General features: G+C 38.1%; 1 long non-coding RNA gene across 1 annotated transcript; it reads left to right on the top strand.

The window, feature by feature from the left end:
* Positions 1–34,926: 34,926 nt before the first annotated feature.
* On the top strand, positions 34,927–143,390 carry LOC129478355 (uncharacterized). The gene is made up of 6 exons (XR_008656409.2): positions 34,927–34,984; positions 74,337–74,421; positions 77,082–77,252; positions 111,852–112,023; positions 142,758–142,902; positions 143,240–143,390. It is a non-coding gene; the product is annotated as an uncharacterized lncRNA (long non-coding RNA).
* Positions 143,391–144,179: the final 789 nt, after the last annotated feature.

The following is a 144,179-nucleotide window of genomic DNA, read 5'->3' as shown; positions in this document are numbered from 1 at the left end:
TCTAGCCTGCCATAGTTGTTTCTTTGCTACTTTTGCAGCCTCTGCTAACAGTGTGCTTACCATTTTTCAAGGCTTCATAGTCGCTTTGCTGCTTTTCCAGCTTGTACCAGCCACATCACATCATTCCAAAGCCAAAATGCCACGTTTTTGGTTTCTGTTGCAGAAACGCCCCACTTCTAGGTACCAATGTCTTTCTCAATTATCTATTGCTGCGAACAAGGCATTTCCCAAATTTAGTGGCTTAAAACAATCATTTGTGTATGTGGGTTGGAAAATTTGGGCTGGGCTAATTAAGGAGGAACTTTTGCTGGTCTTGGGTGTGCTCGCTCTAGAATCTGTAGTCTTTAACAGTTAGTTAAGAGGCTTGGCCTCAGGTGTTGACTGGCTGTTGAGAAGGATAACATGGAGACCAGGCCATATGTCTTTTGTTATCAAGCCAGCTAGTCGGGGCTTGCTCCCACAGTAGGAGTCGCTGGGATTCCAAGATCAGTCAGAGAAGAGAAGCTCCAAAGTACAAATACTTCTCAACTCTCTATTTGTGTTACATTTACTATTGTCACATTGGCCAAAACAAGTTACATGGCTAAGTCTAGACCAGCATGAGTACGGGAGGGAATTACCCCCAGGCTTACATTGAAGGAGGTGATGGGTTCAGAGAAGTGTGAACAAAGTTGGCACCATTATTGCAACAATCTACTGGGCTTATGTTAAATAGAGTAGACTATAATCTGACACAGAGAAAGCCTATCAAACTTCCAGAGGAATTGCATCAGCAAAAGGGCTGCCAGCTTGCAGAAAAAACAAACAAAAAACAAAAAAAAAAATGAAGTTTGCTCAAATTGCAAATTTAGAGTGATTGATTATGCAGCTAGCTGATGCAACATCACAAATTCAAGTAATGACTTAAAATTTGGTAAAGAGAATTTACCAAATATCAGTACTACATACATTTATGCATGTGATTTTTGGAGGCTGAGCTATCAAAATTGCAAGAGGATGGAAAGAAAAATACTTCTGAGATTAGACAAACACAGTGAAAAATAACAACAATGGATACTATCTAACATTTATGGGATATCAATCATGTGACAGACACTATGCTAGTAGCTTTTCATGAATTATGACATTCTCTCTTTTAAAAATAGAAAAATTAGTATTAACTAAGATAATTAAAAATAATTTTTTGCTTTTTACATCTAGGAAACATGACCTGCTTTGTATAATGTAAAAGCTTTTTACATTGTAGTGCTGCTAAGGATTAGTGAAAGCATTGCTGGTTTGAAGTTGGAGTTTAATAGAAAAATGTAGGCAGCTAGTCATACCTGTAATCCCAGCACTTTGGGAGGTTGAGGCAAGAGAATCACTTGAGGCCAGGAGTTGAAGACTAGCCTGGGCACCATAATGCCACCCCATGTCTAGAAAAATAATAATAAATAGTTATCTGGGCATGGTGGCATGCAACTGTAGTCCTAGATACTCAGGAGGCTGAGGCAGGAGAATGGCTTGAGCCCAGGAGTTCAAGGCTACAGTGAGCTATGATCATGCCACTGCACTCCAGCCTTGGTGACAGACTGAAGCCCTATCTCTGAATAAAAAAGTATAGAGTATTTTGGGGTTTATTAGTCATTTGCCCACTTTCCCAGTTGAATAAACACTATGGTTTAGGGCAGCTTCCATCTTTATAATGAAGCCAGCTCAAACTGAAATTTCTTCCTTTACTAAGTAAAACATTTTAGTATAATAATCGGCTCTTGGGAAGAGAGAGCATATTATGATTCCTTTTGTATGTTTCTCATGCATTCTTTATTGATTCCAAAGTAAAAGAAAAAAATGAAATTTTTCTAGAACAAAATATTTACTTCTCATAATTAAGGCAATTTATAAGGATTCACAGGAAAGTTAGCAAAGAAATGACAGTAGTTAGACTTGAGGAAAAGAGTGGTTAAAGGTGTTTTTCTTTGGATTCTTAGGTTAAAGTGAAGAGTAAAAATGAAAGAATGAACCAAACCTAGGGGTATGTCAATATTTTCTCCAAATGGATAGAAAGTAATCATGTTAAAGCTCTCTGAAACACACACACACACAGACACACACACACGAACACAGAATTAGGAATGACAAATGGATGGATGGAGGTGAAAAAAGATTCTGTAAAGACATAAAATGTTAACCAAACTTTATTTTTATATTGAAATTCACTGTTTTGGAAAAGATACCTTCCTCCATGAAAGAAACAGGATTTGAGAAAACATGTTTGAAAAGTGCCTCAGATGTTCAAGTTTGTGACCGTAAAGTATAATTCATAATTGGCAAAAGTAAATTAGGAGCTGTGGCAGTTAAGATGGTATCTTAATTTACATGCCAGGCTGAACAAATGGAAAGTTCTTGAACCCTTACAGAAAAAGTAAATATATTAAAAATATTTACTATTGACAATATATTTTAATGTAGCAGGAAGATTAATAAATTCACTAAATTATAGAATGCTTATTTTTTTAACCTTGATTTTTCTCCTTTTCTTTAAGAATATTTGTCCCTGTTACATGATTTGCAGAAATTTATCTTATTTTTTTACCTTTTTATTTTGAAAACTTTCAAATCTACAAAAAAGTAATAGAAGACTTTATAGTGTAGGGTAATGAACACCTGTGTACACTTCACCACATTCCCCAATTGTTAAGATTTTCTCACATTTGCTTTATCTCTCCATGAATATGTACACATCATCTATCTAACTAATTTATTTGTGATGATGAATTATTTGAGAATAAATTGCCCCTAAATACATATAACATATGTGTCCTTATAGTCTTGCCTGGAGCAACAGTCTCATGATCAAATTGAGGAAATTTAACATTATTAGTACAACACAAATTACGTAATATATAGTTCATATTTTTTCCAATTGTCCCAATAATGCCCTTTAGAGAAAAACAAACAAAAAACCTTTTTTTTTTTTTTTTTTTTTTCCAATTCAGGAGTTGATTCAGTATTCCATATGGTGCTTAGCCTCTTTAGTCTTAAATCTGGATCAGCTCATCAATCCTTTTGTTGTTCGTGACATTTTGAAAAGAACAAGCCAATTGTTTTGTGTTTGATCATTTGTGTTTGGTGGTTTCTTCATGATTAGAATCAGGGTGTGCATTTTTGTTAGAGTACTATATATGTAGTGGTGTGTTCTTTTCCGAGTATCCTATCAAGTGCCATGCGATGCCAGTTTATCCCATTACTGGTGATGCTAACTTTATCACTTCCTTAAGGAGGTGTTTACTATTGTCTCTACTTTAAAGATATTATTCCCTTTGGTAGTTAATATGTAAACCAAGAGGAGGTACTTGGATCGTGTTCCCAACTTTTACCCAGAGATTATGGCATTTATTGATGATTTTAGCCTAAATCAGTGATCACTGTGTTAGCTGCCAAATGTTGATTCTTAAAAATTTGATCAAGCAGAAATTCTTACCAGTGATTATTTTTAAAAGCATGTAAGAGGTTATTTTAGGGAATTAATACATCTGTAGACAACCAGAAAGGCAAAATGTTATTACAGGTAATTAATCTGGAAAAGCAAAAGAAAAGAATAACACCATTGAAGAACAAAGCTATTGCAAAGAATACTCTGAATTTTTCATCAAGCAGCAAGATGGTAATAAGTTAGGTCCATGAAGTGAAATGTGTGCATCAACCATTTTCCCTTGCATAATCTCCAACTGCTTTGCATTTATACACAATCATGCACCGTAATAATCAGGAAAATGTTTGGACTGTACAAAAAAAAACCCAGCTTGGTACCAAGTATAATAGAAGAGAAAAATGAAAACAAGGAAACTAGATAAGACATTTAAGATTAGAAAATGTTTATGTAAAATTTCTAAAGCAATTGATAAATTATACTACTTATATTACTAGTTTTCTCTCTCCATTTCTGGCTAATTTTATTAATATACTATAGCTTTAGGTTATTCTCAGTTGCATCTAGTGAATTTAAAAAAGAACAACCTGCAATAAAGCATTTATCATGTCTTGCTGAATAAAATGTGTATTTTGTGCAACTTGAGATTGAAAGCTTTCTAAACCTCTCAGAGTTTTAAATCAGACAACTCCCCCACTTCTTGCAGGCACAGTTGCTTATTTGTCACTTTGAGTTTGATTTATCTCAAGTAGGATCTAAAACTGTATTAAAATCTTCTGTTAAGCATGTAAAACTCTACATATATACAGCCAGTCAGTTAAACATCTCTAATGAAAGACAGCTGAATTCTTATTGGAAACAAAAATGGGATAGAAAGAGATTTGTTTCTGTGAAGGATGCTATGAAAAGTATGAGAACCAGGTGTCTTCTCTTTACAAAATGGTGCTGATATATAAGGCAATGAAAATATTTTTAATGATTTTTTTAAAAGAACACATAAAGTAACCAGTGAATCTGTGTATTCAGCTATTGATCAATTTAGTGATGGGCTGAAAAGTCAGTGAATTAACTAGTGCCCTCTGCTTTATTCATTGTGTCATTATGTCATATTTTTTCCTTTTGTTTGCATTTAAATGAGAACAACTCAGAATATAAAGTTGTATAATGTTGATAGTTCTATAAGAATTGTTTCTCATAGATTAATTTTTCCTCATAGATTAATTAGAATCTATTAATAGAATAATTGTTCCTAGGATAGAACAACAGAATAATTGTTTATTCTATTAATAGAATAGACTATTAATAGAATAATTGTTCCTCATAGATTAATTTTTGAGACTTTTTGTGGCCTCATGACATTTTTGGTTTGCTTATCTATATTTTTTTTTTTTTTTGAGACGGAGTCTCTCTCTGTCACCCAGGCTGGAGTGCAGTGGCGCGATCTCGGCTCACTGCAAGCTCCGCCTCCCGGGTTCACGCCATTTTCCTGCCTCAGCCTCCCGAGTAGCTGGGACTACAGGCGCCCGCCACCACGCCCGGCTAATTTTTTTTTTGTATTTTTAGTAGAGACGGGATTTCACCGTGGTCTCGATCTCCTGACCTGGTGATCCGCCCGCCTCGGCCTCCCAAAGTGCTGGGATTACAAGCGTGAGCCACCGCGCCCGGCCTTCATCTATATTTTTAATTAAAAAAATTTTTTTTAAAATTTTATTGATAACTTTAAAATATTATGACTATGAAGTTTTACCTCTAAAAATATGTAACCAAAGACAATGGCCCATATACACTAAAGTCAATGTAAGATATCTAACTAGAGACCTTGTAAATTTTTGTTCATATTTATACCATAATGTACATGGAAGGAAACAAAGGTAATAATTGATGACTTCGTGTTAAGAAACTTAAGCCTAAATTAAGGCAACATTTGATTACAGCTTAGTCTTCAGAATTCTGTCTGGTTTGCCTGATTATGGTGATATACTGAAATTCTCAGATTCATTAATTAATTCATTAATTTATCCAGAACATTTATTTAGTGCCTGACCCATCAAAAGTGTTCAATAAATGCTCATTATAATGTTTTATTTATACACACACATCCACACATGCATACTGCTGACATGGATTCCTCATAGATTAAGAGATTTGAACTTTGCTTTTAGAATGTGTGCTGTGTGATTTCATGTTTGTCTCATTCATTTAATAAAGAATTGAGGGTCTTTCATGAGCCAGGCAGTGTCAGACTCCAGCAATATATCTGTGGAGAAGATAGGTGGATTCTCTGCCTTCAGGGAGCTTATATTTTTTGTAGAAGAGAGAAAAAAAAATGAGTGAACAGGTAAAGAAAAAAACTATATATTTTGATAAGTGCCATGAAGGAAAAGTGCCCAGAGTGATTGGCCTTAAAAATTAAGTGTGTGTATGCATGCCTGTGTGTGTCTGTGTATGAATGCATGTTTTCTATATGCGGCAAAGGAGGGCTGAGGGATGGGTATTTGTGTATATGATATTGTAAATTGGGTGGTCAAGGAAGTCCTCTCCTAGAGAGAATAATGTATACCTGAAGAATGAGAAGAAACTAACCATGCAAAAAGGTATGGAATGTCATGCCAGAAACTTGTCAGGATTTAATATGACTCTTATGATAATTTTAGATTCAAAAGCAACCAAATAACTCATCCCCTCCTTCTGAAGCCCCAAAGCTTAAATTACTTGACAACATTGCACTAGCCAGGACCAGACCCAGGCATGGCTCTTACTCCTTAAAACAGAGTAAATTAAATATGTAGAGCATAAAAGCAGAAAATTATGTGGTGGCATTAAAGGAATGGAGTCGGAAGCTTAGAAATACAGATCTGTTGCGTCTTCACATTTTCTGTTTCATCTAAACTCAGTGAAGAGTTTAAAATTGAATACAGGTAAGTTGGATAAAAAACTGTAATTCTGAGTCATCAACAACATGTCTGAAAGGAACAACACAGCCAACTCTGGCAGCTCCTATTTTGCAGATTAGAAATTAACTGCTATGTTGTCAGGATGAAATGGTATGTTTTATTATTGAAAAGGCAGCTCTATTAGCTTCTTTGGGCCACAAGGGCCCATTTATTTAATTACTTCTTCCAGGACACTAAGTGGATCTCTAGTGACCAGGCCAAATTATTGTGACTTCAAAAGTGAGTGATGTATGCAATTTGACTGGTAGTAGGTTTCCTTTACTTTTCTTTCATTTGTTTATTAATAAATTTTTAAAAAACGAAATTGGGGGAATCTAGTTTCTTTTCACCTCTGCTGAAAATTACAGAAGCTGTTTTGATTCATTTTAATAATGTCATAGATATAGAAGGGAAAAGTAAGATAATGCCCATAAATAAGAAACACAAAACTTGTTTTAGATTTTTTTTTAGAGCTTAAAACCTAATAAAGATTTTCAAATGAGAAAGTTTAAGATCAGAAAAGGAAAAGTATACTAAAATTATTACTATTTATAATAAAGCAGGAAGAATAAATGAATTCTTCAATTAACCATGCAAGAATGTAAATGTAAGTATTGTTTTATAAAAAGTTTTTTATTTATTTAATATATTAACAAAGTTAAGGTAATGCTAAAATCTCAATAGAATCAATAATAAGAAAGGACAAAATAAATGTTAAGACATCTCACAATATAAATATAGGTCATGGGTAAATATCAAAGTAGAAAAATTCTGTATCTTGATGATATTTAATTAGACCATCAGATAGCCTTTCAAGCAAACATTCTTTCAGCTTCTTTATGGGTGTGGTTGGTATTTAAGTTTGCTAACGTACCGTCGAGCAATTCTTACTGATGGGTTATGAATTTCATCCTTTAATTTTCCATTCTTAATTTAGCATACTATAAAGTAGTGACAATTCTAAACCTTTAAAATGAGTTTTTGTTGCTACTCATTTTGGTTGCTTGGGATAAAAATATACAGTATTATATAATCTCTTTCTTCAGAGAAATGAAAGCCTTTTCAGACATTATTAATTTTCAGAACTTTCCTGTAAGGTAGTTGAAAGATATTTATCACTATTCTTATTGAATGAATGGAAAAACATTTGCACAAGCTGAGAACCAATCTCTTTAAGATGAATTAATAAGTCAGTAGGCATAAAGGAATAAGGGAGAACAGAATTTATGTTTTTTAACTTTTAATTTTTAAGACAGGGTCTCACTTGTGGCCCAGGCTGGAGTGCAGTGAGTTGAGTATAATGGCTATTCACAGGTATGATCATGGTTCACTGTGGCCTCAACCTCATGGGCTCAAGTGATCTTCCTGCTTCAGCCTCCTGAGCAGTGGGACTACAGGCACAACTTGCAATTGGCTAGAAATTCCATGTGTTGACTCTTGGGATCTGGTGTTTTCCTTTGAAAACTTGCCTTGTTGATTTTAGTTATGTGGCAAATGGCATGATTTGTCCTTCATTAAATCATAATATATGATAATTTAGGTAGCCATCTGAATTCTGTTGGATTTTCTTTTTTCTAGCCCTCTTTCTCAATGATGGAAGGAAGGTAATAGGCAGTACTGCTTATGATTAAGAGCAGTTGTTTTGGAAACAGGCTCTGGCTGAAAATGTGATTCTGCAACTTATTAACAGTATGATTTTAGGAAGCATACTTAATCAGCCTAATCTGTAAAAAAAAAAAAAAAAAAAAAGATATGCATTCACATCATATAATATCTGTATCATCGTTTTTATGTAGATAAAACCAAACATTGGCTATAATGTACCTACAGTACAGTGCCTAATGCATTGAAAATGCCCAGTAAATATCAATTATACAGAGAAGGTAGAAAATTGTTTGTTATTGTTTTATAGATTATAATTTCCTACAGCAATAGAATTGAAATGTTAAATTATTTAAGTATGTGTTTTACTCTTACTTTCGGATTTAAAGAAATTTTTCTCTGTTTCTCTCTTTTTTTTTTTTTTTTTTGAGACGAAGTCTCGCTCTGTTGCCCAGGCTGGAGTGCAGTGGCCTCATCTTGGCCCACTGCAAGCTCCGCCTCCTGGGTTCACGACATTCTCCTGCCTCAGCCTCCTGAGTAGCTGGGACTACAGGTGCCCACCACCACGCCTGGATAATTTTTTATATTTTTAGTAGAGACAGGGTTTCACCATGTTAGTCAGGCTGGTCTCGATCTCCTGACCTCGTGATCCACCCGCCTCGGCCTCCCAAAGTGCCAAAGTGCTGGGATTACAGGCGTGAGCCACCGTGCCCAGCCTGTTTCTCTTTTTCATTAGTACAGATCTGGAGGGTTTCATCTGTGTGAAAAAAACCTTTGGGCTCCTATTACTATATTCAAAGAATCTAAGCTTTGGTGTTGGAAAAAGTGTTTTGTTTTTTCATTATCATAACATAATTAATTTTTTTTTTTTTTTTTTGAGACGGAGTCTCGCTCTGTCGCCCAGGCTGGAGTGCAGTGGCATGAACTCGGCTCACTGCAACCTCCACCTCCCGGGTTCACGCCATTCTCCTGCCTCAGCCTCCTGAGTAGCTGGGACTACAGGCACCCGCCACCACACCTGGCTAATTTTTTTGTATTTTTTTTTTTAGTAGAGATGGGGTTTCACCGTGTTAGCCAGGATGGTCTCCATCTCCTGACCTCGTGATCCGCCTCCCTTGGCCTCCCAAAGTGCTGGGATTACAGGCATGAGCCACCGTGCCCGGCAAACATAATTAATATTTTAACAACTTAGTATTTGTGAAAGTGTCCACATTTTATTTTTATTTATTTATTTGTGATAAAGTCTCACTCTGTCACCCAGGCTGTAGTGCAGTGGCATGAAAATGGCTCACTGCAGCCTCATCCTCCTGAGCTCAAGCAATCCTCTGCTTCAGCCTCCCAAGTGGCTGAAACTACAGGTGCACGCCACTGCTGATTTTTAAATTTTTTGTAGAGACGGGGTCTCACTCTGCTGCCCAGGCTGGTCTCGAACTCCTGAGCTCAAGAGATCCTCCCACTTTGGCGTCCCAAAGAGCTAGGATTACAAGGCATGAGCCACTGTGCTCAGCCAGTATCCACATTTTAGAATGATGTATTCTAACTGCTGCTTGATAGGCCTCAACTAAAAAATAAAATTATGACTCAAATAAAATGTGTTGCAACTTTAAGTATTTTAAATATTGAAGTCAAACAGAAAGCTCTAGACTAAGTGATTAAAATTGATATGTCATCTTGAATACCCATATTTGAGGAGTTTTTTTGTTTTGTTTTATGTTGCATGCAAAATACAATCCTGTTCCCCAAAATATATCAATATTCTACTTATAATAATATATTTAACCAAAAAGCAGAACCAATTTACACCTTCAACTGACTGTTGATTACAAACTCAGTACATATTTGTTGAGTTGATTTAATATCATGCCTTTGTAAATGAATACCCTTATTTTATGGATACTAGTCTTTAGTGCCCTGTTCAAATCATTATATGGATTCCAGCCAGACACTTCACTGATTTGTTTCTTTAAAATACATCTTATTTATATTGTAAATAATTTAGATTTGATTGGTGGTTGGGTGTGTGGGAGTGTGACTATCAGGAGGTGACCTCTTTGGGGACACAACATTGAAGCTGAGATCTGAAAATTGAGAAGGAATTAATTAGCCCAAGAAGGAGGAAAAGAGCAATTCAGGCGGAGAATAGCATGCGCAATGACTCCAGTGTGCAGGAAAAGCTTGGCATATTCAAGGATATGGATGAAGGCCAGGAGTGTTGGAGTCCTTGACCAGGCTAACTCGTGAACCTGGCTGGTCAATGACAATCTATTTGCCTGTGCTTTGAAAAGCCATGATTTGGCTTATGTGCAGTTCTGCTTGGCTTCCAAGTATACAACCCTTCCCCTGACAATTTGCATAGGCCCTATTTCACAACATTGGACTCAGGAATTTCTGCTCTTAAGAGATTTCTTATTAGAATCTGACTGGTGCATGAACCACAGCAGAATAACTTTGTCTCCCTAATAAAAACTTCCACTACTGCTACAATTTCTATTTAGCAGTATAAGAATTTGAGCACAGAATAAAAAGTAAGTGGAAGAACTATGAAGATGCCATTGATCCTGGTCTGGGCTTCCTTTCTTTTGCATAGAGAAGGACAAAAATAATTTCCCTTCAGGGCAGCAGCTGAGCTTTAGAGGCAATCGATGTTAAATTCAGTTTTTTGATGTCTTCTAAAATATTGACAACCAACCAGCCACAGCCTTAAACAGCGGCACAAATGATCTAGGGTCTGAGCATATGTGTGAAATCAAATGCTGAACAGTGGAAGTCACACATATCCCCACTGGGAAGTTAGAACTCTATTATAGAACATTCATCTCCTTCATGATAAAGAAATGCAACTCCAGCCGGGCGCAGAGGCTGACACCTGTAATCCCAGCACTTTGGGAGGCCCAGGCAGGCGGATCACGAGGTCAGGAGATCGAGACCATCCTGGCTAACACAGTGAAACCCCGTTTCTACGAAAAGTACAAAAAATTAGCCAGGCGCAGTGGCGGGCACCTGTAGTCCCAGCTACTCGGGAGGCTGAGGCAGGAGAATGGCGTGAACCCGGGAGACGGAGGTTGCAGTGAGCCGAGATCGGTCCACTGCACTCCAGTCTGGGCAACAGAGTGAGACTCCGTCTCAAAAAAACAAACAAAAAAAGCAACTCCAAACCGAAACCCAAGGACTTTCACAGGAGTTAGTCATAGATCATAGAGTAAGAATTCCAGAAAAAGCTCAAAGATAATGAAATCAAATCCTCTCATTTTATAGATAGGCAGTCCCAAACAGGTTAAACGACTCTATCTATGGATGGAGATTAAATGACTTGTCTAGTGTCACACAGCTAGTCAGAGGTGATCTGGGCTCAGAACCAAGTACCGTAACTTCCAATTCAGTGCCTTTTCCATTAAGCCTTACTGGCCCCTCAACAACCAAATTTTTATACCAATATTAAAAAGAAAAAAATTATTGAAAACAAAATGATTCATAAGATTATATCTAATCTGGAATACTTCATAAAAAACTGCTCATTTTGAATACCTGAAATGCAATTTATAGACACAGGTGTCAGTTTTTAAATTGTGAAAATGCTGGCCACAATGCACTGACCGATATAAGTATTTTCTCATAAAATAGAGAAATATGTATATTCTGTGACCATACCTATTTCTTTCTTACTGTCTTTTGCCCTCTGCCCCCACCCTGTTCATCCTACGTATCTTTCAACTCATTAATTTTCTCTTTCCCTATAGAGGGAATCAAATTCTGGCATAGTTTTTCCAATGGTGGATGTTAATCTCTTCCTTCCTTCCTTTTTTTTTTTTTTTTTTTTTTTTTAGACGTAGTCTCGCTCTGTCGCCCAGGCTGGAGTGCAGTGGCGCAATCTCCGCTCACTGCAAGCTCCACCTCCCGGGTTCACGCCATTCTCCTGCCTCAGCCTCTCCGAGTAGCTGGGACTACAGGCGCCCGCCACCACGCCCGGCTAATTTTTTGTATTTTTAGTAGAGACGGGGTTTCACTGCTTAAGCCAGGATGATCTCGATCTCCTGACCTCGTGATCCGCCCGTCTCGGCCTCCCAAAGTGCCTGGATTACAGGCGTGAACCACCGCGCCCGGCCGCCATTAGATAAGTTTAGCAAACAAATATAAATTTGAGATCAAGGAGGGAAATTGAAACTGGAGATCTTTGTTTCATTTGACAATCCATCTTTAGTCAGATTTATTCATATGGTGTGGCCATTACATGTGCAGTTTAAAGGAAGGGAAGGCATCATTCACTTCCCAACTGAATTTGATAGAAGATCTGCCCGTTTGTCTCCAACTACCTGGAAGATATGTCTTGGGCACAGTAGAATAGTTGAGGAAATTTGCTTCAAAGTTAACTTTGACTCTGAATTTGTTCATTCTGTTGCTTCTGTCCAGGGCAGATTGTTTGAAAGAAGTAAAACAAATACACCAGGAAAATGCTCATGAATATAATATTAATTATATTTTATAATATGGCATGGAAAATTTAGACTTCAGATAAATGCAAATCTTTACACATCTCAGTGTCTTCAGCATATTTTATGCAAATAGTTGTTAAGAATAAAAATTCTAATCTCAAATGAAGAAAATTCATGACATGCATCTTGGGTTGCGGTTTAATCACTGTATACCCAGGAAGGTATCGACATTTGTCCCGTGGAAGCTATTAAAGTTGCTGTCCAAGGTTAAATGAAATTGCAGTTTATCAGAGCAGCATTGAGAAAATAAGAGAATCTGTTCATGGCTCTTGATTAATGCCAAGCGTGATCAACACAAGGGGGTTCATTAAGCTATACATCATGTGGGTAATTTAACATGTCATTGTGCCTGCTGTCTGCTTTGACTGTGCACAGCCTGGAGTTTCAAAGTTGTATCTCTTATGCCACTAAGTTCTACAAAGAAGCATCCCTCTTACTCCTTTTGCTATACGTTTTCCATTATGTAGACCTACTTTTTTTCAGACACATTAGGCATTTCTATAAATTATTTAATGTTTGGGGGCAAAAAATGTTTCTTGACTTTTTAGTGGGTTTTCCCCACACCATATAAAATAAAACTTACCAGAAATCTCTTCCTCTTTTGAATTATTCTTTCCCCTAATTTTATATATAGACATATGTCTTAAAAATCTGATGTGACAGGGAAAAAATATCAAAATTCTTAACTCAATCCATGTTAATTTTTAATACTCGTAGTTATTAATACTCTTACTAAACTATAACTTTCACAGTACATATTTGCAAGAAGTGTTTTCTCATCATTCTCTCTTCAGTGGTTTTCTCATTACTATCTGCTTATATAGTATCCATTTTTAAAGTTGATAAGGTTTGGGCAAATATTAACTGCAAAACTGGGACTTGAAGTAGATTGTTCATAATTTTATCATGTATTGGAATGCCATTTAAAAAAATTGTTATTGCAAACATTTCCATGTCATTTGGAAAAATATACCAGACTTAATAAATGATGAAATGCTTGGTGTTTCTGCTTCAGAAATTTATTTTTCTATTACTTTGATTTTTCTGGACATAATCAAGCCTTTATCTAAAAACATAAGAGCTATGGTTTTGACTTCTAGTTTTATTTAATTTTTTTGTTAATTTGCTTCACAAAATTAAATTTGCTAATATTATTACTACTGAATACAACTTGACAACTTATTAAGAAAATAAAATATTTCCATGTACAAGACTAAAGAGCTATAATTTATCATTTCATGTTATTTATTTATTTGTTATCTAATACATGGAATTCAATATAATCATGCTTTATCACTCTCACTTAAAAGTAGGCTCTCCTAGTCACAGAAGATTTATGAGATGCAATGAACTAGAGGCCAAGATCTCAGCCATCAAGTCAGTGATTGTTGCAAGGGAGGACATGACAAGAAAAATACGACCACATTGCATGCAACCTTAAAATAAAAATTTTGGCTGCAGGAATCTAGTGAGTAGGTTCCATGTTGTGCTTCTTTTAGATTCTTGTGAGTACACGTGCCAATCAGTAATCTGGGCAGAGCTCTAAAACTTCCTTAAATGTCCCACTATGACAACTGTATATTGTTGACCATGGCTTGGAATTTTCCAATATTTGGATTTATATGTCTAATGTCCTATGACATTGGAAGCATTAAGAATTCTTTTAGAAATGAACTCCCATATGATATTGTAATGTTTTTAAGAACAACAACAACAAAAAACCCAGGGTAATATTTTATAGAATCGAAGTACACATATGAAAGAAATGACCATCACTGACGTACAAAATACTGAGCTATGTTTGTTGAGAGTGATAACCTGGTTGACATCTACCATTCTTGGGAGGAGATTAGAATGCCATTTAAGAGCTGATGATGCCAGGTGCCAGCTTTTAGAGTACACCTGAATAATGGAATGATATTTTAATTTCGGTCTTTTTGTTTTGTGGATTGTGAATGTGCTATCTCAAGACTTTCAAAATAAATTGTTTAATGATTTAAACTGGGTGTTTAAAATGTATTTTAATTAGGTCTAAGATCAAATTAAAATGATGTCTAGTGAATAACAAACATTTTCAAAAGTGACACAACATAAAGTGTTTTCTTTGCTGCTATGTAAAACAGGAAGGATGCATTTTACTTGTCGGCTTTCTGTTATAATTCCCAACCATTTATTCTAACTATATGATGGGTCTCCCCTGAAAAATACTGCAAAGATTATTCACTTGGTCAAGGTCCTCTCCTTGAATACTTTTTTAAAAAAGGTACTATATTGCTTTCTGCTGCCATTAATTACTAAGGTTTTATTTACAAGACAATAATTAATTATTCCTCTGGGAAACTCAAGAGTCAACATGAATCAAAGCAGGCTTGGTAAGGAACATAGAAGTCTCACATAATTAAGCAGGGCACTGGAGACCAATTGTTTATAGAATGATTTTGCTGCAGCTAATTGACACTAATTATTTAATCTGATTTTCTTCTTCCTAGTTATTCTTCTACAGTCACTGCTTTCTGCTAACAATGCACAGGAAAGGTGTTCTGTGCTTTCATTCAGTGTGGCCAGCCTTCCCTATAGAAAATCAATATTGATATTGATAATTGACATTTTCCAACATGTTACAGAGTGTTATAGAAAACAAATCACAGAAGACATCAACAAATTATCAATAGTAAAAATACATATCAGGCAATAACTTGTATCTTAAACTTACTTATTTTTTTTTTTTTGGAGAAGGAATCTCCAGTCACCCAGGCTGGAATGCAGTGGCATGGTCTTAGCTCACTGCAACTTCGAACTCCTCGGCTCAGGCAATCCTCCCACCTCAGCCTCCCAAGTAGCTAGGATTACAGGCACAAGCCACGATGCCTGGCAGTAAATTGTATTGATAGTCATCATCTCCAGTTTTCACTCTGAATTAAGTTTAATTCATTTTAAAAATGTGTATGAATGAATGTGTGAAATGCGTAAAGATGCAATGAACTCAGAGTTTCCATATTATTTTTTATGCATGAGATGAGGTAAGGACTGTAGCATGGTTAAAAGGAAAAATGCAAGTTTATGCAGCTGCCTAAGTAAAAAGAAATATTCCGATGAAGCATATGGTAAAACTTAGGGGAAAAAAATCACATGCAATCATGCTACTCTCCATACAGGATCTATGGTGATGGTTAAATGAAAAGTTGGGAAATATGCTCATTAATTAAAAAGCATGCAGTCTGAATTGTATTTTATGGTACCAAGTGTCTCTGTGGTTTCTGCTTGTGAACTGCTCCCTCCTCTGAATATATCTGTTCTGTGACAACATTCACAGTTGAGATAATTGAAGATGGGTATTAATTTATTGGTGTGCTGTTTTGATTTATTGGCTTTTTAACCCTCCATCATTTTCAAGCTAGCTATGCCAGATTCGGGCTCTCAGTAAACTTCTTACTAAAACATTAGGAGAAACGGAATCTGTCCACCCTTTGTAGTACTGTGAAGAATAATAGGTTTACCTTTTTGTCCCTGTCACCAACCTCACTCTTTCTGTGAACTCACTCCTCTCCTTGGCGGTGTCCTAAACTAGCCTGTATTAGTAGTCTCTTTTCTAAATTGCTCTCTCCTCTTTCTTTTCTTTCTCTGCCATTAAAAGTTATTTTTATAATTTATTCCTCAATCTCTCATTCTCTATTTTCTGTAGAGACAGATAACTAAGGGGTCAATTGGTTGATTTTTATGTATTCATTTCTCTACATTATTGCCAATTCTAGATTTTATTAACATTTTGTTCACCCTAGAGTGCCCCAAAGAACTTAGTGTAGTGAGATGATTTAGACATGAAAAGAAGTATTTCAGAATATTGTAAGAAATACAAATGGCAAATTGCAGAGTTCAGAGTGGAAGGACATTCACCCAGCCTGAGAGGTGGAAGGGATCAGTTAAAGCATCCTAAGAAAGTTGAGGAGTAGTTAGTCTCCTCTGCTTGCATCAGAGTATTTAATGTCCATGATTAGAATCCATCACCAAGCTAAGTAGCTAAATAAGCTAAAGAGATGTAGGTGGTTCTCTTTTAGAGACAGTGCGAGATATAATAATTGCCCTTATTTTATACCAGCCATTGTTCTAAATGCTTTACATGCTTAAATAAATTAATCTTAACAATCTCATGAAGACAAAATGTTGTGTATTTGCTTATTGATCCCCATTTTACACATGAGGAAGCTGAGGCACCAAGATGAAATAACCTGTCCAAGATCATGTAACTGTTTAATAGTGAAACTGGGATTCAAACTCAGGTGGTCTGGCCCGAAAGCTGATTTCTTAAACCTGGTATCTGAAGGAGACCTGGTGATATTTTTATTCCAATATCTTTGATCATTATAGTTCTAAAGTCCGGCTTCTCATTAGAATCACTTGGCGGAATTTTAAAAACAAAACGTGATCTCTGGGGAAATGCCTGGGGCCAAGGCATGGGTACTTTCAAAGGCACTCCTGGTGATTTTAAAGTGCAGTCAAGGCTGCTAAGGCTTGCTCTAACCCCTGAAATAGGAGATCCCCTCTACCTGGCTCCTCTCCATACCCTTCACCCATTGTTTCTAAAGGTTGTAAAAGCAGGTCAACAATACTGCCAAAAGCAGTTTCTCAGGTGCTGAGTCCCCGCGTTACCCTTAGTAAGCCAAACTTTGCACATTCCAGGTCTTGATATTTGTGAATAGATCAAAACTGGCATGAAGGTTGTCCTGGGACCAACCCAGGTCAGAGTCTTCCTGGATGACTAGTCCAATTTACCATTGGTGGAATTTTATTTTATTTGTTCATTTTTTTGAGACAGGATCTCACTCTATCATCTTTACTGGAGTGCAGTGACGCAATCTCAGCTCATTGCAACCTCTGCCTCTTGGGTTCAAGCAATTCTCATGCCTCAGCCTCCCGAGGTAGCTGGGATTACAGGTGTGTGCCACCATGCCTGGCTAATTTCTGTAATTTTAGTAGAGATGGTGTTTTGCCATGTTGGCCAGGCTAGTCTCGAACTCCCAGCCTCAAGCGATCCACCTGCTTTGGCCTCCCAAAGTGCTGGGATTACAAGCGTGAGCCATCACACCCTGCCTCATGGGTGTAATTTTAACAACCTGATGTCGTGGGATCCCTGGGCCTTTCTCCTTTCAAACCCCACCATTCTCCAGTGCATCCCAACTTTTAATATGCAAAAGTACTTTGCCAGTCTTTGGAGACACCTTGGAATAATAAGACCTTTCTAGGCAGATGAATTTTAGCATAATCTAATAACTTGATTTATTAATTGTAAAGGCTTTTTTAAAAAACAAAACCACAAACCATTATCACACCTAATACAATTTTTAAAATTCTTTATTAATATGATTATCAAATTGTATAAAAAGTCTTAGAGTTGGCTTATTAGAATCAGGATCCAAATAAGGTTTATGCATTGCATTTGGTCCATGTGGGTCTGATGTCTTTTTTGATATATATCAGCCCCCTCCCTCTTATCATGCTATTTATTTGTTGAAGAAACTATGGGGCTATTTCTCCTATAGAATTACCCATGTTTTATATTTGGCTGCTTATAATCTCCTGACATTTAGCATATTCTCTATTCTCTGTATTTTCTATAACTTGCCAATAAGATCTAGGCCCTTGATTACTATGGATTTTGAGTTTTTGCAAGCATTCTTTGTGTGTGTGTATTTTCTACTGTATCACAGCAGGAGGTACATAATGCTTGGCTATCCTGCTTTTAGTGAATAAGGTTTATCAGTGAGTTCAAGTATTGCCAGTCTGGAACCTCCATTATAAAGTTCCTCATCAACCTTTTATCTGATGGCTTCAGCTGCCGTTGGATAGTTGCAAGATCAATTATTTCATCAGAGATTATAAAATGGTTATTTTCTAATTCAGTCATTCCTTCTGCACTTATTAGCTAGATTTCTTTTATAAAGGAGAGCTTTTACTCATCAACTATGTAATCGATCTGAATCAATTTGTTAAGAAAATGTTTAAAATGGTGGATTTTTTGCCTACCAATTTTCAGAGTAATGAATTTGATGTTCTGGTAACTTTTAAAGATAACTCAAATTCTTTTGGTAGCATTTTAACAGCTTTCAGTGCAGTGTAGCCATTATTGTTTTCCATACTGACATTGGCCCATTTTCAGCTAGGAGACCCTTTTCAAGTTGACTGCTATGTATTTTTGATATAACTCTTGTAGACTTTGATAGTATCCTTGCTTTCAGGCACCACAAGGTATCATAGGCACATTCTGTGTAATACCAGCCCTGGAATCAGCCCTAGTTCCTTTTTATTGGGAAGTGGTATTTAAAGATCACAATCTGGGCCTTAGGGATGCTCGCTGCTACTGGTTGTATGTCATTGCTTCTAATCTTTTTAATGGGCAGATATGATGTGTTTTTAAGAAAGAGAGAAATAAATTACTAATGTTTATTATTTTCAATCCAAATATAAAATTGCAGTTTTTAAACTGATTTTTTTTAAAAAAAGTATGATTGTGTTTCTTTTCTTGTAACAGAAAATGTTTCCTAATAACATTGACATAACCCATAATCGCTTATTTGCTTTATTCTTTTTTCTCTCTCCTTCCATATGTATATGCGTGTGTATATATAGATATATACATACATACATATAATATTTCTACTAGCAGCTCTTAGTAAGGAGCTCTTAAACTGAATGCAGTTTAATATTTTATTGTGATTCCTTTTGTCTTTTTGATATATACTACTAGAACTGTATCACCACTTACTTCGCTTTAGTCATTTGAAATAACGTGATTATGTTATCATAATAATGTATAGCTAGATTCATTTGTTTCAGTATGTTTTCAATTTTAAATGACTCCCTTTTAAAAAAGTTTATTTTAAATTATGTAAAAAATTTACATATTCCCCAGGTCAAAACCATACAAATAATTTAGAGAGCTCTAACTTCCACCTTAGTTCTCTTCTTTTCTTTCTATTCTCATGTAGGTAACCATTTTTATCAGTTTCTTGGGTTATCCTTCCACAGTTTCTTTAGCAAGCACAAATACACATACATATAAGTGCACACACATACACACCCCCAAGTGCATGAATATCTTTTCCTCTTCTTACATAAAGGTAGTCAGTAATACATATACTCTTCTGCCCCTTGTTTATTTCACCTAATGAAATACCCTGGGGGCTCCCTCCACCACAGAGTTTAGAAGCCTTCCTTGTCACTTTTCATAGCCACGAAGCACCACATGGTATGGGTGGCCGCAATAGGCTGCTATGTTTCCTTCTCGTTCTTTGCAATTCCAACATGATTTTTTAAGTTCAGTTATTTTAGTCTCAGAAGAATCCTACCTACTATTTCCTATCCAAACTTCTCCACACCACACACACATAAAGTTTCAGCATTTGGCAGCGCTTGGAGTAGGCATTTAATAAATTTCGAGTAAGTGGAATACATGCAGCAATGAAGTTTCCTTCATTTCACTCACAGAGAATCCCTGAAGTTAAGACTCACATTTTTTCTTCGTTGAGCAGCCCCTGATTTTTCAGCCTTGACAATCTAACAGTACTCATATCTTTACCTGCTCTTAATCTGGCTTCATTCTGAATCTAGTTTCTCTCTGAGCACCCTTCCCCACCAGGATTACCCATGTGATCCCACCCCACCCCACCAGATGCCTGGATGACAACAGATTTCAGGATACAGAGATATTTCTTCTTTTTCCTTTTTTCTCCCTTAACCTAGTGATTTTCATTTATGATGATATAATTGTTAGAGATATTTCTAATCTGAACTTTCTTTTACTTCTTCAGAATTGCCTCTCTCAGGAACTAATTTCTTCTCAGTTATAGCATGGCACTATCTAAAAAAAAAAACCCTATATTTTGTTATTTAATTATACTCTACTTTATTCCAGAGAAGATTCTAGACACTTAACTGTGACTACATTATAGTTCTTTAGTGGCCAGCCAAAATATTGGAGGAGGGTTTTAAATTATGGGCACATAAACTCATGCATATACAACTGGTAAACCTACCAGAAGCGTTTTTATATGGAAACATTGTTGAAGTACTGTATGTGTGTCATTACTTAATTTAAAAATTGTATTCAATCGTATAAACAATCACATGTGTGACTTCTGAAATTTTATATTTCTCTAATTTAAGGCATGTAATTCCTAAGGCTAAGGAGAAGCTCCTGCAGGCTGTCTTTGTCTTATCATAATTAGTTATCCACTTAAGTTTCGGAATTTGATTTATCTCGGAAGACTAAACTTTAAATTCTTCAGTGGACTTTTAAAAGGCACTTTTGAGAGTAATTTAAATTAATTAATTAATTTATTTATTTTTAAAAAGCTGCTTTTTGTGGACACATAGCCGTTTAAGTTGAAGATATATTTATTTTCCTGTAAGGGAATTAAAACACCCATGGCCGGGCGCAGTAGCTCATGCCTGTAATCCCAGCACTTTGGTAGGCTGAGGTGGGTGGATTTCTTGAGGCCAGGAGTTCAAGACCAGCATGGCCAACATGGCAAAACCCATCTCTGCTAAAAATACAAAAATTAGCCGGGTGTGGTGGTGCACACCTGTAATCCCAGCTACTTGGGAGGCTGAGGCAGAAGAATCACTTGAACCCAGAAGGCAGAGGCTGCAGTCAGTTGAGATGATGCCACTGCACTCCAGCCTGGGTGACAGAGCAAGGCTCCATTTCCAAAAAAAAAAAAAAGGAAGAAAAAAAACACCAATGTGAGAATAATTACTCACATTTTCTCCCTCCTAAGATTTTTATTATAAATATAAATGTAATAAATATTCAGATTATAAAATGTAGATCATACATGAAGTAAAAAGAAAATCGCTCTCTAAACAACTGTGATAAACACTATCAATGTTTTTCTGTATTTCTTTCTAGGATTTTTCTAAATATAAAATATAAATTTATATAATTCAAAATATGGTTGAAATTGTATTACATATAGTTTTTTATATTTTATTTTTCTTTATTTGTCATGCTTAAACATTTTTAAACCATATCATTAAAAATTTCTTATAATAGAATTCTATTACACAGAAGTTGTAAAATTTCTGTAATCATCCCTCTATTGTCTCACAACTATAATATTTTCCATATTTAAAGGTATAAATCACTGTTTACATTTTGAAAAATTTTCTCAGACTCTAAGAAGAGAAATTACTAAGCAGCAATTGGCTCAGTGTTTTATCTGTCACCCTCATGCTTACAAAGATGGTCAAGTAAATCAGGAAATATAGGAGATACAACTTTTGCCTTAATTTCAATCTTGATGCATAGGCTGCCTGTCAAGAACAGTTGATGTCAGGCTGGGTGTGGTGGCTCACATCTGTAATCTCAGCACTTTGGGAGGCTGAGAGGGGCTGATGACTTAAGGTCAGGAATTCCAGACCAGCTTGGCCAACATGATGAAACTCCATCTCTACTAAAAATACAAAAAAATGCTGGATAACAACAGATTTGTTGTGGTGGTACGTGCCTGTATTCCCAGCTACTCGGGAGGCTGACGCACGAGAATTGCTTGAACCTAGGAGGTGGAGGTTGCAGTGAGCTGAGATTGCACAACTGCACCCCAGCCTGGGTAACAGAGTGAGACTCTGTCTCAAAAAAAAAAAAAAAAAAAAAAAAAAGAACAGTTGATGTCAGGATGTCAGTTAATAAGAGCATTCCGTCAGCATAAGCGGTTTTGTGTCCTGGCTGGTCTCAGATGGCTCAGCGTGGTGTAGTGCTAGGACAATGGGTAGAAGACAGAATTCTAGTTCTAGTCTTGGCTTGTTCATTATCTACTTGCATGATCTCAGCAACACTAACATCTCTGCTCCTTGGTTGCCAGGCCTATAAAATGAAGGAAGTGCATTATATTTACTAAGATTCTTTTTTTTTTTTTTTGTAAAGACAGGGTTTCGCCATGTTGCCCAGGCTTGTCTCAAACTCCTAGACTCAGATGATCCACCTGCCTTGGCCTCCCAAAATGTTAAGATTATAGGCATGAGCCACCACATCTGGCCTAAGATTCCTTGTAGTCCCCAAATCCTCTGATTTTATGTTTAGGAGTTTAAGGTACCCATGCAGTTTCAAAGGCTATTGCTTAAAGATGTGGCTGATTGGATTCCTGCCGTCAGCATTCCAAGAAAGCCATGCTTTATTTGTAAATGAGGTGAGCACAGTTTTACTTGTTCTAGGTGAGTGCTGAGATTACAGATGTGAGCCACCGCACCCAGACTGACATCAACTGTTCTTCACAGGCAGCCTATGTGTCATGATTGAAATTAAGGCAAAAGTTCTATCTCTTATATTTCCTGATTTACTTGACCATCTTTGTAAGCATGAGGGTGACATGATAGTCCTAGCAGTTTTAGTTCACACAGCTTACATTGAGGAAGTACCATGTTACCTGGAAGACTTGTCTGGCAGCTGCCTCCCATTCTCTGGCAAGCTCTTTCAGTTCTATATATTGCAGTCTTCAAGAGAAGTTCTAGAGACAATTATCTGGAAGCTTTTGCTTGCTAATAATCTAACCCTTCCATCTGCTATACAAGGAGATATGCAAATCATGCAATGTTAGTTCTCCACTAATGCCCACTTATCAACCATTTGTCACCCATCCAATAGACAAAGACAAATCTATATTAAGAAGTTCAAAAGGGCCAGGTGCCATGGCTCATGCCTGTAATCTCAACACTTTGGGAAGCAGAAGCAGGAGGAGGATTGCTTGAGCCCAGGAGTTCGAGACCAGCCTGGGCAACATAGTGAGACCCTGTCTTTACAAAAAAAACCCAAAAACCAAAAAACAAAAATAAACATTAGCTGTGCATAGTGGTGTGCACCTGTAGTACCAGCTACTTGGGAGACTGAGGTGGGAGGATTGCTTGAGTCTGGGAGATGGAGGCTGTGGTGAGCCATGATCATACCACTGCATCCCAGCCTGGGCAACAGAGGGAGACCCTATCTTGAAAAGAGAAAAAAGAAAAAAGAAAAGAAGTTCAAAATGTCTTTTCGAGCACAAGATACAGGAATGTATTATTAATTTTCCATTGATCTTCAGCCTAAAGTAAAGGTTTACAGAGCAGCAATTGTAGCCAACCTATCATGTGACTAATAACATGGGGGAACTGCCGAAATCTCATGTGACATCAAGAGGAGTATTCACAGGGCTATCCACACTTACCCTCAAATGGAAAGAGATGGCCACTCCCAGAAAGATCTCAGAGAAAAGTTTGTTATATTGCAGTGGTTCTAAAATTTTAGCATGCATCAGAACCAACTGTTAAAACACAGATTGCAAGCCGGATCACTTGAGCCCAGGAGTTCAAGACCAGGCTGGGCAATATAGCAAAACCCCATCTCTATCAAAAAAATATAAAAATTAACCGGGCATAATAGCACATGCTTGTAGTCCCAGCTATGAGTGGCGAGCTGAGGCAGGAGGATCGCTTGAGCTTGGGAGGCAAAGGTTGCAGAGAGCCAAGATTGCACTACTGCACTCCAGCCTGGGCAACAGTGAGACCCTGTCCTAAAACACGCACACACAAACACACACACACACACACACACACACACACAGAGAGAGAGAGAGAGAGAGAGACAGAGAGAGAGAGATGGCGGAGCCCCCTATCCCCAGAGTTTTTTGTGTCAGTAGATCTAAGGTTGGCCAGAAGAATTTGCACTTCTTTCAAGTTCCCAGATGATGCAGGGATGACAATAGATATTCTAGAGAGACTAACCCAGGGACAGTCAAAGTAGTGAAACCAAGAGTGTGGATGCTAGAGCAAAATAATTGAAGATAGTCCTCGCAGAATTTGGCTGTCAGAGATGAAGTAGCTAAGCCTAAGAAACCACCTGGATAAGAGGCTAAACCGACAAGATCAACAAGCTCTTTACAGAATAACAATCTACAGGTCAGTGATACGTTAAGCTAGTCAAATATCAGATCTTATCAATTGACACCTCTCTTAGCTAGTAATGTTATCTCTGGTTTTCTCTTACCATATAAATAATAGTGATAGATTACTAATAGAGTGGAATATTGTTGAAGATTGGCTCACAGGAACCATCTCTTTTTCTTGCATTTTTTCCAGATAAGGTTTTTTTTCCCACATTTAAATCATCTGCATCTTGAAGTATCTGCCATTTATAAAGGGAGTTCAATATACCACAGCACCCAGGAATATGAATGGGAGGAACTCTATTTCATAGTTACTTTCTCCTGGAGGCACTCCCTGTTGTCCAAGTTTCATCCAGGGAATCAATGGGGAGCAAACCAAGATCAATTTTAATTGATTGTTGAGGTTTTTGAATAATTTGCATTCTTCTCTAATACTTGACAGAATAACCACAGTACTTGAGTCTTGTATCCTGTAATTTTAACTCTAATTCTTAAAGCATTTTACTGTACAGCAACTTTTGCATCTACAAACAGCATACTGCCCTCATGGTGTGTCAGAGGAAATAGGGGAGCAGAATAAAGGGGGAAATGTGACAAAAACATGCTTATATTTGTGTACTTACACACACACACACACAGACTCTAGCTGCCATGGTTCCCATTGCTGTTATTAAAATGTTGTGTAGGGAATACAATTTTGCAAATATTAAATTGATGCACTTTAATTTCTTCTTAAATCATGTTTGCAGACTTCTACCTCCAAAATTATGTCATAAGGTTAGTTGTTCCAAAGCAGGAGAGAGCAGCATTGGGAATGGTCTTTAAAATCAGGTTTGGATGCTAGAGTACACCGGTAATCACTTTAGCAAATGGTTAGCAAATGTGGCAGATGGCATTGGTTGTCTATCCAACAGTGATTCTCTGCTTCTAATCTTGCTAACAGAATCCAGACTGTGGGGCATTCATTGTGCCCAGCCTTTTGAGTGTCTAAGTAATTCAAATGACTAAAAAATGCTTACAGAGACTATACAAATTAGTGGTTCTTCATTTTGATGGTATATTACATTCGACTGAGGAGCTTAAAAATACTGAAATCAGGGATCTACTCCCATAAATTCTGATTTAATTAATCCAGAGTGAGACAAGGCATTGATATTTGTAAAAGCTCAAAAGTAGCTATGGATGAGAATAATTGGTTTTAATTCTTGAAATCTTCACATTTTAAAACAAATCGGTCTATTCTCAGTTCTCTCTTTACTTCCAGTTATGAGAATATATAAAGACAAAATAATGAATAATATGGCTACGACATTGGAAAACTGCCAACATCCCATTTAATACCAAGAGCAGTAATTACAGGGCCAACTACACGGCATTAATGAAACTAAATTTCCTTTATACCTCTGAGTCATAGTCTGAGAAAACATGTGGACTGCCTAAATAATATCCATTTTTGAGCCCTGTCATTGGTAAGATATTTTCTATACACACTCATTAAACATTTATAACATTACAAAAATGTGGAATTAGTATCCATCCCCATTTTACAGATGAGAATATTGAGGCATGACAGGAATATAGTTAGTGGAATCAACCCAGATTTATTGGGCTCCAGAGTTCATAATCTTTCCACTCTACTGTTACTGCTTTTCAAAAGCTGTCTCTTTTCACCCCCTTCCCAATATCAGATCCTCTGCTTATATAGGGCAAAGCCAGCGCTGGAATTTGGCATTTCTGTCTAATACTTCAGCTCCTAAATTTTAGATTCAATATAGTCATGAGCCAGTTCTATTGGATTACTTTTTGGGACTAAGACTGTGTCTACCAGTCCAAGTCCTCAAGGCCAAACTCTTCAGCTCCTGGGAGAATTCCAGTGCCTCCAATCTTAGAGGAATGACAGCAATTCCCATGAGCTTCTTGGTGTTCATTTTTAGAAACTGTTTTTCTCTTCTGGAAATACTTGCCTTGAATACTCAAGAATTAAATTCATCAGTACATTGTGTCTCAGTCACTTTGGGATGTAAATGATCAGGATTGGCCATCACATCCAGCAGGCTGACCGGATAAAAATCAGATTTTTTTTTTTTTTTTTTTTTTTTGAGATGGGGTTTCGCTCTTGTTGCCCATGCTGGAGTGCAATGGTGCAACCTTGGCTCACTGCAACCTCTGCCTCCTGGATTCAAGCGATTCTCCTGCCTCAGCCTCCTGAGTAGCTGGGATTATGGGCATGTGCCACCATGCCCAGCTAATTTTGTATTTTTAGTAGAAATGGGGTTTCTCCATACTGCTCAGGCTGGTGTTGAACTCCTGACCTCAGGCGATCCACCCGCCTCGGCCTCCCAAAGTGCTGGGATTATAGGCGTGAACCACTGCGCCCGGCCCAGATTTCAATTTTGACAAAACATTTCCTGTCATGCATTTTAACTGTTAATGCACCTTATAAGAGGGACTATGATGTTCCAGAACAAAATTTAGTTTCACGTCTGAATTTTCTCTTTTGGCCTATTAGTGACTGAAAATGCCCTAGACGATTTGTTATTGTTAGTATTTTGCTTAGCTGTCAACAAAATCTTCTTTAGCTATAATCAGTGGATATTTCTTGTGGGAAAAAAAAAATCTCAAGCCAATATTAACTGACTTGATTTATTTTGTTTCTGATATTTCTCTTACTTTACTCATTTTTCAGTTCATTGCATCTAAGCTGTTAAATTCTGTTAAGAAGGCCCATTTTCCAAATGACCAAAGCAGTTGTAAAAAATATTACTGTTAACTTTCTGAATAATATAGTACCTCAATTCACGTTCATTTCCACTCACTGAACATGCTGGGGTTTTTTTTGGTAAATATAACAAAGGTATATTGATCTCTTAGGTGCTTAATCAAACTCTATTAATATTGCTAGCCATAAACTACCTATGAGAATGGCATGGCTTGGAAATGTTTGCACGTGTGAGTCAAACTTAAATAAAATAATTTATCAGAAGACTACTTTTCTGGACTGACTTACTGGGAATGCATACATGTTGGCTTTGTCTAATTCTATGTAAAGTATGCTGATTTATTAGAATGCTCACTCTACAGTAAACTGATAATTGGGTGCTCTTGAAAGAATGAGTGTCATTGATCTAGTCAATGACCACAGATATTACTGAAGTAAACCCCTTAACAGTGTTGGGGCGTATTTTGGCCATGATCAATGTTTTTGAATCTTCCCTTGTATTTTTTTGTTTGTTTTGTTTTGCTTGGCACTATCTGCATTGATTTAAATCTGCAACAAATTTAATGTGCTAAATTCATCTTGACACAAAGTTTCATTACTTTTCTGGAGATGTGAACTTTTCTTTGTTTATTATAGATTAAAAATCTTCCCTGACAGTCTTTGAAAGCAATCTATTTGTACTTATGTCAATATGCATCAGTGGCTGACAATAAGTAAAGTGAAAAATTAAAGACATTGCCCTTAAAATATTTAATTACATTTCTTTTCTTTTTGTTTTTAAAGCCATTGCAAGGATCTACCTCGGTGCCCTCTAAAGGAATTCTGAGGCTGGGCGCGGTGGCTCAAGCCTGTAATCCCAGCACTTTGGGAGGCCGAGGCGGGTGGATCACGAGGTCAGGAGATCGAGACCATCCTGGCTAACACGCTGAAACCCTGTCTCTACTAAAAAATACAAAAAATTAGCTGGGCGAGGTGGTGGGCTCCTGTAGTCCCAGCTACTTGGGAGGCTGAGGCAGGAGAATGGCATGAACCCGGGAGGTGGAGCTTGCAGTGAGCCGAGATGGCGCCACTGCACTCCAGCCTGGGCGACAGCGAGACTCCGTTCCAAAAAAAAAAAAAAAATTCTGAATTTTCTGAGAACAAAAGGTCAAGTCCAATATGTGGAAGTCTTTTCTGTATGTCTGTGAGTAGAAAGTGAGAACTGATATGCCAAGGGATGAGTAATGAACCTCGTCTTGACGCAGAGTCCCCAAGAGCCAACTTTTACTGAGGAGCACGCAGGCAACTTTATACCCCATTTGACACATTAAACCCAAAAGAAGAAAATCAGACACTGGTTCTAAACTATGTGCAGATTGCTTATCAATCCTCTGACATACACATAATGAAAAGATGTAAACTCTACAGGTTAATGACATTTTGTTAGAATTACAAGACAAAGAGGGAAAGACCCCACAGTATGAATATGCATGCCATACTTTCTGGTTAGAGTAGAAGCTACTTGAGAATGTTTGATTTTTTGTTCCCCATTTTAATGTTTAGGAAGTTAAAATTTTCTCTAGGTATAAAGAAAATAAGGGTCACCATGTTTATTTGATTGATTTTCTTTGAAAAAATAGTATAAAAAGCTATACGTGCAAATGGTAATAAGTTCAAAAGGTAGCAAAGGGATTTGAGGCCAAAAGTAAGCCTCCTTCCTCCTGAAGGTAATAGGTAATAGGCTACCTAAGATCTTCCTGAAGACAGCCAGCTACCTGTTTCTTGCATATCCTGCCAGAGACATGTTCAATGCTTTCACAAATATATATAGGTATGTAAATATGTGTGTATGTGTATATATATATTACACACCTGCATTCAACACATACACATACACAAATGATAGCATGTTGCACAGTGTCTTCTATTTTGATGTTTTTCATTTAATAATGCTTTTTGAAGAGTTTTTTAATATCATTGCACACAGAGTTGTTCCGTGCCTTTTTTTTTTTTTTTTGAGATGGAGTTTCGCACTTGTTGCCCAGGCTGGAGTGCAATGGCGCGATCTCGGCTCACCACTACCTCCGTCTCCCAGGTTCAAGCGATTCTCCTGCCTCAGCCTCCCGAGTAGCTGGGATTATAGGCATGCGCCACCACGCTCAGCTAATTTTGTATTTTTAGTAGAGATGGGGTTTCTCCATGTTGGTCAGGCTGGACTCGAACCCCCTGACCTCAGGTGATCCACCCGCCTTGGCCTCCCAAAGTTCTGAGATTACAGGCATGAGCCACCATGCCTGGCCTGTTCCATGCTTTTAAAAAAACTGCATAATATTTTATCAGTGTAGCATAATCTATTTAAGCAGTTCTCCATTGATGGACATTTAGGTCATTTCCAATTCCTTGCTATATTGAATAATGTTTTAATGAATATTATTTTACATAGATTATTTCTTACATATGCAAGTATATCTTTAGGATATACACATACATGGAATTGTTGGGTTTAAGAATATGTTTTTTTTTTTTTTTTTTTTTTTTTTTGAGACGGAGTCTTGCTCTGTCACCCAGGCTGGAGTGCAGTGGCGCAATCTCGGCTAACTGCAAGCTCCGCCTCCCGGGTTCATGCCATTCTCCTGCCTCAGCCTCTCCGAGTAGCTGGGACTACAGGCGCCCGCCACCACGCCCGGCTAATTTTTTTGTATTTTTAGTAGAGACGGGGTTTCACCGTGGTCTCGATCTCCTGACCTCGTGATCCACCCGCCTCAGCCTCCCAAAGTGCTGGGATTACAGGCGTGAGCCACCGCGCCCGGCTAAGAATATGTTTAATTAAAATTTTGACAAGCTTTGCCAGTGTGATATCTGGGCATTTAACAATCAGTGTGGCACAGGCTCCAATCCATCAGAGTTGATGCTGGCTGTAGACAGCTGGTAAAGGCTGCATGTCAGATGAGGATATTTTCAAACTGCTCTTCAAAGATGTAATTGATTGTTCTCCTTTAAATAAGTTATCAGGACAGGTACTATAGTTTTCCATTACTATTCCTATTTATAGAATTAGCTAACTCTCAATGGTTTTAAAATAATCGTTATTACCAATACAATGTTACCTGAGACCACAGGTGAATTGTTGTCATAAAGGTGCTGTATTTAGACTGCATGTTAAGTATATTAAATATGTTATGTTATTCATTACAAAGAAAAATTAAATATTGTCTATCAACATTAACATTACATAGAGCTCCTTCCTGATGTAGCTGAAAAAGTGACCAAAGCAGAGGGCTTATCTGCCTCTTTTTTTGGAAGGTAAACTTCATGGGGACAGAAACTTGTTTTGTTCTTTTTCCCCACAATAATATCTTCAACATCTAGAAAAATGTCTGGTAGTGGTAACTAAATATTTCCTTGCTGAATACATACATAAATATTGAACTGAAATATAGAGTCTTCCCTACAAGGACAAGGAAAAATTGTAAATATTCATATAGTCACACTTACTTTTCTTGTTACATCTATTTTCTGTTTCCCAACATTTTGAGATTGGCTACTTGTTTATTATTATTATTATTAGAGATGGAGGTCTTGGTCTGTTATACAGGTTGGAGTGCAGTGACACAATCACGGCTCTCTGCAACCTCAGACACCTGGGCTCAAGCAATTCTTCTGCCTCAGCCTCTCAAATAACTGGGGCTACAGGCATGCACCACCATGCCTGGCTAATTTTTAAAGTGTTTTTTCGCAGAGGTGGAGTCTCGTGATGTTGCCCAGGCTGGTCTTGAACACCTGGGCTCAAAAAATCCTCCCACCTTGGTTTTCCAAAGTGTTGGGATTACAGGTGTGAGCCACTGTGCCCAGCCATGGAGACTGGCCACTTATTAAAGATGTATCCTCAAGTCAAAATTGTTAAAACAAAGCCTAGATTTCACTAGGAAGACATCCTCGAGGAAGAGTGTCTATGTTTGAATATTCTTAAGCCATGGTTATTGCTGAAATTTGTACATTTTATAATATGGTAATTGTATTTAGCTAGCTGATGTCTTTTGTTTTGGAGGGCTGGGGTGTAGATACTCGTGAATGTAGAATTTAGCACCTGATGCAGTAATTATGTGTACTTAGAAATTATAGGGTAGGAACTGGAAATTGGAATGGAAAAGGCAGTTTATGGAAAATAATATGCAATATATAGATTTATATGTTAAGTACTGTGGGGACACATAGCAAAAAATGCTTGTGATACCTTAAAACAAAGTTGCTAACTTTCTTAATTCTCTCCCGCCTCCCTGCCACCTCCAATTCATGAGAAACAGTGAGGCAAAGTCATGGAACAAGATGATGATTCCAAAACATCACAATATCAACACTGAATTCAATGCAGTCTCATAAATTGAGACTGTCTGGGAAATGCTTGGTGTAGGAATATGGTTTCACATCTAATGCAAAGTCTTCACAACAAACTGCATTATTTGGACTGTTTTTTAAACTTTTCTCCCATGGGAATATAATTCTATATTATAAACACAGGAAGTTGAGATGACTGAAAAAACAACACAGAATTTCAGATAAACAAGGACTAGCTAAATGTAGTAGGTGAGACTATATAGGAACCTTAAAAGAGTATGAATGCCAATTTTTTTTTTTTTTTTTTTAATGGAGTCTTGCTCTGTCCCCCAGGCTGGAGTGCAGTGGCGTGATCTCAGCTAACTGCAAGCTCCGCCTCCCGGGTTCAAGTGATTCTCCTGCCTCAGCCTCCCAAGTAGCTGGGATTACAGGTGCCCGCCACCACTCCCGGCTAATTTTCATATTTTTAGTAGAGACGGGGTTTCACCATGCTGGCCAGGCTGGTCTCAAACTCCTGGCCTCAAGTGATCTGCCCACCTTGGCCTCCCAAAGTTCTGGGATTATGAGGTGTGAGCCACCACACCCAGCCTTGAATGCTACATAATTTTTAGGAAAGGCTCTCACTGTAAGCTTCATGAAGAGTGGGTTTCTTTGGTTCACCATTAATTCCTGCACCTAGCACCCCGCACACAGTAGGTACTAACCAAATACTTGTTGAATGAATTTATGAATGAAAAGGAAGAATGTTCTTTGTCAGGCTAACGTAGGGGAATCTCAGCAAAAGCAACAAGTGGTCATCATTTGTTAAAATGTTGAACTTCATAAAGGGAAGGGATAAAGTGTGAGTTATTAAATAATGCCCGTGATATCCAGCCCGTATTCCATTAAGCCCCAGGCTAAAGGGTGAACAGTTAATTTCATAGCTGTACTAAATAGTTATATCGCATATCAGTCAAGGTGATATATGCCTCTAAATCCCTCGGAAAGCACCCAAGGGCAGAGGCCAGAAATCATTATAAGCTTGACTAGGAAAACCACTAATAAAGTGGGTCATGGAACTTTTTTTTTAATGCCAAGAAAATAATGTAATAATGGGATTGTGTCTTTCCTCGTTTCCTTTGAAAATGCTTTTAGTATTAAGATATTTTCAATCAAAGGATTTAGGAATATTCTAACAACGAAAGTTTCTGTGTTTTACATTCAGTACTTATTAAAGTGGATACTTTCTGAGTTGTATTATCAGATTAAAATCTCTATGAATCAAAAAGGAGAGAGAGGGGAGTTTATTGGGCTTTGTAAAGATATTTGCATTAGGAAGACTGACAACTACTAAAGTTTTATTTGAGGATAGTAAATGGGAAGATTTTCTGTGTGAAAATTGAATGTAGATAATAATAATGGAAGAATGTTTAATAGATAAGGCTTTAGAATTTTACAAAGAGCTTTCACTTATAATATGCAATTAAGCATATTGGAAAAGCTATTGAAAATAAAGAGCATAGTTCCACATTGTTAAAGAAATGAGGCCTGGAAGCAATATTCACAATTAATATCAGGTTAGTTCCTCATCCTCTGATTTACAGTGATTTAACAATGTAGCATGGCACACATTTTGCAAAATCCAATTGCTGATCTATTTCAGGTCAAAATGAATTGGAACACGATTAGAACTTCATCTTGGTGTTCTGACCTGAAACGAAAATGCATGTACCAGTGCTATCAAGTTTGCATTACTTCTAGGTACTACATCATGTTTCTAGGATGGTTTTTCATCATCACAGTCACTGCACCTTCCTGGCTTATCCCTTTTTATTCCTGGAAGAGGTGGAATTCCCTTTGAAGTAAAAGGAAGTTCTGCATGTGAGATAAATGTAGAATCTCATTGTGGAGGTGGTAGAATAAACAGGGGTTGGGATGAACATAGATACTATTCCAATCCTTTGTGTATTCTTTTTCTTCTATCCCAAAACTTCCTAGTGAAGTACTTTTCTATAAGTCTTCCCTACTCACCTACAAAGTGATGTGGTAAAACAAATTTTCACCTTTTAATCAAGAAAGATATTAGTTAAGAGGTGATTTAGCAATTTCCAAGGAATGTCTGATTTTCGCAAAACGTATTGGGGTAGGGATCGAATTCTTCAGTGTTTCCTTTGGGACCATGCAATAAAGATGCAGCCTTGTTAATTGGTGAACAAAGCTGATTGGCTGGGATCGCCTTGGAATACTACATTCAAATTTGGGTAATTCCCCCTAACTTAAGGTTACTGGCTTGTGCAATGTTAAATTGTAAAAACTATAGGCCGGCCGCGGTGGCTCACGCTTGTAATCCCAGCACTTTGGGAGGCCAAAGCGGGCGGATCACGAGGTCAGGAGATCGAGACCACGGTGAAACCCCGTCTCTACTAAAAATACAAAAAAAATTAGCCGGGCGTGGTGGCGGGCGCCTGTAGTCCCAGCTACTCGGAGAGGCTGAGGCAGGAGAATGGCGTGAACCCGGGAGGCGGAGCTTGCAGTGAGCCGAGATTGCGCCACTGCACTCCAGCCTGAGCGACACAGAGCGAGACTCCATCTCAAAAAAAAAAAAACAAAAAAAAGAAAAAAAAATTGTAAAAACTAAAAGAATAGAGGAAAGACTTAACAATTCATCCCCAAATGCTTTTCTACGTATTTTTAATCATATCCATGTGTACTCTAATAAGCAAGATAGACACTCATATAAATTTCTTCTCAGAGCTTCTGGGCAGATGCAGCCTGCATTAAGAAAACTCTGTATGTGAAAATCCAAATTTAACTTTTTTTTTTTTTTAAACAAAATAATGATCCCCTTGAGAGCCTGTGAGAAACCAAAGGGAAGCTATATCCATTTGGTTAGTTCTGAAGGAGTTTCTTTTTTTTTCTTTTTTTTTGAGACGGAGTCTCGCTCTGTCGCCCAAGCTGGAGTGCAGTGGCGCGGTCTCGGCTCACTGCAAGCTCCGCCTCCCGGGTTCACGCCATTCTCCTGTCTCAGCCTCTCCGAGTAGCTGGGACTACAGGCGCCCGCCACCACGCCCGGCTAATTTTTTGTATTTTTAGTAGAGAGGGGGTTTCATCGTGGTCTCGATCTCCTGACCTCGTGATCCGCCCGCCTCGGCCTCCCGAAGTGCTGGGGTTACAAGCGTGAGCCACGGCGCCTGGCAGGAATTTCTATATTTTAAATGTTTAAGGGTCTTCTGAAGGGGGAGCAGTTTGTTTTAGCTAAGGGCCTGCAGCCACAAACAGATATGTGAATTTTCTACATAACTACGGAATCTAGCACTTCTTGTAGAGCAGCACTGGTAGTTTTGGGGGCATGATGGTTATGAGAAATTTGAGAATGAGCTAGAAATAGACTTTCTGGGAAAATATGGGCTGAAAGGGATCCTCCAGCCCTTGATACTACATAACGACAGACTCATAGTCGTACTTCTTCAATGAAATGAGACAAATCTTAAGAGCACTGGAGGCTAAAAATATGATGATCTGTGGGCCATTTTACTTTTCTCTTCACAGGAGTCAGTGAAGCAAGTTCATGAGACTTGGAGGCAAGGACACCAAACCAGGGGTTTTAGCTCCTACCCATGGTACTGGTAAGTGATTAAAGAGCTGCAGCTTCACAAGAGACAGCAGGGGCAAGGCTAGGGCCATAAGATTTCGTAAGTCTTGAAGGCAGGGAAAAGGCAGCTTGCCCCTGCTTTTACTGGAAACAGCAAAATTCAAAGTCAGGAATTCCAAACTGTCAGAGGAAGGAGTGGATCATGGTTTTGTGGGGCCTGAAGCTTATGCAACTTTCAGAATACAAAATAAGGTGTAGTGTAGGGCCCTTCAAGAAATCTGTGTTAAAGAAAGGTCCTAAAGCTTATGATATGATCTATAACGTATCTTTATACCTCACTGTGTAAAGCAAAACATACATCACTGTTTTTTCTATTGACACCTTGATATAATCACTCTTGAGTAGTAGTAATAATAATAATTTATTGAGCTCTTAATTATGTGCTAAGCTCTATGTTAAAACCTTCCTGCGTTAGTTTGCTAGGGCTGTTGTAACCTAATGCCACAAATTGGGTGGCTTAAAATAACACAAATTTATTTTCTGAGCTCCGGAGGCTTAAAGACATCAACAGAGCCAAATTCCCTCCAAAATCTCTAGGGGAGGATCCTTCTTTGCCTCTTTCATTTTCTGGTAGCCTCTGGCATTCCTTGGCTTGTGGCAGCATCATTTCAGTCTTTGCCTCCATCTTCACATGGTGTTCGTCCCTGTGTGTGTTTTCTCTTTTTTTTTTTTTTTTTTTTTTGAGGAGGAGTCTCGCTCTGTCTCCCAGGCTGGAGTGCAGTGGCACGATCTCAGCTCACTGCAAGCTCCGCCTCTCGGGTTCACGCCATTCTCCGGCCTCAGCCTCCTGAGTAGCTGGAACTACAGGTGCCCGCCACTGCGCCCGGCTAATTTTTTTTGTATTTTTAGTAGAGATGGGGTTTCACCGTGGTCTCGATCTCCTGACCTCGTGATCTGCCCGCCTCAGCCTCCCGAAGTGCTGGGATTACAGGCGTCAGCCACCACGCCTGGCGGTGTGTCTTCTCTTATTAGGACACCAGTCATCTTGGATTAGGGCCTACTCTAATTCAGAATGATCTCATCTTACTTTGATTACATCTGCAAAGATCCTATTTTCCCAAATCAGGTCACATTCACAGGGACTAGGAGTTAGGAGCTCAACATACATTTTGGGAAGAGGGGAACACAATTCAACCTATTGCACTTACAGATGATTCCTTTAGTCTTCACACTAATCCTGAGAGGAAGTTACTATTATTACTCTCATTTTACAGTTGAATAAAGTGAGAGAAATGCTGTAACTTGCCTGAGGTCGCTGAGCTAGATGCATTAGTGCTGAGATTCCATAATTCCAAGCTAAGCCTGATGCCTCCTGTGTCCACACATTTAATTCTGATAGAAGTGAGTTAATCAATTTCTATCTGTCTGAAAAAAGACTGTAATTACAGCTAGAGTTTTCTTTAATGGGAATCAAGACAAGGGACTTCCTTCACCCATTTCTTAATTCTTTGAGATGTTCATGAACGACTTTAAGGACATCATTCCTTAAAGCTTGTTTGGCAGTGATATTTAAAGGTGCTATTCTAAAGTGTTTGGGGTCATTCTAAGAGTCTTATTAATCTCCTATTTAAAGACACCAAAATTTTTCCTGGCTTAGATTTCTTATATGCAAAGACTTTTTAAAAACTGTCTATAATTGGAATCGGAACAACACAGCTAGAATTTTAAAAAATGCCCGGTGGCTGTGAGTTGGTACCATGCATTTTGAGAATAGAGGAGTAATTGCTTTATTTATTATAGAAATATCTCTCATGATTTATGTTATTAAAAAACAGAGATGGTTTGATGAGTTCAGAATCAAAATGACTCACAGTCAGAAATTTTTGAGATCTTTGGAGGATTACACACCTTTATTTGCTGGGCAATAAAGGAATTCCTAGCAAGAGAAATGTCAAGTATATAGCGAAAGGGAGAATTTAGTTCTCGACCATACCACAAGTTACTTAACACCCCATAGACCTTAGTTTCTTTCTTTTTTTAATTATTATTATAATTTAAGTTCAAGGGTACATGTGCACAGTGTGCAGGTTTGATACACAGGTATGCATGTGCCATATTGATTTGCTGCATCCATCAACTCATCATTTACATTAGGTATTTCTTCTAATGCTATCCCTTCCCCAGCCTCCCACCCCCCAACGGGCCCCACTGTGTGATGTTCCCCACCCTGTTTCCAAGTGATCTCATTGTTCAATTCCCACCTAGGAGTGAGAACATGCTGGGTTTTGTTTTCTGTCCTTGTGATAGTTTGCTGAGAATGATGGTTTCTAGCTGCATCCATGTCCCTGCAAAGGACATGAACTCATCCTTTTTTATGGCTGCACAGTATTCCATGGTGCATATGTGCCACATTTTCTTAATCCAGTCTATCATTGTTGGACATTTGGGTTGGTTCCAGGTCTTTACTATTGTGAATAGTGCCGCAATAAACATACGTGTGCATGTGTCTTTTTAGTAGCATGATTTATAATCTTTGGGTATATACCCAGTAATGGGATTGCTGGGTCAAATGGCAATTCTAGTTCTAGATCCTTGAGGAATTGCCACGCTGTCTTCCACAATGGTTGAACTAATTTACCCTCCCACCAACAGTGTAAAAGTGTTCCTATTTCTCCACATCCTCTCCAGCATCTGTTGTCTCCTGACTTTTTAATGATTGCCATTCTAACTGGTGTGAGATGGTGTCTCACTGTGGTTTTGATTTGCATTTCTCTGATGACCAGTGATGATGAGCATTTTTTCATGTGTCTTTTGGCTGCATAGATATCTTTTTTTGAGAAGTGTCTGTTCATATCCTTTGCCCGCCTTTTGATGGGGCTGTTTGTTTTTTTCTCGTAAATATGTTTGGGTTCTTTGTAGATTCTGGATATTAGCCCTTTGTCAGATAGGTAGATTGCAAAAATTTTCTCCCATTCTGGAGGTTGCCTGTTCACTCTGATGGTAGTTTCTTTTGCTGTGCAGAAGCTCTTTAGTTTAATTAGATCCCGTTTGTCTATTTTGGCTTTCGTTGCCATTGCTTTTGGTGTTCTATGTCCTGAATGGCATTGCCTAGGTTTTCTTCTAGGGTTTTTGTGGTTTTAGGTCTAACATTTAAGTCTTTAATCCATCGTGAATTAATTTTTGTATAAGATGTGAGGAAGGGGTCCAGTTTCAGCTTTCTACATATGGCTAGCCAGTTTTCCCAGCACCATTTATTAAATAGGGAATCCTTTCCCCATTTCTCGTTTTTGTCAGGTTTGTCAAGGATCAGATGGTTGTAGATGTGTGGTGTTATTTCTGAGGCCTCTGTTCTGTTCCATTGGTCTATATATCTGTTTTAGTACCAGTAGCATGCTGTTTTGGTTACTGGCTAACACGGTGAAACCCCGTCTCTACTGAAAATGCAAAAAATTAGCCGGGCGTGGTGGCGGGCGCCTGTAGTCCCAGCTAGTCGGAAGGCTGAGGCAGGAGAACGGTGTGAACCTGGGAGGCGGAGCTTGCAGTGAGCCGAGATCGTGCTACTGCACTCCAGCCTGGGCGACAGACCGAGACTTCGTCTCAAAAAACAAAAACAAAAGTATGACAAAATAACATTATCAATTTTTTCTTTTCACTGAAAGCTGTAATTATCTTATACCTTTAATCTCTGTAATAGTTTACTGTCTTTGAAATAAACAGTATTTGGGGAAGAAAAACATAGAAGCCTTTATGTTTAACAGCACCTGATTACCTAGGCTTTTTGGTAGAGTTACTTTGGCTGTGAGGAATAGGAGAGAGAAGTAGCTACTTGCCAAATGAAATGATCACTTTTATTTCATTATCTTTTTCCGTACTGATCACCTAACCACGTGACTTTTATTTCATTATCTTTTTCTATACTGATCACCTAACCACAATAATGGTTATTTGTAAGAGGGATGATATTGTAAAAATATAAATAAAATCATATATGCCTAAATAAATAGGGTATATTCATGCAATGAGATTCAAAATGATCTGAGACCTAGCTACCTATCTGAAATACTAAACAAACTTAACTTGCATAAATTTCTAAATTAAAATGTTGAGTAAAAAATTTAAGTGAGATTATTATTAATATAAAGGTTTAAGTGCTACTATTCCTTAATGAATACACTTTAGGAAAAATATGTATTTTATTTTTATTTCATTTTATTTTATTTTTTTTGGGATGGAGTCTTGCTCAGTCACCCAGGCTGGAGTGCAGTGGCACGATCTCGGCTCACTGCAAGCTCCGCCTCCTGGGTTCACGCTATTCTCCTGCCTCAGCCTCCTGAGTAGCTGGGACTACAGGCGCCCGCCACCAGGCCGGCTAATTTTTTGAATTTTTAGTAGAGACAGGGTTTCACTGTGTTAGCCAGGATGGTCTCGATCTCCTGACCTCGTGATCCTCCCGTCTTGGCCTCCCAAAGTGCTGGGATTACAGGCATGAGCCACCGCACCCGGCCAGGAAAAATATCTATTTTAAAAACATGGGTGGGAAAGATGTTCAACTTCATGACAGCAATTCCCATGGGGAATGAAGGAGATTATATTAAAGAGAGAGACAAAGGAGGCTTCAATAGACTTTTTTTTTTTTTGCATTAAAAAATGCAACAAAAGTACTTTAACATGCAATTGAAAGTAGAACTTCCTGTGATAATGAAAATATTCTGTCTCTGTGTTGTCCATTCAGGTAGCCACTAGGCCACAAATAGCTACTGAGCACTTCAAACATGGCTAGTGTGACTGAGAAATTGAATTTTTAATTTTATTTCATTTTAGTTAATTTACATTTTAAACTAATTGAAATTTTAATGTGGCTAATGGTACCATATTGGACAGCCCAGCGTCAGACCACAGAGAACATTTTAAACCTTCTGTTTGACTTCAGTTTGGGAAGATCCCATCGCATTTTTCTTTCGTTATGAATGTGACTATAAATATTTGAAGAAAACCAAACAATCTCTTGATAACATCCTTTAGTATGGCAAAGGACAACTGAAAGTTATTGAGGTATTGGGGGAGGGTGGAAAAAGAATTACACTCGTGAAGTGGAGTGAGTAGAAAGGTCACGATCCAGTTCCATTGGGTGTCTATAGAAAAGAAAGAATCAAAAGCACTTCAGGTACTCATGGGGGGTACTTCGGATTTGGTAACAGATTTGATAACTGAAGACTTAATTTCCCCAGTGACTCAGCTGCTACAGGAGGTTTTATCTTATTCAGAAAATTAAGAGTAAATTGGCTGGCTCAATAGATTTACTGACTCCAGTTAGATAAGTATTTGCTGTGTTTATTAAGTTGTTTATGTAGTATAATAATACAAGTGATTTAATAAAGATAAGACTTCAGATAAATGTCAACACACTTCCCACTTTGCAGCTGGTCCATTTCAAGCAGTTAAAATAAATTAAAAGATAAAATACCGCTCACAAAAAAATTGATCATTGTCCAAGGGAAACATTTAAAATTGAAAGAAATCTTCCACTTTCAGTACACAAAGACATATGCATATGTGTAGGAAATGAACCTCTCTGTAATCTAGCAATTCTTTACCTAGAAGGAAAGGACAAGAAGCTATGTTTTGTAGGTGTTTGCTGTAATGAGATACAATTTAAAAGTACTCACAGTTTTTGGACAAGTATTAATGACCAGTGTTATTTATAGCACAAGTAATGGAGATCTTTGAATTAGACAAAATAATTACTATTAATTTTGTTATTTATCTGTCCTTATATGCATCAAGACATAGCTAGTGAAAGCTTACTAAAAGCTGTAAAATGTAGATGCTGTTGCTGAAATTTAAATAACATAAAGTGGATCTGAATTTTGCTCAACCTTCTCTGTTTACATCATTTTGGGAAAAGAAGTTTTGTTTTTACTGGTAGTTTCTCTAGAATATCATGTAAAATTTAAAAATATAGTAAAAAGGGTGATAATAGAGAAAGAAGATATATCTTCATGGTGGTTAAATCATTGTTTCAGTGGAGTTATCTTCCAGATTAGGGGCAATGAGGCTCCCTTCCTCTGTCCTCACAAAGCACTCAGGGAAAATTTTTACCATTTCGTTATGCCTCTCATATATTTTTTCCATCTAAGGAAAAAACTTCTATCACAGTTGTTGGCATATGGAACTTGCTTTTACAGTGCTGTTCAGTTTAGAAATGATAGCCCAGAGGGCCCATGGTGAGTTCTTGGTGAATTCAGAGCAACTGCACTTGCTTACAGGACACCAAGATTGCTTTCACATAATAGGAAATATTGTATTAGCACATAACGCATGATGCTAATGATGTCAACTTCTTGGTTTGATCAGAAAAACATTATTTACCATACATGGTTATGGATCGGTCTTCTGCCTTTTTGAAAATTGTATGGAATATTTGTAAGTGTTGTACAAGCTGTTTTTCAAATGCTTGACACACACTGACATTGGATATTTGCCATTTCAAATGCCTGGGATGAGATGTCGACGTGTTCTATGAACTGAAAAGTTGGCCTTTGTAACCAGGTGTGGTAGACTATTTAATGGCTACACATTTCTCCAATCCTTGTATCCAGACCCCTGTGCAGTATGACTTTGCTGTTCCTTCCATCCAGAAGTGGAGTCTATTTCTTTAGACCTAGATGCCGGGCTAATCATGTGACTTGTTTGACAAAGAGCATGTGCCAGAAGTGATGTTGTGTGAGTTCCGGAGGCTGGGACTTAACAGAATTTTCAGTTTCTGCCTTTGCATTCCTAGAATGTTACCCTGAGACCTCCATGTGATGAAACTTGTGCTCACTGGAGGATGAAAAGCCATTAGGTGAACTGAGGCTTCCCACCTGACAGCCAACACCAAATATCAGACAGTTGAGTGAGGCTACCTTGGACCCTGCAGCCCATCTGATCCTCTAGCTGAGTGTAACCACATGAGTGGGCTCAGGCAAAGCCCAGAGAAGACTTTTTGTTTTAATCCACCAAATTTCTTAGTAGTTTGTTATGCAGCAAAGGGTAACTGAGACACTGAGGGTACAGCTTTTGTTCTGATTCTTAAGTGAGATTTTTGTGATAGCCTATAGAAAAATAAAGAAAAAGGATGCATTGTTAATTTCCAGATTCTTTTGGGTTTTAGAAGGATCTGAATTCCCTGATTTTGAGAGTGACATATAACTTAGTAGGGAATGACAGATGTTTTCATTAGTACAGTGTTTAAATGTAAAAGGTAAATTGCATGATTAATGTTCATGCATTATTACTAACTTGTCCATTCTGTTCATGCAAATGCATTTTGTACAACATAGTTTTCATGGTAGAAATTAAAATTATTTTCTTCAGGAGTTATGAGAATTAAATCAGCTGATGATTGACAAGAACAGTGGTTGAGATTTCCAGAGATTCTATATACAGGAATGACTCATCCAAATTTACCATGTATTGTTCATTGTGTATATTTGTTAACCTCAGGATAGTAAGTGTCTATGAAATGCTTGAAATAAATATATACCCACACATACTTCTTATTATTTTACTGTGGTTGTTTTGGTTGTGGTGGTTGTTTCAGATTGCTCTGGGTCTGTAAGCAAAATTTACAGATTTATTTTTTTTTTTGTAAGTAAAAAAATGTAGAAAAGAAAAAGCTGGAGGAAAGGTGAGGAGAAGTAGTAGCAAAAATCATTCCTTAGTGTACTTGCTATGGGACTGCAACCTAAAGAAAGGTTAAAAGTTGACTGGTGAACCTTAAGCAGTTATAAAATATGCTCATATTAATCAATATTTCTCCAAATATGTATCAATACAAAATTTCAACAGCAAGAGTAAGCACCTTTTCACCAAGTTGTAGGCAACTGAAAATGCTTCTCAATAAAACATTTTCCAATCTCAGCTCAGAGAAATAATAATCTTATAAAAATATAGTGCTTAGAAGGTTGGAAGAAAGAGCAGAAGATTGCAAAACTAGGCACAAGAAGTCCACTGGCTGTTAGAAAGTTCAAAAAGTCAATAAATGAAGCTAAACACTAGTCTTCTAAAGTCATTTTTCAGGTAAGATAAATAGGGTCTTTTTCACCTTAAATTCTCATTTGACAGTATCCCAGCGCATGTCTTGGCTATTAATACACTTGGGTAGCCTCAGGGAGACTTTCAAAAAGTGGTTCTTAAGACACTGATATTCTTGTCTCCAAACTCATGAGTCATTTGGACACAAGCATTGAATTTAAGAAGTAGTCACTTCCTTACCGTTGAGGAGCTGGTAGAAAACACATGATTATTGTATTGGAGATTCAATAAACATTCTTTCATTTTCAAAGTAGATTCTCACAACACTATCCTGAAACCTTTCACGACTGGGTCTTTGGTGAGAAACGAATAACATGTCTTAAATTTGTCCCTAGACCCATGGCTCTGACCATCTCTGCATACCCCTCCCCAAATAAAGACAGTGAGGTACAATAGGGAGCAGCCACAGATGCTCGTCATGAATTTCTTCTAGCTAATAGGAAATAGACCCTGTTAACTTTTTTTTTTTTTTGACATAAAGTTTTCTGTGGCATTGGAGCTATTTTAATGGGGGATTTGTTGCTAGGAGAATTCTAGGATCACTTTTTAAAAGATGGATGTCTGATGTTTGCATTTTTAAAAATTACTGAAATGTTCTTCAGTCTTGGTTTAGTTACAGAAGGTTAGCTGAGATTGAGGTAGAGAGCATATTTTTAAAATACGGAAACCTAATCCTGTGTGTGTATGTGTGTGTGTGTGTGTGTGTGTGTGTGTGTATGAATACACAGAGTAAGCTTTAAAGAACTGGCTCTCCATATTAAACATTAAGTAGTTTGTTACAATGATATGCACTACGTATCAACTATATGTAAGGCACTATGCTGAACGCAGCCAAGGGAGAACAGTCTTGACTCCTAAGGATCTTCTGATGTAGTGAATTTATGTTATATGTTCTTGTCTTTTACATTAAGTTACTTGGATCCTAACAATAATGCCCCTTATTTGGAGATACATATACTTTTTGAATAGTCACTAACTATAGAAGCGACTTGGAAACGTGGAAGTGCTTATATCTGTAACTGGTTCATAGGCAGTAGATGCTTAGCTTCTTTTGGCACAAAAAAAGAAGTTAGTGTACAAATCAATATTTAATGAAGGGGCAAATAAAATACAATATCCTATTAAAATAGTGTGTAATTTCTGCATGTTGCTTATAAATGATTTTTCATTTATGGCAGTGTAAGTAAGAGGAGAGCTGTTTTAAAAAATCTTTTGAAACAAATAAGAGAAAACTATGTCAGGTCTCTAATATTGCCATTAGGAAAAAAAAAAAACATTTTGCAACAGAGCTCTGGCATTTTAATCAGTTTTTTATTTCCTATTGTAATGACTCCTGTTTTGTGTCCATGAGTTTTGTGGTAGCTGGTTAAGTGACTCAAGAAATAGTTTTGTGGTAATATAATAGTTTTGTTTAAACTATAATATACAAAATGTGCTAGACAATGTCCAATTAAATGAAATATACTTTACGGGTGAAAAGACTCATGTAATATCCTAAGGTGCCTTAGTCAGATTTATGACAGCCAATTTATAGGCAGGCACAATATTACCCAATTAGCAACCTTGGCTTTATGAATCAATTGCATTATGTATTTTTAGATTTCAACATCTCTTGTGGTCAATCATCTTTCAACATCGAGTACTCAAATGCAATTTTAAAATGAGGGAGCCAGAATCATTGAATGACATAGATGCTTTGCCAGTTGTTTTATGATGCTGGTTATTGAAAAAGTTAATAGTTCTCTATTGATAGCAATCATGTATCTCATCAAATTAAATGCCATAGAAGTTAGCTGGCATGTTTAAAATATTATCAGGGAATATATATTATCAGTGAATATATATAATACATATATAAAATAAATATGTATTTTATATATTAGCTATATAAAAGTAAAATAAAATAAAGTTTAATTTTTTATTAATCATCTCATAGTGGGGTTTTCCAAGCATTTATTGTATTTGGTGAAGGAAAGAATGGATTTTATTCAATAGAATGGTGGGGCAGGCCCACATGTCATTCAGTCCAAAATAATTTTGCACATTTCTTTTTAAAAAAATAAACTACTAAGATGAAAGTTAATATAGAAGGAAGATGCAACAAAGACCTCTATATAGAACAGCTCACTGTCAGTTCACCAACAACTGTATCATCTAACATTCACTTACTGAATATTCAGCTCATCTGTTGACTTGTTTGTTTGGAACTCAATCCTTGTTGAATGGCTTTGTAATTGTTTGAGTTCTCTCTCTCTCTCTCTTACTGGCTCTTTCTCTCTCCCTCCCTCTCCCTCTTTATAAATTCTTAGAATTAACCAATAAAATGCTTAGTTTGTCTTAGGCTATGCTGCTTAATGTTATGCCCCTTATAATTGATAGAACTGTTTTGTACACTTTTATTTTATATCTATGTCTATATCTACATATTTATATCTATATAGTACCTATATCTACGTAGATATACATATTTATCTACTGTGCTTTTCAACATTTTAAGCACTTTTTAAAATCTACAGACTTATTCTTTTATGTTTGATTTTAAGGGATTTAATTTAACGTGGGCTAAAGATTTGGAGACATTTTCCTAGTAGAGAACTTATAAGAATGCTGGATAAATTTTTTAAAATAATAATTTAAATGCATGGCTTGATTCAATGGAAAGTAAGAAAAGTCCTTGGAGGCCAGGAACAAAGATAAGTTAAGGATGCTAAAAATGGAGCCAGCAATGAAACCAGTCTGCCCTGAGACATCAGTTGATCTCTGCAGGCATGGGAGCTGGGACTACATCTGTAGGAAGACGAGAGGCAACGTCTGAGGACAGAACAATGAGAGTTTGGTTGGAGACTGGTGAAGGAACACCAAAAGGGTGTTCAGAGAGTGACCTGTAACTGTTTCTCCCAGGGTGAGAATGTAGAGATACTTGCCTATATTGATCCTGGCCTTAGGTTAAGAGTTAAAAAGAAAGTCTCCTTTTAGAATTGATTCTCACAAGCCCATCATCCTAAGGCTTTAGGGCCAGAGTTTATACTATTACACTACTGTGGGGGGAAAAAAAGATAAAAACTCAGGCTAACTTGTAGTTTAAAGGGATTCCAGGCTGAGAGAGTCTGTTTTTCCTGGAAGAGACAAACGCGAATACGTTTTGGAGCAACAAAATTTAAATCCAGACCATAATATTTCCCATAAATAAAGTTCCAGGAAATATGAGCTCATAATAATCACAAGCATATAACAGAACAAACCACTATGCATGAGAGTCTGCATTAAAAAATAATAAATAGGGCCGGGCGCGGTGGCTCACGCTTGTAATCCCGGCACTTTGGGAGGCCGAGGCGGGTGGACCATGAGGTCAGGAGATCCAGACCATGGTGAAACCCCGTCTCTACTAAAAATACAAAAAAAAATTAGCCGGGCGTGGTGGCGGGCGCCTGTAGTCCCAGCTACTCTGAGAGGCTGAGGCAGGAGAATGGCACAAACCTGGGAGGCGGAGCTTGCAGTGAGCCGAGATTGCACCACTGCACTCCAGCCTGGGCGACAGAGCAAGACTCCGTCTCAAAAAAATAAAATAAAATAAAATAAATAATAAATAGGCCAGGCGTGGTGGCTCATGCCTGTAATCCTAGCACTTTGGGAGGCCAAGGCAGGCAGATCGCCTGAGGTCAGGAGTTACAGACGAGCCTGGCCAATATGGTAAAACCCTGTCTCTACTAAAAAAAAAAAAAAATAGAAAAATTAGCCAGGCATGGTGGCAGCTGCCTGTAGTCCCAGCTACTCAGGAGGCTGAGGCAGGAGAGTCACTTGAACCCGGGAGGCAGAGGTTGCAGTGAGCTGAGATCTCACCATGGCACTCTAGCATGGGCAATAGAGTGAGACTCCGTCTCAAAAAAAAAAAATAATAATAATAATAATAAATAAAAACTACACAAAGAGACCCACAGAAAGTGTAAATTTTGGAATTAGCAGAAACAAAAGATTAATACATTAAAAATAATAAAAGACTCTTAAGATATGATGAGGAAATAAAAGAAAAATAATCAGACACTTGGAAAAGAACAAAGTAGAACTTCTAAAAATGAAAACTGTAAAAACTGAGCCTAGAAAAGAACAATTGTGTTAAACATCAGATTAGACACAGCAGAAGATAAAATTATTGAACTGAAATCTCAGTCTTAATAAATTACCAAGAGTGATGGGCAAACGAGAGGTTAAGAGACAGAAAGAGTGGAAGGCTTAATATAGATCTAATCAGAGGTCTATGAGAGAGGAAGGGAAAATGAGGAATAAACAATATTCCAAGAGATAATGGCTATGACAATAAGATACACTGATCTTTAAATTTAGGAAGTCCAAACATATCCCAGAAAGATACGTAAAAAGAAATCTAACGCTATGTACTGTAAACCCTAATATAAAACAAAGAATGATATATAAAATACATAAAGAACACTCACAAATTGATCAGAAAAATACAAATTACAAATAGAAAAATACAAATTACAAATAGAAAAATACAAATTACAAATAGAATAAGTTTTTTATGGAATAGAAAGAGGATTAGCTAATAAACATATAAAAATATACTTAACATGATCAGAAACCAGGAAAATACAAATAAAAGCAACAATGAGATAATTTAACACTCACCAGATTGGAAACATTCTGAACGTCGTTTTATTTTATTTTATTTTATTTTATTTTATTTTATTTTATTTGGTTTGTTTGTTAAGACAGAATCTTACTCTGTCACCCAGGCTGGAGTGCAGTGGCACGATCTGGGCTTACTGCAGCCTCTGCCTCGCAGGTTCAAGTGATTCTCCTGCCTCAGCCTCCTGAGTAGCTGGGACTACAGGCACACACCACTATGCTTGGCTAATTTTTGTATTTTTTTAGTAGAGTCGAGGTTTCACCATGTTGGCCAGGCTGGTCTTGGACTCCTGACCTCAAGTGATCTACCTGCCTCGACCTCTCAAAGTGCTGGGATTACAGGTGTGAGCCACTGTGCCGGGTCTTTTTTTAAATTTATTTTTATTTTTTTGAGATAGGATCTCACTCTGTCCCCCAGGTTGGAGCACAGTGGCATGATCATGCTCACTGCAGCCTCAGCTAATTATTTTTAATTTTTTGTAGAGACAGGGTCTCCTGAAGTTGCCCAGGATGACCTCAAACTCCTGGGCTCAAGCAGTCCTCCTGCCTTGGCCTCCAAAAGTGTTGAGATTACAGACATGAGCCATTGTGCCTGCCTCCAAATATTTTTTAATATAAAATGCTGGCAGGTATGTATATGTCTTAGACTGCTTAGGTTGCCATAAGAAAATATCTGTATGGCTGCAAGGCTTGAACAGCAGAATTTTCTCCCTCATAGTTCTGAAGGCTGGAAATCCAAGATAACTTTGAATTTAACCCTCATTTCAGGTTTCTGACTTCCAGAATGGTAAGATAATAATTTGTATTATTGAAACCACTAAGTGTTTGAAAATGTATTACAGCAGCAGTAGAAAACTAAGACATGGTGGTTTGATGAGTTGGTTTCAGGAAATTTTGTTTTTTAATGGATTTTAGGGAACAATAAAAAAGAAATGATTTTAAGTGGAGGTCCGTCACTAGTCTGAACCATCAGAAAACAGAGAAAGAAATGTGTACTTGGATTGAAAATTAAAATATCTGTTTAGAATGTTGCATTTACAAAGTATAACTGATTCCTCTAACTCATTTGCAGACCAAAGTCTTTCTATCTTGTGCATTCAGAATACATAGCTTGAATTTTAGGACTGTGCCAATGTGACATACATTTAGGTTGACAATTCCAGAGTTAGAACCTAGAATTTACTGCCTAATGACAATGTGTGATGTTTTTTTCTGAAAATCAAAATGTACTAAATTGTTGACCAGAACTTCAGGCTTAGGTACTTTGGTGCTTGAAAGAGCTGCCCGAAGTAACTGTAGCAAGGGCTAATTGGGAAAGCTTAGCTGACAATTATGGCTTTGCACCTGATTTTTAAAAGTATATACCTATGAGACAGAATATAACAAAAACGCAAAAGTGAATAAAAGGGAAAGAGTTGAAAATACAAGGACTTGCAGTTCAGTCTCTGACCCAGGATACTGTCACCCAATAGTTTTAGTAAGTGTCCCCTTATTTAACCCCTTATGGGTCTTATGTATTTTCTATAAGATGTAAGAGAATGGACCACACTAGGACACCTGTCTGGAAAATTCTATACATTGATGCAGAAACATATGTTACGCTGTTTTTACCAGCTGCTGCTCAGGGGGAAGTCACAATATGTGAGCCTGACTGCTGGCTTCACACATCCTCCATTAAGATTCTCAATGGTGAAGGTTGGTGAGTAAAAAGAAATATCTTTTCCAATAAATTTAATTCCATAATTTGATATTGTGAGAAAAATACTGTGTAACTCTACTTGCTCATAGTATTTTCTAAACATTTATTATTTGTATAGGTTTTGAACTGGGAATACTTTACATGAAAATCTGAGTGTTAAGAGAATTGAGGTTATCTCAAGATACAAATAATTTGTACTCTCAAATGTAGGTTATTATAAGCATGAAAAGTGTGATTGAAAATAAAATGCTAATTTAGATTTTTTTTTTTTTTCTGGAAACGGGGTCTTGCTCTGTGGCCCAAGCTGGAGTGCAGTGGCACGATCATGGCTCACTGCAGCCTCACGCTCCTGGGCTCAAGTGATTCTCCTGCCTCATCCTCCAGAGTAGCTGGGACTACAGGTGGGCACAACTTGGCCCAGGTAATTTTTTTAATTAAAAAAAAAATTTTTTTTTTTTTTTTTGAAGAGACATTTTCTCACTGTGCTGCCCAGTCTAGTCTCAAACACCCGGGCTCATGTAATCCTCCCACCTCAGTCTACCAAAGTGCTGAGATGACAGGTGTGAGCCACCACACTTGGCTTAAACGCTAATTTTGAAAATCAGTATTTCAAATACCAGAATTCAAATTGTTCAGGTTGAATCTGTTTCTGATTTATTTTTGCATCTTCACAGGGTGTCAAATACAATGTCTGAACCGTTGTCATAAGCATTCAGTACTTGCCGGGTACAGGTAGTCACTATGCCCACAGTTACTTGTTTTAATTCTGAGTTCTCTTTAATACTCAGCAGTAGCTGGCATATGGGAGTTGCCAAGATGTTTCTTTAGGAAGCCCCAGGAAAACAAGAGTGGAAATATAAATGGGAGAAGAGCAGGATATTTCTTACTGCTCCACTTCTTCACATGCAACTGTTCTATATCAAGCCACAATAGGTTAGAAAGGGATTGTTACTTAGACCATCGAATGAGTATGTGTGAGATTACTGCAAGAACAGACCTTATGTGCCAAAATAACAAGTATGTGTTAAAATATTAGTGCAGATAAAATTTGAGCTAATTCCTAGCTCATTTTATCTAAGACAAGGCGCAATTCTCAAATACCGAAGAGCTTGTAATGTGAAGTAGCATATTCTAGCTAAAACCTGTTAGGGTTCTAGCAAGTAGTGATATGCACAATCATTGGTACAATCCTCTGCAGCAAAATAACATTCTTTATCACCTTAAAAATATGATCCAGGCTGTGGAGTCTACCAATCCTTGTATGAGTATCTTAATATTCACATGAACATAATATTAATGTGTAAAAGTAAGGCAGTTTCAAGAAGAGAGAAAAATAAAATGGAAGATGAAGGTGCTATTATTTTCTTTATGATATTTAAAAATGTTCTTAAGATGAGAACACGTGGACACATGTGAGGGAACAACACACACTGGGGCCTGTCAGAGGGTGGAGGGGGAGGAGGGAGAACATCAGGAAGAATAACTGATGGATGCTGGGCTTAATACGTAGGAGATGGGTTGATCTGTGCAACCAACCACCATGGCACACATTTACCCATGTAACAAACCTGCACATCCTTCACATGGACCCCCGAACTTAAATAAAAGTTGAAGAAAAGAAAAACATAATGAGAAACCACTATACACCTATCAGATTGTCTAAAATAGAGCACAATAATGAATACTAAAATAAGTAATAATAAAAAAAGATCTTTGAGGGACTCCTGAAGAGAAAAGCTGTGGCCACATCATAACAGACCACCTTCTTGCTACCCTATTTAATGTGGTCTTAACATCTATGAAATTATAAAATTGAACCACAGAAAAGTAATTTTCCAGGAAGTCAATTTATGAGCATGATTTTTCTATTATGCAATAACAAAAATGTGCATGCCACATATTAACACTGATCACACATAATTTCCTTGACCAATGGCAAATTTGCCAGATGATCTAGAACATAGTTAGATCTAGTTCTTATGCTATTATTGTATGGCTGGGTGCCTGGGTCAGGAACAGAAGTGAGGAATTTGGGAATATGTAGGTGTCCACGGGAGAGGGGCATGGCCTGCTTTTATATTAGTGATGTGTGTTTGTTGAGAAATAGCTGTAGAACATATTCCAGCTCTTCCCAGCTTGACTTTGTTCTACTGGACTCCAGACACCTCATAATAAGTTTCATTTAACATGCAGATGTGTGAGTCTTGTAGTCTGTGCACAGTTATAATATGGTTGAACAAGACTGTAAGGGATCACCTAAACTTTGTGTGAATAATTAACTCATAAAGATTAGCATTAAAACATCTTAAATTCAAAAAATAAAGAGACTATCCAGCAATCTTTTTCTTGGGGGCAATCTCTACTTGTCTTTTTCATTATCCTGTTGTCCAGGTAAGAGTTTGTTTGTGTCTAGCAGCAATTCCTCTATGGTTCATTTTAGAATAATAATTTATTTCCTTATTTGAATGACTATCATCAGAATCCCTGGCCAGAATGATCCTCAAAAACTCTAGATACTCAAAAACAGCCTTTGAGTCACACTGGAGCCACTTCTTAAAAGTGCTTGAGCTCACCTTGCCTGACTCATTTTTCATCCCTTTAGCTAGTCTGCTCTCTCTTCTTTGAATGCGGTTGGATTCTGCAGTTTTTTCAGTGTGCTGTCCAAAACAGGATACTTTCTTCCCTTTGACTAATGGGGAGGAGAGAAGAAGAATTATGTTTCAGCCTTGCCTACTTTACTCCTATTGATTTGTGCTGGTATCATATTGACTTTTATCACAATAGCACTGAATTGCTGATTCATATTCGGCTGTGGCCAACCACTAGTTCTCTTTCTATTTTATTTGTCCATACTTGCTATTCCCCATCATGTATTCATGGTGCCTGATAATTTTTTCAGAGTATATTACTCTGTACTTACCTTATTAAATATTTTTTAGCTGTTCCTAATAATCAAGTGTTAATGTCTTCTTACAGCAAAATATGGGCATGTTTAATAAACCACTATTATCTCTTTGAGTCTTTAGCATACTGATTTGAACACATAGCTGATTTTGCATAGCTCTTCTCCAAAGCTACATATTATCTGATTATATGTATAAGTAAACTATCACTATTCATTTCATAGCATGTTATGTACATGTAGAGATTGCATAGTAGATGCTGAGTAAATATTTATTGATAGTTAATGACCACAGGCTGTTGTACATAGAAAGCATTCCAAGTTCTTGCAGGAAACACTGATTTTTTAAAAAGCATGCTTTGGCCTGTCTTTCCTGTTTACATTTAAACAATAAGGATGAAAAACTACAAGCCAGAGGGCTTCTGTTGTTCTCAGTGAATAACTGAGATGGTGTTTTGGTGGCATGCTCACAAGGTTTGTGGAAATTAACTTAACACCAGGAACTCTGTATTGAAATAGATTGTTTAAGAATAATTCTTCTCTTTGAGAAGGGTGAGGGATTAATCTGCAGAAATGTTCGTGCTAGAGCTGTGCATGGGTTGAAATTTGTCAGGGAGAAGATAAATGGGCCCTCCTTGAAAAGTAAATCGCACCATGGCTAATCCCTTGGGAAAGCTGGAGAATTGTTATGGTAGCAAAAGCAACCTTGAAAAAGGAGGCACCATCACTGTTTACTTAGAAAGGAGAAAGATGCGGAGAAAACTTGATGGTAAAAGGAAACGAAGGTGTACATGACTTTGAAAATATGTTTATTCAAATATATATATGAGATGTAAGTATGACTGCACTAGGATTTTTATTTTTGGGAAATCATTTATGTGCTTTAAGAGTTGCACTTAGTACTGATAGGAAAAATATGTAACAGTAGTTTGTCTGGGCACTGACCAATCAGAAGAAACATGAGGAGAGGTGCCTGAGCTGGGTCTTGAAGATGCCCCACCCAGTGCCAGGTGTTAACCCTTTAGTGCTGACACAAAAGAAGTAGTTGAAAGGCCGCTTAAAAAACTCAGAGCAGTGTCTATCCCTAATATGTATGGGAGATATTAATATGTTAACAAATAGTATGGCTATTCTGGAGTGTACCATCTAAATATCAGCTCTTATCCTAATATAAAAGTATTTAGTAATTTTACTGAAAAAATAACAGACATTTTTTCAAAGAGATGATATATACTAAAGGAGAAGTCATAAAATGTCCATGAAATTTTGAATATCTCTAGTGTTGCCAGATTTAGCAAAACAAAACAAATAAAACAAAAAAGGTAAAAAGACCAAAAAAGCAAAATGCCCAGTTAAATTTGGAAATCAGATAAACAATGAATAGCTGTGATTTTTTTAAAAAGTATTAATATGTCCCAAGAAATATTTGGGACATACTTATGCTAAAATATTATTCATCATTTATATGATATTCAGGTTTAATTGGGAATTTTGTACTTTATCTGGCAACCCTAAATAGAATGCATTTAGCAGGAAGTGTATCAATATTCTCCTGAAAGTGCTAAATGAAAGAGAAGAGAAAGATATGTTCAGGGAGCCCAGCACATTGAGATCACCTGAGCACACTTGACAGGAAGCCGCTCTGGAATTCCAATGTTGTAGCAAGAAATGTTAACTGCAGAATTATAGAACCCTGGCATAGAAAGGTTGCATATAATGCGATGTTTTTGAAATTATACTAAGAGGATATAAGGTGCCACTGACATTTAAAAGAGTTGCATTTTCCAACTAGGAAATGACAATCTAATAATTATCAAATAGCATCTATCAAGTGCCTGTCTACATGGGCCACTGTGTAAGGTGTTCTACAAGGTGAGAAAAGAGACATGGCAGATACCCCTTGTCAGCCTGTAGTCTAGACATCTGCACTGAAATGGAATCATGAAGGGGATAATCGAAAAAATGTTGATTAAAGATCCATAACCTCTTTCATTTACCCTAAACAGAGAAAACTTAGCTTGATTTATAGGATAGGGTTTTGTAAATCATTTTAAAATGCAGTTTTATTACATCCAAATGTTCATATGTACAATTATTTAGTAGGCTCAGAAATACATGCCATAGAACAGAATTTCTCAACCCAAGCACTATTCGGTTGGGTTGTATTGGATAATTCTCCCTTGTGCAGAAGGCTAGCCTGTGTATTGCAGTATCGTAGCAGCATTCCTGGTCTCTTCCTGCCGCATGCCAGTTGCACAGTCTCTGCCAGTCATGCTAATCAAAACTGCCTTTGGACATTGCCAAATGTACCCTGGGGGTGGGGAGCAAAATTGCCCAGACTTGAGAACTACTCATTTAAGCAACTGCTGGAGAGAGATTCCTGGCAACGTAGGTGGGGGAAAGGTTTCTTCAGACTCACAAATGTGCCCATGATTCAGCTAGTTTCAAATATCTGCTATGTCCAGAAAGCCTTCATATTTAATCACTACCTGGTCCCGTCCTAGAGATTCTGATTTAATTCATCTGGAATAGGGCATAGGCAACTGGACATTTAAAAAGGCTCCAAGTAATTCACTCTTTAGAGTAGTGGTTCTCAAACCTTAGGAAGCATCAGAATCACCTGGATGGCTTGTGAACACAGACCTCTGTTCTTAATTCCTGGAGTGGGGCCTGAGAATTTGCATTTCTCATAAGTGCCTAGCTGCTGCTTATGTTGCTGGTCTTTGGACCACACTTTGAGAACCACTAGTTTAGAGACACACTCCTGACCACTCTCTTCCCCTTCATTTCCATTTTTCCAAGAAAGGAGATATGGCTGACAGGGACATATGGAATTGATGAACTATAGATGTATACCTATATGGTTTCATCCCTGCCAAGCACCCATTTTTGAATTTTCCCTTCTACAGGCTGAGCACATTCAGCTGTTATCTGCAGTGCAGTAAAGCCGTCTGCCCCTATGCTAGTACCTGGTAACTGGCCTGGCCAAATTCTAGACTGCAATATAGGAATCCAGCTGTGCTCACACATCTTAGCACTGTTCCTCAGTGATGGATCAGTAATGAAGCTGACAGTTTGAAACGGATTCTCAATCTGCCAGTCTCCTTTTTTGTCTTAATTTGTTCTGACCTTGGATGGGAAATGGGAATAACTGATTGGAGCCCTCTTCCTACCAATCAGATTTTAGTTCAGTGACTTGGGCTTCTGTTTTCTCTAGAATCGGAGAGGAAAGGTGAGGACGAGGGGGCACACATATAACGCTTTCTCTGATGTCTACGCATAACTCTTGATAAAACATATAATTGTTGGAAACAAAATAACAGTGCATTAAATGTGGGGAAGCAAAAATCTTGGGCTTTCATCTCGTGGCAATATAAAGTTTTTAGATGTTCATTAAGATAGAAAGTAAAAACAAAGAAGACCTTTAAGAATTTCCTGGAATAATCCACTAGTATTAAGGCTAACTTTTTTTTATCTTACCCTCCGCTGAACCACATCTGTGAGACTCATTTTCTTAGTTAAGGCAGCTGGAATTCTGGCTCACACTTGTGTCCGTAACTCACTGTCTTGGTACTGTGCCTCATATTTTTGTTTCTCCACTATACTTTGCCTTGTGATATTATAATTCCAATTAATCAGGTTAAAAATTGGCCTAGAAGAGGGTCATGGGAGCCCACTGATATTTGTTCATAGAACACTGCAGCAGTCTTTAAGGGAATTGCCTACTAAAATGCTATAGATATTACAGTGACACATAAGTATTCATATATTCATCGATGATGGATTGCATGAATAGAATAATGGACAAAGGTGGTTAGGAGAGCTAGTCTATTAGAAAAATTTTAAATACAACCCTTCTGTCCTACAAGTAGAACATGAAAATTGCTGTGCTAAGGGTATTTCTCATTCTCTACCTTGTCATTCTATGCAAATTCTAGAAGACCCAAGGGGATACCAACTCTTCCTCTCCAAAAGGGCCACCAATTCCGTTTAAATTCTCTTCCTCCAGGAAAGATCCCTTACAGTGACTCCTAAGGTACAAACAGCAGAGTTTGAAAAATGGTAGAGTATATGTAAAGCATTCTGTGATTGAACTGTAGCTCTCAGAAAATGAACTCTCGGAGCTGTGCTTTCCCCTAGTCTGAGTGATGTATACATTTATTTATAAATACAGAATAATCATGGCCAGTGATAGCAAATTGTCTAACTCCTGGATTTTTATTTCTATGAGTATTTCCGTCTTTTGCCTGTATTTAATCATTCCACTTAAGTGTTTCTAGAAGTTTCCCTGGACTTCCAAATGGCTAAATAAACCTATCTTAGTATCAGAAGGAAACTCAAGAAGTGATTCAGCCTAAATTTTACTTCTAGGCAAGATCCCCCCTTCAATTTTCGACAAAAAATGGTCATTCTCCAAGTTCTTCCAGATCTTGTATCCCCTTACAAGCTAACTCTTGTTACTTGGATGCAGCACTGAATCACTCTTGCTGTCAGGTCTCTTTCTTCTGGCTGGTTTGTGGTGTTTAAACCCATTTCCTCTGCCTCATGGTGCTCAGCTGTTCGGCTGCTTCCATACAGACAACTTCCACTTTTTGTGCCTCACTGGCAAAGCCACCTGTTGCTTGTTTCCTGGAATATGTAATCTGCCATTTTTCACAGTTGACTGTGTTAGTCTGGGTTCTCTAGAGAAACAGAAGCAATAGGAGATACATATATATGTACATGCACACACACACACACACACACCCCAGTTGAGAGAGAGAGAGATTGATTTACTGTAAAGAATTGGCTGGGCAAGGCACAGTGACTCAGCACTTTGGGAGGCCAAGGCAGGAGGATCAATTGAGCTCAGGAGTTTGAGACTAGCATGGCCAACATGAGATCCATGTGTACCAAAAATACAAAAAATTAACTGGGCGTGTGGCACACGTCTGTGGTCCCAGCTACTCAGGAGGCTAAGGTGGGAGGATCACTTGAGCTCAGGAGATGGAGGTTGCAGTGAGCCAAGATTGCGCCACCATACTCTAGCCTAGGTGACAGAGCCAGACCTTGTCTAATAAAATAAAATAAAATAAAATAAAATAAAATAAAATAAAATAAATAAAATTGGGTTAAGGCTGGTCATAGACCATTGACATGCTGGCAGCTGAGGATTTAAAGAGGAAGTCGTTAGGCCTGAGCTGGAGGTAAAAGTGACAGTAGATCAACTCAGGACTGTGCTCCATCGGGCAGACAAGAAGGGCATTGTTTCTGCTTTAAAGAATCCAGTTGCTATCGCCACAGATTCCTGCTGTGGGGATTCCACGAGGCCTCTTTTAACTGCTATGGCAGCTTCTTCAAGAAGGGTCTTGACACAGCTCTTCAAGTCCCATCTGGGTCTGTTTTCATGCAGTAGGCAGCGTGCCCACTGGGCGGGAGCACAGGCAAACAGACCTGTGTTTGCCCTCTGCCTCCAATGCTCTCTAGCACTGAGATCCAGTTCTTTATTGGAATAATGAGAACAACAATAATAATAGTTTCTTCCACCTAGAGTTATTTTGAGGATAAAATGAGATGATAAATTGTATGTAGATGATAAATCATATGCTTGGCTTAACAGCAAGCCTATAATAATGGGTAGCTATTATTATTCAGTGCTGTGGGATATTCACTACTGGTGCCGCTACCAGAAACAGAGGTTGCACTGAGTGAGGACTCATGACGTGGATTCTTCCTTGTCCCTCCAGCCATTCAGTATATTGACCTATTTGAAAACCGACGCTGAATTCATGAAGTGGGAGGCATCCTATGAGATTAGAGTTTAGGATCTCAACATTGGAATTATTTTTTTTCCCATTCTCAATGCAGCCAGTAAAGTTTTATAAGATACCTACTTTATGCAAACTACTATACTGGGCATAAAGAATCAAAGAGGAAGATACAGACTGTGCCATTAAAGGGTTATGGATTATTTAGTGAATTACTTCTTAAATGAGCACTTGATTCCAGATGTGGTGGGTTAAATTGTGTCCCTCCCTAAAAAAATACATTCGAGCCTCAGAATGTGACTTTATTTGGAAATAGAATCTTTGCAAATTTAACCAGATTATGATGACGTTATTAGGATGGTACCTAATCCAACATGACTGGTGTCCTGATTAAAGGGGGGAAATTTGAACAGACACTCACACAGGAAGAACACCATGTAAAGACGAAAGATTGGAGTGATGCATGTAACAAGCCATGGAAAACCAAAGATTGCCAGCAAACTACCAGAAACCAGGAAGAGGCAAGTGGCAGGGTTTAGATAGAGAATGGCCCTGCCAACACCTTGATTTCAGACTTCCAGTCTCCAAACTGGGAGGCAATAACATTCTGTTTTTTAGGCCACCTGGTGTGTGGTACTTTGTTATGGCAGCCCTAGGAATTTAATACACTAGGCTGAGGGATAGATATGACTAGTGAAAATAAAATTATATGTGTGCATTGATTATGATATACACAAAGGGAGAGAGAGAGAGACACCCACAATGGAACATTACTGAGAGCTGATGAATGAGGAGAGAAAAGAACTTGTATGTGATGTGACATATAAGCTTGGCCTTTGCATTATACCTAAGAAGAATGTTTGTTTGTTTGTTTATTTATTTATTTATTTATTTATTTATTTTTAGAAGGAGTCTCGCTCTTTCACCCAGGCTGGAGTGCAGTGGCGCGATCTCGGCTCACTGCAGGCTCCACCCCCCGGGGTTCATGCCATTCTCCTGCCTCAGCCTCCCATGTAGCTGGGACTACAGGCGCCCGCCACCTCGCCTGGCTAATTTTTTGTATTTTTAGTAGCGACGGGGTTTCACCGTGTTAGCCAGGATGGTCTCGATCTCCTGACCTTGTGATCTGCCCGCCTCGGCCTCCCAAAGTGCTGGGATTACAGGCTTGAGCCACCGCACTCAGCCAAGAATGTTGATTTATTATTTCACCTCTGTTTTAGGGTCCCCAAAATGCTCTGGCCAAGAATAGTTTGGTAATGTGCACAATGAAAATTAGAAGTGACACTTGAGCCACTTAAAAACATTCAAAGCATGAATACATTTTCTATTGTTTTACACACATTTAAGATTTTCAAGTTGTCTGATATTCTCCGTTTAGTAAACTCTGAAGTTGGTCTGAGTTTGGTTGGAATACTTGCATATTTATATTTTCTGGATTTACGTGCCAGGTTACAAATGAGGCCCACATGAAATCCCTGAACTCCTGTGCCCACCCAGAGATAAACCTGGAGAGTTCAGGAGCTGTTTTCTCTCCATAGGCTTCAGTGGCCTGGATGTCTGAGTTTTCAGAGACAGGATAAGTTCACATATTATTTTTAAACAAATTTCTTACAACTCAAAAGCTTTCATATCTTACTTTCTTGGTAAGAGTCAAGTTTATTATCCAAATCCATACAAAAAGAGCTGGCTACACAAACTGATCTAGGACAAAAAGTCAGAAACATGGGGCCATAGGATTCTGAGTAAATGTGCTTTCTAACAAAAACTATCATATTTACAGAAAAGTAGACAATGTGATGAGAGTCTTCTGCCTTTCGAATTAGCTGACTTTAAAAATTAATTTAACTCTGACATGTGACAAGAATTTTATACATCATTGCAAAATTAAAAAGGCACTTTGGAGTGGAAATACTGATTACAGCATATTTTTGATAGAGATAATGGACTTTATTTAAAACACATTCTACCATTTTCTCTTGTGTTTTTCTTTGAGTCCACAGAGAAAAGTTACTACACAAATTCAGGTTATTTTTATTGACGGTTATGTTATGGTGAAGCTAGATGAATAGAGTTTAAAGTTAAGTATTGTTGGGTATTTCCAGGCCACTTGGCACCTCAGACAGGTAAGCACTTTTTCTCAAAGTGTATTGATCTTGCTTTGCTCCAGTATTTGACAATTATATGAAATTGTAAGCATCTCTTTAGAATTCCCAGCTTTTTGAGGGCCAATTTCTATTCAGGTTTTTATGGCTAATCTCTTATGACATCTGTCATTCCAAGTATTTAAACTCTCATATGTTCCTTTGGTGTGCATTTTTTCCATTTGTTTCTTTAAGCTCATTTCTTAGGTCAGTGAGGGTGTGTGTTCTTTCTTTTATATCACAGGGCTTTGTCCACAGGGTAGACTCAACTCATGTTACTATGATGGAAATAAAACCTGGAAACTTCATACTGTGGCTCTCCCTGCCAAAGGGAAAGGGTCTTTCCTTCCTTTCTTTGTCTGACACTGATACAAAAATCCTTGATCTTCATTCTCATGAGATCTATAAAAGGCTTACTTTCTATTTTACCCTCTCTTCTCTCCTGAGAAATATATGTTTCTCACCATTTTTATTTCTTGCCTTATCATAGAAGTAGAGAAGTGCTTGACTCTGTGGAGTCCCATCCAACCTGCCACGCTAATGAGGTCATTTTCCCTTATTAGCATGTGGGCAGGGAACTAAGCAGGGGAGGATAGAAAGGAGGACTAAAAGAAGAAGTTGGACGTGTATTCTTTTCAGTATTTTGAATGTTCAAGTACTGTTTTCCAAGGAAATCGACTATGAGACAGACAGAATGGGATCTTAGTCTTGGCTATGCCATTTCCTCACTGGTAACCCTGAGTTAGTTGCTTAATATTTTGGAGCTTTAGCGTCCTCATATGTAAAATGGGAATAATAGAACACCTTGCTTACCTTGTTGGGTGTGCTAATACAAATGCAAGGTAGAATTAATTTTAGCCCAGTAAAGCTATCACCAACCAGGCTTCAAGAAGTTCAACATATTTTTTTTTTGTAAGTTCATTTCATTCTGCTTTGTTTACTCCTTCAAACTTCTGCCCGAGGTCAGCATCACTGACCCTTCATTGAGGCTTCCTGAACTGTGGAAGGGTCTGTTCCTCCCAGGAGAAGAAAGACAGTGCAGGATTAAACAGATACCTACTTTAATAGCAAGTCTATACTCATGAAATGATTTGGTAGAATATACTGAAACTATTTAAATTAATTGTATTATGAAGCTTCACCAAATGTAGAAAATATTTCCTGGCGGGGAGGGGTGGGTGGTACCTCTGCAGTCTGCTGAGGAAGTCTATGCTGTGGAGTGTCCTCTGAGGAGAGGGCACATATGTAGCAACTATTAGGTTGAGCCATATGAAATCATACCATTTGCCACTTTTGACTCCCGAAATGACAGTTTTACATGGCTCAATCTCATACATCTTCTAATGCTACCACAGTCTTCTGTGGGTTACAGAGTCGTAGCACGGCCCCAGAGCTCTGCAGTCATGAGAGTAAAATTCTGCTGAAAACTTGTAGCTGTTACCAAAAAATTTTTTTCTTTCTCATTTTGCAAATCTGCCATATGTCTTTCTTTAATTTAAAAACAAAGAACATGAAGCGTAGCTGCCACATGTCTGGCAGAAATCTGTTTATGCCTGGAATCAGTAAATATCAAGATGCCTCTTTACACTGACTGGCAAAAGCTGCAAAAGTAAAATATGTAAACAAAAAAGAACTCCATGGCTATGCGAGTGCATACTCCAAAGAGTATTAATTTGCATAATAAAGAGTTCAATATTCAGGAGATTATAAAATAGCAATTACTGCGGAGTTGCTATATTAAGGCTTCTAACAAATACATTTAAAATGCAGTAGTTTGCCTTTACAAAGAACTTCTCCTAACATCTGTATTTTGAAACAAAATGTTACTTATTTTTTAAAGGGGTTTTAAATACTTTGCACATTTCTTTAGAAAAGAAGCAGAAATATCATAGCCAAAAAAGTAATAGTGGTAAATAATCTATGGTTAAAAAAAGAAAATAAGCCATTATTACTATTATTATTATTATTTTTTCCAGTTAAAAAATGTTGCTGCAGAGGAGAGTGCCTTTCACCATCTGACAAGAGATTGGGAGACCATTGGAGAGGTGTAGAATCAGACTGTGGTACAGTAGCGGGTGGTACACTCAGGCAGGGGTAGGCACAGAAGTCACTGCATGTGAATAAACCATGGTCTACTTATGCTAATGGTAAAGTAGATTTTCAAAAACACCATCTGTGGCTATTAAAATGAATCAAGTGTTTCAGGTATTGTATATGCAAGTGCAGTTTCTACTTTCTTGACATACTGTAGGCATTTAACGTTGGAAAAGAAATAGAGCTTTTGACGGTAGTGTATTTTTGCAATGAATGTCATAATTTAAATGCTCTTATATGGAACTTCTTGATTTCTCAGTAGAATTGGACTTAGAAATTTATATGTATATATTGCATTAACCACTTAACTAAATGTGCATCGATACTATAAGCCTTTAAAAAAATCTGTTTCCTGCCGTAACGAAAATGCTGTGACATGAAGAGAAGGTTCTATATATACCTGTTTATCTCAGAAAACCTATTAAAATTAAGCCCTTGGAAATGGAATAGTTGTTAGGCTAGTGGTTTCCCCAACAAGGATGGGAACTAGAAGGATGAGAAACAAGAAGACCAAGAAAACTAACAGTGGAAGACCCAGAAAACCAACAATCAATGAGCACTTTTGGGCACTGGAAACTGTGCTGGAAAGTGGGGCATTCAATAACAGTGCTGGGATTACATTACACCAAAAAGTTGTAGACATCACAGTAGCTCCAGGGTTTAAAATTCCCAGGGTACCATCCAAAGGGACAATTTATCTATTGGTGTATGGAAGAGGCCTGCTCTGATTAAGACTCCATAATTATCAACCCCATCTTATAAGGAGAGGCAATCCCAACAAAATTTTATTTTTTATATTTAGTAATCTCTAACAATATTTTTGAAGTATTTATATTGTTTTGTTAAGTTGAATATTGCTAATACTTTCAATAAAAACTATCCAGATGGCTCTAATGTTTAGAGCCTCATAATGGCAGGCCATTTTTTAAGTTAAAAATTTCAGTGTATATTTTTGTTGTTGTTGTTGTTGCAGAGACGTATGATAACATAATCAATGAAAGACTTTCAAATATTAAACACTTATTACAGTAAGATAAAATTGTGTGCAAAAAGAGGAGTGAAAACACAATTTCAACAGAAAGAAAGAATCATGCAAAATTGGCAACTGTTTAAAAGAATTAGTTGAATCTATTTTTCGGTGATCCATTTGTAGATGTGAAATCACTGTGGCATTTATATTCCATTGAATTTATTGAAAAGAGTGATAAAGTTGTATTTTAAAATGTCAATATTACATTCTTTACAACTCTTCTCACTTATGATTAATTTAAGATGTCAGCTTGAAATGTGTGAGAGGGTACCTAGTTTTTCAAGTTCATGGTCATTTTTGTCCCTCCTCCTTTTATGAGTAGCCTCAGAGAAGATGCCTCTTGAAGGCTAAGATTTCAAAGAAGTTTAAACTTCAGGTTATCTTCCTTTGACTATTCAAAAAAAAAAAAACTTTGATTTTTAGTACATTGCAAAGTAGATGAAGATATACATGATGTCTTCACCCATTTCCACCACCGACCCCTATGCTTGTTCTGCATTTGCTTATTGTACTTCAAGTCAAAGATAGTGTCTAGCTCCATAATGGCATTTTCCAAGGATTTAATAATGATTTTTGAAAATTAGGCTGAAATATTCATCTGTCTGTAGCCTGAAAAACCTTTTTTTTCCTTATGAAAACTTACCTGCTTGGATGCTCAGCTCATGGCATTAAATCTTTCTTTTAGATGTTTATGAATGAAATTCCAGGCTTGTGGTACATTGTGTCCTTCTGCTGCCATGTGTCCTGGCTTCCTCTTGGTGTCTGGGTGTCTCCTTTTTTTTTTTTTTTTTTAACTAGCCTGGGCTTTTCCTCCATTGTCACATGGGGAAAAAAAATTCAGGGATGTCATTGCTGTTGTTGCAGTTTCCTTATCCTTCCAGGCATCTCTTAAGGTCTTAGCCACTGTCAGTAGAATCATCTTGAAGTGATCACGTTTTCTCCATATTACAAGATAACTAATACTTGGGCTTTATGTCCCTTACAACACTTTTTTTTTTTTTTTTTTGCCTTAAAAAAATAGAGACAGTGTCTCACTATGTTGGGCAGGCTGGTCTCAAACTCCTGAGCTCAAATGATCCTCCTGCCTCAGCTTCCCAAAGTGCTAGGAAGGGCATGCTAGGTGGGTCAGGAACCACCACGGCTGACCCCCTCACAAGTCTTGATATTTCCAAATCCATCCTTCCTTCCTTCCTTCCTTCCTTCCTTCCTTCCTTCCTTCCTTCCTTCCTTCCTCCCTCCCTCCCTTCCTTTTTTTCTTTCTTTTCTTCCCTCTGTTGCCCAGGCTGGCATCTAGTGGGCTCACTGCAGACTCTCTGCCTCCGGCTCCCGTGATTCTCCTGCCCCGGCCTGCGGGCTGCCGACGCTGCCTGCTTTTTCTCCTTTGGCTGGAGGCGCGGTTTCACCATGTTGGCCAGGCTGGTCTCCAGCTCCTGACCCCGAGTGCTCTGCCCGCCTCGGCCTCCCGAGGTGCTGGGATTGCAGACGGAGTCTCGCTCACTCGGTGCTGGGTGTTGCCCGGACTGGAGTGCGGTGGCGTGGTCTTGGCTCGCTGCAGCCTCCGCCTCCCAGCCGCCTGCCTTGGCCTCCCAGGGTGCTGGGATTGCAGCCTCTGCCCGGCCACCGCCCCGTCTGGGAGGTGGGGAGCGTCTCTGCCTGGCCGCCCATCCTCTGGGATGTGAGGAGCGCCTCTGCCCGGCCGCCACCCCGTCTGGGAAGTGAGGAGCACCTCTGCCTGGCCGCCCATCGTCTGGGATGTGAGGAGCGCCTCTACCCGGCCGCCCCGTCTGGGAAGAAGTGAGGAGCGCCTCTGCCCGGCCACCCATCGTCTGGGAAGTGAGGAGCGCCTCTGCCCTGTCGCCCATGGCCTGGGAAGTGAGGAGCGCCTCTCCCTGGCCACCCATCGTCTGGGACGTGAGGAGCGCCTCTGCCCGATCACCCATCGTCTGGGAAGTGAGGAGCGCCTCTGCCCGGCTGCCCCGACTGGGAAGTGAGGAGCGCCTCTGCCCGGCCGCCCCATCTGGGAAGTGAGGAGCCCTCTGCCCGGCCGCCCCGTCTGGGAAGTGAGGAGCGCCTCTGCCCGGCCGCTCCGTCTGGGAAGTGAGGAGCGCCTCTGCCCGGCCACCCCGACTGGGAAGTGAGGAGCGCCTCTGCCTGGCCGCCCATCATCTGGGAAGTGAGGAGCGCCTCTGCCCGGCCGCCCTGTCTGGGAAGTGAGGAGCGCCTCTGCCCGGCCGCCCTGTCTGGGAAGTGAGGAGCGCCTCTGCCCGGCCGCCCCGTCTGGGAAGAAGTGAGGAGCGCCTCTGCCCGGCCGCCCCGTCTGGGAAGAAGTGAGGAGCCCCTCTGCCCGGCCGCCCCGTCCGGGAAGAAGTGAGGAGCGCCTCTGCCCTGCCGCCCCGTCTGGGAAGAAGTGAGGAGCGCCTCTGCCCGGCCGCCCCGTCTGGGAGGTCTACCACGGAGGTCAGAAGCAATGTGGGGGCTGGACGTGGTGGCTCACGCCTGTAGTCCCAGCACTCTGGGAGGCTGAGGCGGGTCGATCACTTGAGGCTAGGAGTCCGAGACCATCCTGGCCAACATGGCGAAACATATGAAAAATACAACAGACAAGCCAACCAACCAACCCAGCGACAACAAAACAGCTCTACCCTGTAGTCATACTCTAATTTTTTCTATTTTCCTCGCTTTCTGATCCTTTATCCCACTTTCTTTTTCTTCCTCTTCCTTCTCCTTCTTCTTTGTCAAATAGAGGATTGAGTTATTATCATTGATCCATACAAAGTCCCTGTCTCATTTATTTTCTTTAATTCCCACTCCCCATTTCTATTCCCCGTCTTCCCATGTGCAACCTTCCTAATATATTTGATATGCATCTTTTTGTTTGTATGTATTTTTAGAAAATGTTTATTGTTTTGTGTGCAAAAAAAATTAATAAAAAAAGATATTTCCAAATCTTCATATCCCATTTGCCAACATTTCCCACTTTGTCCCTTAAGATTACCATAATTATTAGATCAATAAAAATTAAATAAAAATGTAAAGCTGTCAATTCCATAAATGTTGTTAGGTCTGATCTAACCTAGTCAGAATTACAATTCTGCTTTATTCTCAAGAGAAGTATAGGATGCCCTCACAAAAAGTCTTTTGAGCTCCTTGATTCATCATATAATCAAGCATCAGATTCTTACCCTGTGGAATAAACTTCATTAATTATGTTAGCAAGTTTAGCACATCTCCTGCCTTGTTTAGAAACTCCTGGGTTGTGAATATGAGGATGTTGTGATAGCATAATGCCAAAGAACGTGAAACATGAAGAAGGCAATGAGATATCAAACACAAGTTTTCAATTAGCCCTGCTAAGAAGCTATGCTTCCCTTGCTTTCCACCACAAAGTAATGTCTGAGTAAGTTTGGTGTAGATGCAACCAGAAGTGAGAATAGTGGCTGATGTTCCACTGGAATGCACTGGTAGCCTGTACTAGATATTAAAATAATGAAATAATTTTGCACCCATTGGTGAGCAACCACTAGCCCCAGCACCAAGTGCACTCACCATCACCTCTTTGCCTGAGCTGCCTCAGCTTCTCCCTGAACCCCTAACTAAAACAAGCCTAGATCTGGGAATTAACAAAGTGATCCCAAGCAGGGCTGTAGGCCTCATGGATCCTGCTCTAGCATCTCAACCAGCACCTGTTCTGATCCATCAGTACCTAGACCATCTTAGTTGCCCAATATTTTAAATATATCCCTGGTTAAGAATATCGTTTTAGACTCTTGAACTTAATTTTTGTCCCTTTGTCTTGTCCTTTCTTTGCAGAACTGTTGGGCCCAATTTTTCACAGTTTGAGAATAGGAATAAACCCAGGGTTGATAGCATCTATTTGATTTATGCACATTTTAGTGCATTTGTTACTTGTTTCTTGGTTCTGTGTTTTGTGATGTTGGTGTCACTGTTTCCCTACACCATAATTTCCTGGTGCACTTCACTACTCCTTCATCACACAAGAAACTGTAAGGGTCAGTGATCTTCGGCACCACCACTTCCATTTCCTCATTACAAAAATTGACCTTCTTTCTGTTGTTTGAAAGGGCTCAGGCCACTGTCATTCAGATTTCAGGACTGTTGAACAGTAATAACAGTATAGGAGGAACAGGCAACCAGCACAGCAGCTGGGCATTGTGCTCTCTTCCTGGAATCCATTTTGGATCTCTTAGTGTAGCTAGCAGGCGCTGCTTGCAGCCTTTCCCCAGAGTTATATTTTATAGTAATTCCCTACTTGTCATTAAATCATTGAGCTGTATTAAAGCATTGTACTCTACTCTGTGAATATTAGCCAAGGTTCTTGTGCTTTCTAGGCAATTTCGTGTTTATAACTCACGTCACTCAACTCAGTATGTACAACTAGCATCATGGAAAAATAAACTAGTCAGTAATTCCTGTTAAACTACCCATAGCCTTCTCATCATCTATGAATTTGGTGAGTGTGTGTGTGTGCGTGTGTGTGTGGGAGGACAAGTGTGAAACCAGCTCAAACATGAAAAATAAAAGTACCAGGAAAAATAAAAATCAGACCTCTCATCTTTTCCTATAGGGTGGTACCCCTATTTGTTCTTTTATTTCACATCTACGGTAATCTCACCAAGTACTGTACCGTTTTCTGAGTGCCTGGTTGTTCTTTGAAGAGAAATTTTATACATTGAAGTAGGATGTTGGAATACAAAATTATCATTATTAACTTAAAAATAATAACCTCCACGTGTTAAGCAAAAATTTCTTTTTTAAATAAGTTAATTTAATTTTAAGTTAATACATGTGCAGGACATGCAGGTTTGTTCCACGGGTAAACTTGTGCCATGGTGGTTTGCTGCACCTATCAACCCATCACCTAGGTATTAAGCCCCACATGCCTTAGCTATTTATACTGATGCTCTTTCTCCCCCTGCCCCCGTGACAGGCCCCGGTGGGTGGTGTTCTCCTCCATGTGTTCATGTGTTCTCATTTTTCAGCTCCCACTTGTAAGTGAGAACATGCAGTGTTTAGTTTTCTGTTCCTGTGTTAGTGTGCTGAGGATAATGGTTTTCAGTTCCATCCATGTCCCTGCAAAGGACATGATCTCATTCCTTTTTATGGCTGCATAGTATTCCACAGTGTATATATACCACATTTTCTTTATCCAGTCTATCTTTGATAGGCATTTGGGTTGATTCCATGTCTTTACCATTGTGAATAGTGCTGCAGTAAACATATGCATACATGTATCTTTATAGTAGAATGATTTATATTCCTTTGGGCATATATCCAGTAATGGGATTGTTGGGTCAAATGGTATTTCTGGTTTTAGGTCTTTGAGGAGTCACCACACTGTCTTCCTCAATGGTTGAACTAATTTACATTCCCACCAACAGTGTGAAAGTGTTCCTATTTCTCCACAGTTTCACCAGCATCTGTTGTTTCTTGACTTTTTAAAAATTGCCACTGTGACTGGCATGAGATGGTATCTCATTGTGGCTTTGATTTGCATTTGTCTAATGATCAGTGATATTGAGCTTTTTTTCATGTTTGTTGGCTGCATAAATGTCTTCTTTTGAGAACTATCTGTTCATGTCCCTCACCCATTTTTTGATAGGGTTGTTTTGTTTTTTTTCTTGTAAATTTGTTTAAACTCCTTGTAGATTCTGGATATTAGCTGTTTGTCAGATGGATAGATTGCAAAAATTTTCTCCCATTCTGTAGGTTGCCTGTTCACTCTGATGGTAGTTTCTTTTGCTGTGCAGAAGCTCTTTAGTTTAATAAGATCCCATTTGTCAATTTTGGCTTTTGTTGCAATTGCTTTTGGTGTTTTAGTCATGAAGTTTTTACCCATGCCTATGTCCTGGATGGTATTGCCTGGGTTTTCTTCTAGGGTTTTTATGGTTTTAGGTCTTAGGTTTAAGTCTTTAATCCATCTTGAGTTAATTTTTGTATAAGTTGTAAGGAAGGGGTCCAGTTTCAGTTTTCTGCATATGGCTAGCCAGTTTTCCCAACACCATTTATTAAATAAGGAATTCTTTCCCCATTTCTTGTTTTTGTCAGGTTTGTCAAAGATCAGATGGTTGCAGATGTATGGTGTTATTTCTGAGGCCTCTGTTCTGTTCCATTGGTCTGTATATCTGTTTTGGTACCAGTACCATGCTGTTTTGGTTACTGTAGCCTTGTAGTGTAGTTTGAAGTCAGGTAGCATGATGCCTCCAGCTTTATTCTTTTGCTTAGGATTGTCTTAGCTATACAGGCTCTTTTTTTGGTTCCATATGAAATTTAAAGTTGTTTTTTCTAATTCTGTGAAGAAAGTCAATGGTAGCTTGATGGGGATAGTATTGATTCTATAAATTACTTTGGGCAGTATGGCCATGTTCATGATATTGATTCTTTCTACCCATGATCATGGAATATTTTTCCATTTGTTTGTGTCCTCTCTTATTTCCTTGAACAGTGGTTTGTAGTTCTCCTTGAAGAGGTCCTTCATGTCCCTTATAAGTTGTATTCCTAGGTATTTTATTTTCATTGTAGCAATTGTGAATGGGAGTTTATTTACTCATGATTTGGCTCTCTGTTTCTCTATTATTGGTGTATAGGAATGCTTGTCATTTTTGCACATTGATTTTGTATCCTGAGATTTTGCCAAAGTTGCTTATCAGCTTAAGGAGATTTTGTGCTGAGATGATGGGGTTTTCTAAATATACAATCATGTCTTCTGCAAACAGAGACAATTTGATTTCCTCTCTTACTATTTGAATACCCTTTCTTTCTTTCTCTTGCCTGATTGCCCTGGCCAGAACTTCCAACACTATGTTGAATAGGAGTGGTGAGAGAGGGCATCCTTGTCTTGTGCTGGTTTTCAAAGGGAATGCTTCCAGCATTCAGTATGATAATGGCTGTGTGTTTATCATAAATAGCTCTTATTATTTTGAGATATGTTCCATCAATACCTAGTTGATTGAGAGTTTTTAGCATGAAGGGGTGATGAAGGCCTTTTCTTATCGAAGGCCTTTTCTGCATCTATTGAGATAATTACGTGGTTTTTGTTGTTGGTTCTGTTTATGTGGTGGATTACGTTTATTGATTTGCATATGTTGAACTACCCTTGCATCCTGGGGATGAAGCTGACTTGATTGTGGTAGATAAGCTTTTTGCTGTGCTGCTGGATTTGGTTTGCCAGTATTTTATTAGGGATTTTCACATTGATGTTCAACAGGGATATTGGCCTGAAATTGTCTTTTTTTGATGTGTCTCTGCCTGGTTTTGATATCAGGATGATGCTGGCCTCATAAAATGAGTTAGGGAGAAGTCCCCCTTTTTCTATTGTTTGGAATAGTTTTAGAAGGAATGGCACCAGCTCCTCTTTGTACCTCTGGTAGAATTCAGCTGTGAATCTGTCTGGTCCTGGGCTTTTTTTGGTTGGTAGGCTATTAATTACTGCCTCAGTTTCAGAACCTGTTATTGGTTTATTAAGGTACTCAACTTCTTCCAGGTTAGTCTTGGGAGGGTGTACGAGTCCAGGAATTTATCCATTTCTTCTAGATTTTCTAGTTTATTTGCGTAGAGGTGTTTATAGTATTCTCTGATGGTAGTTTGTATTTCTGTGGGATTAGTGGTGATAGCCACTTTATCATTTTTTATTGTGTCTGTTTGGTTCTTATCTCTTTTCATCTTTATTAGTCTGACTTGTGGTCTATTTTATTAATCTTTTCCAGAAAAAACCCAGCTCCTGGGTTCATTGATTTTTTGAAGGGTTTTTTGTGTCTCTATCTCCTTCAGTTCTGCCCTGATCTTAGTTATTTCTTGTCTTCTGCTAGCTTTTGAACTTATTTGCTTTTGCTTCTCTAGTTCTTTTAATTGTGATGTTAGGGTATTGATTTTAGATCTTTCCTGCTTTCTCCCGTGGGCATTTAGTGCTGTAAATTTCCCTCTAAACACTGCTGTAGCTGTGCCCCAGAGATTCTGGTACATTGTCTCTTTGCTCTCATTGGTTTCAAATAACTTCTTAATTTCTGCCTTAATTTCATTATTTACCCAAGAGTCGTTCAGCAGCAAGTTGTTCGATTTCCACGTAGTTGTGCAGTTTTGAGTGAGTTTCTTAATCCTGAGTTCTAATTTGATTGCACTGTGGTCTGAGAGACTGTTTGTTATGATTTCAGTTCTTTTGCATATGCTGAGGAGTGTTTTACTTCCAATCATGTGACCAATTTTAGAGTAAGTGCCATGTGGCACCCAAAAGAATGTATATTTTGTTGATTTGGGGTAGAGAGCTCTTGTGGATATCTGTCAGGTCCACTTGGTCCAAAGCTGAGTTCAAGTCCTGAATATCCTTGTTAATTTTCTGTCTGTTTGATCTATCTAATATTGACAGTGTGGTGTTAAAGTCTCCCACTATTATTGTGTGGGAGTCTAAGTCTCTTTTTAGTCTCTAAGAGCTTGCTTTATGTATCTGGGTGCTCCTGTATTGGGTGTATATATATTTAGGATAGTTAGCTCTTCTTGTTGAATTGATCCCTTTACCATCATGCAGTGGCCCTCTTTATCTTTTTTTATCTTTGTTGGTTTAAAGTCTGTTTTATCAGAAACTCGGATTGCAACCCCTGCTTTTTTTGACTTTCCATTTGCTTGGTAAATATTCCTCCATCCCTTTATTTTGGGCCCGTGTGTGTCTTTCCATGTGAGATGGGTCTCCTGAATATAGCACACTGATGGGTCTTGACTTTTTATCCAATTTGCCAGTCTGTGCCTCTTAATTGGGGCATTTGGCCCACTTACACTTAAGGTTAATATTGTTATGTGTAAATTTGATTCCGTCAGTATGATGTTAGCTGGTTATTTTTGCCCATTAGTTGATGCAGTTTCTTCATAGTGTTGATCTTTACAACTTGGTATGTTTTTGCAGTGGCTGGTACCAGATTTTCCTTTCCGTATTTAGTGCTTTCTTCAGGAGCTCTTGTAAGGCAGGCCTGGGGGTAAAAAAATCTCTCAGCATTTGCTTGTCTATAAATGATTTTATTTCTCCTTCGCTTATGAAGCTTAGTTTGCCTGGATATGAAATTCTGGGTTGAAAATTCTTTTCTTTAAGAATGTTGCATATTGGCCCACTCTCTCTTGTGGCTTGTAGGGTTCCTGCCAAGAAATACACTGTTAGTCTACTGGGCTTCCCTTTGTGGGTAACCCAACCTTTCTCTCTGGCTGCCCTTAATATTTTCTCCTTCATTTCAATCTTGGTGAATCTGACAATTATGTGCCTTGGGGTTGCTCTTCTTGAGGAGTATCTTTGTGGTGTTCTTTGTATTTCCTGCATTTGAATGTTGGCCTGACTTCCTAGGTTCTCAAAAGAAGACATTTATGCAGCCAACAAACATGAAAAAAAGCTCGGCACCACTGGTCATTAGAGAAATGCAAATCAAAACCACAATGAGATACCATCTCATGCCAGTTAGAATGGCAATCATTAAAAAAGTCAGGAAACAACAGATGCTGGAGAGGATGTGGAGAAATAGGAACACTTTTGTGCTGTTGATGGGAGTGTAAATTAGTTCAAGCATTGTGGAAGACAGTGTGGTGTTACCTCAAGGATGTAGAACCAGAAATACCATTTGATCCAGCCACCTCATTACTGGGTATATACCCAAAGGATTATAAATCATTCTACTATAAAGACACACGCACATGTATGTTTATTGCAGCAGTGTTCACAATAGCAAAGACTTGGAGCCAACCCAAATGCCCATCAATGATAGACTAGATAAAGAAAATGTGGCACATGTATACCTTGGAATACTGTGCAGCCATAAAAAAGGATGAGTTCATGTCCTTTGCAGGGACATGGATGATGCTGGAAGCCATCATTCTCAGCAAACTAACACAGGAACAGCAAACCAAACACTGCATGTTCTCACTCGTAAGTGGGAGTTGAACAATGAGAACACATGGACACAGAGAAGGGAATATCACACCCTGGGGTCTGTTGTGGGTGGGGGGCTAGAGGAGCGATAGCATTAGGAGAAATACCTAATGTAGATGACAGATTGATGGGTTCAGCAAACCACCATGGCACGTGTATACCTATGTAACGAAACTGCACATTCTGTACATGTATCCCAGAACTTAAAAGTATTAAAAAAAAACAAAAAAACAACTGCTTGTGTTAAAGTGCATGAGAGCTCAGCTTAGGCAATTCTGAGCACCATTACCATCTCTTATTTGAAATGGGGCTTTAGAATAACAAAAATATAATAATTTTGCTGAATAAAAAAGTTAATTATGCAACCTGAGGAGAGAAATAAGGAGCAAGCAGGTATAACACAGGCCCAGGAAGAGACAGGCTCATGCGCAAATTCAACACAAGCCTCTAGGTGATTAAGGAAGAAAAAAAGTGGTCACACATTTCATATTTCTAGGAGAGCAGTTTCTTTTTTTAAGAGAATTCATTACTTCTTTATATTCAGATTTTGTACTTGGCCTAACTCTAGCCAAAGATTTAGAAATAGCTTATTCTGTGGTCAGAATCATGTAAGTTTTCACAAACTGATGTGTGCAGTTGGTGGAATTTCCTGAGGAAGGCTTTTTAACTGAAGATAAGTGGGGCAGGTCAACCTCCACATTTTAGTCATAGATGTCATAATTACCAGTGGCAGCAAACAAAGCTGCATTGAGCTCTGGGTATGCCAATCAGAAGCTGATGGAAGCAGAAAAAGGAATTCCCTGTAGATCTTGCTTCTATAATGCCATTCCTTATAAGAGAAGAGAATTCTCTTAAGGAAGGGGTCTCACTGATTTTTAGTAGAGGTGTTGTTTTGACTCAATCTGAACGTTTTGAATGCTTGGTCTTTTGGATTAGAGGTTTCCACCATAATTTGTTTATAATAAAAATGTGTAAATTAATTTGAATTCATTTTAGATAAAATTTTCTGCCATGGTTTTGGCCCTAAAACTTGTTACTACGTGTTAACCAATTACACCACTTTCTAAAAAAAAATTATGAAGATCAAAGTTGTGCTAAATTTATATTTTTCATTGTGTCCTAAATGACTTGTAGGAGGAGCAGTGAAATGGAATTGCCTGAAGAAAGATGGAAATACTGAGGTTCCAAAAATGAAGAAAAGAACTGCATTAAACTCAAGGTATTTTATGAGTGGAAAAACAGATTTATTTATTTTTTTCCTGCTGGGCATTCCCAAAAATTTGAAGCAATAGAAACAAATACCTCAGGTTATATTATCAATTATCTTGACATAGCAACTTTCATCTAGAGCTTAAAATACAATATAAAGAATATACTTTTACTTTCTAATTCCATTAGATGGAAAGAGTACCCCATCCCAAAGCCACAGAAAAGAGAAAGCTGTCTTATTTTTGATGTGCCACTATAAAAAGAAAAATCCATCCGCCCACCTTGTTTTATGATTGCTAACATCTTCCTTGCCCAAGGAGGATGCTGTTCACAGGAGAGAATTTAGTCAATTTGCTTTCCTACTTACGTAATCACAGAAGTTCAAATACCTGGTTCTTCATTTTTGCTATTTCTGTCCAAAGTGTAATTATTGCTGTAAAACAATGATTCCCAAGGCTTTGTTAATCTGTAAATTAATTTGACAGGACAAAATGCCTTATGCCACCCCATTCTTAATTACCAACGTTAAAATAGGATGAGGGGAAAAATAATACCATCTCTAATGACTCTTACTCATAAATGAGATGATTCCTATTTTTTGCCCATCACTATGCCAAAATTAATAGTACAATGACTATTATAAAAGACTGCCTAGAGCCAAATCAGACTATAAGCACCATTGTTCCAAAATAAATATTTCACATTTGTAGGTTCAACCTCCAGGTCACTGGCACTCTGCATAACTTTTGTAAGAAAGCAATGCCACTTTATTATTATTTTTTTATTTGAGACGGATTCTCGTTCTGTTGCCAGTTTGAAGTGCAGTGACGTGATCTTGGCTCACTGCAACCTCTGCCTCCCGGGTTCAAGCAATTCTCCTGCCTCAGCCTCCCAAGTAGCAGGGACTACAGGCACCTGCCACCATGCCCAGCTAGTTTTTGTATTTTTAGTAGAGACGGGGTTTCACCATGTTGGCCAGGATGGTCTTGATGTCTTGACCTCGTGATCTACCTGCCTGGGCCTCCTAAAGTGCTGGGATTACAGGTGTGAGCCACCGCGCCCAGTGGCAATGCCACTTTAAATAGATAAAAGCATTCCCTCCTCCTCCCCTACCCCTAGACAAACAAACAAAAACCAAATGGATTGATCCAAGCATAAATACAATTAGAGTATCTTTGGGGAAAAAATGAAACAGTGATACTTAAATTGAGGACGGAAAATGAGCAAATGAAGAGACTTTTTGTAAGTGATTTTTTGGGTGTGCCTGCCTCGAATTATCTCATTTAATTATCCCACCAAACTTCAGTTTCAAACAAGAAACAAAGGGTTAGTGCTATTAAGAACATTGCCCAACAAAGTGGCACTTAAGCCCAGTTTTGTCTAAACATAATTGCTGTCTTCCTTTCACTCTTGTGTAGTATCTCTGGGATAAGAAGGCTGGAAATAGTCAGATAATACAAGATTATCACGAAAAAATATATTTTTAAATGATGATGAGAAATGAAAACAAAACAAAACAGAAAAAAATAAAACCCTTCTTTTCCCACCTTTTTGGAGAAAAATGGGCAAGAATCCCAAGAGTTTATCCTTATAGAGAGGATGAACAATCTATCGAATAATTTTCAAATTTGTTAATTTGCTTTCTTCATCATGCAAAAGCAGACAAAACCAAACATTTCTAGCCTATCTAATGGTGTGCTGGAGAAAATAAGTAAAATCCGTTCTTATCTTAGCCTAATTGAGGTCATCATGCACAGGCAGGAGTCATGATAAGAAGGACTTTGAGGAATATTGAAATCAGATAGCCACACACTTTGGGAATGCCCACACTGCCCAGCCACAGTGGAGGCTCAGGTGAAAGGCTCAGTGACCTGGCAGGTACCCCACCTTGGCATAGCGTCATCTGGTAACTTGGTCAACATCCACTGTCTCTATACCTCATTTTTTTTCAACTTTATTCTTCCTCACTGATTTGTTAGTCACAGAAATGTTGCACAAATTTATGAGATGTCTGTAAGTGTTTTGAGCTTCTTAGAAGAAATAAGTAAATTTAAAAAGTGGCATCTTATGACAGAACTCCACTTTGGGAAAATGTGAGCAAGAAGAATGAATGTGTAAAGATGATAACTATGAGGTCTTGAGAAGTCCCTACCTTGCTTTTACATTTGAATAATAATTAAAGCCATTTCACTATTTAAGAGAATACAGCAAAACATATCTGGGGTTTGGATTCAAAGTGTCATGAAAAATGCAAATAAGAAATCTGTTACATAGACAGGTCAAAAACAACCAATGGTTTTTCTCTTGTGAAACCACCATTTAGAATATGTCTGTTTTAAGGCCGGGCGCGGTGGCTCACGCTTGTAATCCCAGCACTTTGGGAGGCCGAGGCGGGCGGATCACGAGGTCAGGAGATCGAGACCACGGTGAAACCCCGTCTCTACTAAAAATACAAAAAAAAATTAGCCGGGCATGGTGGCGGGCGCCTGTAGTCCCAGCTACTCGGAGAGGCTGAGGCAGGAGAATGGCGTGAATCCGGGAGGCGGAGCTTGCAGTGAGCCGAGATCGCGCCACTGCACTCCAGCCTGGGTGACAGAGCGAGACTCCGTCTCAAAAAAAAAAAAAAAAAAAAAAAATAGAATATGTCTGTTTTAATGTTTTGTCCTGAAGGAACTGAGTATTTTGGGGACACATTGCAAGATTCAAAAATTGGAAAAGGTCTTCTAGGAATTACTTCTATTAGAGGAGAAATGAGTTCAAGGTCAATGGCCTCTCAACATATTACTGGGAGCTAAGAACGATCAGACCTGACATTTACTGCAGGCCTACACATTGTTCCAGGTATTTTGTTAAACATTTTAAATACAATATCTAATTCAATCCTCATAACAGCCCTACAAGTTAGATTCTGTTATTATCTCCATTTTGGAAAGGAGGAATTGAGGCGTGGGTAGCTCACTAATTTGTCAAAGCCATACAGTAGCTAGTGAAGGCGGCAGTCCTATTTAACCTGAGATCCGCCTACATCTGGCACTTCCGCTCTTAAACACTATGCTACAATTTTCATTCTTCGGGTAGCTTAATAGTAAATGGGAAAGACTGGGCTTTGCATGCCTTTTGCTTCACCTGCCTCCCTTTCTTTCGTCTTTCCTCAGAAATATTTCTCTAGGGTGAAGGGGAATAATAATACTGCCTCTGATGGGTCATTTTCATGAATGAGGTGATTTTAATATTTTGTCAATCATTCATCAATAGTATATCATTTGTCAATAGTACAATGACGATTATACAAAACTGCCTAGAGCTGAGCCAGACTTAAAGCACCACTGTTCCAAAATAAAATTTTTCCATTATAGATTCAACTTCCACTGAATCAACTTGCTCTCATAGGCCACTGGGAAAATGTCCAGTTGATATCTGGGCAAGTCTGAGCTACTGGGCAATTTAGTGATACTGCTTTCTACTCTAAGATTTGAGAGGAGAAATATGGACATCACGTAGTTTTACTGCTGATAAAACTGGATTGGGGAATTTGGCTTGGACTAAGGCAAAATAGGCTTCCTAATACTCTCCTTTCATCACCACCCAAAACAAACTGACCAACAAATCCATAAACAAACAAAGGCACTGGGAAATGTAGGGCTTTGGTGCACAAAATTCAAATGTCCGTTCTTTCAGAATATACTATCTTTATTTTTATACGCTGCCCTCCTTTTCGTCCTATCCTAAAGGAGAGACTGGTTACTGGATTGAGACAGTTGAAAAGAGGCTCAGTTGCATGCAGGTGGTCTACACTCTTTTTGCCTCCTTTATTTAGGGCTTTCCAGCTTGTAGACTGGCCCCATTCTCTTGTCTTTTGCTTGGTAAACCTACTGAGGCAGGTGAGTCCAACCCTTGTTCTTCAATCTCACTTTAATGCTAATATAGCTGATATTTTTTATCCCTGACTGTTTTGTCTATCTCCCAAATGACTCACAACTTGAAGAAACCAAGAGAGTGAGTACTTGGCTCTCCCTTCAAAAACTCCAATAGCCTCTAGAATACACCAAGTCTGTGTTCCACTGGATGGAAGAGAAGTCAGAACTATCAGTAGTGGGAATGTTTCACAGAGTTGGCCTCATATCAGACCATATAAACTAATAAAATATTATTTTTATTTTTATTTTATTAGTTTATACTAATATTTCATTAGTTTATACTAATAAATATATAATATTTTGACCAGTCAAAACTAATATTTACTCCACACATTGGTTCCCTTTTGAAAATACTCTCTCCTGATATCCCAGGAGAATTATAGATAAGGCCCAGCACCTCAACCTGATGGCTTTCAATCTCCGAAGACAAACAGATTGATTTTGTTAAGCACTAATTTCCAAGCGCCTCACAAAATCTTTTTTACTATATCTTTTACTTCTCCAACCCTTTATCTTTTCTTTCATCGTGACTTGCATGTGTATTTTGAGTGTGGTAACTAGATAGATTTAGGAAAAAAATCTTGGTCTGGAAGCTGTAACAGGCCACACTGTAATACAGCTGGCAGCATGGCGTTCCCAATTCACCACAAAGAACATATGAACTCTTTGTACCTGACACTTTACACAATATGCTCCCTGGCTTTAAGAAAACATTATTTCATGTTCTTACTCTAATCAGTCTTGTCTGCCAGCCTCGAGAACTGAGAGGTTCATTGTTATATGCAGCTGTCATTTGTTCCATCTCCAGGCTCTCTCTGCCTTCAATATCTTTGTGGTATTTAGTGAAAGTAATTTTCAGTTGGAAATCTTCTGCCCTTTCAGTAAGTGCAAGTATAGTACTTCATCAATGGCCAGAGAATTCTGAGCTATCTGGGATGTATCAGGACAGTTGATAAAACCTCACGGAGCAACCTATGATAGTACATCCCATCATAAATTTTTTTAAAAAAGGCAGAAAGGGCCTTTGTCAGTGTTTATCTGAAGCGCTTTTATTCTTTGCCCTTGATTTCCTCTTCAGAAAATTGATGCGCCCTTAAATTGAAGCAAGAGGCTTGACAGGTGATGGTTAGTGTGATAACTGCTCAGATTTCATCAGCCAGTGTTTTTCTGGTGGTGCAATTGTCGGAACTTTCAGCTAGATTACCTGTCATCCACTACATCAGATAAAAGAGGCAGGGTTGAAAGATGCAGTTTTGCCACTGTACCTTAGAGCAAATGAAAAGTGCAGGTGTGGTAACACTAGTGAGGAAGAAGTACAATTATTTTCTAATCAGGCTATTTCTTCAAGAAAGTTGGTGCCCAAATTGGCAACCACTGGGCAAAACTATTGCTAAATTTGCATTGTTTAATTTATGAGGAATAAATGAAAAGAACAGTCACACAGTAGTGCTGTGAGCTCCCCTTCCAAATCCATTTTATTTGTTCCACATATTGAAACAGTAGCAGTTTATTTTTAGACACAAAAAAAGTGTTCCTATTTTGGATACATCTCAATATGCTGATGTTGAGCCTGTATTTTGATCTGCTATTAAACTGTTTGAAACCATGAAGGGAGGCGTTATTCTAGAGAAAGTTTTACAGACAAACTTTTCAGTTAAAAAATTGAAAATAGCACATTTTGGAAGAATTGTACTATGTAAGAATAATTTTGCAACTTTTTTTATTTTAAAAGTAACATGGGGTGATAAATCAGGTAAGAAAAACTCTAACAATAAAAATGTGTTTTTTTATTTTGGTTTGGTTTGGTTTTCGTAGAGACAGGGTCTTGCTATGTTGCCCAGGCTAGTCTCAAACTCCTGAGCTCAAGTGATCCTCCTGCCTTGGCCTTCCAAAGTTTTGGGATTACAGGCATGAGCTGCCACACTCAGCCTAAAAGTGTGTTTTTGTTTATAAGGTTATACTGTGCACTATTCCCTAAACTTCAGATTTTAAAAAATGATCACATTTCATCATGTTCAGTCTGTCACTTCCTCAGAATAGAAAAAGGTATTTGAATGTAGCTGTCACATGACAATTGGAAATTTGTTTCCTCTGAAAAGGAAAGAGTACCTTTCTTCTTGATAGGATAGAAGAGAGTTATACACTTTGTTACCACATTAGATAAAGCCCTTTAGAATTTTCACTAGAAAATACTTATTTTCAGAGTTTTCTACAATTACCCAGGATCATTTATTTTCCAGGGTGAAATATAGCATTCAAATCTGGCTGTCATACAAGGAACAATTGTTCCTTATCGAGGCAAAATAATGATTTTTTCATAGCACAGTCACACACACATTTAGATCTTCTCATTTTAATTAAATATACATACTCATCAGGGTAAATCTCAACAGCAAATGTTTATCGCCGCCTCCTCTTCAGGTGAGTTCAGTATATCATGGGTCTTTATTAATTATCAATCTAAAATGAGCAGTTGATGTTTAGTTACTAAGCTGTTTCTAAAATTTTCCCCTTTCCTTTGTCTTTTTCGTTTGGAGATAGTTTGCTATACTAGAAAGAAGACTAAACTAGGGAGGCAGCACAAGCATAACGGTCAAGGATTTGGGTGTTACTGAGAGAAGAGTCCAAGATCATATGCATCAAATTGGACACATTGTTTACCCCAAGAAGAGTGCTTTGGGAAAGGAGAGAGGCAGATTACTAACTTTTTCATTATACACTTCTGCACTGTTAGACTTGAATTACATTTGTAACTAAAAGCAATATAATCATAAAATTTAAAAGTTTAAAATATATATAGTCTTGGCTGGGCGCGGTGGCTCACGCTTGTAATCCCAGCACTTTGGGAGGCCGAGGCGGGCGGATCACGAGGTCAGGAGATCGAGACCACGGTGAAACCCCGTCTCTACTAAAAATACAAAAAAAATTAGCCGGGCGTGGTGGCGGGCGCCTGTAGTCCCAGCTACTCGGAGAGGCTGAGGCAGGAGAATGGCGTGAACCCAGGAGGCGGAGCTTGCAGTGAGCCGAGATTGCGCCACTGCACTCCAGCCTGGGCGACAGAGCGAGACTCTGTCTCAAAAAAAAAAAAAAAAAAAAAAAAAAAAAAATATATATATAGTCTTAGGAATTGATATCCTAGGTTTAAATCTTGGCTCTTCTACTCGTTCACTGTGCCATTTGGGGCTAGTAATTTTTCTTCTTTGAGCCTCGGTTTTCTCATCTGCAAAATCGGCATAATAATAATACCCAGGTTATGAAATTGTTGTGAGGATTAAGTTACATAAAACATTTGAAATACTCTGGACATAGAAAGTACCCAATAAATACTACCTTTTTGGAATAAGGAGACCTGTATATCTGTCATAAACTAGATACAGGATGCATTCCTTGGGTAAAAAATTTGAACTTTTATGAGCCAAGTTTCTTCTCCCCATAAAATGTGTAAATTAGAAGTGATGGCATCTGAGGCTCATTCTGTTTCAAACATTTCGTATTCCATATAAAATATAGTTGGAGAGGTGCATGTATATTGGTTTCATGGAAAGAGACTTAGGTTGTGATCTTCTACCATGTATCTATTTCCTCACTTAGCAAAGATCCCTACTTTCATGTTTTCAAAGTGTGAAGCCTTTAACTATTTAAGAAACCTAAAGTGCACCCTCCACACTGTGAAATCTTGTCTGACTTCTCCAGCATATAAGAAAACCCTCCTCCTTCAAATTGAAGCATTTCTAATTCTGCCTTTGGCCTTGTGAGGTCATCTGGGTCAACCTATCGTTACAGCTCATACAATTATATTGATGGAGAGTGGACTATATTTTGAGCTAGAGCATTCCATGATCTATTAGCAAAACGTATTAGAGAGATTTTTCTTACATTGAGTTGAAATCCAGCTTTCTGTAACTTTTACTCACTTGTCCTAGATTGTATAACAGCATTCAAATCTAGCTGTCATACAGATTGCTGTCCCCAAAGCTGTACAGAACCCATCCTTTCTTCCATGAAATGGCCTGCCAAACATTTCAAATTTGCTTCATGTCCTCTGTATGCTTATTGTTTCCCAGGTTCCATTGAGACTGAAATAAGTAATATGTGGCTCTTCAACATTCCTCCAAAGACACAACTGCAGACATTTGGCCTTTCTTCTTTACACACCTTGAGGTAGTCTTAAAATATATCATCCACAATCACAGCTCTATTCCAGAGAGTCTATGACAAGTGTCAAATACATTGAGACTCTTATATCTCACACCCTGAGCACCACATTTCCATCTAGGAGTATGTGTGTTAAGTTTGTTTGATTTTGCTAGCATTCTCTGGATCTCCCAGCATATAAATCCTATTTAAAAAAAGAAGAAAAGAAGATACTTTGGCCTAACTTGGTTTTGGTAAGCTTATTCTGGCTCTTGTTAATCATCATTGTGTGTGTGTGTCTGTTGTGGGGGGATGGGGGCCAACCATCTCTTTAACAATTCCTTTTAAAATATTTTCATGCTGGAGCATTTGGACATTAATAGGTAAACATAAATAAACCTTGACCTAATAGATCATGGACTTAAATGTAAAATGCAAAACAATAAAACTCTTAGAAAAAAAAAATTGGACAAAATCTTTGAGACCTAGTTCTAGGCTAAGAGTACTTAGACTTGACCCCAGAAGTGTAGTCCATAAGAGGAAAAAGTGCCAAATTGGACCTTATCAAAATTAAAGGCTTTTGCTCTGTGAAACTCCCTATGAGGAGAATGAAAAGACAAGCCACAGACTGAGAGAAAATATTTGCCACACATTTGACAAAGAGCTTGTGTCTAAAATATGTAAAGAACTCTCTAAACTCAACAGTAGAAAAAGAAACAAGGCAATTAGAAAATGGGCAAAAGACATAAAGTGGCATTTCACTGAAGAGGATATAGAGATGAAAAATAAGCAAATTGAAAGCTGTCCAAAATATTTAGCTATTAAGGAAATGCAAAGTAAAATCACAATGAAATGTTCCCATACCACTATGAGAATAACTAAAATAAAATATAGTGACAACCCCAAAAGCTGGCAAGGATGTGGGGAACCAGATCATTCATACATTGCTAGTGGAAATGTAAAATGATAGCTACTTTAGAAAAAGAGTATGGCAGTTTTGTAAAAATACAAAAAACAAAAAACAAAAAAAACTAAAGAAGTGCTTATCATATGATCCAGCAATTGCACTTTGGTGCATTTATCCCAGAAAAAGGAAAACTTATGTTCACATTAAAACCTATACATGAATATTTATAGCAGTTTTATTTATTATAGCTAAAATCTAGAAGCAACCTAAATATCCTTCAATGGATGAATAGTTAAACAATGTGTGGTATATAAATACCATGAAATACTACTCAGTAATGAAAAGGAATGAACTATTGATGCAGCTTCCCTTGTCACTGGGTTTGGACCAATGGGATAAAAACATCCATGTTTTCAAAGGCCTTTTGGTCATCCTGCTGGCTGGAATGTGAATGTTATGGATGGAGCACCAGCCGACCTCTTGGACCACATAGTATAGGCCATGTGTAGAGAATGGTAGAGCTACAAATAGGAGACGCCTGGTACCCTGATGATTGTGGAAATATCATACCAGCCCTGGGCTAGTTACCCCTGGATCTCTTTTATTTGAAAGTGAAAGAAGCAATAAGTGAAAGTCATCTCTATTTGGAGTTTTCTGTCACATGCAGGTGAATCCAAACCTAGAAAATGCAAGATGCACATCCAAGCAGTGGAAGGAAAGGCAGTGTGACTGGGGAATAGTGGCAATGAGAGAGAGAGAGTTGTATAGAATGAAGTCAAAGAGATGGCTGAACCAGGGTAGAGAGTAGGATTTTATTCAACTTGTAAGAGAAAGCTGTCTTAGTCTGTTCAGTCTGCTATAACAAAACTCCATAAACTGGGTAGCTTGTAAACAACAAAAATTTACTTCTCACAATTTTGCAGGCTGAGTAGTATGAGATAAAGTAGTAACGGATTGAGAAAGAGCCTATTTCTTGGTTCACAGAAGACATCTTCTGGTTCAGTCCTCACATGGCAGAAGGGGCGAATAAGCTCCTGAGATCTATTTTAAAAGGTCAATAATCCCATTCACTTAACCTCCCAGGAGGCCCTACCTCCTAATACCATCACCGTGAAAGCTAGGATTTTAACATATGAATTTTGTGGCAACACAAACATTCAGACTATAACAAAAGCTACTGGGACATTTTGAGTGGGAGAGTACACAGTCTGATTTACATTTTAAGCGTTTGCTTTGTTTGCTGCAATGTGGCAAGAGTGAACCATGGACCCTAGTTCTAAGGCTGTTGAAGTATTCTAGGCAAGATATAATGAAGTGGATAGAGTTCGCAATTTTTACAGGCAGTGTTGGCAGGACTGATTCAGGGTTAGATTAGAGTGATATAGTACAAGAAGAACCAAAATAACTCCTGGATTTGGGACTTGGCAAGCGAATGGATAATGATGGGCAAAAATTCTGTTTTGTCTGGATTAATTTTGTCTGGATTGAATGAGGTCTTTTGGCCTCCATGTAGAGAGGTCAAGTTGGCAGTCAGATATATAAGGCTGGAGCTCAGGGAGAGGTCAGCCTGAACCTAGAGATTAGGAGCCATGGGACATAATACTGGACGAACCCACTATGGGACCACATACAAAGAGAAGGAAAAAGGGCCCAGAGCACAACCTTGAGGCACAGAAGCAAAATGGCGAGTCCCTTAGAGGTAAGGGTGTAAGAGGATCAGAGAAACCTCCCGGCAGAAAGGTCTATCAGAGACATGAAAAGTGGGTGTGACTGTACACACAAATGGGGATGGAGTGTTAATAAAAGTGTTCCAGGCAGAGAGAACAGCACAGGCGAGAGCTCGAAAGCATTCAAGGAACTGAAAGAAGTTCATTCATGATGAGGAAGACAGTAGGGGTGAGAAGTGTGGGAGTTTTGGTCAAGGTGGTGGCTGTTGAAGTCAAAGAAAAAGATGGAGAGATGAGCAGGAGTCAGCTTTTGGAGAGGATAGTAAAGAAGTTGAATGACATCCTGAGGGTAAACGGGAGGCATTAAATGTTTAAGCAATGGTGTGACTTAATCCTAAGAAACTAAGGTAATGGACATGAGCTCTGGAGCCAGACTGCATGGGTTGAAATTTGAGATCCATCACTTCCTGGTGGTGGAAACTTGAGAAGTTACAAAGATACTTGGTGCCTTAGTTTCCTTATTTGAGAAATGGGAGTAATAACAGGATCTATTTTATAGGATTGTTGTGGAGTTTAAATGGATGTAAAGTGCTTGGAACAGGCCCAGTAAAGTTATCTACTGTTTTCAGATTTGAGTAGTTAGATGGAAAAGTGAGGCAGCTGTCATATGAAAAAATTAAGATCTCAATACAAGTAAATAAACATATGGGCAATTATAAAGACAGTATTCTTGTGACACAGTTTGAACCTCCAATTTTTGTTTTCTTCATTATTTAAGAAATGAATACATTAAAAAATTATCAATCTAAAGCTAGTATTGTTACAAACTTTGCTTTGTAGCTCTGTGTTTTGTTTTCTACATAATTTAGGAGACTAATGCATTTAAAAGAATTATTAGTTTGTGTTTTGGGGTACACAATGTATAAAGACATAATTTTATGACAATAACCCAAAGGGGTGGTGACAGAGCTGTAAAAAAGCAGAGTTTTTATATGTTATTGAAGTTAAGCTGCACAAATTCAAATTAGAGTGTTTTAACATCAGGATCTTAAATGTAATCCCCATGGCAACAAAAAAGAAAAAATAGCTTATCGTATACACGAAGGGAAATGAGAAAAGGAATCTAAACATTTCACTATAAAAAGCCAACTAAACAGAAAAGACAGTAATGCAGCAAATGAGGGACCAAGAAAAAAATAAAGGCCATATGGCATGTAGAAAACATACAACAAAATGACAGAAGTAAGTCCTTCCTTACCAGTAATTACTTTAAATGTGAACAGATGAAAGTCTCCAATCAAAAGACAAAGATTGGCAGAATGTAAAAACACACAATCTAACAATAAACTCTCTATAAGAGACACACTTTAGGTCCAAAGAAATCGATTGAAAGTGAATGTACGGAAAAAGATATTCCATCAAATAATAGCCAAAAGAGAACAGATGTGGCTATATTAATATAAGACAAAATAAATTTTAAGTCAAATAAAGGTTACAAGAGACAAAGAAAAATATTATACATTAATAAGAGGAGATACAGCAAGAAGATATAACAATTATAAACATTTATGCTTCTAATGACAGACTATCAAAATATGTCAACTAAAAACTAACATAATTGAAGGAAAAAATGGGCAATTGTACAATATTTGGAGATTTCAATATGTCCTTTCAATAATAGATAGAACAATCAGATAGAAGATCAGTAAGAAAATAGAGGACTTGGCCAGACGCGGTGGCTCACGCCCATAATCCCAGCACTTTGGGAGGCCAAGGCTGGTGGATCACAAGGTCAGGAGTTCAAGACCAGCTTGGTCAAGATGGTGAAACCCCATCTCTACTAAAAGTACAAAAATTATAGTGCACCTGTAACCCCAGCTACTCGGGAGGCTGAGGTAGGAGAATCACTTGAACCTAGGGGGTGGAGGTTGCAGTGAGCCAAGATCGCGCCACTGCACTCCAGCCTGGGTGACAGAGCGAGACTCCATCTCAAAAAAAAAAAAGAAAGAAAATAGAGGACTTAATGAAATAAACCAACTAGATTTAACAGACACAAATGGAACACTGTCACCAACAACAGCATACACATTCGTCTCAAATACACATGGGACATTTTTCAGGATAGACCATATGCTAGGTAACAAATAAAGTCTTAATGGATTTTAAAAGATAGAGATCATGCAAAATATCTTCTCCAACCACAATGAGATGAAGTTAGAAATCAGTAAGACAAATAAAACTAGAAAATTCACAAATTTGTGGAAATTAAACAACATATCCAAACAACCATTGGGTCAAAGAAGAACTCAGAAAGAAATTAGAAAATACTTAGAGATAAATGAAAATGAAAACATAACATATCAACATTTATGGGACCCAACAAAAGCAATGCTAAGGGGGAAACTTACAGCTGTAAGCACTTACATTAAAAAAAACACACACAAAAGATTTCAAATCAACAACCTAACTTTACAACTTAAGGAACTAGGAAAAGAACAACAAACTAAACACAAAGCTAGCAGAAAGCAGGATGTAATAAAGATTAGAACAGAAATAAATGAAACAGGCAATAGAAACACAATAGAGAAAATCGGTGAAACCGAAAGTTGTTTTTTTGAAAAAATTAACACAATTTACAAACCTTTTACTAGATGGATTAAAAAAAGTTAGAAGACACAAGCTATTAAAATCAGATATGAAAATGCGGACATTACTAACAATTCTAGGGAAATAAAAAGGATTATGAGAGAGTATTATAAATAATTGCACACTGAAAAATTGGATAACCTACATGAGATGGTACGTTACTAGAAACACAAAGCCTACCAAGTTTAAATAGGAAGAGATAGAAAATCTGAATAGACCTATAACTGGTAAGATGATTGAATCAGTAATAAAAAATCTCCCAAAAAAGAAAAGCCTTGTACCCGATGGTTTAATGAGGGAATTCTACCAAACATTTGAATAACTAATATCAATCCTTCTCAAACTTTTCCAAAAAAATGGAAAAGGGGACACTTTCTAACTAATTCTATGATGTCTGCATTACTCTGATACCAAAGACAGGCAAGAACACTATAAGAAAAAAGAACTACAGACCAATATCCCTTAGGAACATTGATCTAAAAAGCCTCAACAATATACTGGCAAGCCAAATTTAATATAAATTTAATACAAATATAATATAATTTAATATACTGGCAGCATATTAAAAGGTTTATGCACCATGACCTAGTAGAATTTATTCCAGAAATGCAAGGATGGTTCATGAAAACCAAGCAATGTGATACACCACATTGATTAAATGAAGAAACAAAATCACATGATCTTTTTAATTGATGCAGAAAAAGCATTTGACAAAAATCAACAACCTTTTATGATAAAAATGCTCAACAAACTAGGAATAGAAATAAACTACCTTGGCCAGGCGCGGTGGCTCATGCCTGTAATCCCAGCACTTTGGGAGGCTGAGGCAGGTGGAACACGAGGCCAGGAGATGGAGACCATCCTGACTAACACAGTGAAACCCCATCTCTATTAAAAATACAAAAAATTAGCCAGGCATGGTGGCGGGCACCTGTAGTCCCAGCTACTCAGGAGGCTGAGGCAGGAGAATGGCATGAACCTGGGAGGCGGAGCTTGCAGTGAGCCAAGATCATGCCACAGCACTCCAGCCTGGGCAACAGCCAGATTCCATCTCAAAAAAAAAAAAAAAAAAAAAAAAGGAAAAAAAAAAAGAAATAAACTATCTCAACATGATAAAAGCTATGTGTAAAAAACCCACAGCAAACATTATACTCAATGGTGAAAGACCGAAAGCTTTTCCTCTAAAATTAGGACCAAAACAACGATGCCCACATTCATCACTCTATGCAACACAATGCTGGAAGTTCTAGCCGGAACAATTAGGCAAGAAAAAGAAATAAAAGACATCCAAAATGGAAAGGAAATGCAAATCATAACTGCAATGAGATACCATCTCACACCCATTAAGATGGCTACTAGAAGAAAAAACATAATGTGTTGGAAAAGATGTGGAGAAACTGTAATCTGTGTGCATCATAGGTCAGAATGTAAAATGGTACAGCTGTTGCAGAAAACAGGATGACAATTTTTCAAAAAATTAAAAATAGAATTACCATATGGTAAAGCAATTGCACTTCTGTGTATATACTCAAAAGAATTGAAAGCAGTATCTTAAAGATATTTGTGCAACCATGTTCATAACAGCATTACTTACCATTGCTAAAACATGGAAGCAACCAAAATGTCCATCAATGGATGAATGAATAAGAAAAATGTGATATATATACACACAATGGAATATTATTTAGCCTTAAAAAGGAAGGAAATTCTGCAATATGCTACAGCATGGATCAACTTTGAGGACATTATGCTAGTGAAATAAGCCAATCACAAGAAGACAAATACTGTATGATTTCACTTACATGAGATAAGTTTATACTCAAATTCATAGAGACAGAGAGTAGAAAGGTGGTTTCCAGGGGCTTGGGGGAGGAAGGAATGAGGAGTTATTATTTAATGGGTGTAGAGCTTAAATTTTACAAGACAAAACAGTTATGGAGATGGATGGTGTTGATGGTTGCACAACATTATGAATGTGTTTAGCATCCTTGAACTGGACACTTGAAAATGATTAACTTTGTTCAGTTTTCTGTTATGTGAATTTTATCACAATTTTTTAATGGGGGTAAAAGTGAAGCAGCTGTTACAATATCCAAATGAGAGAGAACAATGGTCTAAATGGAGATGGTAAGAGTAGGTACTAGCAAAAGTGAATGGTTCAGGGTGCAGTGGCTCATGCCTATAATCCCAATACTTAGGGAGGCACAGGCAAGAGGATAGCTTGAGCCCAGGAGTTCAAGTCCAGCCTGGGCAACATAGCAAGACCCTGTTTTCCACAAAAAGGAAAAAAGTGAATGGTTTCCAGAGATGTTTAGAAATGAATATTGGTGGCCCTTTGTGTTTGGATAAGCATGGATTAGAAAGAGAAGTTGAAGGCTCGGCGCGGTGGCTCATGCCTGTAATCCCAGCACTTTGGGAGGCCTAGGCAGGTGGATCACCTGAGGTCAGGAGTTCAAGATCAGCCTGACCAACATGGAGAAACCCCATCTCTGCGAAAAAAAAAATACAAAATTAGCCAAGCGTGGTGGCACATGCCTGTAATCCCAGCTACTAGGGAGGCTGAGGCAGGAGAATTGCTTGAACCTGGGAGGCGGAGAGGTTGTGGTGAGCTGAGATCACGCTATTGCACTCCAGCCTGGGCAACAAGAGTGAAACTCCATATCAAAAAAAAAAAAAAAAAAAAAGAGAGAATTTGAGGGTGACACCCAGATTTATGGCTGGGGCAACTGGCAAGAGTAACATAGTTTCTAAGAAAGAAACTAGAGGCAGAGGTTTAGAGGATAAGTTCAGTTTTGGAGTTGAAGTGCCTTTAAATCATCAGAGTGGAAATATCTGAAGGTAGATCTACAGGTCTGGAGTCCAGGAGACAGCTTTGGGGTAGAGTTGTACTTGTGAACCATTTGGATAGGGACTTCATATAATGGGTGGAAAATGAATTCACAACAGTGGACAAGGCTGTCCAAGAAAAGTGAGAGAAGAAAAGTAGCCCAAACCCACTTGATCTCAGGCCAAGTTCTTTCATGCTAGATGTTGGTGTGCTGGCAGTTTGCAGAACACAGGGTAAATCTAGTGTTGCTTCTTGCAAGATCAGCTTTACCTGATGGAAGAACTTAAAATATTTTTGGTTCTATCATTCAACAAGTATTTACTGGGTACCTAATTTGTACCAGGCAACTCTTTCCTTCATAAGTTTACACTCAGGTAGGTATAAACAAAATAATTTGGTATATTATACAGTATATTAACAGGTTAATGTGCCTTGAGGAAAGATAAAGCAAGGAAAATGGATGAGGGATGCCAGATCAGGGCATAAGGGGAGCCTGTAATTTTAAATGAGAGCAGGAAAGTGCTCTTTGTAGCTTGAAGGGGTAAGGGAGTAACAGAGCTATTGGCAGAAAGGATATTCTAGGCAGAAGGAACAACAAATGCAAATGTTCTAAAACAGCAGTGTGTCCAGAGTGTTGGAGGAACAGCTAGGAGGCCAGTGCGGGTGGGAAAAACAGTTTTTTGTTTTGTTTTGTTTTGTTTCTGTTTTTGTTTTTTTGAGACGGAGTCTCCCTCTGTTGCCCAGGCTGGAGTGCAGTGGCACGATGTCGGCTCACTGAAAGCTCCGCCTCCCGGGTTCACGCCATTCTCCCGACTCAGCCTCCCGAGTAGCTGGGACTACAGGTGCCTGCCACCATGCCCGGCTAATTTTTTGCATTTTTAGTAGAGACGGGGTTTCACTGTGTTAGCCAAGATGGTCTCAATCTCCTGACCTCGTGATCCACCTGCCTTGGCCTCCCAAAGTGCTGGGATTACAGGCGTGAGCCACCGAGCCCGTTTGAAAAACAGTATTTAGGAGGAAGAATTGTAAAAGAGGTCAGACTAGTGATAAGAAGCCAGTCCATGCACGGCCACACTGACTATTACAAGAATACTTATAGTCTGTAAAAATTGGGTGCCATTGTAAGGCAGAGGGTGGTGGAGGGGTGGGGATTAACCAGAGAAGAAACATGATCTGACATCCTTTATAACAAGATTAATCTAGCTGTATATGTACACTAGAAAGACTGGCAATGAATATAAGAGAAATGGAAATTCTTAAATGCTACTCCAGTTCATGGGACACTGTCATCTTTGGTCCAACTAGTGCTACTTTTTATTCTTTACTTATTTATACCCCTATTCATTTTCACATTCCCCTCTTCTCAGTAAGCATCTCTTCTAATATCCCTGAATATCTACCTCTTTCCTTCCTTCCCTCCTTTCCTCCCTCCCTCCTTCCTTCCTTTTCTGCCTTCCTTCCACAAGCCTTTGTTGTATAACTACTAAGAGCCAGAAATTGGTGTTTGTTGTCTGAGCTCCAAAGACAAAGTAGTTCCAAAGGAGCCAATAGTTCAATGGGGTGACAGGCAAATGATAACACTATAATGCACACCATGCTAAAATAGAAATTTGTATGATGTGCTACAGGAATGTAACAGAAGGAGTCTTTATTTGCCAACAAGAATACACCACTGATGAGGGTATAGTTCACAGTGGAGATGAGGTATTATTACTTTAAAAATTATCTAATGATCTTTTATTATTACATTGTTACATCATTAACTTTACTGGACAACAAAGATAGATTGTTCAATTGCCAATTTTTTGAGCATGAAACTATTCTTTAAAAAATACTATAACATTGCAGTCTAGTTTCCAAGATGGTGAACTGGAAACAGAGCTAGCCTGCCTCTCCCACTTGGAAAGACTAAAAGAGTGTGTAGAGATTCACACTGTTAACTTTTTTCCAAGAAGCAATGCAGGAGCTTAACAAGAAATCTGAAAGAAATCACAGACCCTTTGAAAGAAGTGGCAGATTGCAGCCTACACTGGGAGCCAGGCAAAAAAATGTAACTCCCCAGAGTGTGAGAGGGGGAGACACTACCTCCAGCATATACACCCCCACCAGGGAACCCGGTCCTCCAGGCCACCCCAGAAAGCCTTATCCCTACTCAGTGCTGGAACTGATTCAGACAGTTGGTGGGGAATATACAAGTAGAAGCAGTAGTGGGAAGAGCCTTGCAAGCATTCCTGGTCTCTAGTGTGACCAAGGGAAGCCATTCCTGATTCCACCACAAGAGACTTCATGGAAGCATGCCAACTAACTCAGGCAGCAGTCGCAGGTTAAGAGAGGCTCTCAACTGAAATCTGAGACATAATCTTGAGTGCGGATAAACTCCCTTGGCAAGAAGCAGGGTGATACGGTTTGGGTCTGTGACCCCACTCAAATCCCATCTTGAATTGTAATTCAAATTGTAATCCCCACTTGTTGAGGGAGGGACAGGAGGTGACTGAATCATGGGGGCAGTTTCCCCCTTGCTATTCTTATGATAGTGAGTGAGCTCTCATGAGATCTAATGGTTTTAAACGTGGCACTTCTTCCTTCACTCTCTCTCTCTCCTGCCACCATGTATGACGTGCCTTGCTTCCCCTACACCTTCCACCATGATTGTAAGTTTCCCGAAGTCTCCCCAGCCATGTGAAACTGTGAGTCAATTAAACCTTTTTTCTTTATAAATTACCCAGTCTCACGTAGTATCTTTATAGCAGTGTGAAAATGGACTAATATGGGGGTGAGTGGGAAGTGTGCTGCAGCCATGGGTACAGGAGGCGGGTGCCCCAGCTTTGGGGCTGGACTGTGAGGGGCATGGCCTGAAAGCCACAGTTGATGTCTCTGTAAGGAAGGCTTATGGCTGGGGGCAGTTTTGAGTTCTGAGCACAGGCTGCCTGGAACTAGCTGCTGCTAGCAGAACATTACAGGTGTGAGACCAATTGCATGGGAACTAGGTGGGGCTTACTGCTGCTGGTGCTACTCCACTGCTACTACCACAGCTGGTGCTATTTTGGTTGCCTGGAGGCTAACCAAAACAGTATCCTAAGGTAGAATAACACTGCACCCAGAAAGGAACTTGTGCATTATGTCAGTTATCACCATTGCCTACACCATTCTGGCAAACCAGGTGGTCCTGAGTCAGTCTTCATGACCAGTTCATTACTACTATAAACAGCATTTGAGAAATCCAACACATTGAGGCTATTTATAACCGAGGAATCTCACAGAATGTATGTCGCTCCCTTGTCATCCCCATCAGAACTGGTGCTGGTACCCACTACTGGGAGACTTGAGGACAGGACTCATCACTGGATCCGTTGCAGACATTCCCCAGCACCAGTATGGAGTATGGCAGCCCCAATGGGTGGCTAGACTCAGAGAAGCAGCAGCATTTACAGTAATCGACTCTCAGAGGCTCCTAATCCTAGGAGAAGGGGGAGTGCACCACATCAATGGAATACCCCATGGGACAAAAGGATCTAGATGGCAGGCCCTGAGTCCCAGATATTTCTGCTAGTGGGAAGTTTCTTTCAGCAGAGGCACAGTTGCAGTGTTGGACTCAGTGGGGAAACTCTGCAGCTTTACCCCAATAGTCAGGCAGCCCTTGTGCTCGTGAAGGGTCTTGGAGAAGAGGACTTATTTTCCCCATTGTTCACCACTGCAGACACAGCTGGGACTTCTTCCATGGGAGCTCAGCATGGGTGCACATACACACAGCCTTTTTGGAACACTGCAGAGTTTCAGATTGCATCCCCACAGGAGGAACACCCTCCAGGTTCAGACTTGCACAAGAGATAGAGTCACAATTCCTCTCCATTTGGAACATAGACATTCCTGCAGATGAAAAGAGGTGCCTGTCTGATCTGAATAGCCAGAACACTGGGTCAGAAGTGTGTCTGGAAGGTGGACCACTTTCCTGCTGGACTAATGGGGAAGCTGAGGTGGCTCCCCCCTTCCCTCTGATAAGACCTCAGTGTGTTTCACTGAGAGCCCCCCAGCCATCTCTGTCAAAGCTGAGACCTCAGCCCACCATTGTGTATTGCATTTACCCACCTGCTTTAGACACAACTTATTCCTATCCAGGGACACCTCTCCTACTGGCCTGAAGCCTGAACTGCTCAACCCAACAAATAAAATACTGGAAAAAAAATAAACTAAAAAGTGCACATCACAGGGGAAAAAGATAAGCTTCTAGAGACTTCTGCTATTTCAACCCCATAGAAATCAGTGAACTTTCTCACAAACTGAGGACATTGCTACTACAACCAGCGTCTGAGAAAGCCATCATACAATGACTTGCTATAGCCAAGGAACTTATACAGTCTTTACCCCTGAAAGCACCAAGAATTAAATTAGACTACAATAAACTATGAGTATTAATAAAGTCATATTGTTAAGGGGGGAAAAAGGAATTAAATAAATGCAGTCAAATCAAAAATAAATTCAAGAATAATTAGAAGAAATAGTCTACCCAAATGAGAAGGAACCAGAAAAAATAATTCTGGTAATATGAAAAAAAGGGTTATATAACACTCCTAAAATATCACACTTGCTCTCCAGCAATGAATCCTGGCACAAGACAAGGATGCCCCTTCTCACCACTTCTATTCAACATAGTATCAGAAATTCTGGCCAAAGCAATCAGGCAAGGAAGAGAGGAAGTCAAATTGACTCTGTTTGCAGATGACTTGATTCTATATGTAGAAAACTGCATCGCCTCAGCCCCAAACTCCTTAAGCTGATAAGTAACTTCAACGAAGTCTCTGGATACAAAATCAATGTGCAAAAATCGGAAGCATTCCTATACACCAACAACAGAGGAGCAGAGAGCTAAATCATGAATGAATTCCCATTCACAATTACTACAAAGAGAATAAAATACCTAGGAATAGAGCTACAAGGGAAGTGAAGGACCTCTTCAAGGAGAAATACAAACTACTGCTCAAGGAAATAAGAGAAGACACAAACAAATGGAAAAACACTCCATGCTCATGGATAGGAAGAATCAATATTGTGTAAATAGCAATTCTGCTCAAAGTAATTAATAGATTCAATGCTATTCCCATCAAACTACCATTGACATTCTTCACAGAATTTAAAAAAATACTTAAAATTTCATATGGAGCCAGAAAAGAGGCTGTATAGCCAAGACAATCCTAAGCAAAAAGAACAAAACTGGAGGCATTATGCTACCTGACTTCAAACTATACTACAAGGCTACGGTAACCAAAACAACATGGTACTGGTACCAAAACAGACATATAGACCAATGGAACAGAACAGAGATCTTAGAAATAACACCACACATCTACAACCATCCATCTTTGACAAACCCTACAAAAACAAGCAATGGGGAAAGGATTCCCTATTTAATAAATGGTGCTAGGAAAACTGGCTAGCCATATGCAGAAAACTGAAACTGAACCCCTTCCTTACACCTTATACAAAAATTAATTCAAGATGGATTAAAGACTTAAATGTAAAACCCAAAACCATAAAAACCCTAGAACGAAACCTAGGCAATACCATTCAGGACATAGGCATGGGTAAAGACTTCATGACGAAAATGCCAAAAGCAATTGCAACAAAAGCCAAAATTGACACATGGGATCCAATTAAACTAAAGAGTTTCTGCACAGCAAAAGAAACTATCATCAGAGTGAACAGGCAACCTACAGAATGGAAGAAGATTTTTCAATCTACTCATCTGACAAAGGTCTAATATCCAGAATCTACAAGGAACTTAAACAAATTTACAAGAAAAAACCAAACAACCCCATCAAAAGGTTGGCAAAGGATATGAACAGATACTTCTTGAAAGAAGACACTTATGTGCCCAATAAACATATGAAAAAAGCTCAACATCACTGATCATTAGAGAAATGCAAATCAAAACCACAATGAGATACCATCTCACACCAGTCAGAATGGCAATTATTAAAAAATCAAGAAACAATAGATGCTGGCGTGGCTGTGGAGAAATAGGAATGCTTTTACACTGTTGGTAGGAATGTAAATTAGTTCAACCATTGTGGAAGAAAGTGTGGTGATTCCTCAAGGATCTAGAACCAGAAATACCGTTTGACCCAGCAATCCCATTACTGGTATATACCCAAAGGAATATAAATCATTCTACTATAAAGACACATGTACATGTAAGTTTATTGCAGCACTATTTACAATACCAAAGACATGGAACCAACCCAAATGCCCATGAATGATAAACTGGATAAAGAAAATGTGGTACATATACACCATGGAATACTATGCAGCCATAAAAAGGAATGAGATCATGTCCTTTGCAAGGACATGGATGAAGCTGGAAGCCATCATCCTCAGCAAACTAACACAGGAACAGAAAACCAAACACCACATGTTGTCACTCATAAGTGGGAGTTGAACAATGAGAACACATAGATACAAGGGGGGGATCAGCACACACCTGGGCCAGTTGGGGGGTAGAGGGCAAGGGGAGGGAGGGCATTAGGGCAGTATTTGCCCTAATGCATGTAGGGCTTAAAACCTAGATGATAGGTTGATAGGTGCAGCAAACCACCATGGCACACATATACCTATGTAACAAACCTACATGTTCTGCACTTGTATCCTGGAACTTAAAGTAAAATAAATAAATAAATAAAGTTTAAAATACATGAAAAATGCTCATCATCACTAATCATGTGAGAAATGCAAATTAAAACTATGATGAGACACCAAAAAAAAAAAAAAAATACTATAGACCTAAGAAATGAGATAGACAGCAACAACACAATAATAGTAGGGGACTTCAACACCCCACTGACAGCACTAGACTGATCATCTAGAAAGAAAGTCAACAAAAACAAAAAAAAATGGACTTGAACTACACTCTAGAACAAAGGGACCTAACAGATATTTGCAGAACATTCCACCCAAGAACTGCAGAATATACATTCTTCTCATCAACACATTGAACGTGCTCCAAGACAGACCATATGATAGGCCATAAAACTAGTCTCAATAAATTTTAAAAAATCAAAATTCTATCTAGTATTTTCTCAGACCACAGTGAAATAAAACTAAAAATCAACTTCAAAAGGAATCCCTAAACTATACAAACACATGGAAATTAAATAATCTGCTCTTGAATGATTTTTGGGTTAACAATTAAATCAACATGGAAATTTAAAAATCTTTGGAATGAATAATAGTGAAAGAAATTATCAAAACCTCTGTGATAAAGCAAAAGCGGTGCTAAGAGGAAAGTTTATAGCACTTATGCCTCCATCAAAAAGTCTGAAAGATCATAAACTGACAATCGAATGTCACACTTCAAAGTACTAGAGAAACAAAAAGAAATTACACCTAAAGCTAGCAGAAGAAAATAAATAACAGATCAGAGCGGAACTAGATGAATTTGAAAAAAAAAGTCACAAAAGATTAATAAAACAAAAAGTTGGTTCTTTGAAAAGATAAGTGAAAATTTTAGCCCATTAGCTAGATTAACCAAGACAAAAAGAGAGGTGATTTAAGCAAGCTCAATTAGAAATGAAACTGGAGACATTACAACTGACACCACAGAAATACAAAAGATCATTTGAGATTACTACGATTATCTCTATGCACACAGACTAGAAAATCTAGAGGAAATGGATACATTCCTGGAAACATACAACCTTCCTAGATTAATCAGGAAGAAATAGAAACCCTGAACAGACCAAGAGCAAGCAGTAAGATTGAATCTGTAATTTAAAAAATTGCCATCAAGGAAAAAAATCCCAAGGCCAGATGGACTCACAGCTGCATTCTACCAGACATTCAAAGAAGAATTGATACTAATCCTACTGAAACTATTCCAAAAGATTGAGACAGAGGGAATCCTCCTTAACTCACTCTATGAAGCCAGTATCACCCTGATACCAAAACCAGGAAAGGACATAATAAAAAAAGAACACTACAGATCAATATCCCTGATGAACATAGATGTAAAAATCCTCAACAAAATACTAGCTAACCAAATCCAACAGCATATCAAAAACTTAATACATATGATCAACTTGGTTTCATTCTAGGAATGCAGGAATGGTTTAACATATGCAAGACATTAAATGTGATACATGACGTATGCAGAATTAAAAACAAAAACCATATGATCACCTCAAAAGATGCAGAAAAAGCATTTGATAAGCATCTAATATCCCTTTGTGATAAAAGCCCTCAACAAACTAGGCATAAAAGGGACTTATGTCAATAATAAAAGCCATATATGACAAATCCACAGCCAACATAGCACTGAGCGGGGAAAATTAAAAGCTGTCCCCCTGAGAACTAGAACAAGACAACGATGCCAACTTTCACCACTTCTATTCAACATAGTGTTGGAAGTCCTAGCCAGAGCAATCAGGCAAGAGGAGAAAATAAAGGGCATCTAAATTGAAGAAGAGGAAGTCAAACTATCACTTTTCATTGATGACATGATTGTATACCTAGAAACCCTAAAGTCTCCTCCAAAAGACTCCTAGATTTGAAAAACAAATTAAGTAAAGTCTCAGGTTACAAAACCAATGTACACAAATCAGTAGCACTGCTAGACATTAGCAATGACCAAGCTGAGAATCAAATCAAGAATTCAATCCCTTTTACAACAGCTGCAACAAAACAAAACAAAACAAAAAACCTAGGAATGTACCTAACCAAGGAGGTAGAAGATCTCTACAAGTATAACTACAAAACACTGATGAAAGAAATCATAGATGACACAAGCAAATCAAAAATCAAAATACATCCCATGCTCATGGATTAGAAGAATCAATATCATGAAAATGACCATAGTGCTCCAAAACAATCTACAGAGTCAATGCAATTCCTATCAAAATACCAACATAAATTTTCACAGAATTAAAAAAATTCCTAAAATTCATATGGAACCAAAAAAGAGCCTGAAGAGCCAAAGCAATCTTAAGCAAAAAGAACAAATCAAATAATTCACATTACCAGACTTCAAATTATATTACAAGGCTATAGTTACTGAAACAGTATGATAGTGGTATAAAAGTAGACATGGACAAATGGAACAGAATATAGAAACCAGAAATAAAGCCAAATAGTTACAACAAAAGACTTACAATCATTTTGACAAAAATAAAAAAATCTATGTATTGAGGACACCCTATCTAATAAATGGTGCTGGGAAAACTGGATAGCCACATGTAGAAGAATAAAACTGGATCCCTATCTTTCAGCTTATAGAAAAATCAACTCAGGATGGATCGAAGACAAATCTAAGGCCTGAAATCATAAAAATTCTAGAAGATAACCTAGGAAAAACTCTTCTAGACATTGGCCTGGCCAAAGAATTCATGACTAAAACCCCAAAAGCAAATGTAACTAAAACAAACAAATAAATGGAATCTGATTAAATTAAAAAGTTTCTATACTGTGAAAGAAATAATCATCAGAATAAGCAGACAACCCGCAGAATGGGAGAAAATATTTGTAAACTCTACATCCAAGAAAGGACTAATATTCACAATCTACAAGAAACTCAAATAAATCAATGAAAAAAATTCAACAATCCCATGAAAAAGTGGGCAAGCAACATTAATACACAGTTTTCCAAAGAAGATATACAAATTGGCCAACAAACATGAAAAAATGCTCAACATCACTAATCATCCCTATCTTTCACCTTATACAAAATTCAAGGAAATGCAAATTAAAACCATCTTACTCCTGCAAGAAAGGCCATTACTAAAAAGTCAAAAAACAATAGATGTTGGCATGGGTGGAATGGAAAGGGAAAACTTATACATTACTGGTGGGAATATAAGTTATTAGTACAAACCGTATGGAAAACGGTATGGAGATTTCTTAAAGAACTAAAAGTAGATTTATCATTTGATTCAGCAATCACACTACTGGCTATCTATCCAAAGTAAAAGAAGTCATTATATCAAAAGGACACCTGCATGCCTTTGTTTATTGCAGAACAGTTCACAATTGCAAAGATATGGAACCAACCTAACTGCCTGTCAACCAATGAGTGGATAAAGAAAATGTGGTATGCATACACTATGGAATACTACTCAGCCAAAAAAAAAGAAAAAAATAATCTCTTTTGCAGCAACTTGGATGGAGCTGGAGACTATTGTTCCTTTTCTTTTTCTTTTTCCTTTTTTTTTTTTTTTTTGAGATGGCGTTTCACTCTTTTTGCCCAGGCTAGAGTGCAGTGGTGCAACCAGGTTCAAGTGATTCTCCTGCCTCAGCCTCCCAAGTAGCTGGGATTACAGGTGCATGCCACCATGCCTGGCTAATTTTGTAGTTTTTAGTAGAGACGGTGTTTCGCCATGTTGGCCAGGCTGGTCTTGAACTCCTGACCTTAGGCCTTGGTCTCCCAAAGTGCTGGGATAATAGGCATGAGCCACAGCACCCGGCCTGGAGGCTATTGTTCTATGTTCTATGCCAAGTACCTCAGGAATGAAAAACCAAATCCTGTATGTTCTCATATAAGTGGGAGTTAAGCTATGGGTACATAAAGGCATACAGAATGATAAAATGGACTTTGGAGACTCAGAAGGTGGAGGGTGAGAGGGGAGTAAGGGATAAAAACTAAATATTGAGTACAATGTACACTAGTCAGGTGAAAGGTGCACCAAAATCTCAAACTTCACCACTATAAAATTCATCCATATAACCAAAAACCACATGTACCCCTAAAGCTATTGAAATAAATAAATAAATAATAAAAATCCCTCCAAAATACTATTACATTGACTTGAGAATAGCTCCATAAAAGTGCATACTTTAAGAAAAAATACTATGTATTTTAAAAATAATACATTCACATAGTAAAGATTTTGATAATACAAAAGGAACACAGCAAAAGTATATCTCCTTTCCATTCCCTTCTTCCAGTTCCTCTTCCCAGAGCTAACACTCTCATCACTTTCGCATTTCCATCTACACATAATATCCTCTCCCCAACCTTTAAGTTATAATTAGCACATTATTCTGTACCTCATTTCTTTGGAAGTGTTACAGTTTATGTGGGTTTTAACAGACAAATCAAGATTTGCTAGATGAGACAGGCTAGGCAGGGCCAAGGAGCATGTGCAAAGGTGTAGAGGGAACAGGAATGCTCCCATATCAAAGATGGGGTAGTTCTGAGTGGCTGGAGCATGGATGATGAGTGAAAAGGCAGGAAAGTTCTGTCTAGTTACCTCCAAAGTGAATGTATAGACTAATGAAGCAGAAAGTCTGCAGACCCACACCATGTAAGAAATTGGTCATTTGATAAAGGTGAGACTTCAAATTAGTGTCAGGGAAAAGACGGATTATTCAATAAGTAATGTTAGGGCAATGTTGAGGCTCTCTGAAAAGAAGTTTAATCCTTTCTCCACATCACACATCAAAAAGTTCAAAGATTTCAAAAAGAAGCCATAACAATAGAGAGTACAACATGGGAGAATCCCTTTATAACTTTGGAGTAAAAAGGCTCTTTAAATTATGACTGAAGTCCAAAGATTATAATAGGAAATTAAGGTAAATGTATAGAAAAATAACTTTTAAAACATCTAAGTTGAAACAAAATCAACACAAAAATTCAGAGAAAAACAAAAAACTAGGAAAATTATTTCATGTCAACCAAATAGCTAATTGCTCTAATGTGTAAAGAAATTCTACAACATAGTTTAAAACTATAATAAAAAAGAATTTGAATAGAGTTTATAAAAATAAATGGCTCTTAAACATATGAAAACATGCATAACCTCACTCAATATAAAAGTAAATTAAATCCACACAAAGATACCATAATTTAAAAAAGTATGTAATCAAAATTCCAGATTTTCCCAAACAGAAACTTACTAGCATTTTGTTTTCAACATGGTGGGAGGCCAGGTGCTGTGGCTCCTGCCTGCAATCCCAGCTCTTTGGGAGGCTGAGGTGGAAGGATGCTTGAGCCCGTGAGTTCAAGTCCAGCCTGGGCAACATGGTGACACTCATCTCTACAAAAAAATAGAAATAAATTAGCCAGGCATGGTGCTGCACATCTGTAATCCCAGCTACTCTGGAGGTTGAGGTGGGAGGATTGCTTAAGCCCAGGAGGTAGAGGCTTCAGTGAGGCCGTTCATGCCGCTTCGGTCCAGCCTGGGCAACAAAGCTGGACCTTGTCTCAAAAAAGAAAAAAAAAAAGACGAGGAAACAGGTAATTTAATATATTGCTGATAGTAGTGTAAATTAATGCATCTATGGAAGAAAGTTTAGCATTATCTTTCAAAATGACTAATGCATATGTTCTTTGACCAAGCAATCCCACTTATGAAGGTTTTTCCTACAGATAAACTTGCACACATGTAAAGTCATATATGTTCAAGGTCATTGACTGTAGCATTATTTTTTATAGGAAAAGATTGGTATCAACCCAAATGTCCACCAACAGTGGACTGGTTAAATTAATTATGGTATATCTATGTGATGGAATAACATGAAATAGAATTTTAAAAAATGGAATGAACTCTCCATGTATCAACATGGCTAAAGTTCTAAGCTACATGCAGTGAAAAAAAGCAATGTACTGAACAGTGTGCATAATGTGCTACCTCTTCAAGGGAGAAAATATAAGTGCATATTCTGTATTGCACAAGGAAACTCTGGAATTATACAAAGAAACTAATAAAAATTGCACTATGAAAGGCTATGGAAACTGACAAATGGGAACAGTAGTAGAAGCAAGTGCTCACCATACTTGTTTTAATGTTTGATGTTTGAATTATGAAGATATATAACCATCTAATAATTTTATTATCATTATTATTATTATACTTTAAGTTTTAGGGTACATGTGCACAATATACCATCTAATAATTTTTTAAAAGCATCTGCCTCTATCTTTGCACTACTTCAGTGATTAGCCATTTATTAATTGCAAGCAGTGGGGTTTTGCACTGGCTTATTTTTTCTTTTGCCTGTGGCTTTTGTTTGTAAGATTTGATCCACAAGTAAAATCACTAAGCAAGCCTTGCCCATAGCGTTCACCATGTGTTGAAATACAGGGGAGAACTGACAATCACAGGGAGAATGGTATTTTTGATGTATTCTCCACCCTGTGGTCAAAGAAGTGGCCTGATACCTGCTAGGAGTGGAAGGAAGGTCCAGAACATAGAAATAACTCAGTTCTCATTCAAGGTCAGAATGCATTTGCTTTGGCCGGGTGTGGTGGCTCACGCCTGTAATCCTGCACTTTGGGAGGCCGAGGTGGGCAGATCACGAGGTCAGGAGATAAGACCATCCTGGCTAACACGGTGAAACCCGTGAAACCCGGTCTCTACCAAAAATACAAAAAATTAGTTGGGCGAGGTCGTGGGCACCTGTAGTCCCAGCTACTGAGGGAGGCTGAGGCAGGAGAATGGCGTGAACCCGGGAGGCGGAGCTTGCAGTGAGCTGAGATCGTGCCACTGCACTCCGGCCTGGGCGACAGAGGAGACTCTGCCTCAAAGAAAAAAAAAAGAAAGAAACAAAGAATGCATTTGCTTTAAAGATGGAGCTAAGTATTCCTGGAACAAACACAGGGAAATAACATGGGAAGAGGATTAAAACGGAAAAAGAAGTGACTTGAAGGAAATGAGATGGGAGAATGAGATGCCAAAATTAGCACCTACATGCAAAGCGGCAGGTAGACAGGATCCAGGGTTGTACAAGGAAACTACTCCGCTGAAGGATAACCAGGAAGGGAAGGGAGGAGACTCATTATCAGGGAAATGTGAGTAACAAGAGGCTGTTCAAACTGATTTAACTGAGGGTCATGACTAAGAAATATCCCAAAGATCCTCTAGAGTACAACTAAAACATTAGAGTTGCATATTGAGATCTCTTTGACAGTCAAGGAAGCCAAACCTACAAACCTAAAGTTGTGAAGAGAACAATCTAGGGTCACACAGAAACCATGTCTGAGACTTCTAGCCTAGCATTTTTTTCTTTCTTTCTTGTTTATTTTCATGCAGCATCTCTTGTTAATGCTCAATTTGATTTAGTTTCAAGACTCTCATTTTAACATGAATAATCACTGTTGACTGTTGCCAGAAAACAGGAGAGTGGGAAAGAGAGATAGAGAGAAAAAGATATATAGAGAGATGTTAAATCTTATAAATGAAAGTACATTGATAACAGCAACTAGGAGACCTACATATGAACCAAACAAGCAAAAAATGTCATTCCTGCTGTAAGTGGGCCCAGCCAAGCTGTTCTGAGCAGTGAAGGTCAAAAGTTCCATGACCACAGCTCTGCATCTCTCTCAATACAAGGCTTTTTGTTAAATGGTGGCAAAGCATTTTTAAAAGTCATGCTTTCTTACCATCTATAAACCATAAAAAAAGAAATTTTTCCCTTTAGGGCCTTTAGCCATATTATGCTTTCTTGCAGATATCTCATAAAAAACTCCCCCAGAGTAGCCCTCAGTATGTTCTTTTTAAGGCACAGTTCTTCCCTTAAATTATTATTTAATCAGTAAATATTCTTATTCTTCACATAAGTTTTTCTCTGTGGTGGGCTAGGAAGTGCTTGAATTTTTACTCTAGAAAATTGTTTTCTCAGTTAGTATAAAAATATGTTCTTTATTTCAGTTCCTGGACTCACATCACATAAATGTTCACATAAAAATATCCACAACTTTTAAATGTGATTTAGCAATAAAATTGAGTCTCTGTTAACACTGACCAATTCCACAGAGTTGTAACACAGATCATTCTGCTTATTTTTGCCTTAAGTCTCAAGTAGGGGAGAAAAAAAGCAAAAAAGGAGGCTACTCTCCATAGGAAGAAAGGGAATCCTAATTTCCTATTCAATGAAATATTTAACATTCCATGTTTTTTAACTTCCAAATACCTCCAGTAATCAAGGGTGCTTTACAGGTGATAATCAGGGCTTTAAGGCAGAATTATACTCTTCCTGGCCTGGAAGATGAAGCTCTAAGGTAACATAGAGATTCAAAAGAAAAAACAGAAAACAACTCTCTACCTTTTGGAAATGTAAACAATTAGGTAAATACATTAATAACTAAAGCTCTAATTTTTTACTCATATTCTGATTTAAAATTTAGTCCTCCCCAAGTTTATACTGTCTCTCAATTTTGTTTTGTTTTCACAGGCTTACCAAAAAAATCGATTCTGATCACTGTAGACCGACCCTCCATAAACCCTCTTTCTATGGGAAACTGTAATAAGGGTTGTGGACTTTCACTGTCTCTGATGATATAAAATTACCTTTTTAAAAATTACCAGAAGAAAACATACAACTAAGACCCTCTCCCTGTTGATCTGTTAGGGTTCTTCTTTTCTGCTTCCTAAGCTTGATGGTAACTCTCTAAATTAAGTGGTAACATAGATACTGTGTGTGAACTGTGTACTTACAGAATCTTAGAAATGTTTCATACTTCCAAGGATTTTGGTTTTTTAAAAATTTAAAATATGAGACAGTCTGTGCCAGGAGCTATTGGGAAAACAGCTCTCTCTATGTTTGGCCTGTTCCTCTCTGCCCACGACATTCCTCCACACCCCTCGCACTTTACATCCTCACATTCCCATGCTGTGTGTCTATGACAAGCCTCTGAGAGTCTGGGAATCACGGTGTTTATGGGTAAAGCAAGAAGGCCAGGGAAGGAGTGATAAGAAATAGATCAGGATTTTCAGAGATCTACTTGCCAGAGCCAGGTGTGGTAGTGCACAGCTGTTATCCCAGTTACGTGGCAGGCCGAAGCAGGAGGGTCCCTTTAGTCCAGGAATTTGAGGCAGCAGTGTGCTGTGATCATGCTGTGAATAGCCACTACACTCCAGCTTGGGCAACATAACAAGACCCTCATCTCTTAAAAAAGTCTATTTGCTAACATGCCACTAATTCTGCAAGATTTATAATAATAGCTACCAATTATTATGAGCCTACGATAAGCCAAACATTCACAAGACATTTAATCCTCAGAATAACCCTGTGAAGTTGGTACTCCTTTTCCATTTTACACATGTAGAAAATGGGGTTCATATTGCCTAGGAAAACTCTCCAAACAAAAATAAACAAAAAGCAAGCTAGTTGGAATCAGAGTTAGGATTTGAGCCTGTGTTTACCAGAGTCCAAACTCCTGCTCTTTCTGCTATTAGCCTACTCATGATCTAAAGCCTAACTAAGGCTTCTTGGATTCTAAAGGGATTTTTATGGTCCTGTGGTTCTATTTCAGGTTAACATGGAAATCTCTTCCTTGAGTGCTTTCAAAAAAGGTTAAATTTTATGAGATACACTTTAGTGCTGAATATACTTTATCTTATCCTATTAAAATAATTAATATTAGTAATAGAAGGTTGAATAGAAACCAGAGTATTACATTAGCTGGAATATCATACTTCTCAATAACTATGTATAAATGAAAGTTCACTCGGCCATTCATTATCACTCATCCACCTACTTATCCATCCATCCATGTGTCCATCCATGCATGCATCCATCCATCCATCCATCCATCCATCCATCCATCGATCCATCCACTTAACAAATTGAGAACTACTACTGGCCAGTTGCTATTCTAGGCCCATAGAAATGGAGGTAAGAAGAGGACGGGTGCAGTGGCTCATGCCTGTAATCCCAGGACTTTGGGAGGCTGAGGCATGTGGATCACTTGAGGTCAGGAGTTTGAGACCAGCCTGGTCAACATGGTGAAACCCCGTCTCTATTAAAAATACAAAAATTAGCTGGGCGTGGTGGCATACGCCTGTAATCACAGCTACTCGGGAAGCTGAGGCAGGAGAATCACTTAAAACTGGGAGGCAGAGGTTGCAGTGAGCTGACATTGCTCCACTGCACTCTATCCTGGGTGACAGAGCAAGACTCCATCTAAAAAAAATAAAAAATAAAAATAGAATAAAAAATAATAAAAAAAAGAAACGGAGGTGAAAAGTCAGAGCTTTCTTTTGCTCTCGAAGATTATATTCTAGATCAGCACTGTTCAACAGAACTTTCTGTGAGACAAAAGTGTTTTATATCTGTGCTATTTAGAAAAACTGAGGAATGGAATTTGCAATTGTATTTAATTTTTGTTTTAATTAATTTAAACTTAAGTAACAGCATGTCATTACTGTACTGGACATCACAGTTCTAGAAGGTTTAAGGAGGTGAGAAGACAGAAAGTAAACAAATTAAATTTTTAGTTTTAATTTTATGGATACATAATATTTTACATATTTATGGGGTACATGTGAGGATTTTCTTCATGCATAGACTGTGTAATGATCAAGTCAGGCTATTTGGAGTGTTTATCACCTCGAGTATCTATCATTTCTATGGACTGATAACATTTTAAGTCCTCTCTTCTAGTTTGAAATATTCAATATATTGTTGCTAACTGTGGTCACTCTATTCTTCTATGAAACATTAGAACTTATTTCTTCTCTAACTGTGAGTTTGTATGCTGACTCTTGAGTGCAAATAAGGAGTCAGACATGCCAAGAGCAAAGGAAGAACATTCTAGGCCTAGAGAAGTATGTCAAAAGCCCTAAGAAGAGAAAGACTTTGGTGTGTTCATGTTTCAGAGAGTGGATCAGTGTTGGTTAGATTGTAGTGAGCAGGGAGGTGATGGGCATACAATACTGTTGGAAGGTAGGAGAGTCCAGATAATGTGGAGTTGTTTAGCTTGTAGCAAAGGGTATGGATTTAATTCTAATTGAAATCTCAATCTATAGATAACCTTTTAAGAATTGCATTGTCCTATAAAATACTGGTATCCAAATTTGAATTAGTTAATGATGAAGTGGGTGATAATATGGAGCTTTACTCTTTTTAAAAGCTTTATCTACAATTTAGTTCAGAACATGCCCTATATTAAAGAACTACTGGTGGTTACGAAATTGTCTTGAAGATTCAAAGATATGTATTTTCGAGATATGGGCATTGAAGATGGCAAACAACCTACTGACATAGGATATCCAAAGAGGGAGTGAGCGAATCAAGGTATTTCATTTTAAGTCTTCTGTGAAAATAATTTTTACTATCTCTCAGGACTGATTTGCTTTAGAATACAGATGGGAAAAATCTTTTCTAGATGTGGCATGGTTTGTCATCCTCTGAAAATATGACTCTTTATACAACTGGTCTACAGCCAGTTTTTAGTGGAAAAGTCATAATATCGGAATGCTCATGAGCCATAGCAGAGAGTCCCAGACTTCCTTATTAATTCTGAAAATGGTTCTTTAATTGAGACTGGGTTTAAAATATATTACTGTCTTTGAATTTACCAGAAGATCTGAGCTACTGGTGCAAATCAATTCAACATAGTACCTCTCAGGGGTCACAAATCACTTGGGCCAGCTCGTGAAAAGGAGGGTCATGGTAACCTAGTCTCCAGAGAAACTACATTACCTACCATTGCTCTTGCCAGAAAAAGCATAATTTATACTTGAAAAATAATGCAAACAAATTATGTAGCATAAAATTGTGGGAAAAAATTGATAGTTACCAGAATAGGCAAATTGGTAAATTATGTAGACAAACTAGATTACAAAGCCCTACAAACTGCTTTATTGTAGAATTTGAAGTCATCAGCTTATAATATTGGACATCTACTTCAAACACAGAGTTTTAAGACTTACAAATTTCTATTTTTAAATGATGTAAATTTTTCAATATTCATAGGTAGTAATTATTGTTTTGTGTTACTATTTTAAAAATACAAGCAACAAAAATGCAAGACTAAACTGTCAAAAAATACTAAAGTTTCAAGTTCGTATTTACCAAAAGTCGTTTCTTATAATAGAGGGTCATTTTGTACATGAAGTGCAAGGGAGAATGAAAAGACACAGAAAGAGAGAAAGGCAGAGAGAGAGAGAGAGGGAGAGAAATCCTTTTTCATCCTCACCAAATTAGCTTGTGTTTATAAAGATGTCAAACCTCCATTTTACCCAATAAAACATTTTTGGTGTGGCAATGATGTTCCCCTCGTGAATTTGCATAAAACTAAAATGATTTTTAAAATCCAGCTTTGTAAACCAATGTGGAACTATGATTGTTTTAAACCTTTAAATCAAAAGCAAGGCATGGTTTTTGTCTTAAATTTAGAATAAATTGAAAGCATACATTGATGTTCTTTGTTTCAAATACATTTTGGAACCCAGCAGACCACATTCAACCTAGTTAAATTATCTGAATGGATTTGGGGAAAAGAGAAAGGAGCCTGTTCATTTTAATATACCTTCAGAAATATTTTACTTCTTGATGATGACAGCAGCTCTTGCTGACAACTATTAATACATTATAAACACCCCATCAGAGTTATATAAAAACATGTCAGTTTTAAAGAGAACATCTTTGACAGCAAATTTTCTGATTGTGAAACAGCTGTGCCTTCAGTACAATGCATTAAGTAGTTTATTCCTTTTAGATAGTTAAATTGTGCATGAAATGTTGCTGGCGCAAGGGCTCCAAATCTGGCCTGATTAGCGAACATCTGTTACATTGGAAAAATTCATGTCTACCCTAATTAGCTGTCAGGCTGATGTACATCAGGCCTGATGGTGAGGGATCCTGTGCTGTTTAAGTCAAACAGGTTCCTCTCCTCTCCCGTCACCTGCCCTTTCAAATCTCTTCCTTTCATGGGTTGCTGTAATTAGAGATAGTTGGACACACAATGGAGCAGGCTACGGTCAGTTATAGTCCCATCTGTGCAATATTTTTTTTCCCACCAAACTTGGGAACCGATATATGAAGTAGTTCAACAGCAGCAAAGCTGTTAGATCTGTTAGGTCTATGACATTTGTTAATCTTGGCTCAAGATCTTTCTCTGAAAGTCTTAGGATCCTGGAGTCATCATCTTGTGGTGACTGAAGGGTAATCTATAGCTTCTGAGGAATTGATCTTTGTTTCATTTGTTTTCAATAGGGATAGCACTCAGGTGATTTCAAAATGTTGCAGTGTGCTGTAGAATGGCATGTTACTGTAAGATCAGGTATTCAAAAGAAAAAGAAGCTTAGTGTTCTGCAGTGTCCAGACAACTGACTATAGACAGCTACAGGAGGCAATTGACACCAAAAGATCTGATTTTATTGGGTTTATTAGTCCAGTGTACACAAGGTTTTCCAATGTAAATAAAAACTTTCATTGACCTGTGGATGGGTACATATCATAACTTCCTGTTTGAAGTGTTTACCTTTTTAACAAACTGGAATGTGCGGTTTGATGCTTGAGCTGGTTAAATATTCATTTGTTCAGTAACAGCCTTTCATGAAAGAGCTAGAGGGCCTGGGGCCAAATTCAGACTCAACCTGGAAGATTAAGGATATATAAGATTACAACATTAGGTTTTATTAGAGTGTGATTTGACCAAGGAAGAATGAAAAATCAGCCTTTTTCTGACTTTGTATCATCCTTTCAAGATAATTCAAGTACAGGATTGTTATTCCCAAGCATACATGAGGTATAATTACAATGTACGCAAAATTTAGTAATTGAGGACATGCTTTATGAAATGCTTGATGCATGAAGTTAGAAACAGGGAAACTCATTTACCCAGAGCATTCAGGATTTTTAGGTGAACTCAAGCAGGATCGCATTTAGAATTCTGAACGCTCTTGTTACAGCACTCCAGCCAAACTGGACTTGAGCTTTCTAACCTAGGCGAGGTTCCTTCCTCCCTCCTTGTGTTTCTTCCTTCCTTCTTGTGCTTTTCCTTTCACCTCAAAGTACTTCCTCTATCTATCCAAAGCTTACCGAATAAAATATTTAAGTATGATCTCAAATATCAAATATTCCATACCACTATCAACTTGGTTTAAAGGAAAGGGCAAAGTTTATCAAAACCATTGCATTCTGTACTATGGTTTCACATGCATCATCTACCTCTTCTATCAACCACAGTGTTTTCATTTCTTTTATGGTACTTGTCTTTTATAAACTTTTATTTAAATATTTGTTTGCTATAGGGTACCCCTTATCTTTTATACTAGACTGTAAGCTCTTTGAAGAGAGAGACAATGGTTTTATGTATATATATATATATATCCCCCATAAAGCATAGTCCATAATAGGGGCTCAATAAATGTTTGTTGAGTAAATAGAATTCGACTCGGATCAGAGCTATTGAAACATAGTGATATGCCTCCAGGGGAATGTGACCATTTTGACTAAGCTCTAGTGAATTACAGGGCCCCATGGGCATCTCCAGCTGCCCGGAGACAGCCACCACAGGCTAGTTAGGGGCCACTAGAGGCTGGTTTAGAGATGTAAGGTATCTTGCAGGTATGAGGTGTTCTTGGCAATGTTTACCAGCATTCCACTAAAGAATGGCCTAACTCCTCTCCACAGAGCTAGCAAGCGTTCCTGAAGCATTCGGAATTGTCTGATTTCACCAGATGAATAATCCCTGAGGGACACCATGGATCCTGCTGGTCTAGGATTGGCTCCAGCTTTTTCTGGATCTGCATTTGCTGTGCAACCCTGCTCGGCGGCTGAGAGATGCTCTGGAGCTGTCTAGGCTGTGAGTCTGACTTCCTCCCCACTTCCCTCTCTGCATTTCTATGACATCCTCTATGGTCTTCTACACTGGTTCCTAGGTTTATCAAGAATGAAGAATATAGAAAATTCTTCATTCTTAATTTTCTGCTTAATTTTGTGGATGTTACAGAAACTAAGCAATTTACATTTCTTAAACACATGCAAAACCTTCAAATTTTGTTCATTCTAGCTTGAAAACTACTTTGTAATAATTGACCAAGAGACAATGAATCGCAATGTGATTTCATCCTGGCTTGAAAAATACCTTTTGAGGGATTTTTTTCTTTTTGATGATAATATTAAAAGTTTCCTGAATTTTATGGCACATTTTCAAATGTTTTAATACAGATTTCCTCATTTGAATAGAGTAGCTATTTTTCATTTTTATCCATAGAAAACAACACAAACATAGACCATCTTGGATGCTTACCAGGTTAGATTTTCTGATCATCATTATCATTCACAATAAACACAACTACAATCATAATAACCAATGATTTTTATTTAAACATCTAGTATATGCTACTTCTAATGCAATATTTTTACTGCTCACCAACATTTCTGTAAGATTTTATTATCTCCATTTTACAGATGACAAAATTTGGACTCAGATTACGTGATTTGCCTTTGGCTACACAGCTAATAAATATCAGAGCCAAAATTCAACCCATATTTTACCCCAAAGTGGTTGCACAACTGCCATTTGAGAAACTTTTTTTATATTTTTAAGTGTTTATGATTTTTAAATAAATATCATGTTTCATTGTCTTCTTAAAATACTTTGAAGACTAAAAAACTTCTATTTGGCTAAATGGCATTGCTCCCAAAAGGGTGCTATGATTTTTATGCATTTTGCCTGCTTGATGGTAGCAAGTGCAACTGAGTAGTTTTACAAGAATTTACATCAGCTTTTACTTATGTTATTATATTTGATGGGGCAAGTCTAATTAATGTAAATATGTAGTTCAACCCAAACTAGTAAAGACTCTGAATCCTCCTCTCTGGGAAACTTTATCTTTAAAATCCAAGTCTCTGAGGTGTTAATTCCATTAAATTCTAATTTCTCTGTGAGGAATTAGGACTACAATAGTGACTTTGAAATACTTTTGATGATTCTAACACTATATGCTTTATGGTTAATACAGTTGCTGTGTGTCATTTTGACTAACTTAATAAATAAATTTGAAAGGCTTTTTCTGCAGTTAATAAAGAGTGATACAACAAAAATATTTACTATGCACTATGCCAGCAACTAAATTAACCAGTAATAATTGTTTTCGGTGGTAACAATCAAAGGCTGAGAAAAGAAAATCCCTCAGGTCATTATATTTATCAAAATTAACTATGGTTTCTGCCCATCCTCTTGTGTAGCACTCCTTTAAACATCCTGAGTCACACACACACACACACACTTACACACACATACACACACGGGGGTGTGGGGAGCTAATTCTCAATGTTTGTTTCTCTGGAAGCAATCTTGCAAACTTTTGAGTGTTTTGCACTGGTGAGATAGCAAATCTCTTATTGCTATTCCTAGCCTGTAATTTACTCTGAAGACCACTGATGCCATCCTTCCATGGAAGCATCCCTGTCATGTTGTGGATGGCACCAAAAGGTCACTCCCTTCATGTAGCAACTTGTTCTTGGAGTCTATCAGAGAACAGTTAGAAAATGCATGCATTTCTTCAGAAAATGTTTGCACACAGGCCACCTAAAACCAGAGAGATAATTATTACATCCTTCTGTAAGCTTCACGTTACAGAAAATGTAAACCCTTCTAAAAGGAGTATGCTGCTCCCACAGAGGCTAACCCCTCTACTTTCAGCCAAGTAATGGACTTGTTACTGAAGAGGCAACATGGCCAACATTGGGCCATAGTCCCGTGGACAATGCCCTCATTGCTTAGGGATAACCCTCATTGAATAATTTAGATGACACTCTCTGAGACGCCAGCAGTAGGGAACTGCTTGCTGATGTTCCTCAAGATGATCATGAGAAAAGGCAGCCGATAAAACTCTTCCCCGGAGTGGATACTGTTGTTTGGTACAAAGTAGCAGTGAGAAAAGTATGTGAGGGAAGTACCCCTTGACAGAATGAAGCACCATGTTAGCAATAATTTGAGAGGGTATCTCAAGAAGAATCCCAGAGTCATGCGTCACCACAATACATTGGGTCCCATTGTTACAGACAAATCTGAATGCTACACGTCAATTCTGAATTCCCTTTTAAGAAATTATTTTCTGTAGACCAGAAGGAGTCAAAGATGAGCCCTGTGATACAGTAAAAGCTGTTACAAAATGGAGTTGCTATTTTCACAATAGGCCTTTTCACTAATAAGAATCTTCATAATAAAACTGTTTCCTCTTTATTATGAGTATCTCCCATACATGCATGTCTGATGCTCTTTCTTTGCTGGTATGGAAATCATGGTTTCTGAACTCAACCAAGACAAGGACGTTCACAAGCATAAATATCCAACCTTTTTTTTTTTCTTTATAAATTTTTTTCTTTTTTTTTTTGTTTTTTTGTTTTTTTGTTTTTTTTTATTATACTTTAGGTTTTAATATCCAACCTTGTTCTTAAGCCAAAATGATGTCAATTCCCTCAAAACAGGAAGACTGGCCCTCATAGATACAGGCCTAAAATAACTCTCTCAGTCAGCCAATATAGAGATGAAAATTAAACTTAGATTTTCTGACACTCTATTCTTGTTCTCTCACCACAAGATCCTCCCAGTTCACTGAGAAATCATTAGGTTTACAGTATAAGCCAATTCTCCTCAAGGCCTGACAAATTTATAGCTTCTTCAAACATGGGAACCAAAGCAGAAGTTATCAATTATTTTCAGGGTGTCTAACTTTTAGCTGGGAATACATTGATATAGACATGTGATGGCATCTGTAATTCCAACCAGTCCTCAGGAGAATATCCACAGATGCCTTTTTGGAGCCCTCTCTAAGATAATAAAATAGGCTCTGGTCAGACACACTGTACCTCACACTGTATAACAGCTTTCAACATAAATCCGGAGCATGATTTACATTTGAAAGCACCAGATCAATATTTGAGGAGGGATTATTTTTTATCAACTTGGCTCTAATTCTCTGGAATATAAAGTTATTTTTTAAATGTCAACACCAACTACACCCACACTGGCATGAAATAGCTTTGTCGAAAAAGTTGAAAAAAATTAAACGTAAATTTTGTGTTGACATAATCCAGGTTAAGTCTAAAAAAGAAAAATACTTACTTTTGTAAAATGAGAGGCTATTTTATCACTCAGAGAATGTCACATCAATTGTAAAGCCATCAGGCCCAAGGTTTGGTGGTGATTGCTTCATATTTACTGTTAGTCCAGCAACGGGGATGGTACTTTTACAGTCTTTGGACAGACTAGTGAGTGTGACATTTAAAGTGTTGATTTTTGCAGCACTTATGTTAATTGTTGTAATTTTCCTGATGAACCACCATTCTGGTTTCCTGATGCAGCCAAGATAGTTTTACATTTTCTATGCAGGGCCTCTTTGCCATTTGGTCTGTGTAGTGTCAGCTTCGAGTGCTACTGAAAGCAGACAAAATTGCAAGCAAATTGCATCAGATTGCCAACATTGTGAAAAGGTAAATTGCTTGCAAATCTATTTAAACCACTGCCCTATTTTCATCAGCTTCAGTACTTGGTATTCATGATTGCTTAATTGGCGACCTTTCCTATTGTGTAGTGCTTTATGGTGTAATGGAAAGCGATCTTTACCAAACCAATTACCCTTTTTTTCTCAGCACTACATTATTGCTGTGATTGCAACTGCCAGTCCTTTGTAAATGAACTTTCTGATTTCAATGATGTTTTTAAAATGTAAGATAGAAAAAAGTGGCATTCATATTGTGCGATGTTCTATTTTGAAGCCTCTTTGTAGTCACCATTGTCTGGGAAAATGGACTGAAGGGTTACACAGTACCTACAAATATCCATGTAACTATTATTAATATTATTATAATGTCCTCCTTTGTACTGCAGCTCAATTAGGAAAGGATAGGAGAAATATTTTGTCACCCTGTCAAGTGCACAGGAAGTGCATTTGAGGCTTCTTTTTTGACACATACATTATCTCTAGTAATAAGATTCGTTTTAAGGAGTGGTGATGAAGATACAAAATCAATTTAAATAAAATTCACATTGCTAGTTTTATGGTCACTCAACATTTAAAAGGGAGCTTTAAATGACTCAAATATTCAGACTTAGAATAAAAGCTTAATTTTAAAAGAGATAGTTATGAGCATACTAAGAAATACTGAATTTTTAAGATCTTAGGTTCTGAATATATGTGCCAAAACACAGCAAAACATGACTATTCTATAGTTCAAAGCTAAAAATACGTAAATACAGATATGTAGCCTGAATTGGAACAGAACTAAGACAGCTTTTTAAAAAATTCTCTTAATAAGATTCTATAAAATAAACATCCACATGAATTCTCATAAAAATGGGGCATAGAACTCCATTGAATCCTGTTTACATATTTTTGTGCGATTTAGAAAATTATATCATTACTCATAAGTGTATGTACAGAAAGGGAGCGACAAGTAATTTAGTCATTCTCTAATACTGTAAGTGGAGATGGATGCATCTTTCTACCCCCTACAGTTAGAAACTCTATTGTATGTGGGATATTTTGCGAAGATTTCTTTTACTCTCTTCTCTCATTTAATTAGGAAAAAAATGGAGTTCAGAAAAGGCTTGCCAATGATGATCAGGTGATTGTTGATTTGAGTACCTTTGATGTAATGTAATGATTTATTTACAGCACAGCAACTTATTCTTTGAAAGCAAAGAAATGTGTTTTTATCTGCTGCTTGTAAAAGTGTTCATAACAACCAATTTCACGGTGATATTGAGGTCTAATACAGTTATTACTTTGTACTGGCAATATATATTCTTTTGGAACAATTAGACACATAATTCAATTGTCTAACTTTTAGTATAGTCATGTATTTACAGGTGGGAGGATGACATTTGTTCGGGTGTTTGTTAAAACATGGGACTTTAAAAACAAGTGTCCTGTCAATTTGGAGCAGGACCCAGAAGAACTTTCACCTTGTGGAGGGCCTTATATTAAATAACTTTTGTAGAAAGACTTTTAAGACAATTTTACTTTTCTTGGGGAACGGAGTGTAAGGGAGATCTATGATGGGAGAAAACTCGTGGGCTGGCAGGAACCACAGTTATTACTGTCAGCGTTACTGACAGAGGTTGGTCGTGAACTCTCACTCTCATCATTCATCTTTTCATCTTTCTAGATCAGTACTGAGCCCTGTGATGGTAACACATAATAATAACCACAGCATACATAGTCAGGGCTTACAACGTGCCAGGCACTATGCTAAGCCCTTTAACCACTGTGTCTCATTTAAAATCCTTCCAACATTCCTATTAGGACAATAATATTATTCCCATTTTATAGATGAGGCAACTGAGGCTGAGGAGGTTTTGAGGCTGACACAGGGCCATGCAGCTAATATGAAACCGGGATACGACCCTGGGCAGGCAGGCTCTAGAGCCCTGTGTTCTGCCACCTAAAGAGCTCTGTTTCCCAGTTTCAAATTTCTCATTCTTAGGCTAAGAAAGAAAGCCGATTGGCTAACAAACACATAGAATCTAAATAGCTGATTTTCAAGACTATTTTAAGTAGTTATTGAGAAAATAGAGAACTGTGGCCAGGAATCATTTGATTTTTTTTTTTTTTTTTTTGAGATAGAGTATCCCTCTGTGGCCCAGGCTGGAGTCAGTGGCACGATCTCTGCTCACTGCAAGCTCTGCCTCCCTGGTTCATGCCATTCTCCTGCCTCAGCCTCCCGAGTAGATGGGACTACAGGGCCGGCTAATTTTTTTGTATTTTTAGTAGAGACGGGGTCTCATTGTGTTAGCCAGGATGGTCTCGATTTCCTGACCTTGTGATCCGCCCGCCTTGGCCTCCCAAAGTGCTGGGAGTACAGGCGTGAGCCACCACGCCCGGCCAGTCATTTGATGTTTTATGCTTTTCATCTCTTTAGACTTGGTATAGTGTTGGCATTGATATTCATGTTTTATATGCAAAACTCTTAGAAACTCAGATGTTCAAATCAGCTTCTGCATGCACAAGGATGAATTCCTGTATATGCCAACTATCACAAAGAGTCCTGTGGATGGTCCTTCTCTTTCTCCTTCCTTTGGGAAGAGAAACTCTTGAATGCTGTCGGCATGGTAAATATCCAGTCCATCTTATCACCTCTGTTAAATAATGTACTCTGGAGTTTGTTATTTAAGTTTGTTGATGGGTGGAACCTTTTTGTTTTAGTTCAAAGCTCTTTCAAAGTAATGGCAATAAGAATAGTTGTCAGATTTCTTCCTGTGAAAGAGGTAAAGAGGGCGGGGCCTGGAATGAGAGTGAGAGAGTGGGGGGGTTTGTTCCATTTCAAGGGATCTACAAGTAAATTACAGCATGAATGAAATATTTTTGAGATTGCACATGAGGCATTTGTTGCACTGATTTAAGTGAAAGACAAGGTGTTTTGCTTGGTATCCCAATGCTCATACTGCCATGAGCAACCAATGCAGACTTGAGCATACTCCTTCATGTTTCCAACGGTAGTTAACTCCATGCTCTTAACTCAGCAAGTCATACATAAGGTCCAATAACCAAAATGTTAGGAAAACTTAGAAAAAAGCGAGAAGCTGGAGAGCCCCTTTATTCCCATTTACTCAGACTCATATACCAATTTCTGGATTTATCCCAAAGATTAATTTGGGGGTGGGGGATGGTAGGGAGGAATTCTAGCCAAAGAATCACTTATGTAAAAATTCATTACATAATTTATGGCCAGGTGCTGTGGCTCATGCCTGTATCCCCAGCACTTTGGGAGGCCGAAGTGGGAGGATTGCTTGAGCCCAGGAGTTCAAGACCAGCTTGGGCAACATGGTGAGACCCCATCTCCATAAAAATAAAAAAATTAGCCAGTCATGGCGGTGTGCATGTATAGGCCCAGCTACTCCAGAGGCTGAGGTAAGAGAATTAACTAAGCCTGGGGAGGTCAAGGCTGCAGTGAGCTGTGATCACGCCACTGCACTCTAGGCTGAGCAATGGAGTAAGACCCTGTCTCAAGAAAAAAAAACCATCACATTTTTATTTAGCAAACTCCCTGCACAGATTTAATATACTGTTTCATTTATGGACAAAGAAACCGTACTTAAAGTTTTCAGACTTCCCACAATTTTAGGAAATTACCTCTCTGTTGTTTCTTCTTTGCTGTAATATCGCTACTGCAACTCCTTATACTCCTGCAGGGTGTGGACCTGTAAGGATCATTTATTCTCTCAAATAATGTCCTCTTATAATCAGCAGCATCCATTCACCCCAAACAGATGGAAGTTAAAGAACAACAAACAAGATTGACCATACAGGTATTACTGACTCCTTATGGATATTAAACTGCTAAAAAAAACTTTCATGATCCAACACACTTTTACCATTGATAATAATGATGGATGCTTACAAAGGAGAAATTCTCTGAGCTTTCTTGGGCTTAATTCCTTCTCTACATGAAAGTAAACTGTGAAACCCCTCCACATACACAAAAATAGCTAATCTCTTATTTCCAATTTATGAATTTTTTTTTTTTTACTGTGGTATACCCTCAGAAAGATCATACAATTTAAGAGCAAATGGAAGTGGTACGCTATAGAGGAGACATAGAATTTGTGGAATTGGATTTAAAATTCTGAGATAGTTAATTAACTCTGTGTATTTTAGGGAGACTGTAACTACTTGATATACTAGCAATAGTAATAAACAACATCTAACATGTGTTTGGGGTTTACTATGAGCCAACAACTCTGAGATAGATACTATTAACACTGCTGTTTAATAAATGAGGAATACGGGATTTTGAGATTAAGCAAAATTTTCAAGATCAGAAAGTTTGTAAGTGGGAGATCTGAGATTCTGATTCAGATAGCCTGGAAGTCATTACTGACTTCCAATTTAAAAAGAAGAGATGCCGGGCGTGGTGGCTCACACCTGTAATAGCAGCACTTTGGGAGGCCGAGGCAGGTGGATCACCTGAGGTCAGAAGTTCAAGACCAACCTGGTCAACATGGTGAAACCCCGTCTCTACTAAATATACAAAAAAATTAGCCAGGCGTGGTGTTGGGTGCCTGTAATCCCAGCTACTCAGGAGGCTGAGGCAGGAGAATTGCTTGAACCCAGGAGGCAGAGGTTGCAGCGAGCCGAGATCGCGCCATTGCGCTCCAGCCTGGGCAACAAGAGTGAAACTTCGCTCCAAAAAATAAAAAAAAAGGAGGAGGAAAAGAAATGAAAGGAAACAAAGAAGAAAGAAAGGGAGGGAGGGAGGAAAGGGCAAGAGAAAAAAAAGAGAGAAGGCATTTCAGAAATTAAGAAAGCCAACAAAGGGCTGTATCATCTTATCATTAAGAAGCTCCCAAATCCCTGAACATGCACAATAGAATTTAGAATTCTCCCTAGGCTTCTGGGTAGTCACTTAGTATTGTACATATCTGGCCTGGGAATTAGTATCATTCCTGTCTTTACAAATTTTTTTTTCAGTTGTTTTTTCATAGTCAATGCAGAATTGCATTAACCTCAAATTGGCGGCAAATATTCTTGTCGATTATGTAACAGTGTAGGAGATGGTATCACAAAGTAGGGAAACTTCCACCTTCATGATGCCAACAAGAGGCTATTGATGGAAAGCCCTACATAGAAATGCCTTCTTTCTCCATCTCAAGGTAGAATTTTCAAGGGCTCATCTTAGGTTAGCTAAACAGCAGACAAAGAAATGGTAAGACTGAGAAGAGAGAACAGTGTTCAAATCCAGAGAGATGAATCCTGCTATGGACTCAATGTGTCTCCCCAAAATTCATATGTTGAAGCTTAATGGCCAGTGTGATAGTACCAAGAAGTGGTACTTTTAAGAGGTGATTAAGTCTCTGCCCTCATGAGTGGGATTAGTGACCTTATAAAAGGGCTGGAGGGAGCCACCTTCCTCCCTGCTGCCCTTCTGCCTTCCTCCATGTGAGAACAAAGCATTTGTCACCTCCTGAGGACACAGCAACAAGGCACCACCTCTTTGAAGCAGAGAGATTGGTCCTTGCCAGACACTAAATCTGCCAGTTCCTTGGTCTTGGGCCTCCCAGCCTTCAGAACCATGAGGATATTTCTATTCTATAAAAGTTACCCAGTCTCAGCTATGTTGTTACACAGCAGCGCAAACAAACAAAGACCCCAAGACGAATATAACTCACTACTTCTGCCTAGACCTGCCTGAATGACCTGGCACCCATTCTATTAAGTGTGTTACTATGTAAAAGGATCTTAAGGGAGAGAAATTTCTGAGAGCCCCACCACTCAGGTTTAGCTATTTGGGAAGGCATTCCTAAACCAAAATGGATAATTACTTTTCTTACTCCAAGGAAATGAATGACAGTTTCTCAGCAAGGAGAACCTTCATTCCTGGAGGCCCAGGTGAAGTGAACCATTCAGTTATTGAATAAACATTTGCCCAGCACTTTGTGTGTGTCAAAACACTGGGGCAACACAGAACTAGCAGTCTCAGCTTCTCCCAGCAAGCCTCGCAGTGTGATGGTACACATCGACATAAGCCACAAGAGAGACTTATTTTAGAATGCAGTGCCATTTGGAAGAAGAAATTTTCTTTTAATTAAGTAAGTCAATTTGAGAAAAATCAACGTTTAAATGGCAGTGAGGAAAGAAGGAAAAAAATTGCAGATCCAAGAATGGAGTTTTACATTAGATGGAGATTTGCTTAACTTAAAATAGTCCATTTAAGAAGTATGCCAATACATTTATGACATTACATTTCATATGCTGATATTTATTTCTACTTATTATCTTAATAGATGTAAGGGAGATTTCCTACAATGGTGTCTTTTAAGAATAGAGTTGTCATTGGTCCCTAAACTGCATTTTGACATTCAGTGAATATTTAATCTAAAATTTTAACTGGCCTCTGTTTTAAAGAATTTACAGTTTAGATTGTTTTTGTTTTTTAAAAGGATTGAGATTTTCTGATTTATGATGTCCTTCTAAGATAAAGAACTGAATGGTTTCATTATTTTAGAATGAAATAATTTTAGTATATTTAAATGTGAGACTTCCATAGCACTTTTTCTAAGTAATATCATATGTAGTCTTCATGAAGTATTGGGTTTTTGAATGCTTACTGAAATTTTTTTTAATATCTATTTTAAGAATATCTTACCAACTTACAGCATTTTAATGAGCAACTCATTATTTGAACAAAGCATTTCTGTAATGAACCCAGTAGCCAGGAGTAATGAACCCTGCAGTCTCCGGAACCCTGAGCACCGCATAACTCATGGGTCTGGCTACCATGAGATTGAGCATGAAATTTCACATCAAAGACCTCCAGGCTTGAGGAGCAGAGATGCACGGGGGTAGTATGACCAGGGTGAAAGAGCATGCACAAAGCAGGCTGAGTTCTTCCTAGTGTGTTGGGAGACCAGATGGAGTTTCTGCAGGGGAGGAACATTTGCAGTCACTGCTCACTCTGGAAATAACAAGCTCCTGCAGTCAGAGCTGCAATAATAGAGGAGTGACCACTGACACACCAGCAGCAAAAGTCCTAGAGCACCTTGTAGTTGTCGGCCTGTACCTTGAGGCTGGGCCAGATTCATAGGCATACAACTTGTACTGTTGCACAGAGTCCTTTGCCTAAAGGGATTCCATGCTTGGTTTAATGTTCTGTAGTCATTGTTCTGCAATTTTTAATAAATGTTGAAGAAGAGGCCCCTCATTTTCATTATGTAACTGGTCCTAGCAAGAGGTTTATTTTTAATTATGGCATTTCATTCTAAAAAAGTCACTGACAACACCCAGGATGTAGAACGGCCTGGAAATTGTCACAGAGGAGACTCTTGAGGAAACGAGGAATAGTTAATAGGCAAAAATATAACTTGCAATCAACAGACAACACTTTATGGCTATCTTGATCTGGCAAAACTAGAAAGTATCATCCAGAGAAGGAAGGAGAATTCTATGGCTCTATTATTAGAGTCTTCAACTTGTAATAATGGCAAAGGACTCCTACATATCAATGGCATTTAATCATGACCCATGCAAAGAAATACATTTTATTTATGACCATGTATACAAAAATATACACAGACATATGTATTTATGCATATATATGTATATGTGTGTGTGTATATATATATGTGTGTGTATACATTCACACAGTTTCATGAGCTTACCCTTACCATATGGTATGCATTCTGAGGCTTTCTGTTTTTTTCTCTTTTATTAAAAAAAAGTGGGTGTGTGTGTGTGCGTGCATGTGTGTGTGTGTCCTATTTGCCTAAAACTCTGTTATGTAGTATGGGATTGCATTAGATAACCCAACTTTTTTTAGCTCTATGATTACAATTTTCAAGGGCTAAAAATTGCAAGTTATGCCACAGGTGGCTTGAGAATGTGCTTGAGCAATTGGATGGAGTGTTCGTATACTCTGCTCATCAGCCGCCACTCCTTATTCAGCTCCCCGCTGAAGAGCTGTAGGCCTGCAGTGAACAGACTTTGAAAGTGATTCAACTCAACAACTGTAACTTAAACTTTGATCCATGGACTACTGGTGAGCAGTGAGAGTTAGGAATGAAACGGAAGAGTCTATGTCTTTCTTAAATTTTGTTCACCCTTATCCTCATAGAATCGACTCCATGAGGAGAGGGGCTATGTCTGTCCAATTCCCTGCTTTCTTTATTGTGTGCACAGTACCTAGCATGCAACAGGTGCTCAGGAAATATTGAGTGAATGAATGAATTACTTTTTAAGATATGTCAAAGTAAGATGTGGGGGAAATGGGGAGAGATTTATAAAAATTCTCAAATTGTTAACAGGTATGAATTTTAAGATTCATCCCTCACCAGTACCACATATATTTATAGTAAAATTGGACATTGTCATCTCCATTTTATAGATAAGAATACCAGAGCCCTATGAAATTTAATGCTCTTGGAGTTACCTAACAATTTATAGGCAGAAATGTTGATTGAAAGCTATTGAATTTCTGACTTGCTTATTGGTAAATTCTAGAAGGAAGCACCACGAGGACATTCCAATGTTCAATGAATGAATGGGGTACATCTTAGTGAATGACTTTGTCGAGCCCTTTAAAACATTGGTATTTTGTTGAGCGGTGTAATTGTTAAAAAGAAACTTGTGCTGTGCCAATCACTGGCTTCTGTGGGCTCTCCAATTTCATTCCTGAATATGACAGCCTCACTGTTAGTAGCAATTTGTTTCGTAATATTGTGGTGTGATTGAAAGCAAAAAGGAAAGAAACAGGCCATAGGAGTTTTTTTTTTCCGTTAATGGAATTACTACTCAGAAAAAAATGGTGCTTGGTTGGGCAAGTCCTTATCATACCAAGTGAGCTCTTCAAAATGTTATGTCCCATTTGTAGCTCTAACTGTATTTTTAAGATGACAAGAGATGAATGAAATATAAAGCTTATGGTTACACAGGATACTCATCTTCATGCACAACTTCAGCATTAATGTAACCTTTAAAATGTAACCTTTAAAAAGCATGGTAGTTATCAGCAGCATGACCCATATCAAAATGGAACTGCCTGTCCAGTCTTGCTCATTTGATGCATGAAAGTTCTATCTTTTCCCTCATAGGCATACGTTACAGTACCTTTATGTTAGCCTGCACAGCATGCCAATGTGGAATTTCCATAATTGTAAATTCTGCACAGAGGGTATAACCACTAGCATCTATCTATTTAGGTAGCCCGGAACACCGAGATGTTTTGAAATAGTCACTCCCTTAAAATGAAATAGAACATCCTCACAACTAGTATGCACATCTTTAAACTAAGTTTGAGCATGTGTATTCTTCTCTTTTAATATCATTTAGGATTGTTAAAAACATATCAGAACTTACTTAAATTTCTCAGGTATAGTTCACTTGACTTAATGCACATGCTGTACAAAAGCTAGTTAACTCCTTTTGAAATGGCAAGCAATATTTTGTATCATAAACCTCAAAATAAAAATTGATTCAGGGTACTGAAAACACATCATAATAGCAAAACACTCTAAGCATGGAGGGTAAGAGGAAAAGCTGTTTTGCACTACTGGATAAAGTCATTTAACTACATGAAATCACCAATTCTCAGCCATTTTTGGCCTACAAAAATGGCAATTTTGTAGAGCTCAATCTTTATTTCTTGGCACCTGTTGCTCATTCTGCCTTTATGATCTCCCAAGAAAGTTGGGGCTCCCCTGAGTAGAAAGAAAGCAGGAGTCAAAAAATTCAAAGTGGTTTTCACTTGGCCTTCACAGGAAGGCAAAATACTTAAATAGATATTTAGTGGGCCAGTTTCAGTCCTTTAGTTATTCTTGAAAAAGGTGGAAGAGTCCCCTGAAAAAAATTACCAACAATTTATTCCACCAAATATTTTTACCTTCTAGAAAAGTGCCCTAAAATAATAAAGATTATGTGCAAAATTTATCTAGGAAAATGTTAGTAGATTATAATATTAAAGATTTAAATATAACATAAAAAACTAATTATAGAAGCTTGGTTAAATAGAGCATAGACCTTCCATAATAAAAAACAAAATAAGTAAGTATTTATCAAGTAAGAAAGGTGTTCATGAAAGAGTATTTATTTTAAGAAAAGGATGCAAAATAGCTTACATTATTGTATCATAAAAAATCTGTATAGATACATGTAAACATAGATACATTTAAATATATATAAACAAAATTCATAATAAGACCTGAATTGTATTCACTGTTGTCAGTGATTATTTCTGAGTGTGAGCTTAAGATTATGAATGCCTTTGGGCTTTTATTTATCTGTACTTTCTATAATAAACATGTATTATTTCTAAGATAAGAAAAAATAAAATAAAATGTTACCAAGAATACTTAATTAGACAGAGTTTATCAGCCCATTGATTTTTTTAAAAAAAGATCTGACTCCTAAATTAAGATGATTTCTGAGTATTTGCATTAGGAAGCATGATTAGCACAGAAAAAAATCCCATGGAACGTTATCCACATGAGATATTGATAACTTCTCTTGAAGTTCCAAGAGATTCTGAATCAGTGAGAGAACAAAAGGCAAGGGGTGCAGAGAGCTGGTAAGCAAACCTCTGGGAGGGGACTTACAGCAAATTAATGAATTGAAATAATTTTCTACCTACCGTGTGCCTCTTCAAGTCACGCATTTGGGTTGTTTACCTTATACCAGTGAGTAGCAATTAGGTTGCTAAAGAAGGCAAACAAACTTGATTAGTAAAGAGGAAATTAAGTGGGGTTGGTTATTTGAACTTAATTTAGGAAATACTTCAGACAAATTTTTTTTTCTATTTCTTGTCACAGAGAGAATGCTTTAAATGGCCAAGGGCAGAGTAAAATATTAGAGCATCATTCTGAAGAGATGATATATATATAGATCAAATTGATAAAAATAATGATTTCATAGGACAAATGGACATGACAGGACAAGTGAATGGAAATAGGATTTTATGGGAAAGTTAGTGAACATACTGAAATATCTCTTAGGATGAAAATAAAAATAGGCTCCAATAAAATTACACATCGTGTGTAATGCAGTGGCTGACGCAAATTGAGAACACATGTAGTTCTCAATATACATTTGTGGGTTGGATTTTTTAAAAGAATGAATGAATTGATATAACTTTGCCTCATCACCTTAGACCATGGACCAGATCTCTGCAATTTATACACGGTAGCCAGTAGCACTGAGTTAAATTAAACTAGATATGGTTACATGCTACATAGCAAAACTATTAAATTCTGTGACTGGGGAGCCAGTTATATTCACTGTGATATGCCAGTTTAGCTCTTCAATAGTTCTTTCTTCTATGGAGCTTTATATATTTAATTCAGAAGTTTAAAAATGAAACTTATGTATACTCTTTAGCATACATAGATATATAACATAAAAGCAAAAAGTCATAAAATCACAGTAAAGGAGAAATTGTGTGAAGCATTATTCTAGAATGTTAACCGTAAAATATGTAGTTTTCTTTAATACAACATAAATTGGTTCTAATACTTTTCATGAAGCTAGATTGAAATAAAAAAAGAGAGTAACTCCTTACAATTTGGATGGGCAAGTAAAAACACCTATGTATTCCTTTTACTAAAGTGAAAAGTTTAGAAGTAAAAGAAGTATGATATTTGCTTTTATTTACTATATATGCACATATTTTCTAATATCAGTATTTCATGATGAGTATACAACTCATTTGATATCTACACAACCTAAAGCATTGTTGAGGTGGCAATGTCATCTGCAAAAATCAATCTTCGTGTATCAGAAGAAACTGAAGCAAGTCCAGTGATTAACATGCTTGAGAGTTACATCAGAACAAAAGTACTGGTTGCCTAGCCATCACTTTGGAATGATAACTTAAAATGCCGATGTTCAGTTATTTGAAATTGAACACTTGCAAAACAAAGACTGATTCTCCAGGCCTCACAAATCTAAAGGTAATAGATACCCATATTGTTGTGCCATCCATTTTATGATGAATAGTTTTTTTCCAAATGATGGTAGATATTGAAATATTAAGTTTCATGTTTGACATATGTCCAAGCGTATTATTGGCAAACTTGTGTTAATAAAAAAAGAAAAATAGCTAAGAATTCATAATATAATTAATTGCTATTTTATAAATCAGATGCATTCATTCAATAAATGTTTACTGAATTCATGCCGTGTGCCAGGCACTGTATTAAGTGCTAGACAATTATTACAGTAGTCCACAGTTTTGCTTTCTACAGTTTCAGTTACCCATGGTACACTGTAAGATATTTTGAGAGAGAGAAGGAGACAACATTCACGTAAGTTTTATTACCGTATGTTGTTATAATTGTTCTATTTTAAATTTTAAATTGTTGTTGTTAATCTCTTTCTGTGCCTAACTTGAGCTTTATCGAAGGTCTAGGTATGTATGTATAGGAAAAAATAGTATATATGGGGTTCAGTACTATCTGAGGTTTCAGGTGTCTCTTAAACCAAACTTCAAAATGTGAAATTTACTAGTTTAGCTGGTTTTCAAAATAAGAATAAATTTGGAAAGCAAGCCTCTTTATTTTAGCTTAATTTTCCTCAAAAGTATCAAGTGGCTTACATCAGCTTATAGATCACTGTTATTGTATGATACTTATGTGATAGAATTTGATATCCTCAAATTATCTTAGTTATTGCCTGGAAACTAAGTTCAAGTTCACTCACATTCAGGTAGAATAGTTTGTAATATTCTAGAGAACAAGAGAAGTAAATAACTCTGTAAAGGTTAAAAAAAAAAAAGTGAAAAGTGAATTTCTCTTACAGGCTTTGCTTTCAGGGATCCTTGCTGCCACTAGGTGACTTCTACTGCCTCTTTTTTTTTTTTCTTTTTAATCTGGAGAAGGGGGTGGGGACAGGAATAGATAATATAATAAAAGTCTACATGCAGTGTGGGAAACACAGCCCTTAGCCTGGGGTGTGAGAGTGGACACTAACAAAGTCTGACACATCTTTCAGAACTCTCCATCGGATGAAAAGTGTAAAATAACAGAGCCGGCTAAGCCAGAATTCTAAATCCAGAAAAGGAAAAGATAAAAACTTAAAAGGACACAAAGACCATAGCCTCACTTTGCACTAATGTCTTTAGGGTTTCTCCTCTATGTTCCTTGATACCCGTAAAGAAGTCAAAGTTCGGTGATCAAATACCACATTCACGTTATTTTCTTTCTTGCTTTTCAGAAGCAATCCATGTTGGTTCTGTTTGTCTTTGTCTTGTCTTCTAGAATATTTCCTCTCTGGAGAGTCTTTGCTCCTGCAAGGCAATATGCCAGCTGGTTTTTCTCTGGCTTGGATAGTGGGGAAGGCATACAACTGTGTCGTGCTCATTTCGGACGTTTCTTGTCATCCTATTTGTTTTCTTTGGGTCTCCACTTGACATGACTCAGCAACCTCACCTTTTAGCTCCAGGATATTTTATAACACCTTCATTGTGTATTAAAATAGGTCCAAATCAGTATGTAGAGCAATATATAGATCAAGATATTTACATCTACCTGGAAGGACATCAGCTAAGTGTCAGAATTTCCATCTTAAGAAAGAAAATTATTTGGAGCAGTCTGAGAGACCTCCCTGAAATCATTGATCAACACATTTGGTTATATTATAATATTTACATCTAGATAATTTTTTCATTGTGCTAGTTTTGAAATCCTTCAAATTTGACACAAGAGATCTGGCAAATTAGACACTATTTTAAACACATAATGTGTGAACTAATTAATTCTTACAAGCCTAAAGCATAGATGCTGTTATTATCACCATTTTACATCAGACAACACCCTCGCACAGCAAAGCTGAGTAACTTGTCCAAAGTCAAACCACTGCTATGAGAGGGAACTAAGAGTTGAATGGAATCATCATGGCTCCACAGAGTGAGTACTCAGTCACTTCATTCACTCTTTCAAAAATCAAGTGTCTGTTATCTTTATCTAAAACAAGCATAACAAAATTATTGTAGAGAAAAAATGGAGAGTTACAAAAATTTTGAGCAAGAAAAGTTAATCTGTCCAGATACAACAAAAACATGTGGGGAACGTATAAATATAGCAAACCCACGGGAAGATGACGGCACAATGATTCTTGCCTGGGCTAGCACAGCCATGCCCTCACTGCCTCTCTGCATCCAGTTGCTTAAGGGACCCATCCAGCATCCACACTTTTGCCAGGGTTAACATGCCAGAAACAGTCATACTAAGCTCCTGCTAAGCAGGCGCATGTGAGCAGGTGCATGTGCACGCACATGTGGACGCACACACACACACACACACACACACAGGCTCCCTATTGCTTATGTCCTGTGAGATACATGGGTTGACCTTGGCCTCAATTCTAGCTACTCCTCTACCATCTGTTTTTTCACTGGACTCCCTAATTACTTAGGATCTCAGAACTTTGGCACGTGCTCTCACACCTCCATATCCTTCTTTACTCATGGTCTTCCCACCAACAAGGAAAACTTTCCTCCCCACTCTGCCCAGGACCCCTTGGAAAATTTCTGATCGTCCTTCAAGATCTAAGGCAGGGGTGTTCTAAGTCAGGGGTTTCCAATCTTTTGGCTTCCCTGGGCCACATTGGAAGAGGAAGAATTGTCTTGGGCCACACATAAAATACATGAATACTAATGATAGCTGATGAGCTAAAAAAAAAATTGCAAAAAGTTTACAAATTTGTGTTGGGCCATATTCAAAGTTGTCCTGGGCTGCATGCAAGTCTGTGGGCTGTGGGTCGGACAAGCTTGGTCTAAGTAAAATGTTATGTTCTCTTTGGTACTTTTCTTGAAGAACTCCTTTTTCTCCATGGCAGTTTTGATCCCTCTCAATTATGTTTCCACAGCATCACACACTTTTATTGAAACAGTTATCGCAATGTATAATTCTTGACATGTCTCTTACTCCCATGAGATTCAACCCTAACTGCTTCGTCCGCATTCCCAGGATCTATCAGAGCCCGACACCAAGGAGTGTTTCAGTAAATAGTTTTTAATTATATTTGCTGCTATTCCATATGATTTTATGGGTATTTATTATCTCCTGGCAAAATAAAGCATCAGGGTCCATGTGTGGGTGTTTCATAGGGGAAGAAAAAAGCCTCTTTTAAACATCTTGACCCTTAATGAAAGTGTTTTCTTTTACAAGAAGTTAGAGAAGGTCTTTGTCACCTACTTCTTAGCAACATGAATATTTCTAAATTGATATGTTCTAGTGGGTAGATTTTTTTACAAACAAGATAACTTTGGAAATCAAACTCTAGGAGTTGTGACTTTCTCCCCCATAGGAGAGAATAACTATATTGTTCTCCACAGACTCCTTTAAGTTAGTTTTAATTCATTTGTAATATGGTCCAATGAGCGGGTCGGTGATTCCGCAGAGGTCTTCTCCCCAACTGCTCCAAATCACTTTCTTTATTAAGATGGTATCTGATACCTAGCTAGTTTTACTTCCTTCCAGGTAGCCATATAGCGCAAAATTATCTTATACGCCATTGATCAACTAAGAGTAAGGAAAATGTATTCCTGGAGCTGTTTCATTATTTTTATTCAGTGTCTGTATCTGCTAGAGGTTTAGACATCAAGTGCCTTGGATAGAAGCGGGTCTCTTACCAACCTAGGGGGTGTCTTCCCTGTATTTGAGCTGTTGGCAGATACAGCCCCATTCTAGCGGGATCCACACACAAAATACATTTCCCCCAAGCAACTGTTTTCATGTTTTTCCTCTGTTCCTGTTGAGCAAATGCCACACAAAATAACCCTCTCCACTGGCATACGGTGAGCCCAGAGCCTCTTGCGGGCTTGGAAGGGGAAGCTCCATAGACTTTCTCTCCAATGTGTCAAGTCAGGGCACATGCAGCCCCAGTTACGAGATAAATGGTGGTGTGGGAACAAGTCAGCTGAGCCAACAACTGCCCGAGCGCCACAGTCAGTGTCTTTTCTGTAATTATTGCATTTAATACAGCTAGTTACTTGCACAAAAGAGCTTCCGGATACAGCAATTTCCACTGGGGGCTGTTTAGGAATGTACAGGCCCATCATTTAGCCCTGATATTGTTGGGTTGTCAGAATTGATCATAGCTCTTGACGGAACACCTCTAGCTTTTTTTTTTTATGGAGTGCCTCAGAGTGACATTTCACATTGTTTAAGTAGGAGTGATCTGTTAGTTTATATTTTATCTAAAACTGCAGATCAGATGACCTCCCTCAGGGTCTAAATACATGAATCCTTTTCGCATGTTATAATTAATAGTGGAGCCGGGAGAGAAATTCATAACAAGAGGCCGAAGAAACTGGGCAGAGCAGCTTGTCAAAAAGAAGGAAATTCCACTACAGATTAGCTTATTTTTAAGCATGTCAAGCTCTACATACAAACATGATCTATTGCTTCCTTGTAATGTCTGTTTGGGCCCACATGCTCCGGGCGGTGTCAGAGACTGCTGTAAATTTTGTCTGAGTCAGGGCAATTCTGATTGATCTCTGAGTGTAAAATCGATAAGAAGACACTGTCATTTTCTTAAAGGATGAGCTAGAAAAGGAAAATAAATTAAGACTCCACTGAATGTCTATCTCCAGCGCTCATTAATTCAGTGTGGTCTGTACTTTGTTAATGTTATGGCCACAGCTTTAATCTTCCAGGTGCTCTTCCTGTGGCTCCTTGCCAGGGGCCTTTTCTTATGTTATGTATATTTCATCTGAGAGTGGGCAGGGGGATAAAAGGGCTGCCCTCCTTTCTCCCTTAGCTCCTGATTAATCCATTTTATTATTTTAGAGAAATACATCACCATGGATACTGATTAACTTTAAAATGGACAGAGTCATCATCTCTCTCTCTCGCTCTCTCTCTCTGTCTCCTCTCCACTGTCCCCCCTTCATCAGGAGATGTATTCATTTGCCTCGAATAGTTTGAACAAATAATAATTCCAAGCATTTTGCCTTATATAATAAACTCTATGAAGATTAATTCTCTTTCTGTCTTTCTCCCCCCTCCCACCTCTCTCTTTTTTACACCCCCTGCCCCGTCCTTTTTCATCAGGAGATATACTCATTTGTCTACAATAGTTTGGGCAAATAATAACTACCACACCTTTTGCCTTATGCAATCACTCCATGAAGGTTAACTTTCTTCTCTCTCTGTCACTCTCCCTTTGCGGCTCCCTTACCTCTCCTCCTTCCTTCCCCTCCCTCCCCTTCTTCTCTTCCCCATTTCCATCTCCCTGTCCATCATCTCCCTCTATCCTTCTGTTTCTCATCTAAGGCTTTTTTGCCAGACATTTAAAGAGTTGTATTTTTAGATTTCATCAGCTTTAAAACTTCTTGTACATCAAGAGTTTTCCCAGAATGCTTCCATTTTGTGGTTGTGTGTTTTCTCCCATAGGCTCCCAAACGTGTCCTCCAGTTTCAGGTTTTGCATTTTGCTCCTCAGGAGAAGAAGACAAGGAAGGTGGAATGTTCCTTGCCTTATCGGTATTCTGCGTTAAATATCAACATTATAACAATCTATGTTTCTGTCTGCTGCAGAAACTAAGCATCTAGTTTTGTCTAAAACTCTGTCTGGCTTCTGTGAGTGGAGGTGGGGAATCAAGTGTTCTTTAGATATTGCTCATTTCAGACACATTCTAAACACCTTTCTCAAAAGTCATAGCTCCAATAATTGTTCATGGAAATCCATCAATCGAAGGTTGGTTCCAGAAGCTTTTTGTTTGTGAAAACTTACAGAGATAATGCAAAATTTTGTTATGTTTTTCAAAACTGCAAAGTCCAAAAAGAAGGGAGAGATGGTTAAAAAAATCTGGATCTATGTGCTTCAAAGGCATTAAATTCATATTCATGAAGGGTGTTTGCTTTCTTTAACAAAGCCTAGCACATGCCAATTAATTATTTCTCAGGGAAAGGTCACTTAAGGGACTAAGTCTGTATCTCCATCTTCCTAACTGAGCATACTAAATGAATAGATTTGCACATTTAATCTAGAAGCGACAAACATTTGGCCTTGAAAGTATTTGTCACATTTATCTTCTTTAGAACATTAGTCTTTACTTGTTATGGGGATCACGAAATAATGAAATAACATTTTGAAATTTATAAATAATATGCAAGCATTTTAGGATGAAATTTGAGAGGAAAATGCGTACTCAGGTAATATACTTACTATTTATTTCCCCCCATTGCCACCATCAGTATAGTGCCACCATAATTCTTTACAAAGGAGACTGCTCTCAGAGAGCCGATAGGCATCAACTGGAAGTGATCACTTATATTTTTTTAAATTTTTGTTTCTTAGACCTAAAAATGTAAGTTATTTTTCTTGAAGATTGTTTACGAAGTTGGACCGAAATAAGAAGTTTGATGAGACAATTAAATGGTTATTTTGTAACTGTGGAAATCCACAGTTTGCTCAGGGGCACCCTCACCCAAGTATTCATTCACTCCTGCCTACCGTGTGCCTGGCACTCTGTCTTATATGCTAGAAAACAAAGGGAATGAATGGGAAAGCTTTCTAGCGTATTTCTTCACGTAAACATTAGAGATGACACCTTCCCCACAGGGTTACTATGAGGATTACATGAAAAAAAGAGATGTATAAAACAACTAACATATAGTTGGGTTTTAATAGTAATAGTTTCTCTTCCCTTCATTTATTGACTGGGTGGCCTTAGGCAAATCATTTATTGAAGAACTTCAGTTTTCTCATCTATAAAAATGAGATAATAATTTTTACCACGCGGAATTGTGAAAATGAGTAATAATGTGTTTTTGTGGCAGCCCATGATACATTTAAGCTACTTAAATATCATTATTATTATTATTATTAAGACAGAGTCTCACTCTGTCCCCGAGGCTAGAATGCACTACTGCAATCTCAGCTCACTGCAACCTCTGCCTCCTGGGTTCAAGCGATTCTCTTGCCTCAGCATCCTGAGTAGCTGGGACTTATATGTACTACATACATATAGGTATGTGCCACAACGCCTGGCTAATTTTTTGTGGAGATGGGGTTTTGCCATGTTGGCCAAGCTGGTCTTGAACTCCTGACCTCAGGTGATCTGCTGGGATTACAGTGCTGGGATTACAGGGGTGAGCCATTGTGCCTGGCTTTATTATTCCTACTTTTTTTAGGTCCAAAGGGTCTATAGGACCTCCACTTGAAGATTTATGTTAGGGTGTTGAAAATACAAAGTTGTGGTAACTCACAAATTTTAGAACTTTAAATACATAAAACAAATATTTGGAATATATTATATTCACAAACAATTATGAGTAGGGATGAGATGAATTTAGAAATGGCTAAGACATCTTTTGCAAGGTTGTTTTCAGATCATTACTGATATTTCTGCATTCACAGCTTGTGTGTTAGCTGGACTTTCATAATTGAATAAGGCTTTGGTAGAAAGGAGGCCTTTTGGAATTTTGGCATAGGCATTGTGGGGAGAAAGTTACTTGCAATGTAAATGGTGGCCAATGTAAATGGTATGTCTTTCCCACCACAGACATCAGAGACTTCCTTTTGGCCAGAAAACTCAAAGAGGTGAGGCATGTGGAAAGTCTATTAGTTCAAACACAGTACCTGAACTACACTAAATTTTCTCAATGCCATTGACAGACTTAGGAAAGGATTATTTTTCTCAATATGTATCTAAAATTTAAATATACATTTACTTTGACTCAGCAATAATTCTTTTAGAAATTTAGCCAGAGAAGATAATTCCACAAGTGTACATAGATGTACAAACAGGGTTATTCACTGCAGTCTTGCTTAAGGAAAAAATCTAATTGCTTTTTCATAAGTGATTAAAAATAAGTTATGATTTGTAAATGCAATTGAATCTTATGCATATATTTAAAATGTTTATCGTGCTTTATAATTCTTGATATCCGGGACATATTACTGAGATTATATGGAAGAATGATCACTAAAATGTAAACAACAGTTATCTCCTATGGATGGAGTTTCAGTTGATAACCTCTGTGATTCTCTGCATTGTTTGAATTTTCACAACGATTATTCTTTTTATAATCACAAAAAAAATTTATCATTTTTGGAGAAAAAGGTATACCTCTATATTTGTTGGTTGGGTGGTTTTAATCTAGGTCAGTGGAAATGTGAAATGATTTTTCTTTGGGATTCTGGGATACATCTCCTAATTGTCTTTTCAGGTTCTAGCCCAGCATGTTAGCTTATTTTTCTCTCTACCTTTTAGCCATCCCAACATTTTCCACTGACAGACAAATCTGAGAAACGTGAGTTTTCTTCAGTTCCTTTGCCTCCTGATCTGGAGATTTCATTTCATGCTCATGCTATTAATTACATGGGCTTAGCATGATTATTTGTTAGTCAGGCTTGAATTGTCACTCTGATTGACCCTACCTGGGCCCTGATCAAGGAAAGGGGAAGAGGCTGGGCACGGTGGCTCACGCCTGTAATTCCAGTCCTTTGGGAGGACGAGGGAGGTGGATCACAAGGTCAAGAGATCAAGACCATCCTGGCCAACACAGTGAAACCCCGTCTCTACTAAAATTACAAAAATTAGCTGGGCGTGGTGGCACGCACCTATAGTCCCAGCTACTCAGGAGGCTGAGGCAGGAGAATCGCTTGAACCTGGGAGACGGAGGTTGCAGTGAGCCACGATTGCGCCACTGCACTCCAGCCTGGCAACAGAGCAAGACTCCATCTCAAAAAAAAAAAAAAAAAAAAAAAGAAAAAGAAAAAAGAAAGGGAGAAGAGAGAGAATTCACACATTTTTAGTGAAATAACAGAATCATATTTTTGTAGATTTGGAACATCTTACTTGGTTGCTTATGTGGGAATCCTGTTCCGCCTTAGTCAGCCCAGGCTGCCAAAACAATACACTGTAGACTGGGTGGTTTATCCAACAGGAATTTATGTTTCTGGAGAGTAAAAGTCCAAGATCGAGGTGCCAGCAGAGCCAATGTCTGCTGAGGCATCTCTCCCTCAGTTGCAGGTGGTTGCCTTCCTCACTATGTCCTCATACAAGCTTTCTTTTCTGGGGTGTGGGTAGAGACAGAGAAAAGAAAGTAAGCAGGCTCTCTGGGGTGTCTTATTATAAGGGCACTAATCACATCATGTGGGTTCTACCCTCAAGAACTCATTTAAACCTAATTAACTCCCAAATGCCCCATCTTTAAATACCATCACATCGTGTGTTTGGGCTTCAACATATGAATTTGGTGTGGGGAGAGGGGCACAATTCAATCCATAGCAGCTTGTCAAACCTGAAAAAGTAAGACTGAGCCTGCTAGACTGTCAAAGGACCTGCAGGCTTTGAGGAACACTCAAAATGATTACTTTTGTGTACTCCGTAGGGCCATAGGGAGACTGTATGTGGAAATACAATCCATTCATGTTATTCACAATAATTATGTTCTATAAAGTCACTACAAACACTGAATTAGCAAATACTGAACCATTGCTCCTAGAAGAAATATTAGATTAAGTTCCTTTGAGTCTCTGGCCACAGCATTTTCATCAACCCATCAATATTTAACTTTGTTTTACGTGTGTTTCTGTTTAAAGACACCATATTTAATATATAGTATATTAATTGACATTGAACTCACAGCCAACAGCACTATAACCCATGCCTGTATGAAGTGTATGTAACACACATATTTTCTCTGTAAGGCCCATCACAGCATTGTTGAGCTTAGAACAGTAGAAATCACTGTAGCACTACACCGGAGGGGTCATTTTAAACAATGAAATCACTAACAAAGGTGGAAAACATGTGGTGTAACTTTTGAAGCCAGGCCATGGCTATATTCCCCACCCATTAAATGGAGAAGCAAGTCCCATTTGGACAATGAACTTAAGTGCCTTGACACTTCTTGTGTGTAGTTTCATTAAACATTGCAGCAGCAGTCCCTAGGGGAGCAGTGTTTTTGCCTGTTTGAACCCAATAATGTGTAAATTCTGTCACAGAGAACCATGCACTGAGTCTAAACACTCATATTTTGAAAATATATTTTTGCATTCACCAAGTTCTCTATCATTTCTAAATTTTTATAGCATTATTATCTTCTCATATTTGTCTTCTATCTTCTAGGCTACTATTTATAATTTACACCCCCCCCCCCCGGATTTTAGACAATAAATAAACATTTGAGGCATGTGCTGAAAGTAAGATTTTACCAGGCAAACAAGGAGAAGAGTTTTCGTTTTCAATTGTTTTTTGATGTTTGTTTTGTGCTGAATCAAAGAAGCAAGAAAGAGCTTGGTGTGTCCAGGGATCATAGGTGGTTTGAAGTGACTAGGGCAGTGATTCTCAAGTGCTTTTCTTCATAGCACCCCAGAACTCTGGGTGGCACTCTTTAAGGGATAAAAAGATATAAGGTGACATTAAACAAATCAGCAATAATCATAACCCAACTGGTACTCCTTCATAGAATATTTCCCAGCATGTATAAAAGTGCCCACAGTTATCTCACCACACAAGGGGTTCCTCTTCAGCAATGTGGTTGTATTGGAATAGTATAGTTTACTCCCCTGATGAGGTGTACTCACGAGGCTTGTAAATCTCACTTTAGAGTACACTTTCTTTAGCCTCTTACTGGACACCCCATATCCTCTCAGCTGAATATTCCATCTGACAGGCCATGGCAAAACACAGTGCACATTCCATTGTAACAAAAATTAAGTTTGCACATTTGTCAAAATGGGGTGGCATATCTTGCAGATGCTTGGCAGGATGCCTGTGGGGAATTACTAGGCCCCAGGAGAGGATTGTATGGGGGAATAGAGTAGATGTGGGGGAAAAAGCAACAGCAGCAATAAAGATGACATCCAGGATGTATTGAGAGGCTAATATTGATAAATCTTTATTTACTGGCCGGGCGCGGTGGCTCACGCTTGTAATCCCAGCACTTTGGGAGGCCGAGGCGGGCGGATCACGAGGTCAGGAGATCGAGACCACGGTGAAACTCCATCTCTGCTAAAAAATACAAAAAATTAGCCAGGCGTGGTGGCGGGCGCCTGTAGTCCCAGCTACTCGGAGAGGCTGAGGCAGGAGAATGGCGTGAACCCGGGAGGCGGAGCTTGCAGTGAGCCGAGATTGCGCCACTGCACTCCAGCCTGGGTGACAGAGCGAGACTCCGTCTCAAAAAAAAAAAAAAAAAAAAAAAAAAATCTTTATTTACAGTGTTTCTAATCCTCACAACCACAACAAGCAAACTTGTTGTTATTAGTTTCTTTTTCGGAGGAGGAAAACACGGCTACAAAGGTTAAGTAACTTGTATGCAGCTATAAGAAACAGAACAGGAATCAAACTCAAATTTATCTAGTTCCAGAATCCAGGCTTTTCCCCATTATATCTCTAAAATTAGGTGATACTAGATCAAAAGTAACCTCGTATGCTATCACACTGGGATGTTTAAGTACTACAATCAAAATTTCCTGTGTGTCCTGTGTGGGATAGTAATTCGTCAGGATGGGAAATGTTGTTACTCTAAATTAAGGGCTCTGGAACCCAGGTAGGCTTATAAAATGCTGGATTTCACTAGCCATGCACACGCTCAGGATGCCCATCTCTTGAGCAATAGTTTGCATTTATGAAACCACTGTTTGGTGTTGGGGTGTATTCTGGTGCCACAAAATAGAGCTTCTGTATGTGTGATGCTAAGCTCACCCATTCAGAGATTGAACTCATGACCTTAATCTCATTAGCAATGCCATTCTAGACCCATACTATAGCTTCTTAACCAATCACAGTGATACAGCTATACTTCAAGGATACATAGCAAAGTCCTTCTGATGCATGTTTTGTTCTGCTTTGCTTTTTTAAAAATCTCTTTTTAAGCCAATTTATACTAGGATGTTTAAAATTGCTTAAAGAATTTTACCTATGCATTTGAATGTATAATTAAATATATGTGTATGTGTACATGTACATATATAGAATAAGTTCCCAATTTTATTTTTAAATATGTGCATTTATATATGTATATAATCATGTAGAAAAAAAGGTTGGAAGAAATATAACAAAAGATAAGCATTGATTATATCTGGTGGCAAGATTACTGGTGATTTTAATTTTCTTCTTTATACTTCTCCACATTTTCTAAATTTTCAGTAAGACTATATATTATTTTTATAATAAGAAAAAATGTATATTTTCAATATGTGTTCCCATTACCTAATTTTAAGATTTGTTATATTGATTTTTGTGTTTCAATATGCCTGGCATATGTCCCTTTTGCATATTTTATTCATGGACTAAAATCCTTGTCTGACTTTCACAACTAAATCAGCTTCTTAATGCTGAGAAGAAAAACTAAAATTTACGTTAAGACAGAGTGAATGAGTAATCGTCATTATGCGTAGGAAGTGTTTGGAGTTGTATTTGTTTGTATGCCTGGTGCGTGCGTGTGTGTGTGTGTGAGTGTGTGTGTGTGTGTGTGTTTTGACTATATGATGGGGTTTGAATGAGAAGCAATACAAAACAGAGGTTAGCTCAAGCAAGAGATGGAAGGGGAAACATAGAAAGAAGAGAGTGGGGAATGAAGCCAGAAATGGGTAAAACACAGACAAAAGCTAGGAAAGAAGTGGAGAGTAACAGCTAGTGAATGTAAGGGTTATACATTTCAGAGCATGCTATAGAAATCTCAAATTCCTGGAGGCTAACTCAGCATATTTCTAATAGAAACTGAGACTATCCTTTCTCTTCCATGTTATTTATATTTTTCTTTGTTGTTAGTCTCCATGATCCTTTTTACATAAAGTTTCAGCCTCTGTAGCTGTTAATATGAACAGAAGCCTACTGCTTTAGACAATTACAGTCCTATAACATAAGTAAATAAGTTTGAATCATGTTATTTTCAAATAATTATATTTTAAGGATACATTGGTTGACTTTATCCATATGATTCTCACAAATATTAAAAGGAAACAAAATAAAGTAGTCATATTTCTAGAATTGTGGAAATTCACTAGTTTTGGTTTATGCAGATTTGTGTAACCTACATTTTTTTGGTGGTGGTGATCCTTTTCTTCTTTTGGGGAGACTTGTACACCTAGGGTCTGGAGTTCACGTGAACCTGAAAATTGGACCAAAACCCCTAAGATTACTTAGGCTTTCCTGGCTTTCACTCAAAATTATGAAGCTGCCTTGCTTCTCATCAGCCTGCTCATCATGTGCAGAATTATTTCCCATTATTTTGTTTACATGCATAAGTGCTTCCCCAATTTTTGTGTATGAAAAGATGAGTCCTTTAGACTGAGAAATGGGATTTCTGTTTTTGTTAGTTATTAAATACAGGAAAAGTTACACTGTCATATTTGCAGAGTATTTTCCTCTGGGAATTTTGGGGAAAAAAAAAAGTAACTCTATCTTTTGAGAAACAAGTTACACTTTGTCCTGGCCAAGACAAGTCTTCCAAACAAAGGGGAAAAACAGCTACAGTGTTTAATGTTGTTTGGATTCTACATGAAGGCAGAAGTATGATCACCCAGACTTATTTCATGACAAAATTCAGTTCAACAAACACTCACTGAGGACTTGGTAATGTGTATGTCACTATGGTCGTGCTAGAAATTCAAAAACAAACCCAACGTGACCAAGTCCTGCAGGAGCCAAGTGTTGTGGAGAAGACAGATGCAGAGACATGTAAGTTAAGAAAACTAAGTTATCTGAGCTGATTTAGAATATAACACAGATGAAAGGGCAACCGAGTCTTCCATTAGGCGCTTCTCCAGTTATTACCAACCAACCAGACAAGTAAAACTGCGTGGCTTATTTTTCTTCCATCTCTCTGAACTTTTCGTGGTATGTTTATTCTAAAACTTCAAAAAAATTAAGAATCTTTTTAAGTGTCTTTGAGGGTTAATTGTTGAAGTATATTCTCCACACTGGAGACACCCTAGAACATCAGTTTTCAAACTTTTTAAATTGAATCCCTTTTCCAAAAACAAGATTTTACATGAAAAGTCAAAATACAAAACACATAAAGGCAGTGCTAATCCAGCTTCACTTCCCTCCTCTCCTCACGTTCCATGGCATAGCTCTAGGACCAGGCTCAGCAGGAGGCATTTTGAACCCATAGCCCTAGAAATCACAAAATATTTAACTTATGTACTTTATTTTTCTATTCTATGCCAATTTCATAACAATTCTAATTTTTAACATTTTATATTTTGTATATGTGTTTCTATAGTTATATGCATATTTGCTACTTTAAATTTATTTTATGTTATCTTGAGCACAAGAGACCAGAGGTTCAGCCAGGCGCGGTGGGTCACGCCTGTAATCCCAGCACTTTGGGAGGCTGAGGTGGGTGGATCACCTGAGGTCAGGAGTTTAAGACCAGCCTGACCAACATGGAGAAACGCTGTCTCTACTAAAAATACAAAATTAGCCGGTCGTGGTGGCACATGCTTGTAATCCCAGCTACTCGGGAGGCTGAGGCAGAAGAAGAATCATTTGAACCGGGGAGGCAGAGGTTGCAGTGAGCCGAGATCGTGCCATTGCACTCCAGCCTGGGCAACAAGAGCGAAACTCCGTCTCAAAAAAAAAAGAGTCCAGAGGTTCAGTATCACTTGTTTTGAACAACAGACCACTTAACATAACTAAAGGAGCCTCTCAATGCTTTTGATTTGGATAGAAATCTTAAAAAGTAAATCACATTCCCTAATTACATATTTTAAAGAATTTATGGGAAAGATTACATAGTTGCTATCTTCATCAAAATGGTGATGTTACTATTATTAAGAAATCAGTTATTCTGAGGCTGTTTATGGTTTGCAGATGACTGTGGTCTTTAATAGATGTCTCTTCCATTGTTTGCTATTTGGAAATATCCTGCCCACTATCACTTTTAAAGTTAGCTAGGGATAACCTCGTACTTCATTGGAGAAAAGGGTCACTCATACGGGGGAGGTGCCATCTCTACCCCCTCTAAACTCTCCCCTCAAACCCAACCCTTCCACACTGAGTCTGCTCACTTAGATCCCATAATTAGAGTTTCATTCTTTGTGACTCTTAATGTTTTATCCCCTATGGAAATATGAACATCTAGGAGAGAATGCTCATGAGATGGTAATCCACTTTTTATTGGGACTGATTTTTTTTTCAGAAACAGTCATAAGATTTTGACCCAATGGTGAATAGAGAGACATCACAAAGGACACTATACATACTAAGTAGATTTAATATGTCAGAGAAGAGGAAAACAGCAGAGACAACAATACATGGTCCAGGGTCTACTTGTACTCTGCAAGGTGTGTTCACATAAAGCTCTTTGTTTGAACTGTATCATTGAAATACCAGCCAGATGGCTTCAGAATGTTCTTCTCTAATTAGAATTTCTCAATTTGGGCACAATTGCTGGACTTGGGTTGAATAATTCTTTGTTGTGAGGTTGTCCTGTGAATTGCAGGATGTTTATCAGCATTTCTGGCCTTTATCCACTAGATGCCAGTAGCATATGCCCCATGCTCCCAGTTGTCACAACGAAAAATATCTCCAGACTTTGCCAAATGTCTCCTGGGGGGCACTATCACCCCTGATTGAGAAGCACTGGTCTAAGATAATCTGTGTTTTTCTCTTCCTCCCTAGGGGTTGAGGCCTCATCAGGATTTCTTCAAAACCATATTGAGCAGCTGCATATTTACTTTAAACCATTGTCTCCTCATCTCTAGCCTACTCTTCAGTTCTCAATCAGTATGATGACTCTTTTAGTCCCAAAATTTTATAGCTACCCATCACACCTAACCATTGTTACTAAGCATAATCTTTGCAACATGACTGAAGCCAAGAAGAGAGGATTTCTCAGCTAGATAGGAAATTGAGCACAGACACTATGCTCAGTCCTTTGACCATAGTAATTCATTAGTTTTCAACTGGTCTGCCAGATGATATAGTGACCGTCAAAATCCAGTTTTCCACTTCATCTGACAACTCATAATTTTGTGTTTGTGCGTATTTGTTAACAAAATAACCTAATATGGTATAAATAATTAGTTCTCCTTTGAAGATCAAGGGTTAGTATCTGATTTTAAATAAGTTGTTTCATTTATGGTGTTGAGTTCAGGATAACTATGATACAATGACATCACAGCAATTATATTTAGCACATCTAGATTCTGCTCAGGACAGCACAAACCCACAGGTAGCACTATGCTGATAAAAGTACCAAATCATAGTGTTCTAGGTTCTAAACAGGGCCATGCAGGATCTTAATGCAGAGAGACTCAGGCTTCACTTGTCAGCAGAAACCCTAAATTATGGTAGAGAAGACAATAGAAGGTTGAAACAGAAGCAATGTTGTAGAGAAAGCATGAGAGCCAAGGTGAGGGCACAGGCAGATCTGGGTCATGAAGTCAGAGCCAGGAAGAACAGAAAGAGGCAAAAGAGTATAATAAAAACAGTTTAAGGCAAATTGTTCTGCCTTAATATAGAGAACAATGCAAGAATCATACAATCCCTTTTCCATGTATGCTGGCTACACAGTGTACAGCAAAACCTGAAGGCTTACCAGTGCACAGTGCACAGTAGG

This window comes from Symphalangus syndactylus, chromosome 3, assembly GCF_028878055.3.
Source record: "Symphalangus syndactylus isolate Jambi chromosome 3, NHGRI_mSymSyn1-v2.1_pri, whole genome shotgun sequence".
Classification (NCBI taxonomy): domain Eukaryota; kingdom Metazoa; phylum Chordata; class Mammalia; order Primates; family Hylobatidae; genus Symphalangus; species Symphalangus syndactylus.
Note: the sequence above shows the minus strand (reverse complement) of the source record. Positions and strands in the feature narration are given on the sequence as shown.